Source organism: Myripristis murdjan, chromosome 20 (genome assembly GCF_902150065.1).
Source record: "Myripristis murdjan chromosome 20, fMyrMur1.1, whole genome shotgun sequence".
Lineage (NCBI taxonomy): Eukaryota > Metazoa > Chordata > Actinopteri > Holocentriformes > Holocentridae > Myripristis > Myripristis murdjan.
In genome coordinates, this window is record NC_043999.1 from 1221297 (window position 1) to 1365475 (window position 144179).

At 44.2% G+C, this 144179-nt stretch overlaps 5 protein-coding genes across 5 annotated transcripts in view; 1 reads left to right on the forward strand and 4 right to left on the reverse strand.

Moving 5' to 3' along the window:
• Positions 1-315: 315 nt before the first annotated feature.
• LOC115378725 (NACHT, LRR and PYD domains-containing protein 12-like) lies at positions 316-62305 on the reverse strand. Its single transcript, XM_030079184.1, has 10 exons — positions 62153-62305; positions 58227-60251; positions 57721-57891; positions 54850-55020; positions 51265-51435; positions 50457-50627; positions 50208-50378; positions 49517-49563; positions 18614-19109; positions 316-879 (listed from the first exon to the last, which is right to left on the reverse strand). The coding sequence occupies exons 1-10, from the start codon at positions 62281-62283 to the stop codon at positions 834-836; spliced, it is 3600 nt and encodes a 1199-aa protein (XP_029935044.1). The 5' UTR covers positions 62284-62305; the 3' UTR covers positions 316-833.
• LOC115378735 (NACHT, LRR and PYD domains-containing protein 12-like) lies at positions 2143-7200 on the reverse strand (the record flags this gene model as incomplete). Its single annotated transcript, XM_030079198.1, has 6 exons — positions 2143-2711; positions 2789-2962; positions 3521-3691; positions 4597-4767; positions 5171-5694; positions 5764-7200. Coding segments are annotated over 6 exons (2724 nt in total), but the record flags the coding sequence as incomplete, so codon positions are not given.
• Positions 62306-77559: 15254 nt separating the features above from the next.
• LOC115379175 (NACHT, LRR and PYD domains-containing protein 5-like) lies at positions 77560-89762 on the reverse strand (the record flags this gene model as incomplete). Its single annotated transcript, XM_030079896.1, is given in 7 exon segments — positions 77560-77595; positions 78136-78271; positions 81046-81216; positions 81621-82127; positions 82242-83771; positions 87794-87900; positions 89625-89762. Coding segments are annotated over 7 exon segments (2625 nt in total), but the record flags the coding sequence as incomplete, so codon positions are not given.
• Positions 89763-99052: 9290 nt separating this feature from the next.
• Positions 99053-112620, reverse strand: LOC115379176 (protein NLRC3-like). Its single transcript, XM_030079897.1, has 9 exons — positions 112591-112620; positions 111210-111359; positions 110381-110500; positions 107336-109486; positions 105482-105652; positions 104747-104917; positions 101261-101307; positions 99705-100069; positions 99053-99067 (listed from the first exon to the last, which is right to left on the reverse strand). Exons 2-9 carry the CDS (start codon positions 111338-111340, stop codon positions 99053-99055), a joined length of 3171 nt encoding a protein of 1056 aa, XP_029935757.1. The 5' UTR covers positions 111341-111359; positions 112591-112620.
• A 3102-nt stretch (positions 112621-115722) lies between these two features.
• dnah5l (dynein, axonemal, heavy chain 5 like) overlaps positions 115723-144179 on the forward strand; it is an 80860-nt gene continuing 52403 nt past the window's right edge. Inside the window, exons 1-29 of the mRNA XM_030079898.1 lie at positions 115723-116020; positions 118992-119143; positions 120100-120174; positions 120345-120422; positions 123815-123886; positions 124035-124145; positions 124903-125089; positions 125546-125711; positions 125864-125957; positions 126964-127062; positions 127167-127348; positions 127467-127586; positions 128945-129050; positions 129137-129232; positions 130051-130293; positions 132162-132251; positions 132373-132528; positions 132677-132813; positions 134128-134279; positions 135979-136077; positions 137164-137243; positions 138157-138260; positions 138956-139052; positions 139140-139220; positions 140537-140791; positions 140932-141081; positions 142482-142600; positions 142823-142959; positions 144063-144179. The exon at positions 144063-144179 is cut by the window's right edge and continues 46 nt beyond it. Of these exons, the coding sequence (XP_029935758.1) occupies positions 115723-116020; positions 118992-119143; positions 120100-120174; positions 120345-120422; positions 123815-123886; positions 124035-124145; positions 124903-125089; positions 125546-125711; positions 125864-125957; positions 126964-127062; positions 127167-127348; positions 127467-127586; positions 128945-129050; positions 129137-129232; positions 130051-130293; positions 132162-132251; positions 132373-132528; positions 132677-132813; positions 134128-134279; positions 135979-136077; positions 137164-137243; positions 138157-138260; positions 138956-139052; positions 139140-139220; positions 140537-140791; positions 140932-141081; positions 142482-142600; positions 142823-142959; positions 144063-144179 (3853 nt within the window). The remainder of the gene's footprint in view (positions 116021-118991; positions 119144-120099; positions 120175-120344; positions 120423-123814; positions 123887-124034; positions 124146-124902; positions 125090-125545; positions 125712-125863; positions 125958-126963; positions 127063-127166; positions 127349-127466; positions 127587-128944; positions 129051-129136; positions 129233-130050; positions 130294-132161; positions 132252-132372; positions 132529-132676; positions 132814-134127; positions 134280-135978; positions 136078-137163; positions 137244-138156; positions 138261-138955; positions 139053-139139; positions 139221-140536; positions 140792-140931; positions 141082-142481; positions 142601-142822; positions 142960-144062) is intronic.

Here is a 144179-nt window from a genome sequence, read left to right on the forward strand (position 1 = left end):
TTGATGTTGCATCAGTTTCCATAGAGCCAGTCTCTCCAGCCTGACCAGGCACACAGCCACCTCCCCAATCTGCCACCACAACAGGATGTCAGTGGACACCAGTGTTCCCATGAAGGGCTCACCAAGGAGTGTGTGTGTGTGTGTGTGTGTGTGTGCGTGTTACAGCGTGAGAAGGGGAGATTTGAACAAAGCAACTCGGACACGATGCTCTCTCTCTCTGTGGCTTTATTGAGGATGTATAATTTTCAGAATTATTTACAAAGGTAAAGGATTTCTTTCAATGTAACATATTACAACAACAACAACAGCATTTTGTCATTATAAACAGTTTTCTATCATAGTTGTATCTTCTTTCTTTCAGGTTTCTTTGACAGGTAAGTAAACAGGTAGATATAAGATTTTCTTTTTTTTAAGGTAAGTATTCACAAAATAAATCATTAAAGAAACATACACTGTCAAACTCCAATGTACTGCAAATAAAGTATTTCCAATCAAATATTTACAACTGCTTTTTAACCGCTTTCTTTCACAGGACATTTTTAAAGGACATTTTTAACTATAAACTATTACAAATGAATTTCCTCTTCGTCTGTGTCTGTTTTTAATCACCTTTTAAATGACTGTGTGTGTGTGTGTGTGTGTGTGTGTGTGTGTGTGTGTGTGTGTGTGTGTGTGTGTGTGTGTGTGTGTGTGTGTGTGTTTGTGTGTGTGGTCCACTGGTTTGGCCTTGCATAATATCTGTCTAGCACAATGATATTAATCCAAAGCTGCTCATATCCATCACATTATGCAACATTTTCCCAAACACTTGTTGGTGGCTTTGACAGAAGTTTTTATCTCTCAGAAACTGGCAGCAGAACGAGACGAGAACCAGGAGACCAGAACCCAAACCCAGGGTAGAGAGGCTCAGTGAAGGTGGAGCTGAAGGTGTGGAGGAGTCTCAGTCTGTCAGAAGAGACTCTGTAGAAGGACAGAGTTCCAGCAGAGCAGTCCAGATACACTGCTACTCTGTCAGATCCACGGGGGCGGACAGAGATGTCGGTGTCCTTCTTGTTGTGTTTGGCAGTGTATCTGTGATCAGAGCACCTCAGACTCCAGGTCTGATTACTGAATCCAAACGAAAAGTCAACATCACTTCTCCTGATTCCTCTGTAAGTCACTGCTATATAAACCTCTCCGCTCCACTGGACCTCCCAGTAACATCGCCCAGTCAGACCTTCTCTACACAGAACCTGAGGCTCCTGGTCAAATCTGTCTGGGTGATCGGGATACAACTGCTGCTCAGACGTCACCTCCACCTCTCTGTTGTTTTCAGACAGACAGAGTTCTCTGTCTGCTGTGTTTGGATCCAGTGTGAGATGACGGGCATCTGATGGGGAGAAGACACACAGCACACATCAGAAATCCTCATTTACTGAGACTCACTTCATCAGCTGTCAGTCAGAGCTGCAGCACATCCAGACTGCAGCTGTGTTCACAGCACAAGTACCATGTGGATTGTCTGTTTAATGTGTCTGCTTCCTGTCAGAGCCCATCAAGTCTGTTTCACACAGTGGAAATCCACGTTCACAGCTCATTTCTGCATCAGGACCACACACACACCAAAACAAAGAGGAAAAACACAGAGAGCCATGTGACTGTCAGCAGCGTCTCTACAAAGCTGACCTTCAAAAAGATGAAGGTCAGGATGCTGCTGCTCTGCTGGAGGTCCAGGTTCAACATCTGTCCTCTTCTGTGTCGTGCAATTCACTAAGAAACATACACTCTGCGTGTGTGTGTGTGTGTGTGTGTGTGTGTGTGTGTGTGTGTGTTTCCAAACTGCCTCAGTACTCACATATCCTCAGGCTGTCAGCTTTAATCCATTCTTTTTCATCCTCGAGCCTGTAGGGATTAAAACATCATCATCATCATCATCATCATCATCATCATCATCATTTAATTGCTGGGATTAATTGGACTTTGTTTCCCTCCTGAACCTGTTCAGTAACTCTCTGCTCGTCATGACATCATTTGTTCAGAGATGGGCAGGGAGCGTGGAAGTGCTGTGTGTGGATGGAAATCGGTGCTGTGCTGCAGTTTTAGGCTCAAAAATTTCCTCGTCCCTCGTCGTCTGAGAGCAGACGCAGGCGTTCTGTGCAGGTTTGTTAGTTGGTGGAGTTTCAGTCACAGAGACATCAACCCTTTTATGTGCGTCATATTTCAAGTTTCACTTTGACATGAATTCTTCATCCAGTAGACGTGTTAACGTGCACATCAGAAACCCAGTTTAAATGGGACTAAGTGAATCATGGCCGTCCATGCAGCCATCTGAAGGCAGCTGGACTGCTGTGTCATCCTGCACAACTTAGACCTTCCTACATGCACACTGGGATGTTTCCTACAGCTGGGCACATTCCAGATGCTCTGTTTAGCCTTTTAACTGGGGTCCATCTGAAACCTGGAGAAAGGTGTTATCCACTTCAAGTCACTCTACAACTGCCACTACCTGAGACCAACCAATGAAGCTCGTCCACATGGACTGACTCCACCCCTCTACTGACCTCAGAGTCTTCAGGCTGCAGTTTGGACTCTCCACCAGATCAGACAGCAGCTTCACTCCTGAATCCTGCAGGTAGTTGTAGCTCAGGTCCAGCTCTGTCAGATGGGGGTTGGACTTCAGAGCCGAGGCCAGAGAAGCACAGCCTTCATCTGTGATCCGACAGTCTGTCAGCCTGCAGAGAAAGAAGCATTTTAACAAACCACTGCTGCTGTTCAGGTAGAGCTTCACACAGGACAAGAGATTCTGTACCTCAGAGTCTTCAGTCTGCAGTTTGGACTCTCCAGTCCAGCAGACAGCAGCTTCACTCCTGAATCCTGCAGCTCGTAGTTCTCACTCAGGTCCAGCTCTGTCAGATGGGGGTTGGACTTCAGAGCCGAGGCCAGAGAAGCACAGCTGCTCTCTGACAACCTGCAGTGTCTCAGTCTGAAGAAAGAAGAAATCATGTTGCTATAAAATAATATTGGACAGAAAACAGTTTAGAAATCAAAGATGGATGAACTCATTCTGACATAAAAAAAAAAAAATAAAGCTCATAGCTCTAAAATAAATCTGAACTTGCTAGAAAACCTGCTTGAAGCTCTCATAATCTGAGAGCTGCGGAGGCTTTAAATTTAATTAGCAGACTCAACTCCAAACTCCTGAGCCCAGCACAGTGCCAGGTTCAAAGACACGATGCAACAAGGAACAAGCAGCTCTCATTAAAATACATGGCAACCTGAACGACCAAGAGGAGACTGAAGACTAAATTACTGAGCGTAGGGTTTTTCCTTTTTGAAATGTAAAATCTACATCTCAACATGTCCATGTCATCATCAATAAGCTTTTTGTTCTACTGTAAGTTATGGGCTTTACCATTAAGGTAATCACAGTGGATCAGAATAATATCAGAATTACATAGATCTCTGCAAAATTATTGCAACATTAAAATAATATTAATTTTACATTTCATGAAAACACAGAGCTAATGAAATGCAGTCTGACCTCAGAGTCTCCAGTCTGCAGTTTGGACTCTCCAGTCCAGCAGACAGCAGCTTCACTCCTAAATCCTGCAGCTGGTTCTCACTCAGGTCCAGCTCTGTCAGATGGGGGTTGGACTTCAGAGCCGAGGCCAGAGAAGCACAGTGAGTCTCTGACAACCTGCAGCCACTCAGTCTGAAGAAAGAAGAAATCATGTTGCTATAAAATAATATTGGACCCAAGGGTGTTTAGAAATCCATTTTGAAACCATGCAGGATTATATAATCTGTTGAGACCTGTTCAGGATTATTTACAGTGAACATCTACAGTATTTTTTATATAACATGACAATGGCAGCATTCACATATTCTGAACTGAAATATTCAAATGATGTGCTGAACATCATTTTCTGCACATTTCCCCATAATGCAGCGGGACATGTTTAGTATCTTTAGAAACACTGAGATCTGGACTAGAATTTCAAATAAAGTTCTGTAAGTTTGAACAAAGCTTGACTGCACAGTGTGTTTGTAATGATGAACCCAGCAGTGAGGCTGGCACAGTTCACGTCGCTGCACTGGGCAGAATCAGGCAGGAAATTTGTTCTACTGGGAAAGTGACAGTCTGGCTGGGGGTGTGGGGGTGTCTGGGTACTGGGGTGTCAGGGTGTCTGGGTGGGGTCAGAGGTCAGGTGAGTGGGCGGTCCTTCAGTCCGTCCTGGGTCACATGTCTGTTTACACCTCTAATGCGAAGTGGACCAGAGTCCCAGGCCTCCGAGCGTGGTCTGAGAGATCAGATGTCAAGACGCATTGAGGACACATTCTGTGGTGTTTACACCTGTCTCAGTCCTGTCCACCTGGGACCGGATCACGCAGAACGGATGTTGATGCCAGGAGGAAACAGGGCCTTTGACCTGGGCATAATCATGCTGATCATTCTTTTCATGTGCTGACTTTAAGAAAACCATGAGCTTTACTCTAATACCATTTCATTTCATTTCATTCATTCTATCATTCTGTCTGTCAGTGTGGAGGTTAGCTGTCACATCAAAATTCACATAATTTTCATGTCAGCACAGATCAAATAAAGTGCAGTCTGACCTCAGAGTCTTCAGTCTGCAGTTTGGACTCTCCAGTCCAGCAGACAGCAGCTTCACTCCTGAGTCCTGCAGCTTGTTCTCACTCAGGTCCAGCTCTGTCAGATGGGGGTTGGACTTCAGAGCCAAGGCCACAACTTCATAGTGAGTCTTTGAGAGTCCACAGTCAGAAAGTCTGTAATTACAGATGAAATGTGAATTGTATTGTTTTAAGTGTAAAACTTTAAAGTGCTTCATGTACAAGAAGAGCAAGTTTTAGGCTAAGTTCCTCAGTTAGGTCATTTCATATTCTAGTAAAACAAAACAAGCATCGCATGAATCTCCAGTTGTTTAAAAATCTGTCTGTTGTGATTAAAGTTTCTCCCATGAAAACAGACACTTGAAAAATTAAGTAAACTTTGTTGATATTTGACCTTAGCAGTAAAAAAAGACACTCCCCCAATGAAGAACAACCTTTATAGTACAGACAGTATGTTAATGTACAGTATGTTATCTATCTTTACTGTAACTCTGATGCTGTCAGGTGTGAATGCTGCTCATCACTGTTGTATAATGTCTGTATTCACATCAGGACTAACCGAGCCTTCCTGCAGTTCCTCACAGCTGGGATCAGTCTCTGTCGTCCCTCCAATGATGTGTTGTACGCCTTCAGGTCCAACACATCCAGAACCTCCTCTGACATCTGCAGCATGTAGGCCAGAGCTGAGCAGTAAATACCAGAGAGTTCCTTCTCTGATCTGTTCTCTGACTTCAGGAACTCTTGGATGTCCTGATGTACTGAGAGGTCGTTCATCTCCATCAAACAGTGGAAGATGTTGATGCTTCTGTCAGGAGAGACATTTAAAGTGTCCATCTTCTTCAGGTTGTTGATGACTCTCTGGATGTCTTCTGGTCTGCTCTCTGTCTGACCCAGCAGGCCTCCCAAGAGCCTCTGGTTGGACTCCAGAGAGAGGCCATGAAGGAAGCGGACAAAGAGGTCAAGGTGGCCATTTTTACTGTCCAAAGCTCTGAACATTGCTGCCTTCAGCAAGGCATCCAGGGATTGTCCACTGCATCCATATCTACCCCAGTCTTTTCCTAGGAATGTGTCCAGTATCTTAGAGTTTGCATATCTAACAGAAATACCATCATGAAAATAACTGGCATCATCATCCATCTCCAGTGTCTCCATGTCCCTGTTGGTGTAGCAGTGGAAGATGTAGACTGCAGCGAGAAACTCCTGAATGCTCAGATGAACAAAACAGTAGACTTTTCTCTGGAAGAGCACACACTCTGTTTTGAAGATCTCTGTGCACACTCCTGAGTACACCGAGGCCTCTGTGACATCAAGACCACACTTCTCCAGGTCTTCTTGGTAGAACATCAGGTTGCCTTTCTCCAGATGTTCAAACGCCAGCCTGCCCAGCTTCAGAAGAACTTCCCTGTCAGTCTCCATCAGGTCCTGCTGACTCCTGTCAAGTCTCTCATCGTACTTGTGCTTCTTGCTCTGTGTCTGAACCAGCAGGAAGTGTGAGTACATGTCAGTCAGGCTCTTGGGCAGCTCTCCTCTCTGGTCTGTAGTCAACATGTGCTCCAGAACTGTAGCAGTGATCCAGCAGAAGACTGGGATGTGGCACATGATGTGGAGGCTCCTGGACGCCTTGATGTGTGAGATGATTCTGCTGCACAGCTCCTCATCACCGGATCTCCTCCTGAAGTACTCCTCCTTCTGGAGGTCAGTGAACCCTCGCACTTCTGTTACCCTGTCCACACATGTAGGAGGGATCTGATTGGCCGCCGCAGGTCTGGAAGTTATCCAGAGGAGAGCCGAGGGAAGCAGATTCCCCTTGATGAGGTTTGTCAACAGCACGTCTACTGATGATGTCTGTGTGACATCAGACACGACCTCATTGTTCTGGAAATCCAATAAAAACCTGCTTTCATCCAGGCCGTCAAAGATGAACACGACTTTACAGACGGCGAGCTTCTCTGCTGTGACCGTCTGTAATGTTGGATGGAAAACACGGAGCAGCTGGAGAAGACTGTAGCGCTCATCTTTGATCAAGTTCAGCTCTCGGAACGAAAGCAGAACCACAAGACTGACATGTTGGTTTTCCAAGCCCTCTGCCCAGTCCAGAGTGAACTTCTGCACTGAGAAGGTTTTTCCAATGCCAGCAACGCCCTGCGTCACAACTACTCTGATGTGTGTGTCTTGGCCAGGTAAGGGTTTAAAGATGTCCTGGCACTTGATTGGAGTGTCATGGAGGGTCTCCATCTTGGATGTTGTCTCCAGCTGCCACACCTCATGTTGGGTATTAACCCCTTCCCTCCGTCCCTGTGTGATGTAGAGCTCAGTGTAGATCCTGTTGAGGGGGGTTCCACTTCCTGCTGCAGCAGTTCCTTCTGTCACAAATTCACATCTCCTCCTCAGACTGATCTTATGCTCGTCTAAAACCTCCTGCAGACCGCCGTCCACTCTGCTGGTTTGACTGGGTGTCTGCAGTCCAGGTCTTGTTCTGGATCTTTCTCCACACTGGGGACAGACAGAGTCTCCTGATGAACCAGACTGGTCCCAGTCTGAGGTGATGCACTGTCTGCAGAACCAGTGTCCACAGCTGGTGGAGACTGGATCCCTCAGGACCTCCTGACACAAAGCACAGCAGGACAGCTGCTCCTCCACAGCCTCACTGCTCCTCTTCCTCTTTCTGTGGAGGAGAAGCAAATTCTTCATGACCAATTAAAAAAAAAATCGTTGTTTTAATCAAAACAATTTTGAGACTGTAAACTAAAATTAAATCTTCTCTTGAAACTCTAAAGTACTAAAACAACATCATGATGACACAACATGTAAAATTCATTTTCTCCTCTCATGGATGAAAGTCACTGTGGCGATCATGGATGGATTCAACACTGTAGCTGTTCTGTGCTTTGTTAAATGTAGCTGTCAGTAATTAATGTTATAGTCAATGTAAACAGTATGAAGTCATATCATCATGTGTTTTACCAAAAGTTGCTAATCATTGGTTCATCAACAAGGTCCATTCTTCATTATTCCTGACTACAAACAGCAGAAATGTGTTTGTATTGTTGAGGTTGCTTTAGTGTTTTGATTGTACTGTGAGGTTTGCTTTGTTTTTCAATGTGGAGTTCATTTCATTCACTATATTTGCTTTAACTTATGAACCAGGATCGACCTCGGCGACCAAACTAAACCCATGAAACTGTCCTTTCAACAATGTTGGGATGTTGGGTGTTGTGTGTGGTGAGCAGCAACATCAGCTTCAAAGCTGAGTTATCTGGTATGGCTCCAAAAACAGATTCATAGTTCAAGTCTTTATCTTTTTTTTCTTTTTTCCACTATGAACAAGGACAACACTTATTAGAGTCTGCTCTCTGCAGTCTCTTCTGCATTAAATTATTTATTCTACGAGCTGATTTCAGGAGAAAAATACAATAAAAAAGAGTTTTTCTCTGTTGCTGCCTCAGTAGCCGAGGCACTGTTACCTCCCAGACAAACTCTGGACAGACAGCGAGCTGGAAAATAAATGAACCTTTGGATTAATATTTTTTTGTAAACAACAGTAAAACAAAAAGCAATATTTTTTTCTGTGGGCCATTAAAATGGAAAAGTAAAAATCACATTATGGTTATTGTGACGTTTTGATCACACTGGATGCAGCAGCTGTATTAGGCTACTCAGCATGAAAACTTCTCTTTCTCTTTGCAGCCTGTTGTCTTGATATCCTCACAGCTGTCTTTGCTTCATGAAAATAATCTCATGTCATCATATTCCATCAGTCTGACAGTATAACAGAGCTCTTACTTTGTGGCTGAAGGTCCAGGTTCAGCACTGAACTCTGGAGGTATTCCTATAGACCGGTCACTCTTCATAGACAGACAGCTGGAGGCTGGAGGCTCTGCTCTCTGCCTGTGCTGCTGACCTCTGCAAACACAAATGTTTTATTCATGTTATTAGTGACAGACAGACAACAACATGTGAAGCTGCACATTGTGACATTATGGCCATCTGAACTTTTGATAATGACAGCAGTTGTGTTCATTAGCAGACCTACATGTTGTGTGCATGTTATTTACAGCTGCAAAGCTCCGACTCAAAGCTTTTTTAAAATATTGGCACGAGGGAGACGAGCTACAAAAGCAACATGACAGACCAAAAACAAATGCAGGAGTTTTATTGACTTTTTCTCCCTTTTTGGTTGTACATCTTCTGCACGGAGCTACAATCTGAGACTTGAGCTCAGTGTAAACCGGTTGGTTGGCATTTCAGTCCTGCACTCTGAACCAACAGTCCTGGGTAATTATGGACTTCAGCTGTGATTGGCAGAAGTGTAAAGGGGTAACACGCTCATTTGTGACCCGTGTAGACGCCAGGATTCAGTCCATCTGTTAAACAATTAAAGGAAACGTACAGAGCCTTCAGAGAGTATTCAGACCCGCTTTTTTTTTTTTTTTAACTTTTGTTATGTTGCAGCCTGATGCTACAATCACTTAAATTAATTTTTTCTCTCATTAATCTGCACTCAGTGCCCCATAATGACAAAGTGAAAACAGAATTTTAGTAAATCACAGTAAAGTTTTTTCCTTGCTACAAGTGTAGGTTTATATGTTGTAAAGAAATAAATTTATTACTATATCTTCAGTTTTAAAACAGCTAGTCATGCACATTTCGCACTCTGCACTTTAATAATGTGTTTTGTACTTGGCTCATATTTGTGCTGATCAGCTCTGTCTTCCTGATCTAGTTGCTGTGTCTCTTATCGTAATCTCATCGTGGCCGTGTGTTATTTGGTCCGACATATCCTGGTCTGTGTCAAAGTTCACCTGGGACTCAGGCAGGAGCTTCTTCCTGGATCTGATTAGACTGAGCTGCAGATCTCAGGAGCTTTGCTTCACTTTGATCACTTCAATTCAGTCGAGGGTATAAGGGACTGTTTCATTTCAATATGAAGGCCATAGTGATGGGGGCTGTTAACAGTGCTGTGTAGGTCATCATGAAGATTTCCCCATTTAATCAAATTGCATGAGGCAGACTTAGAGTTTGACAGTGTAACAGAGCTCTTACTTTGTGTGTGAAGGTCCAGGATCAGGACTGAAGCCTGGAGGACTTTCTTTAGACCAGTCGCTCCTCATAGACAGACAGCTGGAGGCCGGAGGCTCTGCTCTCCCCTCCTCTTCCTCCACACACACACTCATCTTCTGTACTGCAGGCACACACACACACACACACACACACACACACACACACACACTCAATCAGCTGGATCTGTGAGAAACTGTTGAGCTCATTCTGACTCTTATTCCCTCGACAGGTGACTCACACTTTTACAGTTACAGAATAATAATAACAATAATAATAATAATAATAATGTTGGAAAAACACTCACCCTGTTGTCACCGTCCTCCTGCTGTGCTCTGTCGTCTCAAAATGGAGTCTGCAGCTGCATTCCCACCTGAACTTTGACCTCACCTGTGTCACACCCACAGGGAAACAGGCTTTTCAGTGTAAATGCCTGCCACTGTACATTGTATTGTCACTCATTTTCCAAACTGCTTGTCCTAATCAGAGCCCGTCCCCGCGCTCACTGGGCAGAAGGCGAGGAAACAGCCCGGACAGACAAACATCACGGATCCTCAGAGAGAGGATCGAACAGAGGCGCCCGGACGCCGTCTAAAAAAGCAAAACCCAGAATGAGCCCACTGGTCGTTTGTTCAGCAGCTTATTACAGCCTGCAGCTCCACTTCAAAGCCAGCAGAGCTCCAGTGGTCCTGTGAGGAATGACACTGAGCTGAAGTGTGAGGGCAGCAGCAAAGTCCATGTGAGACGGCTGCTGGGGGGACGCACGGCTCAGTCAGCCCGTCTGTCAGTCAGCTGACCTGGGTTCAAGTCCACGCCACAGCAGGGTTAGCTGATGGTTCACAGTCCTATTGGAAATGATTTTATCAATGGGTGTAAATGATCCTTTTCAAATATGAATGTGGCAAAAACTAAAGAAAAGTGCACTGATTTTACAAGGAAGCGCACTACCACCCCCCCTGTTGTGTTGGCCAGTGGAGCAGCTGAACTGAGTACAAAGAGCTCGGCACTGGGACTGACAGCCGTCTGTGCTTTGAGCCCCAGGCTGATGCTGTGTGCAACAAAGCTCAGCAGCACATGCTCTGTCTTCAGCAGCTTGGCTATTTGAATGTCGACACGTTTTTATGAAAATGTGTTCTTCCTGTTTTATTGAGTCTGTTCTCACCTTTTCTTTTATCTGCTGGCAGATAAACTTCCTGTTCAAGAGGAAAATCCTTTACAGGTGTTGTTAAGGTTTGCAGCAGAACTGAAGCTCCGCCCCTGTGTGACATGAATGAGCTGAACAGAGTCAGGTCTCTTAAGAAGGCCCAGTCACTTGTGGAGGAGCCGAGCCTCTTGCCTTGTGGGGAGAGTTTGTGCTGCTGCCATCAGGGCGCAGATCTCTTCTGCCACCAACACAACAAACACACTGAGAAGCTCCTTTCTTCCTGCTGCTGTCAGCACCCTGAAGGCATCCTGGAGACAGTCTGTGTTTCTGACTGTGGGATGTGTTCTGATGGGATGTTTGGATTATTTATTGTTCTTCTGTTTTGTTTTGTTTTTTCTCTCTGCTGCTGGCTGTGAAACAAATTGCCCTTTGGGGATAATAAAAGTGGCATTCTGGCATTCTCATCTATCAGCTGTGTCAATTAAATATGAAAAACTGGTTTAAATCTATATTTGTACAGTTTTAACTTGTGTACTTTTATTTTGACAGTTCCCCTCCCCACTGTGTGTGTGTGTGTGTGTGTGTGTGTGTGTGTGTGTGTGTGTGTGTGTGAGCACACAGATTCTCCAGTTTGTTGATGATGTTGTTCTGTGTCCAGTTGGTTTTGTTGGTTCTGATCATTATTTTCCTCTCTGATATTCATGTCTGGAAAACGCTTGTTGCTGCTGTTTCTGACACGACTGCGCCTGCTCTCCAGCATGAAATCCCCACTCCCACTTCATTCATGTCTTCCAGCATTTCACCACGGGGGTTACACCTGAAGTGCAGCGTGTTTTTTTTTTTTTTATTAGCCATGAGGTCAAAGTCCAGCAACACACCTTGTTTCTGCTGCAGTTGAGTTTACTGGGACAAACACAGTTCACACAGCCTGCACTTTATTAACATTTAGTACACACACAACTTTATTTTAGATTCTAGTGCAGATCCTGAACGTGAGCTGCTGAATTCCTGGGAAACGTGTCTAAAATGATGCAGGAGACATGTAGATGTGTTCTATGTGATGTGGCTCTGCAGCCATGAAGCAGCAGCATGTTGGTTGTGAATCTTTCCCTCAGTGTCAGAGTGATGGAGACACGAGCTGCCGTCAGCTCCCTGAGGAGACCCGAGGGGGAACTTCAGTGCTCAAGCTCCTCTTGGATTTGTTCTGCTCAGCCTCTCCCACTCGTTCTGGCTTTCCTCCTTTTGTGTCCGTCCTGCTGGTGAAGAGCCCAAACCCACTTTCACACTCCCACTGTTCCCACTGTTCCCACTGTTCCCACTGTTCCCACTGTTTCCACTGTTTCCACTGTTCCCACTGTCCCCACTGTTCCCACTGTCCCCACTGTTCCCACTGTCCCCACTGTTCCCACTATTCCCACTGTTCCCACTGTCCCCACTGTTCCCACTGTCCCCACTGTCCCCACTGTTCCCACTGTTCCCACTGTTCCCATTGTCCCCACTGTTCCCACTGTTCCCACTGTTCCCACTGTTCCCACTGTTCCCACTGTTCCCACAGGGTGTGAGTGCTGATCTCCAGGCTGCCCCGCCTCCACAAGGGAGCTGTCAGGTTAGAAAGCAGCTGACTCGTCATTCATGAAGCTCATGTCCCTCACAGCAACTCCTCCTACAACACACACACACACACACACACACACACAGGACAAAAAGGAGACATACTGCAGGGCAAACACAAGGATGTCCTCAGTCAGAAAAATGGAGTTTGAAAAGCCGAAGTGTGCACGAGTGAAAGTGGCGGTTTTGCAGATGAACTCCTGACGTCACCAGCATGAAGACTTCCTCACGCCTTCAGCTGTCATTTTGCAGAAGCCAGTCATCTCCACATCCACTGAAGATTTTTACCATTCACACTTTTACTTTGAAGGATCTGCAGAACAGTGGATGGTGGCTCCCGTTGTGTTATTCAAATGAGCTTCTGTCACCCCCTGCTGGTTGTTTGATGTAATTACATGTTTATACGTTGTGCAGAGATGAAGCTGCGTCATCACTGATCCTGTTCAGTTGTGTTTTACTCTCCTGCAGAGCTCTGGCTGTGTTCCCCGAGCCTCTGAACATCAATCGCACCATGAAGAAAATGATCCCACTGTGTCTTTTCCAAGCCAAACATCCCATGGCAGTGTTGTGCAAACTGCAGACAGGCCTGTTACCAGCAGAGGGACTGACAGTCTCTGTCTCGCTTTAGAGAAACTGACCTCCGCTGCCAAAGGAAGAGGACATGTCCTCAAAGAAACTGGGGCTCATTTTCTAGATTTCATGGAGAGAAATCCTTTAAAATCCAGGTCCATATCAGCACAGCTCCCGTGTGCTCATAGGACTGTTTGGTTTGGTTTGGAAATTGTTGCTTTCTGTAAGACTGTGAAGTGTGTGTGTGTGTGTGTGTGTGTGTGTGTGTGTGTGTGTGTGTGCGTGTGCGTGTGGTGATGGTGGTGGGGGGTTATTACATGCTGTACTTTTTTGTCCTGTTTTTTATTGATGGAAATGTAAATGGCAATAAATATATTGGTGATTTTTTTGTTACCATCGATGTCAGGAAATATAATAACTTATGGTTTCCTCTGACATTTTCAAAATAAAAGTTTCAGCCTTGTTCAAGCACTTTCATTACTTAACCAGCAGATGGCAGTAGTTTGTTACGCTGTGCTTTATCAGTGCACCCACCAGCTTCCATGCACATTCATGTGATGTGCTTTAATGTGCACTGAGTGACTTGAAGCCTCTCAGACAGTGTGAGTGATGAGCTGTGGTGCACAGACCCGGGCGACAGGCTGAGGGCTTCTCAGAGAGCTGCAGGTGACGACACCTCAGCAAGAAAAGGTGACACACTCCCAAGTTAATTACCACCATGAGTTTCAGTTTAGCCACATTTGTGTCATTTGTATTTGTGTTTGTATCTGAGTAAAGTCGTGTCACACAGACAGTAACTGGACTGAGAAAAATTACAAGAAAATGACCAGAAAATTAACAAGGAAAAAAAATTTAACTCTCAGTAGAAAAAAAAAAAAAAAGATTTGTAATTTTTCTAATTAATTAAAGTGACTTGTGGAGGAAATTTAAAGATTTTTATGTATTTATTTATTTTGTACTTTTGTGGAAATTTCACTGGTAGTTGTCTTGCTATTTAATTTAATTTTTTTCGTAAATTTGCGGTAATTTCATTCAATGTGGAAATTTAAAATTTCATCAAATATGATCGATTGAATTCTGGTGTTCTGCGCTGTCTCGTGGACTTCTTATTTGGACACTGTTAGGTTCAGATCATGTGATTTTGTATGAATATGAACAATAAAAGCAACACAAATTGATGTATGCCATCACTTTGGAGGAAAATATACACTCGTTGGGGGAAAAATGATTACCATAACAATTAAAATGTGAAACGTTTAATTAATTGGGTAGTTTATGACAGTTAACAATGAATCTGGTGATGATCGTGACGATGGTGGTCAAATCCCTGGACGATCTCTGTTGTCCTCAGACAGACGGAGTTCTCTGTCTGCTGTGTTTGGATCCAGTGTGAGATGACGGGCATCTGATGGGGAGAAGACACACAGCACACATCAGAAATCCTCATTTACTGAGACTCACTTCATCAGCTGTCAGTCAGAGCTGCAGCACATCCAGCATGAAGGCCGGTGGAAGATCTTCCAGCCAGACGCTGCTGACGGCCCACAGCCTCAACCTGCCACAACAAAACATTTTCAGTATTTCGCAGACCTGTCCCGTTGCATTGGTTGCTCTGCTAGCTCAATCATGTTGGAACTAGAATATCCGCTGGATTTTTTTTTTTTTCATGGACTGATAGTTGTACTTCTGCAGACTTCTCAGTCATTTTTAATCTCACAGTTGCCGTGACAACGACTCAGCAGCACAGCTGATCTTTATGTACAACCAACTTATATGAACAGTTATATTTAAATACAGGCTACTGCTTTCCAGTGTCGGACACAACAAACATCTGTCTTTTCATAAACTCACCGGCAGATGTTTTATTTCTGCTGGGGGTGTGTCACTCCAATTTAACGTCAACCCCGATTAATGTGGCTAAGCAGCAAAAGTAAGGACAGTAAGCAGTCACATTAAGGCTGAACAGAGTTATAGAATCAACTTTTCAGGCTGTTAGCAATTCACCTCTGAAATAAAGACGACAGTTTTCACAGATGTGTTGATTTATTAAATGTTCATTTCAATGTACAGATGCAAACAAACTGACAAATTAATTAAATCAATGGCCCAGGAAACTCATAAAGACTAAACAAATTAATAACGATTAATAGGCTGATTAATAACTGATAACATTAATGCATTAATAACAAGAACAAAGTTACAGCCGCACATCTCCGTGGAAAATCTTACAGGTACTGTCCGTGGTGCTGAATCTGCCTCAGCAGGTACTGTCCGTGGTGCTGAATCTGCCTCAGCGGGAACTGTCCGTGGTGCTGAATCCGCATCAGCGGGTACTGTCCGTGGTGCTGAATCAGCTGAGGCATTTCATTCTCTTTATTATAGAAATTAAAGCTCCATAAAATTCACGGAGGATCTTGTTCAGCTCTTCTTTCCTTACAGGTGAGAAATCAGCTGTTTGTCTGGTGTATGTCAGGTAGTGTGTGTGTGTGTGTGTGTGTGTGTGTGTGTGTGTGTGTGTGTGTGTGTGTGTGTGTGTGTGTGAGGTAGCGCTGCACAGGGGGAGGATATGGCTGGAGTATTATTAACATTATTATTTCAATTTATATGTGTATGTAATTTAAAAAAAAAAAGAAAAGAAAGAAATTTCACATTTTCATTGTGTAAATGATCAAACTGCTTCGACCTACACAAGCCAAATTCAGTCACTGAGTTACTATAGCAATATTACAGAGATATTACAGAGATATTAAAGAAATATTACAGAGATATAACAGAGATATTACAGAAATATTACAGGTGACAAAAACGAGCCAAGGAGCCCAGTGCTGCAGAAATTCACCAGAGATTGAAGTGTGCCTCTGCTCCACTGGTGTGGATTATTTAATCCAGATGTTTTGATGTTGCATCAGTTTACATAGAGCCAGTCTCTCCAGCCTGCCTGACCAGGCACACAGCCACCTCCCCAATCTTCCACCACAACAGGATGTCAGTGGACACCAGTGTTCCCATGAAGGGCTCACCAACAAGTGTGTGTGTGTGTGTGTGTGTGTGTGTGTGTGTGTGTGTGTGTGTATGTGTGTGTGTGTGTGTGTGTGTGTGTGTGTGTGTGTGTGTGTGTGTGTGTGTGTGTGTGTGTGTGTGTTACAGCCTGAAAAGGGAAGATTTCAACAAAGCACAATGTATAATTTTCAGAATGGCAAAGGATTTCTTTAAATGTAACATATTACAACAAAAACATGCTTTTAGTCATTATGAACAGTTTTCCATCTTAGCTGTATTTTTCTTCTGTCAGGTTTCTTTTACAGGTAAGTAAACAGGTAGATACAGCACTCATGGATGTGGCTGTGGCAGAAACAGATCCTCTTTTTGCAGAACTGAAGCACAATGATATTTCAGTCAGGACAGTTTACATATTGATATTAACAATTTCTTGACCTGTGGCTCATGAAGGGGTTCATTTCAAAATGAAACTTGAGACCAGATAGAACCAGTAAACCTAAACATGTAGTGAATATGCGGTTGTCTTGGGCGGTGGACGGTGTGTTTGTCACTGTGTTTGGTGGCGGCCCTTTAAGTGTTTAAACTTTGCTGAAACATTGACAACAGCAGACTTTTTTGAACAGAAATAGAAAGGCGATTTCTAAGTGCATGCCTCAGTATCCACAAATTTCGAAATGTGTGGCAAAAAGAAGAATTCACTTCGAGGTGCTGGAGGTAACGCGGAAATCATGATGGAGTTCAGAGCACTGAATGAAAAAATGGACCACTATCAACACTCCATGAAATGGGAACTGAATAACAAGTTGGACTGCTTTAAAACATCCGTGGAGAAGCTTATAAATAAGCAGAAAGAAGAACTGGAAGCTGAAATTGAAAGCTGAACCAAGGAGATACAAGATAACATTGACCTCAAGGTGGGGCAACTGACAGCGCGTATGGATAAACTGGAGTCTGTGATTAAAGGCTCCAAAACAACAGCTGGGACCAGATTTGACCCTGATGTGTCTATTGTTATATCAGGGCTCAGGGCCGAGGAAGATGAGGATGTGTCGGAGAAGGTTTGCGTCCTTTTGGCTGAGGGAGCCCAGTCCCAGCCGATGCCAGAGTTTGTGGCGGTTGAGAGAACAAAGGCAAGGGGAAACAGTCCCGTTTTGATAAAAGTGGAGTTACTAACAGTCCAGAAACAGAAACTAAGACGTGATGAAAGGTACAAAAATGTTTATATCTGATCTGCCAAGTCACATACGGATCGGCTAATTGAACTTAACTTCAGGACGCTCTTACGGGACCCACTGGAACGTGAATGGCTGGACTGACACAAACTGTGGCTTAAGATCTTTATTATTGCAGTCCCTTGAACCTATTGACTTTATTTGCCTAAATGAGACTCATCTGAAAAATTATGATATTATTACTTTGAAGGGCTACACTTGGTTTGGTCAAAATAGGAATATGCATATTAAAGCCCCCAAAGCCTGGGGTGGGAAAAGGGTGGGAAGCCCAAGCCCAAGCTTAGATCATATGTTCAGATGAAGGATTGTTTTGTTCCTGAACTCTGTGTCACTTGTTTTCGAACTAGAGGCCAGAGGTCACTGTGTGCCCAACTGAGAAGTGGTACCCTGCCCCTGGCCACTGAAGCAGGGCGGTTCACAGCTATTCCTGAAGAGAATAGGATTTGTAATGTCTGTGATTTAAAAGATGTTGAAAATGAATTTCATTTTATATTTTATTGCACCCTGTATGATGACTTGAAGGTCCCTTGAGGCCTTGAGGCCATGCAAAACCAAAAACCTGAGCTACTCTGGGTAGATGATGGCCAGAAACTGAAATGGCTCTTTAATGCTGAAGTATTTAAAACTGCTAACTTTATTTCTAAGGCCTGGAATAGAAGGCAGCATATTTTGTTTAATTAATGCATAACCTGAGGGGTATATTTTGGAAGTGCCTGGATTTGGATTTGACTTTGTATTCCTGATTTATTCTAATATTTTGTTGTTGCTGTTTTTGGTATTGTTGTTGTATGTATGTGTGTCTGAGCATGGTTTGTAATGTGTACAACAGTGTTTTGTAAGTCCATATGGGCTGGGCTTCTGAAATTGAAGCATCACACTTAAATAAAAGAAAATCAATCAATCAATATAACATTTTCTTCTTTTCCAGGTAAGTATTCACAAAATAATACACTAAAGAAACATACACCGTCAAACTCTAATGTACTGCAAATAAAGTATTTTCAATCAAATATTTAAAACCCCTTTTGAACCACTTTCTGTCACAGGACATTTTTTAAGGACATGTTTAACTATAAACTATTACAAATGAATTTCCTCTTCATCTGTGTCTGTTTATTATCACCTTTTCAATGACTTCTTAAATACTTATAATGAACTTCAGCATTAACAACCAGCTTCCTGATAAAAATCAATCTATCAATCAATCTATCAATCTATCTCTATCAATCTCTAAGCTTTCTACCAGCTTTCTATCACACACACACGTGTGTGTGATACAAAGCTGGTCATATCCATCACAGTATGCAGCATTTTCCCAACACTTGTTGGTGGCTTTGCCAAAAGTTTTTATCTTTCAGAAACCGGCAGCAGAACCACACGAGAACCACGAAACCCAAACCCAAACCCAGGGTAGAGAGGCTCAGTGAAGGTGGAGCTGAAGGTGTGGAGGAGTCTCAGTCTGTCAGAAGAGACTCTGTAGAAGGACAGAGTCCTAGCAGAGCAGTCCAGATACACTGCTACTCTGTTAGATCCACGGGGACGGACAGAGATGCTGGTGGACTCACTGTTGTGTCTGGCAGTGTAGCTGTTATCAGAACACCACAGACTCCACGACTGTTTGTTGGCTCCAAGTTGAGAGTCATCTCCACTTCTTGTGATTCCTCTGTAAGTCACTGCTATATAAACCACTCCGCTCCACTGGACCTCCCAGTAACATCGCCCAGTCAGACCTTCTCTACACATAACCTGAGGCCACCGGTCAAATCTGTCTGGGTGATCAGGATACGACTGCTGCTTAGACATCCTCTCCACCTCTCTGTTGTCCTCAGACAGACGGAGGAATCTGTTCACTGTGTTTGGATCCTGTGTGAGATGACGGGCATCTGATGGGGAGAAGACACACAGCACACATCAGAAATCCTCATTTACTGAGACTCACTTCATCAGCTGTCAGTCAGAGCTGCAGCACATCCAGACTGCAGCTGTGTTCACAGCACAAGTACCATGTGGATTGTCTGTTTAATGTGTCTGCTTCCTGTCAGAGCCCATCAAGTCTGTTTCACACAGTGGAAATCCACGTTCACAGCTCATTTCTGCATCAGGACCACACACACACCAAAACAAAGTGGAAAAACACAGAGAGCCATGTGACTGTCAGCAGCGTCTCTACAAAGCTGACGTTCAAAAAGATGAAGGTCAGGATGCTGCTGCTCTGCTGGAGGTCCAGGTTCAACATCTGTCCTCTTCTGTGTCGTGCATTTCACTCAGAAACATACACTCTGTGTGTGTGTGTGTGTGTGTGTGTGTGTGTGTGTGTGTGTTCATATTGCCTCAGTACTCACATTTTCTCAGGCTGTCAGCTTTAATCCAGTGTTTTTCATCCTCCAGCCTGTAGGAATTAAAACATCATCATCATCATCATCATCATCATCATCATCATCATCATCATCATCATCACCATCATCATTTAATTGCTGGGATTAATTGGACTTTGTTTCCCTCCTGAACCTGTTCAGTAATTCTCTGCTCGTCATGACATCATTTGTTCAGAGATGGGCAGGGAGCATGGAAGTGCTGTGTGTGGATGGAAATCGGTGCTGTGCTGCAGTTTTGGTGTCAAAAATTCCCTCGTCCCTCGTCGTCTGAGAGCAGACGCAGGCGTTCTGTGCAGGTTTGTTAGTTGGTGGAGTTTCAGTCACAGAGACATCAACCCTTTTATGTGCATCATATTTGAAGTTTCACTTTGACATGAATTCTTCATCCAGTAGACGTGTTAACGTGCACATCAGAAACCCAGTTTAAATGGGACTGAGTGAATCATGGTCGTCCATGCAGCCATCTGAAGGCAGCTGGACTGCTGTGTCATCCTGCACAACTTAGACCTTCCTACATGCACACTGGGATATTTCCTACAGCTGGGCACATTCCAGATGCTCTGTTTAGCCTTTTAACTGGGGTCCATCTGAAACCTGGAGAAAGGTGTTATCCACTTCAGGTCACTCTAGAACTGCCACTACCTGAGACCAACCAATGAAGCTCGTCCACATAGACTGACTCCACCCCTCTACTCACCTCAGAGTCTTCAGCCTGCAGTTTGGACTCTCCACCAGATCAGACAGCAGCTTCACTCCTGGATCCTGCAGCTTGTTCTCACTCAGGTCCAGCTCTGTCAGATGGGGGTTGGACTTCAGAGCCGAGGCCAGAGAAGCACAGCCTTCATCTGTGACCTGACATTCTGTCAGCCTGCAGAGAAAGAAGCATTTTTAACAAGCACTGCTGCTATTCAAGTAGAGCTTCACACAGGAAAAGAGATTCTCTACCTCAGAGTCTCCAGTCTGCAATTTAGACTCTCCAGTCCAGCAGAGAGCAGCTTCACTCCTGAATCCTGAAGGTTGTTGTGACTCAGGTCCAGCTCTGTCAGATGGGGGTTGGACTTCAGAGCCCAGGCCAGAGAAGCACAGCTGCTCTCTGACAACCTGCAGAACCTCAATCTGAAGAAAGAAGAAATCATGTTGCTAAAAAGCAGCACATTTTTGGTCGTGGCCATGAAGCCTCCGCCTACTTTTCCATGATCCTTACTGCTGCAGACTCTAATATCTTGTCCCTCAAATTGATATGGGAAACAGATTTATATGGATCTTTCACTGAAGCAGAATGGTGGAAAATTCTTAGAAATGGGAAAAAAATGTCAAAGGAACAACAAGGTTGATTCAATTTAAAATTATAATTCGAGTCTACTGGACACCATCGACACTCCACAAAGTAGGCTTAACCAATAGCTCAGGGTGCTGGAGGTGTTGGGATGAAGATGGTACTTCAGTACAGTTTTGGTCTGCAGTAGGGGAGCGCCGGGGTGGATGATGTGTGGGACGATTGATGTGTTCACGATCTCTCAAGAACTGTTTGACCTGCAGTCACGTGATTACACATCCCCGTGCATATGAGCGTGAACGAGCTTCATACAAAATTTGAGTGGGATTGACGTAGTTTTCGAGAAGCTAGCAAGGAAATCCTTTTTTCAGCCATGTAAGTTAATTATTTTCAATTCTCCATATTTTGAATAAGAAATTGTGTTCATCCTGCTTCACTTCAGCTGTGCACTGGGCCATGTACTGATTGATGTCAAGTGGTAACCTGGATAGGCCGTCAGCATCTGCATTCCTCTTGCCTGGTCGATATCTGATTGTGAAATTGAAGTCAGCCAGTTCACCCACCCAACGGTGGCCTGTTGCATTTAGCTTTGCTGTTGTCAGGACATATGTTAGAGGGTTACTGTCGGTGTAGACAACAAAATGTGGGGCATAATAAAGAAAGTCACGAAAGCGTTCACAGATCGACCACTTTAAGGCAGTTTTCCAGAATGCATATGATAATTTTTTTCAGGGGGTGTTAGTGTCCGAGAACCATATGCAATCACCTTCATCTTGCCCGCTTGCTTCTGGTATAGCACAGCCCCCAGGCCCTCTTGTGAGGCATCACAGTGAAGTATGAACAGCTCTGCAAAATCAGGATAGCCTAAGGCAGGTGGCTGTGTTTGACAGTTAGTCAGCTCATTTAAAACATCTTGGTGGCTCTGAGTCCAACTGATAGGTGTGTTGAGTGATGGTCGGCCCCTCTGTTTTGTACTAACCCTGTTTCCCTTTGATTTAGACATGGGGGGTGGGGTTCTGTCTGGAGACAGGGTCAGCAGCTGGTACAGTGGTTTTGCCACCTGGGAAAAGTTTGGAATGTAGGCCCTGTAGTAGGAGAGGAAACCAAGGACTCGTCTCAACTCCCCCACTGTGGATGGTGGTGGGTCTCTGAGGGCTAGGACAGGGGCTACTTCGGCAGGGTCCATGGTGTACCCTTCTGCTGATATCATCCGCCCAAGGAAACAAACCCTTCGCTTGAAGACTTCACATTTCTGTGGACTGAGTTTGACACCATGCTTTTGATTCCTTTGCAGGACAGCTCGGATGTGGTCCACGTGACTGTCAAATGAAGGAGAGTGGACTAGGTTGTCGTCTAAAGGTCGCCGTCTGACAGGCAATGTCACGAAGGCCCTTCAAACAGTCCTCCATACTCCTTTGAAACTCTGCTGGGGCTGAGCTGAGGCCAAAGGGTATGCAGTTCCACTGATACAAGAGCCAGGGTGTTATAAAGGCTGTAAGGGGGCAACTTTCAGGATCCAGGAGCCCCTGGTGATATGCCTTACCCTGATCGAGAATGGAGAACCAGCAGCTACCATGCAGAGAGTCCAGCATATCTTGGATCCTGGGAATTGGGTGCCTGTCTGGTACAGATTTTCTGTTGAGCTCTCTGTAATCGCAGCACAGCCTCAGTTCCCGATTTTTTCCAAGCGCAGACGACTGGGGAGGAATAGGGTGATCTTGACTCTGAAATCCACCCCCGGTTCAGGAGATCTTGGAGATAATCTTTCACCTCTTGGTGCAGAGGTTTTGGCACCGACATGTAGGTCTTGCGAACCGGTGTAGTGTCATTCAGTGTGATATGCATGTTTAAGGTGGGAATGCATCCAACATCCCTGTCATCATAAGCAAAAGCATGGCATTCTTCTCGTAACAGCTGTCTCACCGTCTGCTGCTGGTTTTCTCTGAGATGATCTAGTTTAACAGGCGGATCCCACTAAGGTGGTTTATGGCTGTGCTGTAGGTGGCTGGTTACCTCATTTAGGTGGATGAGAGGCTGAGAGGTGTTTTGTCCCGCTGCTCCTGGTGTCTCATCGGAGGATTCCACTGTGATGGAATACACTGCTTTTATTTCTTCCAGGTGACCCAGAATAGTGCGAGGGATTAATGTGATGTCAAGCCTGCTGTTGTTAACAATTGAGATGTACACTGATCTTCCTTCACTGACCGTGACCAGTCCCTCTTGGATGACCAGACCCTCAGGTAGCTGTGATAGCTCATTGGGAACAAACAACAGGCTTTGTCCTGCAAACTGGGCTCCCACATGTGCACGAACGTACGTGGTGGTTATCTGTTCAGCAGTCAGACGTATCCCCCTTCTGCCTGTTAGTACTGTCCCCACAGTTTGGCTTGAATCTTGTGTCTGTAGTAACTTTAACATTGATTTGGCTGTCTTCACTGACACTGAGAAAATGTTACTTATTTTCTGGATGTTTTGTGTTTTTGGCTGCCTCTTACCCCACTTACTCACTACTTCTTCAACCACATTGAATCCAATAATGGGTTGTTCTGCAACATTGAGATCACTGGATACTAACATGGGGACTCGGAGTGCCTTTTCTGGGTGGGTGTCACAGTCCAAATAAAACTCTGTTTCTATCCATCCATCGTATGGGATTTCACTCCCATTTGCAGCTAATGCTACCAGTAGCTCAGTCAACAGCTCAGTGAGTGGCGTGACAGTGCTGTGTGGGAGGTGCTGTTTCCGCCAGTCATTGTTGATGAGACTTGCCTGAGCTCCAGTGTCCCATAGAGCCTCAACTGGTACCTTGTCTAAGTGGCACTGGACTGTGCATCTTCTCCCAGTGAGACCAATGAGTTTGGTTTGATGTTGTGAGGGGACATAGCCAGTAGATAAGTCACTTTGGGGGTTGCTGCTGTCTGTTTGTGGGGTGTGAGGGAGAGTGTCTGCAGGGTTACTTGGTGGCATCTGTGCAGGTGAGGAAGTGTTTCGTGAGGACGCAGAGTTTACATGGGACCTAGGGAGTGGGTGGGCTACTGTGGGTCCCAGCCCAGCAGCCCCCTCCCGTTACCCTGAGTGAATCTGCTCTTCCTGCAGCCACGAGAAAGATGGCCATCCTGCCCACAGCGATAGCACTGTCTACATGTGTCACCAACCTGAGCCTCTCTGCATGCCTGACACCCTCTAGCCCAATGTGCAGCTGGTGACGGTCGGTTGTCTGTGCTTGGCTTGGACTTTGTTGCTTCTAATGTCTCATTGAACATTTTCTTAACTTCAAGAATATCAGCTTTGAGGGCCTCAATAAGCTTAGCAGTCTCTGAATCTGATCCCTTACTCTGTCCATGTTTCTTCTTTGCAGAGACTGTTCCACCCCCTTCTGTGTGAGTTTCATCATTTATGTTCATTCCACTGTTCAAAGGCAACTGACTGTGGTTAGGCTGCAGCTCTGTGTGTATCTCGTTTACCCTAGGTGGCTTGGCTGTGATCAGCACTTCATCAGTAACTCTGGGATTGCCAAGGTGAAGTTTTAACTGAAACTTCATGGCCTCACTATACAGTCCAGTCTCTAATGAGCGCAGGAACTTTACGCTGGATTAAGTCTTGGCTGAGCTGCTCTCCTTCGTTGTCACCCCCCGATTTCCAGAGCAGTTTCTCTCTGAGCTCTATGGCTCTGAACAAAAAGTCCTGAGCAGATTCTTTGGGGTCTTGGGATATGTTCATGAGTCTATGGAGCAGGTCAGATGAACCTGGGCCCCCAGAGCTTCAATTTTCTCCTCTAACACACAAAGGGCCTCTGCTTGAGCCCTCTGCAACTGTGTATACTCTTCTTTCAGCTTCTCTATTTCACTAGGCTCAGCTGGTTGTCTTTCTGTTTTGTCCCCTGTATGTTCTTGTAATGACTGGATAAATAACTGGAGATCATGAATGCACTGCTCAAACACCTGAGATTCCTCACTCTTCTTTATCTCATCCAAAGTGCTCTCTGCTAGCAGAATCAGGACCCAATGGGATTGCCCTTTAAATCCCTCCCCTGTCGCTTCACTGCACTTAAGATAGTGACACACCTTGATAAGTTCTGATATTTCAAGTGTCCAGAACACTGCACTGATCTCATCCCTTAGTTGTTCCATCTTTGTCATGTGTTAGTCTCAATTCGTCTTGGTTCATCTTTTTTGAAAGGGGACGTCTCTGTTGTACACAAAGTCCCTCCTGGCTGGCTCGCCAGATTATGTTACACACTGAATGAGAGATTCATGACATCCAGGTGCCAGATGATTTTATTCTTCTGCAATCAACAACATAAAACACATCACTGGGAACAGGGAGGGGAATTAATTAATGTGGTGTTTGTTGCTGACTATATGGATTGTTTGTTAGCATTAGGCTAGTCATTATGTATCATGTTAGCACTTAAGCTAAGGCTAAAGTCATTAGGGATCAATTCTGTGTCTTTGTTTTCACCCCAGCCTTAGTTTGGTTCAATTAATTTCCTGTGCATCTTATTTCATGTTGAGTTGTATTTATAAAAGCTAAGTTGTTGATTCATTTGTGGCTATATATGTTCACATGACCGTTAGTGTATTCTGTTTAGCTGCTTAATTTATTGCATTGTCAATTCAGTTCATTTATTATTTCATAGATAAAAGACTTAAAATATTTACCATTAAAAACACTTTGTAATCAACAATTCATTCTTTGTACCTGTCTTTTCTTTGCAGTTCTACAACATTAAAAGAAGGAAAGTGAAAATAATTAAGACCAAAAAAGGACTTTGCCTTCAAATTGAAATTTCATCTCCAACTGGTCTTTTTTAAAACCACACCTGCTCGTGTCATCTGTCTGCCTAGTTTTGCCAAGGGTGGCTCATGCACTGCGAGGGCAGAACATGTACTATATATATGTTTGTTTGTTTGTTCGTTTTGTATTTGTCTTTTCTGTTTCCGTGTTCAGGCTGGTGATTGTTATGTCTCAAGGTTACATGATCTTATGTGTCCTGATTTGAATGTTCTTATATTATCTTTACTAGGGATGAGCGAGTACACCACTATCTGTATCTGTATCTGTTTAACCATCTACATTATCCGTATCCATATCGGTACTCGGAGTGGGCAGGGGCTAACCCGGAAGTGGGTGGTGCTTAAACCGGAAGTTGGCTGATTTTAGCGGAAATGTGTGGGACTTAACTGGTACATTTTTTTAAGCCTGAAATTGATACAGGTTGATCAGAAGTTGCTATATTTATTGTTTATTGGAAAACTATTTACAGAACAGCCTCAGAGAAACATTGATCTGAGCTTCAAATCACTGTTTTTGATCACAATAGTAAACAAACTATTTACAGAACAAATTTTTTATAAACAGAACATGAATAGTCTTAAGTGCATCAATGAATTCAACACATGCAGAGAGAGAGAGAGAGAGAGAGAGAGAGAGAGAGAGAGAGAGAAGATTGAGGGTGGATGTTGCAATGAATCCTCGAAAGCCAACCTCCACAGGACAGACTGTTGCTCTCCAGCCTCGTTGTTCGGCCTCTGCCTTCAGGTCTGAGTAGCACAGCAACTTCCTCTCATAGGAAGCTGATTGTGCCCCCAGGTGTATCTGCCCTGAGAGAGGCTCACTTTGCAGCCAGTGAGGATGTGCCTGAGTGTTGCTGGTGTGTCGCACAAAGGGCATGCAGGATCTTCGCCTAACCACTGGTGGAGGTTGTGAGTGACGGAAGAACATCTTATGAAGCTCTAAGAAGGAAACTGACTCTACCTGCTTCCATTTGCCACAGATCCTTCCAGCTGATCTTCCTTTTTTTTGATGCTCTCCCAATTCATCCACTGGCCTCGATGAGCTTGTGAGACAGCCTTCGCATATCTCGCTGCCTCCTCCTGACGCCGGACCTCCAGGACCACCAACTTCCGCCATTCCCCTGCTGTTGCCTTGCTCAAAAGGGGTCTGTCCTCACATAGCCCAGACCTCTTCTTCCCTGCTTATTTTTTATGAACTACAGTGAGAAAATGTCAGACTCTCAGTAGTAGGCTACTCTGTGTGTTCAGCTAATGTATGTGTGTAAGTGGTGTGTGTTAAGACTCTGACTCTGCCGGTACGAACAAAGTTTTCCAACTGACTTTATATCAAAAATCAGCTAGTAAAAGCAAGCTGATGGTTAAAAAAAAAAAAAAAAAGCAATGTGTCGGCAGTGAGAGACGCGACGTGAGTTGCGAGTCGCATTGAGCCCTAACCCTAACCCTAACCCCTAACCCTAACCGTAACTCTGCTCAAAAGCACCGTGTCTGTTACCAACTAAATTTAGCAGAAACTCCACTGACTAACAGTGATTACAGACCGAGGGCTCTAGTTTCGCAGACCAGGCGAGGCGGGGGCGTAGCGCAGATGCGCTTCGCCAACTGGGTGTGGCCAGGCGGATTTTCCAAGTTTGGCACGCCGTTCTCGGTGGCGCAAGTACTCCGCCGTCCCTCCTACCGGCGGAGGGGAGGAGAGAAGGCGTGGAGTGGGTTTGACACAGCCGATTCACATTTAACCAATCAAATGAGCCCCTGTCCTTGCCTTTAAAATGCGCTGCGTGAAGGCGTAATGAAAGTTTACACAGCTGACATGGAGGTCTATTGCCGAAGGTGGAGCAGAGCTCAGGAGACAGGCGCGGAGCGGAGACCGGCGAGCAGTGCGGACACGTCACCAAAACCTCACAGGCAGGCTTCTGGAATGTCAGGCACATGAACGATGCAATAAATACCGAAAAAAACACTATTCAATGCTACGATCACAATCAGCACATACATATATCTCCATATCAACTGTCCCGTCACAGCTGATGTCAGATCAAAGGAGATTGGCACCGTTTGTGCTGATTGTGAGGTTTTGGTGATGTGCGCCAGGCAGCCAAACTTCCACTGCGCCAGCTCCGCTCCGCCTTGCGCTGAAAGTAGACGTGGTTTCAGATGGCGAGCTTTTGGCGCACCTCGGCGAAGCCTTTTGGCACGAAACTGTCACTGCGCCAAGCCGAATCTGTCGGCACCTCCCCCCGCTGCGCCGCCACTCCCATCTCGGCGAACCTCCGCCTGCGAAACGTGGACACTGTCCGCCTCTCCCGCTTCGCCGGTCGAAACTAGCTCTGCGCGGGGTTCGCCTCACTGCGCCACCCCGCGCTGCGCCGGGAAACTAGAGCCCCGAGGGTAGAGTGAGCTGAAAAAACCTGACCACGACGAAGAGAGACGTGACGTGAGCTGACACACCTGCGTGAGAGACAGTGACGTGCATGCGTGTGTGTGGGCAGGGGCACTGTGTGTGACTGGCCTATTACACAACATGGACACAGTCAGCTACCCAGTGAGGACTTTCATTCATCACAAGCACGGATATTGACTCATATTACTCGGATAATATTCGTACTCGGCAAAAGTACTCATTTCCGCCGAATATCCGGCTCAACCCCAATCATCACTGTAAAACAATAAATTGTTAATCATAAAAAATACATGGCAACCTGAACAAACGAGGAGATTGAAGACTAAATTACTGAGCGTAGGGTTGTTCCTTTCAAAATGTAAAAACTACAGCTCAACATGTCCATGTCATCATCAATAACCTTTAAATGCTACTCTAAATTATGGCCTTTACCACTGAAGTAATTATTGTGCATCAAAATAATATCAAACTTACACAGATCTCTGCAGAAATAGTACAACATTAAAATAATATTCAATTCATATTTCATATTAAAAAAAAAAAAAAAAACAGAGCTAATTAAATGCAGTCTGACCTCAGAGTCTTCAGTCTGCAGTTTGGACTCTCCAGACCAGCAGACAGCAGCTTCACTCCTGAATCCTGCAGCTTGTTCTCACTCAGGTCCAGCTCTGTCAGATGGGGGTTGGACTTAAGAGCTGAGGCCAGAGAAACACAGCTGCTCAATGAAAACCAGCAGCGACTCATTCTGGAGAAAGAATAAATCATGTTGCTATAAAATAATATTGGACACAAAGGTGTTTAGAAATCCAGTTTGAAACCATGCCATCCATCCATCCATCCATCTTCTGCCGCTTATCCAGAGCCAGGTCGCGGGGGCAGCAGTCTAAGCAGAGACACCCAGACTTCCCTCTCCCCAGACACTTCCGCCAGCTCCTCAGGAGGAACCCCAAGGCGTTCCCAGGCCAGCCGAGAAACATAGTCTCTCCAGTGTGTCCTGGGTCTTCCCCGGGGCCTCCTCCTGGTGGGGCATGCCCGGAACACCTCCCCAGGGAGGCGTCCAGGGGGCAGCCACCTCAACTGGTTTCTCTCGATACGGAGGAGCAGCGGCTCTACTCCGAGCTCCTCCCGAGTGACCGAGCTCCTCACCCTATCTCTAAGGGAGCACCCTGCCACCCTGCGAAGGAAACTCATTTTGGCCGCTTGTATCCGCGATCTTGTCCTTTTGGTCATTACCCAAAGCTCATGACCATAGGTGAGGGTAGGAACGTAGATCGACTGGTAAATTGAGAGCCTCGCCTTTCGGCTCAGCTCCTTCTTCACCACGACGGACTGGTACACCGACCGCATCACTGCGGAGGCTGCACCGATCTGCCTGTCAATCTCACGCTCCATCCTTCCCTCACTCGTGAACAAGACCCCGAGATACTTGAACTCCTCCACTTGAGGCAGGACTTCTCCACCAACCCGGAGAGGGCATGCTACCTTTTTCCGGTCGAGAACCATGGCCTCGGACTTGGAGGTGCTGATTCTCATCCCTGCCGCTTCACATTCGGCTGCAAACCGCCCCAGTGCCTGATGAAGGTACTGCATCGATGTGGCCAACAGGACAACATCATCAAAAAAGCAGCGATGAAATCCTGTGGTTCCCAAACAGGACTCCCTCCGGCCCCCAGCTGCGCCTAGAAATTCTGTCCATAAAGATTATGAACAGAACCGGTGATGAAGGGCAGCCCTGCCGGAGTCCAACATGCACTGGGAACAGGTCTGACTTATTGCCGGCAATGCGAACCAAGCTTCTGCTCTGGTCGTACAGGGACCGAACAGCCCTTAGCAAAGGGCCTCGGACCCCATACTCCCGGAGCACCCCCCACAGGGCACCATGAGGGACACGGTCGAATGCCTTCTCCAGATCCACAAAACACATGTGGACTGGTTGGACAAACTCCCATGAACCCTCGAGCACCCTCCAGAGGGTATAGAGCTGGTCCAGTGTTCCGCGGCTGGGATGAAAACTGCATTGTTCCTCCTGAATCCGAGGTTCGACTATCGGCCGAATCCTCCTCTCCAGCACCCTGGCGTATACCTTCCTGGGTAGGCTGAGAAGTGTGATCCCCCTGTAGTTGGAACTCACTCTCCGGTCCCCCTTCTTATAAAGAGGGACCACCACCCCGGTCTGCCACTCCAGAGGCACTGTCCCCAACCGCCACGCGATGTTGCAGAGGTGTGTCAGCCAAGACAGCCCCGCAACAGCATCCCTTACTTCCGGTGTCCACCACCGGGTTCTGGAATTGCCGCCACAACAAGCACCAGAGACCTTGAGGCCACAGCTCCGAACAGCTGCATCGACAATGGAGGATGAGAACATGGTCCATTCCGACTCAATGTCCCCAGCCTCCCTCGGGAGCTGGGAGAAGCTCTCCCAGAGGTGGGAGTTGAAGACCTCCCTAACAGAGGGTTCAGCCAGGCGCTCCTAACAGACCCTCACAGTACGTTTGGGCCTGCCAGGTCTGCCCAGCTTCCCCCTCCACCAGTGGATCCAACTCACAACCAGGTGGTGATCAGTTGACAGCTCAGCCCCTCTCTTCACCCGAGTGTCCAAGACATACGGCTGGAGATCAGATGAAATGACCACAAAGTCGATCATCGACCTCCGGCCTAGGGTGTCCTGGTGCCACGTGCACTTATGGACACCCCTATGCTCGAACATGGTGTTCATTATGGACAAACTGTGACTAGCACAGAAGTCCAATAACAGAACACCACTTGGGTTCAGATCGGGGAGGCCGTTCCTCCCAATCACCCCACTCCAGGTATCACTGTCATCACCCATGTGAGCGTTGAAGTCCCCCAGTAGAACAATGGAGTCCCCAGTCGGAGCACTATCCAGTACCCCTCCCAGGGACTCCAAGAAGGCCGGGTATTCTGCACTGCTATTCGGCCCGTAGGCACAAACAACAGTGAGAGCCCTCCCTCCAACCCGAAGGCGCAGAGAGGCGACCCTCTCGTTCACCGGGGTGAACCCCAACACATGGCGACTAAGCTGGGGGGCTATAAGCAAGCCCACACCTGCCCGCCGCGGAGGTGAGCCCGACTATTTCTAGCCGGTACCTCTCAACCTCCTGCACAAGCTCAGGCTCCTTCCCCCCCAAGCAAGGTGACATTCCCTGTCCCCATCACCAGCCGTTGCGTCCAGGGATCAGGTCACCGAGGCCCTCGCCTTCGACTGCCGCCCAATCCACATAGCACCGGCCCCTTACGGCTACCCTTGTGGGTGGTGAGCCCGCAGAGGGTTTGACCCACATCACCAGTTTGGGCTCGGCCCGGCCGGGCCCCGTGGGCAAAGGCCCGGCCACCAGGTGCTCGCTGACGAGCCCCAACCCCAGGCCTGGCTCCAGGGTGGGGCCAGGCCTGGGGGGTGAATGAAGAGTCTTCTCTTCATAAGGGGTTTCTGAACTGCGCTTAGTCTGGCTCATCACCTAGGACCTGTTTGCCATGGGAGACCCTAACAGGGGCAAAATGCCCCCGGCAACATAGCTCCTAGGATGTGGGCACACAAACCCCTCCACAATGGTAAGGTGGCAGTTCAAGGAGGGGTTTGAAACCATGCTGGATTATAAAATCTGATAAGACCTGTTCAGGTTTATTTACAGTGAACATCTTCAGTATTTTTTATATAACATGACAATGGCAGCATTCACATATTCTGAACTGAAATATTCAAATGATGGGCTAAACATCATTTTCTGCGACAATAAAGTTTTTATTCTGTTCTATTCATTTCATTTAATTCATTCTATCATTGTGTCTATGAGTGTGGAGGTTAGCTGTCACAACAAATTCACATAATTTTCATGTCAGTGCAGATCAAATAAAGTGCAGTCTGACCTCAGAGTCTCCAGTCTGCAGTTTGGACTCTCCAGACCAGCAGACAGCAGCTTCACTTCTGAATCCTGCAGCTTGTTCTCACTCAGGTCCAGCTCTGTCAGATGGGGGTTGGACGTCAGAGCCGAGGCTACGACTTCACAGTGAGTCTTTGAGAGTCCACAGCCAGATAGCCTGTAATTACAGGTGAAATGTGAATTGTATTGTACTGTATTAAGTGAAAAGTTTTAAATGTAAAACTGTCTGCACTGTGTTTTTTTCCACCTGAAAATACATCTGGCTGTTATGATTAAATTTTCTCTCATGAACACAGACACCTGAAAAATTAAGTAAACTTTGCCAATATTTGACTTTAGCAGTAAGTAAAGACACTCCCCCAATTAAGAACAAACTTTATAGTACAGACAGTGTGTTAATGTACAGTATGTTATCTATCTCTATTGTAACTCTGATGCTGTCAGGCGTGAATGCTTCTTTTCACTGTTGTATAATGTCTGTATTCACATCAGGACTAACCGAGCCTTCCTGCAGTTCCTCACAGCTGGGATCAGTCTCCGTCGTCCCTCCACTGATGTTCTGTGCGTCTTCAGGTCCAACACATCCAGAACCTCCTCTGACATCTGTAGCATGTAGGCCAGAGCTGAGCACTTGATAGCAGAGAGTGACTTCTCTGATCTGTTCTCTGACTTCAGGAACTCTTGGATGTCCTGATGTACTGAGAGGTCGTTCATCTCCATCAAACAGTGGAAGATGTTGATGCTTCTGTCAGGAGAGACACTGAAAGGAGAGAACTGGTCGGGGTTAATCTCCTTCAGGTTTTTGATGGCTCTCTGGATGTCTTCTGCTCTGCTCTCTGTCTGAACCAGCAGGCCTCCTAAGAGCCTCTGGTTGGACTCCAGTGAGAGGCCATGAAGGAAGCGGACAAAGAGGTCCAGGTGGCCATTGTTACTTTTCAGGGATTTAGACATGACTCTCTTCAGGAAGGCATCCAGGGATTGTCCATTGTCATCTTTTCCCAGAAAAGTCTCCAGTGTCTCCATGTCCCCATTAGTATAGCAGTGGAAGATGTAGACTGCAGCGAGAAACTCCTGAATGCTCAGATGAACAAAGCAGTAGACTTTTCTCTGGAAGAGCACACACTCGGTTTTGAAGATCTCTGTGCACACTCCTGAGTACACCGAGGCCTCTGTGACATCAAGACCACACTCCTCCAGGTCTTCTTGGTAGAACATCAGGTTGCCTTTCTCCAGATGTTCAAACGCCAGCCTGCCCAGCTTCAGAAGAACTTCCCTGTCAGTCTCCATCAGCTCCTGCTGACTCCTGTCATGTCTCTCATCGTACTTGTGCTTCTTCCTCTGTGTCTGAACCAGCAGGAAGTGTGAGTACATGTCAGTCAGGCTCTTGGGCAGCTCTCCTCTCTGGTCTGTAGCCAACATGTGCTCCAGAACTGTAGCAGTGATCCAGCAGAAGACTGGGATGTGGCACATGATGTGGAGGCTCCTGGACGCCTTGATGTGTGAGATGATTCTGCTGCACAGCTCCTCATCACTGGATCTCCTCCTGAAGTACTCCTCCTTCTGGAGGTCAGTGAACCCTCGGACTTCTGTTACCCTGTCCACACATGTAGGAGGGATCTGATTGGCTGCCGCAGGTCTGGAAGTTATCCAGAGGAGAGCCGAGGGAAGCAGATTCCCCTTGATGAGGTTTGTCAACAGCACGTCTACTGATGATGTCTGTGTGACATCAGACACAACCTCATTGTTCTGGAAATCCAATAAAAACCTGCTTTCATCCAGGCCGTCAAAGATGAACACGACTTCACAGACGGCGAGCTTCTCTGCTGTGACCGTCTGTAATGTTGGATGGAAAACACGGAGCAGCTGGAGAAGACTGTAGCGCTCATCTTTGATCAAGTTCAGCTCCCGGAACGAAAGCAGAACCACAAGACTGACATGTTGGTTTTCCAAGCCCTCTGCCCAGTCCAGAGTGAACTTCTGCACTGAGAAGGTTTTTCCAATGCCAGCAACGCCCTGCGTCACAACTACTCTGATGTGTGTGTCTTGGCCAGGTAAGGGTTTAAAGATGTCCTGGCACCTGATTGGAGTGTCATGGAGGGTCTCCATCTTGGATGTTGTCTCCAGCTGCCACACCTCATGTTGGGTATTCACCCCTTCCCTCCGTCCCTGTGTGATGTAGAGCTCAGTGTAGATCCTGTTGAGGGGGGTTCCACTTCCTGCTGCAGCAGTTCCTTCTGTCACAAATTCACATCTCCTCCTCAGACTGATTTTATGCTCGTCTAAAACCTCCTGCAGGCCGCCGTCCACTGGGCTGTTCTGACTGGGTGTCTGAATTCTGCAGGACAGCTGCTCCTCCACAGCCTCACTGCTCCTCTTCCTCTCTCTGTGGAGGTGGTGCAAATTCTTTATGATCAGTTTAAAAGAAAATCATTGTTTTCACAAAGTTTTCTGGATACTGTAATCTAAAATTAAACCTTTTCTTGAAATTCTAAAGTACTGAAACCGCATCATGATGACACAACATGCAAAATTCATTTTCTATTCTCATGGATGAAAGTCACTGTGGCGATCATGGATGGATTCAACACTGTAGCTGCTCTGTGCTTTGTTAGATGTAGCTGTCAGTAATTAATATTATTCTCAATAAAAACAGTATTTGGTCATATCATTATCTGTTTTAACAAAAGTTGCTAATCATTGGTTCATCAACAGAAGGTCCATTCTGCTCCTGTGTGGTGAGGAGCAACATCAGCTTCAAAGCTGAGTTATCTGGTGTGGCTGCAAAAACAGATTTATAGTACAAGTGCAAGGACATCACTAATCAGAGTCTGCTATCTGCAGTCTCTTCTGCATTAAATTGTTTTTTCCACCAGCTGATTTCAGGAGAAAAACACAGTAAAAAAGAACTTTTCTCTGTTGCTGCCTCAGTAGCCGAGGCACTGTTACCTCCCAGGCAAACTCTGGACAGACAGCGAGCTGGAAAATATATGAACCTTTGGATTCATCTTTTTTGTAAACAACAGTAAAATAAAAAGTAGTATTTTTTTTTTGTCTGTGGGCCATTAAAATGGAAAAGAAAAAAAAATCACATTATGGTTATTGTGATGTTTTGATCACACTGGATGCAGCAGCTGTATTACTCAGCAGGGAAAAGTTCTCTTTCTCTTTGCAGCCTGTTGTCTTGATATCCTCACAGCTGTCTTTGCTTCATGAAAATAATCTCATGTCATCATATTCCATCAGTCTGACAGTATAACAGAGCTCTTACTTTGTGGCTGAAGGTCCAGGTTCAGCACTGAACTCTGGAGGTTTGTCTTTAGACCAGTCACTCCTCATAGACAGACAGCTGGAGGCTGGAGGCTCTGCTCTCTGCCTGTGCTGCTGACCTCTGCAAACACAAATGTTTTATTCATGTTATTAGTGACTGACAGACAACAACATGTGAAGCTGCACATTGTGACATTACGGCCATCTGAACTTTTGATAATGACAGCAGTTGTGTTCATTAGCAGACCTGCATGTTGTGTGCATGTTATTTACAGCTGCAAAGCTCCGACTCAAAGCTTTTTGAAAATATGGGCACAAGGGAGACGAGCTACAAAAGCAACATGACAGACCAAAAACAAATGCAGGAGTTTTATTGACTTTTTCTCCCTTTTTGGTCGTACATCTTCTGCACAGAGCTACAATCTGAGACTTGAGCTCAGTGTAAACCGGTTGGCTGGCATTTCAGTCCTGCACTCTGAACCAACAGTCCTGGGTAATTATGGACTTCAGCTGTGATTGGCAGTGTAAAGGGGTAACACACTCATTTGTGACCCGTGTAGACGCCACGATTCAGTCCATCTGTTAAACATGTTAAACATGAAATTTGTTGAGCACATCCATGCTCCTCAGAGGAGGAACCCTGTCAACTCTGGTGACCTCATGAGCTTTCCTCTAGCACCACCCTCAGGCAAAAACATCAACACTGTACACAGGATATTACAAAATGTGTTCAGTGGATTGCCTGGACTGACAGCTGACAGCTTGGATAGGTCAGACAGCCTTTAGAGGTCCAAGCCCGGATGGGCTGGGAGCCACTATTGCAAGCATATCCACACGTCCGGTGGTTCGAGATGAATCTTGTAACATAGGCCACGCCCATTTCCATCTTTTTTTTTTTGTTTGCAAAATTGCGACGAAGAATTTCGAACTCCGCCTAGGCCATATGTCCAATTGCCACGACACTTGGCACACAGAATCTACAGACCCTAAAACCTAAAACCTATCAAAAGAATTTCAATTTGACCAAAAATGCCAAAATCACAAATTTCTTCCTCCCTGAAACATACCTAAAGAGTGAGTTGTCTTATCTCCGGAACCGTATGTCTGACCAACACCAAACTTAAGTTCCTTTGTTCTCCACCTCCCCTGAGGGACCCTGCAAAATTTCGAGCCAATTGGCCACCAGGGGGCACCAAAACAAAAATTTACATTTTTCTCAGAAACATTATATCTGATTGACACAAAACTTGGAGGGGAAACTTCCTGCGCCCTTCAGAATCTGCTCACCAAATTTGGCACAAATAGAACACTAGATGGCGCTTTTACAGAAGTTTCATTAGGCTTGCACTTTCTCTCGCACTGACTCAGGTTTTCATTTGCACAATCAGTTTTTTCTTGTCGGTTCAAACTTTCTGGCTGTTTCCACTGGCAGGAGGAAGTGATCTGTGTTCAGACAGAGAAACCATCTCTCCACAGAGGAGGACGTCTCACACACCGTCTGTCTCCACCCTACAACGCTGTCCTGTCAGCCCTTCACAGGAAGTTCAACCTTTCACTCTTGACCCCTCGTGACCCCAAAGGCCCTCCTTTCCCCCTGCGGTCAGGTGACCCTAATGACCATCGTTCACTCAAACAAAAGAAATCCTTCATATATGACAAACATAACAGGTGAAGATGTGCTTTAGCTGATCAGCTGTATGACAGAGCAGTGAGCAGCTGCTTTTCTCTTTGCCGTCTCTTTTCTTGATCTCCTCATGACGAGTTTTGCTTCATGAATGCAGCCTCATGTGATGATTTATTCCATCAGTCTGACAGTATAACAGAGCTCTTACTTTGTGGCTGAAGGTCCAGGTTCAGCACTGAAGTTTGGATTTTCGTCTCGAGACCAGTCACTCCTCATAGACAGACAGCTGGAGGCTGGAGGCTCTGCTCTCTGCCTGTGCTGCTGACCTCTGCAAACACAAATGTTTTATTCATGTTATTAGTGACAGCCAGACAACAACATGTGAAGCTGCACATTGTGACATTACGGCCATCTGAACTTTTGATAATGACAGCAGTTGTGTTCATTAGCAGACCTACATGTTGTGTGCATGTTATTTCCAGCTGCAAAGCTCCGACTCAAAGCTTTTTGAAAATATGGGCATGAGGGAGATGAGCTACAAAAGCAACATGACAGACCACAAACAAATGCAGGAGTTTTATTGACTTTTTCTCCCTTTTTGGTCGTACATCTTCTGCACGGAGCTACAATCTGAGACTTGAGCTCAGTGTAAACCAGTTGGCTGGCATTTCAGTCCTGCACTCTGAACCAACAGTCCTGGGTAATTATGGACTTCAGCTGTGATTGGCAGAAGTGTAAAGGGGTAACACGCTCATTTGTGACCCGTGTAGACGCCATGATTCAGTCCATCTGTTAAACACTTAAATTAAAGGAAACATACAGAGCATTCAGAAAGTATTCAGACCCACTTTTTTTTTTTTTTTTTTACTTTTGTTATGTTGCAGCCTGATGCTACAATCATTTAAATTCATTTTTTCTCTCATTAATCTGCACTCAGTGCCCCATAATGACAAAGCGAAAACAGAATTTTAGTAAATCACAGTAATTTTTTTCCTTGCTACAAGTGTAGGTTTATATGTTGTAAAGAAATAAATTTATTACTATATCTTCAGTTTTACAACAGCTAGTTATGCACATTTCGCACTCTGCACTTTAATAATGTGTTTTGTACTTGGCTCATATTTGTGCTGATCAGCTCTGTCTTCCTGATCTAGTTGCTGTGTCTCTTATCGTAATCTCATGGTGGCCGTGTGTTCTTTGGTCCGACATATCCTGGTCTGTGTCAAAGTTCACCTGGGACTCAGGCAGGAGCTTCTTCCTGGATCTGATTAGACTGAGCTGCAGATCTCAGGAGCTTTGCTTCACTTTGATCACTTCAATTCAGTCGAGGGTATAAGGGACTGTTTCATTTCAATATGAAGGCCATAGTGATGGGGGCTGTTAACAGTGCTGTGTAGGTCATCATGAAGATTTCCCCATTTAATCAGATTGCATGAGGCAGACTTACAGTTTGACAGTGTAACAGAGCTCTTACTTTGTGTGTGAAGGTCCAGGATCAGGACTGAAGTTTAGAGGACTTTCTTTAGACCAGTCGCTCCTCATAGACAGACAGCTGGAGGCCGGAGGCTCTGCTCTGCCCTCCTCTTCCTCCACACACACACTCATCTTCTGTACTGCAGGCACACACACACACACACACACTCAATCAGCTGGATCTGTGAGAAACTGTTGAGCTCATTCTGACTCTTATTCCCTCGACAGGTGACTCACACTTTTACAGTTACAGAATACCGCTACTACTACTACTACTAATAATAATAACAATAATGTTGGAATAACACTCACCCTGTTGTCACCGTCCTCCTGCTGTGCTCTGTCGTCTCAAAATGGAGTCTGCAGCTGCATTCACACCTGAACTTTGACCTCACCTGTGTCACACCCACAGGGAAACAGGCTTTTCAGTGTAAAGGCTTGTCATTGTACATTGTATTGTCACTCATTTTCCAAACTGCTTATCCTAATCAGAGCCCGTCCCCGCGCTCACTGGGCAGAAGGCGAGGAAAAAGCCCGGACAGACAAACATCAAGGATCCTCACAGAGAGGATGGAACAGAGGCGCCCGGACGCCGTCTAAAAAAGCAAAACCCAGAATGAGCCCACTGGTCGTTTGTTCAGCAGCTTCTTACAGCCTGCAGCTCCGCTTCAAAGCCAGCAGAGCTCCAGTGGTCCTGTGAGGAATGACACTGAGGTGAAGTGTGAAGGCAGCAGCAAAGTCCATGTGAGACGGCTGCTGGGGGGACGCACGGCTCAGTCAGCCCGTCTGTCAGTCAGCTGACCTGGGTTCAAGTCCACGCTACAGCAGGGTTAGCTGATGGTTCAAAGTCCTATTTGAAATTATTTTATCGACGGGTGTAAATCATCCTTTTCAAATATGAATGTGGCAAAAACTAAAGAAAAGTGCACTGATTTTAGAAGGAAGCGCACTGCCACCCCCCCCCTGTTGTGTTGGCCAGTGGAGCAGCTGAACTGGAGCACAAAGAGCTTGGCACTGGGACTGACAGCCTTCTGTGCTTTGAGCCCCAGGCTGATGCTGTGTGCAACAAAGCTCAGCAGCACATGCACTGTCTTCAGCAGCTTGGCTATTTCAAGAGGAAAATCCTTTACAGGTGTTGTTAAGGTTTGCAGCAGAACTGAAGCTCCACCCCTGTGCGACATGAATGAGCTGAACAGAGTCAGGTCTCTTAAGAAGGCCCAGTCACTTGTGGAGGAGCCGAGCCTCTTGCCTTGTGGGGAGAGTTTGTGCTGCTGCCATCAGGGCGCACATCTCTTCTGCCACCATGCACAACAAACACACTGAGAAGCTCCTTTCTTCCTGCTGCTGTCAGCACCCTGAAGGCATCCTGGAGACAGTCTGTGTTTGTGACTGTGGGATGTGTTCTGATGGGATGTTTGGATTATTTATTGTTCTTCTGTTTTTTTTTTTTTCTCTCTGCTGCTGGCTGTGAATCAAATTGCCCTTTGGGGATAATAAAAGTGACCTTGACCTTGATAAAGTCTGATGACAAACCTCTCCTTCACCTTAAGCAGGGCTGCCCTCCCTGAAGGCAGAACACGGGCTGTGTGCGGGGCCTCATATGAGCCGCAGTGTTGGGCCCCTAAGTCCAGCCAGCTGAGGTCTGTCCTCCACCACACACACCACTGGAATGACTGACAGGCACCATCTGACCAATCACTGCTCAGGGCCGGGCGGACATGCAGTGAAGAGACGGGGATGAAAAGACAGTTTGAATCCGGTGCAAGTGAGAGGAAAACAAACAAACAAACAAACAAACAAACAAACAAATAAACAAACCAACAAAAAGCAGAAGAAGCTGGAGCTTCACCTGAAGGTGGGGAAGCTGTCTGAGGAAAAATGTGAAGCTTTGGCCAGATTCTGACCTTGAGCTGCACTTCACCACCTGAGAGGAGTCCAGTCTCTGTGCCACCGCTGCTGGACCTTCACTTATTATTATCATTATTATTATTATTATTATTATTATTATTATCATTATTATTATTATTATTATTAGCATTATTATTATTATTCTTATTATTCTTCTTATTATTATTATTAGCATTGTTAGCATTCATCTCGTGTGCTGCTGACGCCTTCCTGTGCGCTCTGCTCTCTCCTCTGAATGCAGAGGGAATGCAGAGGTTTGGGAAAGCTTCACATTTCTCTGCTGCAGCAGCAGAGGAGGAGCTGCAGGGCTCACCTCACGCTGCGCTCTGATTGGCTGCTGCACACTGTCACCTGTGCAGCCCGGAGGCTTCAAATGACCACATGTTGGTGTGTTTCAGGATTATTCTGGCATTCTCATCTATCAGCTGTGTCAATTAACCCTCCTATTCTGTTCATTTTGGGCTAACACTCATGAGGTTCCCGGTCACATGTGACCGGTAACATTGTATTTGATTATAAATCCACTATGATACATATTATCACCTAATGTTGTGTTAGATCTTTTTATCAACTTCTGCTCTTGTGAAAATGACAAGTTTTGAACTTCTATTTGCTATGTATGTGCTGTAGGCCTAATTTACCTGAGATCATACCATTCGTTTTTTTAGGGAAAAAAACATTATATAGATATTATTTTGACTATAACAAATACTCAGATGAAACATATTGTAGTATTTATCACAGAGTACTTCATTTCAATGTTTTCCAAGGACACTGTTTTGAAAACATTTAAATTTTCTAAATAGTGGCAAAAAAATAGCATCTTTTGTGTTCCCGTCAGCATTGACCACTATGATTTAGTTAGTCATCCTCATGACATTTTCACATGGAAGCTGACCGTTCCTCTCAGGTGGGGATGAGGTCCAGGAAAAATTACCATTTTTGGACCGAAAGGTGACCACAACTTCAGCTGAGTCTTCTTCCTGACACCTGACACCTGACAGGTGTCAGGTGTCAGGTGTTGGCAGTTCCCGTGGTAGGTTCCCGTGAGGGTTGCCATGGAAGCCAAAAAGGGGCAAAGTTGTGTGTGTCTGTGTGTGTCTGTGTCCGTGTGTGTGTGTGTGTGTGTTTGTGTGTGTGTGTGTGCCTGCTCAAAGACACCTACATGTTGGGGTGTGGGAAAGAAGTCAGAGAGATACTTTCCTGTGGGGGTTGCCATGGAAGCCAGAAAGGGGTATAAGGCATGTGTGTGTGTGTGTGTGTGTGTGTGTGTGTGTGTGTGTGTGTGTGTGTGTGTGTGTGTGTGTGTGATGCTCAAAGACACCTACATGTTGGGGTGTGGGAAAGAAGTCAGAGAGATACTTTCCCGTGGGGGTTGCCATGGAAGCCAGAAAGGGGTATAAGGTGTGTGTGTGTGTGTGTGTGTGTGTGCCTGCCCAAAGACACCTACATGTTGGGGTGTGGGAAAGAAGTCTGAGAGATACTTTCCCGTGGGGGTTGCCATGGAAGCCAGAAAGGGTTATAAGGTGTGTGTGTGTGTGTGTGTGTGTGTGTGTGTGTGTGTGTGTGTGCCTGCTCAAAGACACCTACATGTTGGGGTGTTGGAAAGAAGTCAGAGAGATACTTTCCTGTGGGGGTTGCCATGGAAGCCAGAAAGGGGTATAAGGTGTGTGTGTGTATGTGTGTGTGTGTGTGTGTGTGTGTGTGTGTGTTCACACACATCTGTGTGTGCTCAAAGACACCGGCATGTTGGGGTGTGGGAAAGGAGTGTGGGAATGTGTTTAACTCTATTTTATACACTAATTGTAGTCTTACCCATTCATTTCTAATGACCGGTCATTTGTGACCGGGAACACGATGGGTGTATACAAGTTAAATAAAACATTCAAAAATTAATAAAAATTCTCCAAATTTATTTTATGTGTTCAGATGCCATGTGTGAACAAAGTCATGGAACCTCATGACAAACAGATGAAATTAACTGCATTTTTTGGAGAGAAAACTTGTACACCGGTCAGATTTGACCGCGAACACGACAGGAGGGTTAAATATGAAAAACTGGTTTAAATCTATATTTGTACAGGTTTAACTTTTGCACTTTTATTTTGACAGTTTCCCTCCCCACTGTGTGTGTGTGTGTGTGTGTGTGTGTGTGTGTGTGTGCGCACAGATTCTCCAGTTTGTTGGTGATGTTGTTCTGTGTCCAGTTGGTTTTGTTGGTTCTGATCATTATTTTCCTCTCTGATATTCATGTCTGGAAAACGCTTGTTGCTGCTGTTTCTGACACGACTGCGCCTGCTCTCCAGCATGAAATCCCCACTCCCACTTCATTCATGTCTTCCAGCATTTCACCACGGGGGTTACACCTGAAGTGCAGCATGTTTTTTTTTTTTTATTAGCCATGAGGTCAAAGTCCAGCAACACACCTTGTTTCTGCTGCAGTTGAGTTTACTGGGACAAACACAGTTCACACAGCCTGCACTTTATTAACATTTAGTACACACACAACTTTATTTTAGATTCGAGTGCAGATCCTGAACGTGAGCTGCTGAATTCCTGGGAAACGTGTCTAAAATGATGCAGGAAACATGTAGATGCGTTCTATGTGATGTGGCTCTGCAGCCATGAAGCAGCAGCATGTTGGTTGTGAATCTTTCCCTCAGTGTCAGAGTGATGGAGACACGAGCTGCCGTCAGCTCCCTGAGGAGACCCGAGGGGGAACTTCAGTGCTCAAGCTCCTCTTGGATTTGTTCTGCTCAGCCTCTCCCACTCGTTCTGGCTTTCCTCCTTTTGTGTCCGTCCTGCTGGTGAAGAGCCCAAAGCCACTTTCACACTCCCACTGTTCCCACTGTTCCCACTGTTCCCACTGTTCCCACTGTCCCCACTGTTCCCACTGTCCCCACTGTCCCCACTGTTCCCACTGTCCCCACTGTTCCCACTGTTCCCACAGGGTGTGAGTGCTGATCTCCAGGCTGCCCCGCCTCCACAAGGGAGCTGTCAGGTTAGAAAGCAGCTGACTCCTCATTCATGAAGCTCATGTCCCTCACAGCAACTCCTCATGCAGTGTCAATACAACACACACACACACACACACACACACACACACACACACACACACACACACACACAGGACAAAAAGGAGACACACTGCAGGGCAAACACAAGGATGTCCTCAGTCAGAAAAATGGAGTTTGAAAAGCCGAAGTGTGCAGGAGTGAAAGTGGCGGGAGGGCGCATGCGCGGTGTGCATGTATGTGGCGCTGGTTGCTATGCAACCGATACAGACGCTAAGAAGTAGTTTTCCGTTCTGGCGCACATTTTCTTTGGCGGACAATACAGGCTGTATTTTCTCATTTCATCTTATTTCACCTGGTACCTGTTGTGTGTGTGACTTCACATGGGATTTTATAATAAATGTATGACTATACTGTATTGTCTTTGCAAGAGTAGTGCATATCCCATAATGTCAATCATATAGATTTCTAAATACATACACCTGTCCGTTTAGAAAATGATTTGCTTCAGTTTACAACAATATTGGTCCTTAACTGCAGAAAAAAAGAAAAAAAAATCGCCCATTGTGGAAAGCAAAAACATCATGTACCTCTGCCAGTTTTTAAACAGTGGTGTTTTTAAACACACCTGGTACTCCTATTGGGCGCGCGGAGGTGACATCACAGGGAGCTGAGCCCAGGTTAAAAATTTTCAGCTTGGGCGCAGCGCCCTGTACCGCGCAGAGCCCTGTCCTGCAGCAGCGCCCTGTCCCGCAGCGGCCCCTGTACCGCACAGCGCCCTGTCCCACAGCTTCGCCCTGATGCCCAGCGATCACCTACACCGAGGTCGCGCTGAGCGCGCGCGCTATGTGAATGGCCCTATTACCGCACATCTCCGTGGAAAATCCTACAGGTACTGTCCGTGGTGCTGAATCCGGCTCAGTGGGTACTGTCCACTGTGCTGATTCCGCCTCAGCGGGTGCTGTCCGTGGTGCTGAATCCGGCTCAGTGGGTACTGTCCACTGTGCTGATTCCGCCTCAGCGGGTGCTGTCCTTGGTGCTGAATCCGGCTCAGTGGGTACTGTCCACTGTGCTGATTCCGCCTCAGCGGGTGCTGTCCGTGGTGCTGAATCCGGCTCAGTGGGTACTGTCCACTGTGCTGATTCCGCCTCAGCGGGTGCTGTCCTTGGTGCTGAATCTGCCTCAGCAGGTACTGTCCGTGGTGCTGAATCCGCTGAGGCATTTCATTCTCTTTATTATAGAAATTAAAGCTCCATAAAATTCGTGTTCAGCTCTTCTTTCCTTACAGGTGAGAAATCAGCTGTTTGCCCGGTGTTTGTCAGGTAGTCTTGTAGACATTTGACGGCCCAAGACGTTGACCGGGCCGTACCGGCTTCATTTCCTGACCTCTCCAGCTGATCCAGCTCTTCACTCGTCACTCTCGCGTATCTCTCCTTTTTCTCTTCTGTCTTGTCTTCCTCGTTCAGCCATTTATCCAAACTTAGGTCCCCAAAGAAATCAACATTCACAACAAAACGGTCCATTATGCAGGATATAAATGAATCCGGCGCTCCTGCTCCACAGCCCGTCTTCCTCCCTCAAACATCAGGCACGCAGCCATGATAGTTAATTACAGATTTTCACTTTTCACAGTGAATCCTAAAGATAAAATCAGCTTCATGAGACTGAAGACTTTCCCAGCTCAAATTAAACACACAGCTCCAGCTGTCACACACTTTCTGTTTCTGTTTCTGTGAAATGACAGAGCGCCAGGAGAGACTCAGATGTGCTTAAAAACATAGAAACAAACTCTGTAAATATACACTGTGTGTTCACAGCATGAATAAAAAACAGGATTAAAACAACACACTGTGGTGCAGTCAGGTTCAGGTCGAACATCAGGACCAGAAAGTTGTGATGTTCCACAAAACTCAGTGAAACCCAGGTGGAGAAAACACAAGCCACCTGGCGGGAAGCGCGAGACCGAGGGCCGGCTGTGACGTAGTGACGCTCCTGAGCACCAGGGGGCTCCACAAGCAGCGCGTGAACTCCAGGGGTCCGGGTCAGGAGCTCCGCCCCCTTTAATAAGACAGGAGCTCCCCTGAAAGCAGCAGCTGGCTCATCTTGGGCGGGCTCTAAAATATGAGCTGACAACACACAGGAAGGTTTTCTTCCACATCAAATGCGGAGGCGCCGCCTTTCTGCAGTTTCCTGCCGAGACTCGATTCAACACATTTTCATGCTCCTGGGAAAAAGCAGCGCTGCGTACAGACTGCAGTACCGCCACTGACCACTGTGGCGCTGCTGCTCCTCACTCACATACAGATTGTGTGTGTGTGTGTGTGTGTGTGTGTGTGTGTGTGTGTGTGTGTGTTGCAGATGAACTCCTGACGTCACCAGCATGAAGACTTCCTCACGCCTTCAGCTGTCATTTTGCAGAAGCCAGTCATCTCCACATTCACTGAAGATTTTTACCATTCACACTTTTACTTTGAAGGATCTGCACAACAGTGGATGGTGGCTCCTGTTGTGTTATTCAAATGAGCTTCTATCACCCCCTGCTGGTTGTTGGATGTAATTACATGTTTATAGGTTGTGCAGAGATGAAGCTGCATCATCACTGATCCTGTTCAGTTGTGTTTTACTCTCCTGCAGAGCTCTGGCTGTGTTCCCCGAACCTCTGAACATCAATCGCACCATGAAGAAAATGATCCCACTGTGTCTTTTCCAAGCCAAACATCCCATGGCAGTGTTCTGCAAACTGCAGACAAGCCTGTTACCAGCAGAGGGACTGACAGTCTCTGTCTCGCTTTAGAGAAACTGACCTCCGCTGCCAAAGGAAGAGGACATGTCCTCAAAGAAACTGGGGCTCATTTTCTAGATTTCATGGAGAGAAATCCTTTAAAATCCAGGTCCATATCAGCACAGCTCCCGTGTGCTCATAGGACTGTTTGGTTTGGTTTGGAAATTGTTGCTTTCTGTAAGGCTGTGTGTGTGGTGATGGTGGTGGGGGGTTATTACATGCTGTACTTTTTTGTCCTGTTTTTTGTTGATGGAAATGTAAATGGCAATAAATATATTGGTGATTTTTTTGTTACTATCGATGTCAGGAAATATAATAACTTACGGTTTCCTCTGACATTTTCAAAATAAAAGTTTAAAAGTGTCAGTCTTATTCAAGCACTTTCATTACTTAACCAGCAGATGGCAGTAGTGTGTAACGCTGTGCTTTATCAGTGCACCCAGCAGCTTCCATGCACATTCATGTGATGTGCTTTAATGTGCATTGAGTGACTTGAAGCCTCTCAGACAGTGTGAGTGATGAGCTGTGGTGCACAGACCCGGGCGACAGGCTGAGGGCTTCTCAGAGAGCTGCAGGTGACGACACTTCAGCAAGAAAAGGTGACACAATTACCACCATGAGTTTCAGTTTAGCCACATTTGTGTCATTTGTATTTGTGTTTGTATCTGAGTAAAGCCATGTCACACAGACAGTAACTGGACTGACAAAAATTACAAGAAAATGACCAGAAAATTAACAGTGGAAAAACATATAAACTCCCAGTAAAAAAAAAAAAAAAAAAAAAAAAAGATTTGTAATTTTTCTAATTAATTAAAGTGACTTGATTTAAAACTTGTGGGGGAAATTTAAAGATTTTTATGCATTTATTTATTTTGTACTTTTGATCCATGGTGCTGAATCTGCCTCAGCAGGTACTGTCTGTGGTGCTGAATCTGCCTCAGCAGGTACTGTCCGTGGTGCTGAATCTGCCTCGGCAGTTACTATCCGCGGTGCTGAATCTGCTTCTGCGGGTACTGTCCGTGGTGCTGAATCTGCCTCAGCAGGTACTGTCCGTGGTGCTGAATCTGACTCAGCAGGTACTGTCCGTGGTGCTGAATCTGCCTCAGCAGGTACTGTCCGTGGTGCTGAATCTGCCTCGGCAGTTACTGTACGCGGTGCTGAATCTGCTTCTACGGGTACTGTCCGTGGTGCTGAATCTGCTGAGGCATTTCATTCTCTTTATTATAGAAATTAAAGCACCATAAAATTCACGGAGGATCTTGTTTAACTCTTTAGCTACACATATGTTTTTCAACAACACATGCATAAACAAAGTTGTGGTCTCATGTCTGTTTATTGAAGATGTTGAAATGTACTTCTGGTGCGCCAAGGCTCACATTCACCCTATAACAACCTAACGTGAAGAAGCTGGCACAGAGCCACCAGGTGCAGGGCTTACACTGAGCCATGATGCGTCATGATGACACGTTTGTTTTTGTTTGTTTGTAATGTTTATTCCAAATATGCAAATAGTACAAATAGTACAAGGCTACTAAAAAAATTCTTTAAAAAAAATTCACAATATAATATAGAAATGAAAACTGAGGAAGCAAAATACTAATAAAAGAAAATACAGACAATACATGTCATGAAAACCCTCCATTACGGCTCACAACAATTGGCTACTTTTTCTTTTGCTTTTTCCTAAAAATCATTTCCATGAAAATTGGCCTGTTATAGGCTATCCTAGCAAATGGTGTAATGATGTTCTTCTTCTCTGTTCTAAAACAAACCATTTTTTCATCATTCTGATTGGCTGCTGTTTAATCCACAGTTTTTGATTGGCTGCGATTAGTAATTAAGCAACACCTCAATAAAGATTGTTGTCAAAATTGTCAATTTGCAAAGTGCAGGGTTTTTTTTAAATTAAAAAGAATACTAATTATACAAAACAAGATAATAATCAACATTAATATTAAGAAAAGATGACCAAACTAGGGGGCGGCACGGTGGTGCAGTGGTTAGCACTGTCGCCTCACAGTGAGAAGGTCCTGGGTTCGATTCCGACCCAAGGTCCTTTCTGTGTGGAGTTTGCATGTTCTCCCCGTGTCTGCGTGGGTTGGGTGGGAAAGACATGCAGGTCAGGTGAATTGGAGAAGCTAAATTGCCCCTAGGTATGACTGTGTGTGTGGATGTCAGTGTTGGTCTGTCTGCCCTGCGATGGACTGGCGACCTGTCCAGGGTTTAGAAGATGAATGAATGAATGAATGACCAAACTACATGATATTTAATGGGGAGTGGTAAGCAATCTGGATGATGTACAGGGGGGCGCTGGCCCAAAAAAGGAAAAAGGAAAAAAGGAAAGGAAAGGAAAAAAAAAGGAACTGGTCGAGCACAATGATATTAATCCAAAGCTGCTCATATCAATTACATTGTCCAACATTTTTCCCCAACACTTGTTGGTGGCTTGGTCGGTGGCCAGAAGTTTTTATCTCTCAGAAACTGGCAGCAGAACCACACGAGAATCAGGAAACCAGAACCCAAACCCAGCGTAGAGAGGCTCAGTGAAGGTGGAGCTGAAGGTGTGGAGGAGTCTCAGTCTGTCAGAAGAGACTCTGTAGAAGGACACAGTTCCAGTATAGCAGTCCAGATACACTGCTACTCTGTCAGATCTACAGGGATGGACAGAGATGCTGGTGGACTCTCTGTTGTGTTTGGCAGTGTAGCTGTGATCAGAGCACCTCAGACTCCACGACTGTTTATTGTTTCCAAACAGAGAGTCATCTCCACTTCTTGTGATTCCTCTGTAAGTCACTGCGATATAAACCTCTCCACTCCACTGGACCTCCCAGTAACATCGCCCAGTCAGACCTTCTCTACACAGAACCTGAAGCTTCTGAATAAATCTGTCTGGGTGATCAGGATACGACTGCTGCTCAGATGTCACCTCCACCTCTCTGTTGTCTTCAGACAGACGGAGGAATCTGTTCACTGTGTTTGGATCCAGTGTGAGATGACGGGCATCTGATGGGGAGAAGACACACAGCACACATCAGAAATCCTCATTTACTGAGACTCACTTCATCAGCTGTCAGTCAGAGCTGCAGCACATCCAGACTGCAGCTGTGTTCACAGCACAAGTACCATGTGGATTGTCTGTTTAATGTGTCTGCTTCCTGTCAGAGCCCATCAAGTCTGTTTCACACAGTGGAAATCCACGTTCACAGCTCATTTCTGCATCAGGACCACACACACACCAAAACAAAGTGGAAAAACACAGAGAGCCATGTGACTGTCAGCAGCGTCTCTACAAAGCTGACATTCAAAAAGATGAAGGTCAGGATGCTGCTGCTCTGCTGGAGGTCCAGGTTTAACATCTGTCCTCTTCTGTGCCGTGCCTTTCACTGAGAAACATACACTCTGTGTGTGTGTGTGTGTGTGTGTGTGTGTGTGTGTGTGTGTGTGTGTGTGTGTGTGTTCATACTGTCTCAGTACTGACCTCCTCTCAGGCTGTCAGCTTTCATCCAGTCTTTTCCATCCTCCAGCCTGTAGGGATTAAAACATCATCATCATCATCATCATCATTTAATTGCTGGGATTAATTGGACTTTGTTTCCCTCCTGAACCTGTTCAGTAATTCTCTGCTCGTCATGACATCATTTGTTCAGAGATGGGCAGGGAGCGTGGAAGTGCTGTGTGTGGATGGAAATTGGTGCTGTGCTGCAGTTTTGGGGTCAAAAATTCCCTCGTTCCTCGTCGTCTGAGAGCAGACGCAGGCGTTCTGTGCAGGTTTGGTAGTTGGTGGAGTTTCAGTCACAGAGACATCAACCCCTTTATGTGCGTCATATTTCAAGTTTCACTTTGACATGAATTCTTCATCCAGTAGCCGTGTTAACGTGCACATCAGAAACCCAGTTTAAATGGGACTAAGTGAATCATGGCCGTCCATGCAGCCATCTGAAGGCAGCTGGACTGCTGTGTCATCCTGCACAACTTAGACCTTCCTACATGCACACTGGGATGTTTCCTACAGCTGGGCACATTCCAGATGCTCTGTTTAGCCTTTTAACTGGGGTCCATCTGAAACCTGGAGAAAGGTGTTATCCACTTCAAATCACTCTAGAACTGCCACTGCCTGAGACCAACCAATGAAGCTCGTCCACATGGACTGACTCCACCCCTCTACTGACCTCAGAGTCTCCAGGCTGCAGTTTGGACTCTCCACCAGATCAGACAGCAGCTTCATTCCTGAATCCTGCAGGTCATTGTAGCTCAGGTCCAGCTCTGTCAGATGAGGGTTGGACTTCAGAGCCGAGGCCAGAGAAGCACAGCCTTCATCTGCGACCTGACAGTCTGTCAGCCTGCAGAGAAAGAAGCATTTTAACAAACCACTGCTGCTGTTCAAGTAGAGCTTCACACAGGGAAAAGAGATTCTCTACCTCAGAGTCTTCAGTCTGCAGTTTGGACTTTCCAGTCCAGCAGACAGCAGCTTCACTCCTGAATCCTGCAGCTTGTTCTCACTCAGGTCCAGCTCTGTCAGATGGGGGTTGGACTTCAGAGCCGAGGCCAGAGAAGCACAGCTGCTCTCTGACAACCTGCAGTGTTTCAGTCTGAAGAAATAAGAAATCATGTTGATATAAAATAATATTGGACACGATGCAACAAAGAACAAGCAGCAATAACAATTAACAAGAAAAATGTGCTTTGAAATCTGACAGAGACAGATTTTTTTTTTTATCTTATCTTGAAAAATGTTGGTAATACAGCACAATAATACCAAACAGTGGAAGAAATTCCGGAGGAGAGGGAATAATTTACGTTTTATCGGGTTTCCAGAAGACAGCGAGGAAGGCGATGCCCTGGCCTTCTTAAGCAAAAATTTCCAGGAGATACTGAACATATATTTTCGAAGCGGGCTGGAAATCGACAGAACAGGATCAGGGCTCTGCACAGAAGCCCAGATCCCAAGCAACCTGGGCCGGCAAGACCCCTTATTGCCAGATTTTTCAGATTCCAGGATCGAAACCACATTGTTGAAGCAGCAAGTAAGAAGGATCAATACATATGAACAAGCCATGTGAAGTCTCTATTTTTCTTCTCTCTCCCTATCTCTTGGCGACTCAATTATTAAAATAATAAATAAAATAATATTGAACTTACACAGATCTCTGCAACAACAGCACAACATTAACATAATATTCATTTTTTATTTCATGTAAACACAGAGCTAATGAAATGCAGTCTGACCTCAGAGTCTTCAGGCTGCAGTTTGGACTCTCCACCAGATCAGACAGCAGCTTCACTCCTGAATCCTGCAGGTCGTTGTAGCTCAGGTCCAGCTCTGTCAGATGGGGGTTGGACTTCAGAGCCGAGGCCAGAGAAGCACAGCTGCTCTCTGACAACCTGCAGCCACTCAGTCTGGAGAAAGAAGAAATCATGTTGCTATAAAATAATATTGGACACAAAGGTGTTTAGAAATCCAGTTTGAAACCATGCAGGATTATATAATCTGATGAGATCTGCTCAGGTTTATTTACAGTCAACATCTTCAGTATTTTTTATATAACATGACAATGGCAGCATTCACATATTCTGAACTGAAATATTCAAATGATGTGCATCATTTTCTGCACACTTCCCCATAACGCAGCAGGACATGTTTAGTATCTTTAGGAACACTGAGATCTTGACGAGAATTTAAAATAAAGTTCTGTAAGTTTGAACAAAGCTTGAGTTTGATGAACCCAGCAGTGAGGCTGGCAGAGTTCACATCACTGTACTGGGCAGAATCAGGCAGGAAATTTGTTTTACTGGGAAACTGACGCCTCGCTGAGGGTGATAGATCGTAACTTGTCATCAGTCCACACTACCAAGGCACATGTTATATTTAAAAAAAATGTCCAAGGCACTTGGCTTGGTGGATGCTTGGCGGCTACATAACCCCTCTTCAAGGGATTAAACCATCTTTTCATCCCCCATAACTCATTTTCTACATTTGATTTCTTTTTGGGTTTCTCAGTCTTTGCTTTCCACTGTAGTGTCAAGTGACGGAGGTAATATAATTATTTCAGACCATATCCCAATATATATGAACATACTACCATTTACCAAGCCAGAGAAATCACCCAGATGGAGACTGAATTCTAGCCTTTTACTAGAGTACACTTTTAAGGAATCACTCAGATCACAAATCAATCTCTACATAGAAACTAATTCACCAACAGCTCCTTCGGCAGAAGTAGCTTGGGAAGCTTTAAAACCCTTCCTGACAGGTCAGATAATTCAACACTTCATTTCAAAAAAAGGAAAATCAAGCAAAACTACAGGAACTTGACAAACATATTGAAATTGCAGAGTCAAACTTTAAAGGAAACATGTCTTCTGAAAATCTCATCAGATTGACTTTTGCCTGGCCCGGGAAAGGGATTAAGTATCTTGGCATAATATCCCGTCCCAGGATGAAACTGCGAAAACTTCAGGGGCCAGTAGTCAGTGGAGGTCTAGGGATGCCTAATTTATTATTCTACCACTATGCTTTTACTGTTGTGCACATGGCACAGTGGTCTTTACCCCTGAGAAACCCCCTCCCTCCCCCCAGTATGACCTTCAAAGCAGCATTTGTTCTCCTCTGACACCCCTCACGTCCTCAAATTTGATCTATATCTTCACCGGTCTGCAGGGATCTGCTTTAATCCCAAGCTTTGTATAGATAAATCGCCCTTTTTCTGGAAATCATGGTTTCAAAAAAGATATTAAAGTTCTAGATGCTCTGTACCAGGATGAAACATTCAAACCTTTTGAGGAGCTCAGAATTCAATCTGTCACACAACCAGTTCTGGAAGTATCTGCAGTTAAGACACCTGTTGGATAAAACTTTTGGCTCTCTTTCAAAAGGTCCATCCAGCGATGACACTCTAGATACGATCCTAAACATTTTTGGTCGCGGCCATGAAGCCTCCGCCTACTATTCTATGATCCTTACTGCTGCAGACTCTAATCCACTATATTGTCAAAAGTATTCACTCAGCTATCCAAATCATTGAATTCAGGTGTTCCAATCACTTCCATGGCCACAGGTGTATAAAATCAAGCACCTAGGCATGCAGACTACTTCTACAAACATTTGTGAAATAATGGGTCACTCTCAGGAGCTCAGTGAATTCCAGCGTGGTACCGTGATAGGATGCCACCTGTGCAACAAGTCCAGTCGTGAAATTTCCTCGCTACTAAATATTCCACAATCAACTGTTAGTGGTGCTATAACAAAGTGGAAGCAATTGGGAACGACAGCAACTCAGGCATGAAGTAGTAGGCCACGTAAAATCACAGAGCGGGGTCAATGGATACTGAGGTGCATAGTGCGCAGAGGTCACCAACTTTCTGCAGAGTCAATAGCTACAAACCTCCAAACTTCATGTGATCTTCAGATTAGCTCAGATTAGCGTAGAGAGCTTCATGAAATGGGTTTCCATGGCTGAGCAGCTGCGTCCCAGCCTTACATCACCAAGCGCAATGCAAAGCGTCGGATGCAGCGGTGTAAAGCACGCCGCCACTGGACTCTAGAGCAGTGGAGTAGTAGCAGTAGAGCAGTGTTCTCTGGAGTGACCAATCACGTTTGTTTGTTTGTTTTATTTTATTTGATATGGACATCACAAATGCATTGAGACTGTCCCAATGGACAGACCAGATGCTTTTGCTTGGGTGATTGTAGCACACGTGCTAATTTTCAACAACAGTCCATAGGCTGCTTTTCTAAAATCACGGAGCATATGATCAACAATATGGGATAAAACAAACAAAGTTCATGGTCGCCATCAGTGATATTAAAAAAAAAAAATCACAGAGCATATGATCAGCAATGATTAAACAAACAAAGTTCATGTTCGCAGCTGTAATATTAGCAACAATAATAAACTAAGTACATATTTATACATGTGAACATTGTTGTTTTGCTTTTAACCATGCTTTTAGTCCTCTGTTAAAAGCATTTGTATCAGTCTCCAGTCTCAGGTGAGTCGGTAGAGTGTTCCATAGGTTAATGCCTTTTACTGAGAAGGCAGACTGTCCAAATGATGTTGTACACCTGGGAACAATGCAGTCACCATTGTAGGAGGCTCGTGTGTTTATTGTGTATGAACTCTTCTCATATCTGTAACATTTAAATGTGAATACCTGTGATGCACACTGTTAGATTACCTGTCACCAAATAATGCTGCAAACTTTAAAGCACTCTGGTCACCATTGTCCTATTTATTTTAATTTATTTTATTTTAATTTTATTTTTCATTTATGCATATATGATGGTATAGATATGAATACTTGTGTCTGCATGTAAATTTGTATGTCGGTGCATATATGGATATATGGATATGTGCATGTGTACTATATATATATGTTTGTTTGTTTATGTTTGGGTTTTTTCTTTGTGTTTGTCTTTTCTGTTTGTGTTCAGGCTGGTGATTGTTATGTCTCAGAGTTGCACGATCTTATGTGTCCTGATTTAAATGTTCTTATGTTATCTTTACTGTAAAATAATAAACAATTAATCATAAAAAATGCATGGCAACCTGAACAAACAAGAGCAGCCTGAAGACTAAACTACTGAGTGTAGGGTTTTTCCTTTCAAAATGTAAAATCTATAGCTTAACATGTCCATGTCATCATCAATAACCTTTAAATGCTCCTCTAAATTATGGGCTTTACCATTAAGGTTATCGTCATGCATCAACATAATACTGAACTTACACAGATCTCTGCAACAACAGCACAACATTAAAATAATATTCATTTCATATTTCATGTAAACACAGAGCTAATGAAATGCAGTCTGACCTCAGAGTCTTCAGTCTGCAGTTTGGACTCTCCAGTCCAGCAGACAGCAGCTTCACTCCTGAATCCTTCAAATGGTTCTCACTCAGGTCCAGCTCTGTCAGATGGGGGTTGGACTTCAGAGCCGAGGCCAGAGAAGCCCAGCTGCTCACTGGCAACCTGCAGTGACTCAGTCTGAAGAAAAAAGAAATCATGTTGATATAAAATTATATTGGACACAAAGGTGTTTAGAAATCCAGTTTGAAACTATGCAGGATTATATAATCTGATGAGATCTGTTCAGGTTTATTTACAGTGAACATCTTCAGTATTTTATATATAACATTACAATGGCAGCATTCACATATTCTGAAGTGAAATATTCAAATAATGTGCTGAACATCATTTTCTATGCATTTTCCCAAAACGCAGCAGGACATGTTTAGTATCTTTAGAAACACTGAGTTCTTGACTAGAATTTAAAATAAAGTCCTGTAAGTTTGAACAAAGCTTGACTGGAGGGGGGTGTCAGGGTACTGGAATGTCAGGGGTGTCTGGGTGTCAGGGTGGGGTCAGAGGCCAGATGAGTGGGCAGTCCTTCAGTCTGTCCTGGGTAGGGTTGGGACCCGTTTGGATTTTAACGATTCCGATTCCTTAATGATTCCCTCTTAACGATTCCGGTTCCTACCGGTTCCGGTAACGGTTCCAAATATATACATTTTTGTATTTTTAGTTAGTGTTAGTGTAATGTAGTGTTAGTGTGTGTTTATGAGTTATGGAACATAATAAATTACCTTGAAGGAGTAGATGTTTACCAGTAAGCTTGACTCCAATAATTTAACAATATGTTAAATTATTAGGGGAGAGTGGGGTAAATAGTGCCAGTTTTTACTTAAAGTGCCTTTAAAGCGAGGGGATTACAGTAATGCCTCCAACTAAAATATGCACATATAGTTTAGGATGTTGTGCATCCCTGGGAACAATCACTTTGGATCTTATATAAACTGTGTGAGAAATAAAGCTTTCGAAAAAAAAGTGGTTTTGTGGCACAACTTGCCCCCGATGTGGGGTAAATTGTGCCATTAGAGAGAATACACTGGGGTAAATTGTGCCATTGATAATTGAAGTAAAACAGATCATTTTAATCTCACAAATGATAATGCTATATAAAAGCAAAACAAATTCAATACAAAATTATTTATTTAACCTTTATTTATTATTTTAACAAGATCACAGGCCACTTTTCTATAACGAGGCCGAGCACCACATGAACACATACCCAGAACAAAATAAAACTTCCAAAATGAGCACCTGCAAATCATCTTCATCTGAATCTGAATAGTTGTAGTGATCAAAGGTAAGAAGACAATATACAATAACAATAAAATACAATAAAGTAATATATAGTATATAATCACAGGTTGTGCTACTGGCACAACTTACCCCAAGGCCCTTTGGCACAGATTACCCCAAGCCCACCATTTTGAAAAAAATGCATCCCCCAGCTGTTTTGAGCTAACATCATGCTAACTGTATAGACTCATGGTGTAGCTTACTAAAGTACTAAAACCTGTGTGAACTGTTTTCAAAGTTTTCTATAACTGTTCAAACACAGCAATCAAAAAACCTTGATTATGGAAATTTTACTTTGGAGGGCAAAAAAAGGTTTTTTGAACTTAAATGTGCTTATCTCTCAAGCCATGTGTCTCCCTTCTTTGCAGGATGAGTGAAATGGATGCCTCTTCAAAAATATGTGGTCACATAACCAACTTCTTCTATAGTTTTCTAGATAACAGGGGTGGCACTACTTGCCCCTTGGCACAAATTACCCCACTCTCCCCTATTTGTTTTAAAAATGTAAATTAGAAACAGACCTAACAATTCAACTACCAATGAATGAGAAGTATTATGCCTGTGATTACATAGACTGAATATGAAAAATAAGCCGAAGTGATACCTCTTCTCTGAATAGACAAGCTAAGCTGTCAGTGTGCTGCTGTTAGCCAGTGAAAATAAAGCAGAGTGGCAACTCTTCACCCCGTTAGACAATCTATGTCAGTGCACTGCTGTAGCCTGGAAGTATTCTTTGCCTTTTGGATTCGTACGGTGCCGGTGCAGTTGTTTTTCTAATTCGGCGATTCCGTTCGCGATTCCGTATTCGCGGATATTAAAGGGCCCTAGTTAAGTAAAGTTGCGTTTTTCTGGCTTCGACATTGTTTGGTTACGCTGCAGGGCTGCACTCCTCCTCCTGCCTCGCTTGATAATGACGGTCCGACATTCTTCATAGCAGTGCAGTGGGGGCGTATCCACCCCTAGCCTGCTCAGTCTTGTAGGTGACGTGACGTCACCACAGTCGCTTCAGTGCACACAACTGAGCAAAATGAATGCAGATGAGAAATTCCAGGAATCGTTATGGGAACCGGTTTTGCGAAAATGATGGATCAGGCTCCATTTCTTCTATTTCGGAACCGGTTCTCAAAAAGAACCGGTTCCGGTTCCCAACCCTAGTCCTGGGTCACATGTCTGTTTACGCCTCTAATGCGATGTGGACAAAAGCGTCCCAGGCCTCCGAGCGTGGTCTGAGAGATCAGATGTCAAGACGCATTGAGGACACATTCTGTGGTGTTTACACCTGTCTCAGTCCTGTCCACCTGGGACCGGATCACGCAGAACGGATGTTGATGCCAGGAGGAAACAGGGCCTTTGACTTGGGCATAATCATGCTGATCATTCCTTTCATGTGCTGACTTTAAGAAAACCATGAGCTTTACTTTAATACCATTTCATTTCATTTCATTCATTCTATCATTCTGTCTGTCAGTGTGGAGGTTAGCTGTCACATCAAAATTCACATAATTTTCATGTCAGTGCAGATCAAGTAAAGTGCAGTCTGACCTCAGAGTCTTCAGTCTGCAGTTTGGACTCTCCAGTCCAGCAGACAGCAGCTTCACTTCTGAATCCCACAGCTTGTTGTAGCTCAGGTCCAGCTCTGTCAGATGGGGGTTGGACTTCAGAGCCGAGGCTAGAGAAGCACAGCCTTCATCTGTGACCTGACAGTCTGTCAGCCTGTAATTACAGATGAAATGTGAATTGCATTGTACTGTATTAAGTGAATTTTTTTAAAGGTAATACCGTCTGTACCGTGTTTTTTTCCACCTGAAAATACACTTACGATTAAATTTTCTCTCATGAACACAGACACCTGAAAAATTAAGTAAATTTTGCCCTCACATTTGACCTTAGCAGTAAAAAAAAAGACACTCCCCCAATGAAGAACAACCTTTATAGTACAGACAGTGTGTTAATGTGCAGTATGTTATCTATCTCTACTGTAACTCTGATGCTGTCAGGTGTGAATGCTGCCCTACACTGTTAATGTCTGTATTCACATCAGGACTAACCGAGCCGTCCTACAGTTCCTCACAGCTGGGATCAGTCTACGTCGTCCCTCCTCTGATGTTCTGTACGCCTTCAGGTCCAACATGTCCAGAACCTCCTCTGACATCTGCAGCATGTAGGCCAGAGCTGAGCAGTGGATCTCAGAGAGCTCCTTCTCTGATCTGTTCTCTGACTTCAGGAACTCTTGGATGTCCCGATGTACTGAGAGGTCGTTAATCTCCAACAAACAGTGGAAGATGTTGATGCTTCTGTCAGGAGAGATATCTTCAGTGTCCATCTCTTTCAGGTTTTTGATGGCTCTCTGGATGTCTTCTGGTCTGCTCTCTGTCTGACCCAGCAGGCCTCCTAAGAGCCTCTGGTTGGACTCCAGTGAGAGGCCATGAAGGAAGCGGACAAAGAGGTCCAGGTGGCCATTTTTACTTTTCAGGGCTTTCAACATTGCAATATTCAGAAGGACATCCAAGGATTTTTCAGAGTTGTCATGTCTTCCCAGGAATGTGTTCAGTGTCTCCATGTCCCTGTTGGTGTAGCAGTGGAAGATGTAGACTGCAGTGAGAAACTCCTGAATGCTCAGATGAACAAAGCAGTAGACATTTCTCTGGAAGAGCACACACTCGGTTTTGAAGATCTCTGTGCACACTCCTGAGTACACCGAGGCCTCTCTGACATCAAGACCACACTTTTCCAGGTCTTCTTTGTAGAACATCAGGTTGCCTTTCTCCAGATGTTCAAACGCCAGCCTGCCCAGCTTCAGAAGAACTTCCCTGTCAGTCTCCATCAGCTCCTGCTGACTCCTGTCATGTCTCTCATGGTACTTGTGCTTCTTCCTCTGTGTCTGAACCAGCAGGAAGTGTGAGTACATGTCAGTCAGGCTCTTGGGCAGCTCTCCTCTCTGGTCTGTAGTCAACATGTGCTCCAGGACTGTAGCAGTGATCCAGCAGAAGACTGGGATGTGGCACATGATGTGGAGGCTCCTGGAGGCCTTGATGTGTGAGATGATTCTGCTGCACAGCTCCTCATCACTGGATCTCCTCCTGAAGTACTCCTCCTTCTGGAGGTCAGTGAACCCTCGCACTTCTGTTACCCTGTCCACACATGTAGGAGGGATCTGATTGGCCACCGCAGGTCTGGAAGTTATCCAGAGGAGAGCCGAGGGAAGCAGATTCCCCTTGATGAGGTTTGTCAACAGCACGTTTACTGATGATGTCTGTGTGACATCAGACACGACCTCATTGTTCTGGAAATCCAATGAAAACCTGCTTTCATCCAGGCCATCAAAGATGAACACGACTTTACAGACGGCAAGCTTCTCTGCTGTGACCGTCTGTAATGTTGGATGGAAAACACGGAGCAGCCGGAGAAGACTGTAGCGCTCATCTTTGATCAAGTTCAGCTCCCGGAACGAAAGCAGAACCACAAGACTGACATGTTGGTTTTCCAAGCCCTCTGCCCAGTCCAGAGTGAACTTCTGCACTGAGAAGGTTTTTCCAATGCCAGCAACGCCCTGCGTCACAACTACTCTGATGTGTGTGTCTTGGCCAGGTAAGGGTTTAAAGATGTCCTGGCACTTGATTGGAGTGTCATGGAGGGTCTCCATCTTGGATGTTGTCTCCAGCTGCCACACCTCATGTTGGGTATTAATCCCTTCCCTCCGTCCCTGTGTGATGTAGAGCTCAGTGTAGATCCTGTTGAGGGGGGTTCCACTTCCTGCTGCAGCAGTTCCTTCTGTCACAAATTCACATCTCCTCCTCAGACTGATCTTATGCTCGTCTAAAACCTCCTGCAGACCGCCGTCCACTGGGCTGGTTTGACTGGGTGTCTGCAGTCCAGGTCTTGTTCTGGATCTTTCTCCACACTGGGGACAGGCAGAGTCTCCTGATGAACCAGACTGGTCCCAGTCTGAGGTGATGCACTGTCTGCAGAACCAGTGTCCACAGCTGGTGGAGACTGGATCCCTCAGGACCTCCTGACACAAAGCACAGCAGGACAGCTGCTCCTCCACAGCCTCACTGCTCCTCTTCCTCTTTCTGTGGAGGTGAAGGAAATTTTTTATGACCAATTAAAAGAAAGAAGGTTAATTTACCTAAAAACATTTTTAGACTGTAAACTAAAATAAAACATTCACTTGAAACTCTAAAGTACTGAAACAGCATCATAATGACACAACATGTAAAATTAATTTTCTCGTCTCATGGATGAAAGTCACTGTGGCGATCATGGATGGATTCCACACTGTAGCTTTTCTGTGCTTTGTTAGATGTAGCTGTCAGTAATTAATAATATCCTCAATAAAAACAGTATGAAGTCATATTATTATCTGTTTTACCAAAAGTTGCTAATCATTGGTTCATCAACAGGGTCCATTCTTCATTATTCCTGTCTACAAACAGCAGAAATGTGTTTGTATTGCTGAGGTTGCTTTAGCGTTTTGATTGTACTGTGAGGTTTGCTTCGTTTCTCAATGTGGAGCTCATTTCATTCACTATATTTGCTTTAACTTATGAACCAGGACTGACCTCGGCTACCAAACTAAAGCCATGAAACTGTCCTTTCAACAATGTTGGGACGTTGGGTGTTTGCTCCTGTGTGGTGAGGAGCAACATCAGCTTCAAAGCTTCAAAGGAAGATTCTTCTTGATTGTGGTGACCTCATGACTTTTCCTCCAGTGCCATCTTTATGCTAATGCAATTAATTAGGATCCAGTCTTTAACTGAAACTTGTGATGCTTGTGTGTTTACAGTCATAAAGGTCCACATTTCAAAAACACTTGCCATAACTGGAAAAAAAAATATTATCAAAAATTTAATCATCTAATTGATTTGTTCCACTTCTTCTTACTTGTACATGCTCTTTTGTTTTGTGAAATCAATCAAATTATCCAGCAGATCTCCTTCACATCAGTGCAATCAGAATAACCTCCAGTGTTTAGCCCAAATGTGAGAAAAAATCATGTGAGCAACTGAAGTGACGTCTTCAGCAACTGAGCCAGTCACTGTGACGTCGCGCTGACAGCAACAGACACTTGCAGGTAGAAAACTGCCGCTTCATTTGAGGTGTGGAGGCTTGTGAGATCAGCAGCTTTTATCATTTCTCTGGTCCATATTCAGCTGTAATTGTAACGCTCAAAGATAAACAGTAAAACCAGGTGGTCTGAAAAACTGGACTTTTCTGATGGGATTATTTGATGATTATTTGATGTTTTGGTACGGCTCAGCCAGCCTCTTTCATAAACCAAACTGGAACTTGTTGTTTGCAGCTGTTTGCTCTGTGCCACTGACCTCATAGGTTGGTGATGCAGAGGTTTTCTGCCCAGAAGTTATTGTAAACAAACACTGTGATTCGGTCTGAACCATCTAATAATGAACTTGTATGTCACATGAGAGCAGATAAAACGACCTGTGTGACTGGACTGCCAGAGCAAATTAGGGACACAAGCACTGAGTGGCACTGGCCTTTTTGTATTTTCAGTACAATCTATGCACAAGCCTGTTGGCTTTGCTCAGCCACTGCAGGATTCCAGCTTTTACTGTTTCATGAGTTGTGACTTAGCTGCTTCAGTGAAGTGACGAAAATGTAAATAAAAAGATTGATTTCTGGCATCTGAATCGATAATCGCTGTGAGAAAAACAATCAACTAACCAATGCAGTTTGTCTTCTGTGCTGCTCTCCTCTCTGCTCAGCCGCTCGACCACACAACCTCTTTTACTGTGAACCTTTTGGCTGTCAGGAACACCGTCCTAGTTTCTGGCAAACATAACACACATTCCAGCTGTTCTGCTTGGATGCAGCAGCTGTATTACTCAGCAGAGAAAAGTTCTCTTTCTCTTTGCAGCCTGTTGTCTTGATATCCTCACAGCTGTCTCTGCTTCATGAAAATAATCTCATGTCATCATATTCCATCAGTCTGACAGTGTAACAGAGCTCTTACTTTGTGGCTGAAGGTCCAGGTTCAGCACTGAAGTATGGAAGACTTCCTTTAGACCGCTCACTCCTCATAGACAGACAGCTGGAGGCTGGAGGCTCTGCTCTGCCGTCCTCTTCCTCACCACACACACTCATCTTCTGCACTTCAGTCCGTCTGAGAGGGGAGACACACACACACACACACACACACACACACACACACACACACACACACTCAAACGCCTGGTCAAACACTTTGCACTATCCAACACTGCCTTGGGATGGCAGCAGTGAGGCCTGTTGCGACACGACTGGCAGAAACTGAGGAATGAACATGTCGTCCGTCCGACTCTGAGGGCCGCTTCAACCCAACCAGCAGGTCATGTGCTCGGTTGAGTCTCAACAGTCCTCACCTAATTCAGTCCACGCTGGCTGTGCACAGTTCAGCTTCACAGTTGCATCTGCAGCAGAATGTGTGAGGAAGTGTTGAGTTTTGTTCCCTCTGCAGCCCACAGGCTGGCAGCTGCCTCACACACTTTTACAGCCAAATATTAAGAAGAATGTTTTTTAAATATGTTGCACACAAACTGATATTTTACCCACGGGACTGAATGTGTCAGAAAACTCAAGAATTAGATTAACAGTCACCGTGCCTCACCCTTCCTGTTTTCCTCTTCCTGTTGCTTTGTCTGCAGCAGCTGGATTCCTGCCTGTTTCCTTCCCTCAGCAACAGGAATTTTCAGAATAAAAGTCTGACAGTGTACAACTATACACTACAAAAACTTTTCCCCATGGTGTTGCTGAAAGTTCCCTCTCCAGTAGAACCCAGATGTTCCACTCTGACCTTCAGATCCGCTCCACAGATTTGCTGCTTCACAACATGAACACACATTCAGGAACAAGAGGTTTAGGAAAGCTTCACATTTCTCTGCTGCAGCAGCAGAGGAGGAGCTGCAGGGCTCACCTGCTGCGCTCTGATTGGCTGCTGCACATTGTCACCTGTGCAGCCCGGAGGCTTCAAATGACCACATTTTGTGCTGCATTTCAACATCAGCATCAGATATGAATCTGAGTTTTCATTAGCTGTGATGATTAAATTGAATATAAAAATAAATAGAAACAACTTGGTTTAAAACTTTAAGTTAAACCTGCACTTTTATTTTGAAAGCAGTTTCCCTCCCCTCCCTATTCACTGGAAATCTAAATCTAATGCAATCTGTGTGTGTGTGTGTGTGTGTGTGTGTGTGTGTGTGTGTGTGTGTGTGTCAGACCTCAAGTGGTCCAAGTCCAGCAGCACAGTTTGTTATCTCCACCTGCTGGTGGTTTGATGTAATTACAGTTTCATACATGGTGCACTGATCCTGTTTCACTGTGTTCCATAAACCCACACACTTTCATTACAAATGTTCATTCTTCTTGTTCAGAGCAACATTTTAGGAAATATAATAACTCGTGGTTCCCTCTGTCATTTTCAAAAAAAGATGTGCCTATAAACTGATGTGCCTATGAAACTTTTCTTAATGACACAACTTAGTGTTCGAACACACTGATCTCAGGTGAATATGAGGTCCTGTGCTGAGCAGGTGTCCTGTGCGCTGCCGCTGAGCAGTAACACACATCAGGTGAACATCATGAAGCCACACTGTGCTGTTATTCCCAACACCACCAGGGGGCGCTGTAAAACAACTTCCAGCTTTAATGACTTTATTGACACCCTGTGTGTAAATATGTAATATAAAAGCCTATATTATATAACACTAAAGGGAGGGTGGGGGAGGGTGGGGGGAGGCACTTTTACCCTCCTCCCACATTATTTTTAAAGCACAATCAGGACAGTCAGCCATCTGACTCTGTCCCACAGCCCCCAGCAGCAGCAGGAAGCCCTCACCCTGGCATCGGATTGTAAACAGGACTACAGTTATACAAAACTCATTTATTCAAAAAGCGAGTCAAACTGTATCTGGCTCACACTCAAACATTTCTAGCGCACAATGCAGTAAAACATGGCCTGGTGGGTTTTCTCTCTGTATGGCCCCTCTGCGGCTCCGTAGTCCACAAACATAAAACAAGAGAAGAAGAATATTTACATTTTTAATCCAATCAAAGAGGACGTCACACAATTCAAATACACACAGTGTGCTGTACATCAACCAATCAAACTGTCTCATTGCTGTGTGTTGTGCTGCCTGTTTGAACTGACTGTGCTTCTACAAACATGTCCGAACCGGAGAATAAGAAAACAAAACTTCATGAAAAATGCTGCGGCACTTTCCACAACTTTCCCGGAGCCTGGATCTCCAACCCAACCGGCACAGCCCGAAAAACCCCAAGCAGCAGCTCTGTTCCCGCTGAGACTGTCGCCGGAGTCACACTGAGACGAGCCAGGCTGGTTCCGACTGCGTGGAGGATTGTCGTCGGGACATGGAGACGGTAAAGCTGCACAGCTGATTCTAGACTAAAGGAGACGCTAGATCATTTGGCCCAAGAGAGAGGGACTTCAATGCAGAGTGCTACAAAAATAGAGAGTGGTTAATCCTTTGGAAAACCACTAAGCGAGTGTTTTGTGAAGTATGCAGATTTGCTGCTGTCAGAAACCTCGTCCCTTTCTCCAAATGTGGAGATGACAGCTTTGTAAAGTCCGCTGTCTTCAATGGGCATCATTTAGGCACAGCGCCTCTCTGCCTCTGTGGGTTGGCTTCCCAAGTCGGGAATGTCGGGAATCCCAACCGCCCCTGAACCCCCCACAAGGTCTCGCGATGCTGTTGTCACCGGTGCGCAGTGCTTTTGGTCTTTAGGCCCATGAAAAGACTTTCTATAAAATACTTGCATTGTAGGGCTGTATTGAAGGTAGGCTGATTTCCAGGACTTTAACAAACACTATGGCTGTGCAGTCAGGCACAATGAGACACTCCAAGAATCCATTCCAACTGCGCTTTATTACTTCTTTTCTTTAGTTTGGCAGATGCATCAAATGAATGGAGGCTGACAACAATCAGTGCTGTGGTTTATCTAAACAAAACAAATAACTATGTATAAGCATACATGAAACTACATTCAGCATAAATATCAATACCCATTACCTGAATTAAACAATACAATGCATACATCTAATCATTATAATGCAACATAAACATTCCAGCTCACTTTAAGCATGAATATACTAACAAAGGAACTTACAATGTCATGCAGACAAACAATTGCTGCCAGCTGAATGCAGGGATCAGCTGCAAGGAAGTGGGAAGAGGGCCCACACCTGTGTTCAGTCCAATTTATAATCTCTGATGCCTCAAACTCCTCCTACTTCCTGATCCTCCTATTCTCAGCTCCTCCTCTGTGCCTGCTCTTCACAACACTTTCTAACTTGATATCTGAGGAACAAAAATGTAATATTAACCAGGAATCCAACACGCCGCCTTTCTGCAGTTTCGTGCCGAGACTCGATTAAAAAAAAAAAAAAAAGCAGCGCTCTGTACAGACTGCAGTACTGCCGCTGACCACCAGTGTTGGGCACATTACTTTTAACAAGTAATTAGTTATAGTTACTAGTTACTTCTCCCAAAAAGTAACTGAGTTAGTAATGGAATCACTCCACTATAAAAGTAACTAGTTACCAGGGAAAGTAACCATTGCGTTACTTTTTTTAAAAAAAAGTGTAAATATGTCTAAGAATTTGGATTTTTTTCTGAGCGGATTTCACAGAGCTGCAGAGAGTAGAACAGCACAGACAGACGGACGTGGACACACACTTCGCTTCGGGACAGAATGCACACTGAACATGTACGTTCTTGCCTTTAACCTCGAGGAGATTAAAGTAGTGTCTGTAATTCCACTTTGAAAATGCCAACGTTCTCTCTGAAAGCTCCAGACTCGGCCATCGCTGTAACCCACCTCTGACAGTTTGAGTGTGTGTGTGGCTGCTGTCCACGTGTGTGGTTTGTGTGTAAACTGAACACTGCCTCTGATTGGCTTATCATGAAATCTTACTCAACTTTAGCCAATCATCACTACTTGTCTCACCCCTCAGCCTTTGAACCATCTGGAGACTTTTGGTGCTGGCCTGTGGGAGACCTGAAAACAGAACATTGCAGTAATCAAGTCTGGCTGAAACAAATGCATGAATCAAGGTCTCTGCGTCAGCCATGGACAGGGAAGACCGAATTTGTGCTATATTACGTAAATGAAAATAGGCAGTCTTGGTGATATCCTTAATGTGCCTGTCAAAGGATAAGCAGGTATCAAAAGTAACACCGAGATTTTTGGCTGCCACACTTTGTGAAATCACACAGTTGTCAAGTAGAACTGTTAACTGTTCAAAACAGTGTCTATGTCTGGAAGGGCCGACTACTAACATCTCAGTTTTATCTGAGTTTAATAGCAGGAAATTTAGTGACATCCAATTTTTTATCGCAGCCAGACAGACCTCTAATCTATTGATCTCTGTGGGATCATCAGCCTTTATGGGCAAATATAGCTGAGTATCATCAGCATAACAATGGAAATTAATACCATGGCTACGTGTAATTTGTCCAAGTGGCGAAATGTACAGGGAAAAGACAAGAGGACCCAGGACTGAGCCCTGAGGTACCCCGCATTTAACATTGGAGAATTTGGATCTAGTATTATTGTACATGACACACTGTGTTCTTTCAGATAAGTATGAGTTAAGCCATGCACGAGCCAGGGCAGTGACACCAAAATTCTCAGTTAGTCTCTCTAATAGAATGGAGTGATCAACAGTATCAAAGGCTGCACTGAGGTCCAGCAATAGAAGCACAGAGGTAGAGTCCGCATCAATAGCCAATAGGAGATCATTGGCAACTCTAGTAAGTGCTGTCTCAGTGGAGTGACAGGCCCTGAAAGCTGATTGGAAAGGCTCATACAGCTGATTCACTGCCAAATGGGTGGAGAGTTGTTGAAACACAACTCTCTCAAGCACTTTAGACATGAACGGGAGATTGGAAACTGGACAAGAGCTATTTAAGGAACTAGAATCAAGATGTGATTTCTTTAAAAGCGGTCTGACCACAGCTGTCTTAAAGCTGCTGGGCACAATGCCAGTACTAAGAGATAAATTAACAATATCTAGCATTGTAGAGCCCAGTAAAGGCCAGGATTCTTTATAAAGCTTGGCAGGTAGCGGATCAAGAAAGCAGGTTGTCGGTTTAGAGGCTATCACAAGCTTAGATAAGGTATCAAGTGAGACAGCCTCAAAAACTTGACATGATCTGACACAGCAGAGGTGGCTGATAAGACAGTCAGATCAGAAACAACAATCCCTTTAGACAAGACCAGATCAAGGATATTACCATTACAATGAGTTGCCTCTTGAACAGACTGAGTAAATTCAAATGTACCAATAAGATTTGAAAATGCTTTACTCAGTGGATCATCAGCCTTATTTATACGGATATTAAAATCTCCAACAACCAAGATCTGTTCAGAATGGGTAATTAAGCCTGACAAAAATTCACTAAACTCATCTAAAAACTGAGAATAAGGACCAGGCGGTCGATAGATCACCACCATATAAAATGGAGAAAGGCTATGCATGGCTGAGGAAGATGAACTCAAGACAAGAGCCTCAAAAGATTTAAATTTATTTTCCAGATTAGATGTAACATTAAAGATATCTTTGTAAATTAAGGCAACACCACCGCCTTGTTTATGAGCCCGGGCTACATGGGCATAGGAGTAATTAGGTGGAGTAGCCTCATTTAGGGGCAGGAAAACATTTGGTTTCAACCATGTCTCACACAGACCAATCATGTCCAATCCATGATTAAGAATTAGATCATTAATGAGTAAAGCTTTGGTAGCCAGAGATCTAATATTTATAAAACCAAATTTTAGGTTCTTGCTGCCACGACCAGTGGTAAGCAGATCTGAAGACCCACCACAGGCTGAGGTATTAATAGGGACCAAACATCTTGTGTGATTAGCTGACCGTCCCAAACCTTTACGCTTAGGACGATGAGTAAGCACAGGCTTAATAACTTTAGGAGTATGGTTTTGTAGTTTATAAGGTGCTTCGTTACAGGATTGTACCACAACAGTAGAAGGGGTAGTTTGCAGATACATATAATCCCCAGATTTGGGGACCAGGAGATTGAGAGCGGGCCAGTGGGGTAGGGAGACTGTCTCAATGTCATAAACCAAGCCAGTAGTCTGATTATCTATACTGTGAGAGATATCCTGACCAATCACATTACCTACACTAGATGACTCCACACCCACACTAATTTTATACCTAGCAGGCTCTCTAATCACCTGCCACCTGCTGAGTATTAAGTCCCTAGTGTCAAACAGAAGCTAAAGCTCTATCTATATTGCTAGACAAAAGAGCGGCGCCTTCCCCAGTAGGATGAAGGCCGTCCGCTTTCAGCAGCTGAGGGCGGCCCCAGAAGGAAGGCCAGTTATCCACAAAGCTAAAACCGTGCTCAGCACAGTGACGGGCCAGCCAGCGGTTCAACGAGGTTAGCCTACTGTACATCTCATCATTACCCGCAGTGGCAGTTCTGCCCATGTTGCCGCCCTGGGCGAAATTACTGCCTTGCGCCCATCCGTGTTACTACTTCTACCCCCCTGTTTGGCCTAAAAAAGCCACTGGCCGCGTGAGCGGTCGGAAATTAGGCGGGCCTGGCGCGGCACTAATTAAGGCAATTAGGCCGCGTGAGCGGCCTAATTGAGCGGCCTAATTGCCGACCACTCACGCGGCCGGTGGCTTTTTTAGGGCCCACCCGGTCAGGTCTGCCGGATCTGACAGGTGAGCGTGCACACATACTGCCATATATACCTTTCATTATAAATCAACTTTTGTTCATACGCGGCTGCAGCAGCATAACAGACAATGACACAGACAACATGGTTGATTATTGACTGCACGGTTGATTATTGACTTTTTTTTTTTTTTTTTCTGTGTTTTTAATTGTTGCTCTGAGTGTGATGTATTGTACTCGCAGCTGAGGTACTGGAGTCCACGACAAATTTCCCCTGGGACAATAAAGTAATTTCTGATTTCTGATTCAATGCGGCCATTCGCCGGTAATCGCGGCATCAGGCGAGCCTACCTACTGGTTTACATTTGCAAGTACAATACATGTGTATTAGACCCCCCAATATTAGACGAGGGAGTTTTTTCAGGGCATTTTCAATGGAAAAAATATCGTCTTATATTCAGATGAATACAGTAATAGAAAACCGCCACAATGCCGCCCCGGGTGGCTGCCCGCTTCGCCCGTGCCTAAAACCGCTACTGATTACCCTTCACCGGTAAGGGACCAGAGACAATTAATCGATGCCGACACATCTTTCTAGCTAGCTCAAGTGTCCTGACTAAGCTGGCTTTTGTGATCTCTGACTGCTTCATCCTAGCATTATTGGTGCCGACATGAATAACAATGTTCCTATAGGTAGTGGTGTAGTGTGCCTGGGTCCCCTGTTTCTTCCTCAATGCTGCCAGCACCCTAAGATTATCCTCTATGTCGGAGACTCTGTCCCCAGGTAAGCAATGAACCACAGCTGGCGAAGCTAGTCTAACATTGCGGGTGATGGAGTCTCCTGTCACTAGCGTGCGTTGCTCTACTCTGTCAACAGGAGCGGGAGAGACACGCTGGCCCACGGGGTTACCAACGGGGCTGGAGAGGGGCGAGAACCGGTTTGCAGTCGGGAGGGGCGACCGCAAACCGGGCCACACAGCCGGTGACTTGCTCATGCGAGCCTTCCCACGCCGGCTAACAGACACAAACTCTGCCACATCTGCCGACGAGGCTAAGCTAGTGCTAGCGCTAGCGGGCCGGCTATCAGGCCCGGGACTGAGGCTATCTGGAGTGCCCGTGATGTCTAGCGTATCCCTGGCTGAAAGTAGCTGCTCTAAATCACGGACATGTCTCTCTAGTAGAGACATCCTATCTGAGAAAGCGGAGCAGTCACTGCACACCATCGTTGTCCAAGGCTGAATTTACTGCAGCAACACAGAGCTAACTAATAGCTACGCTAACGCTAGTGCTAGTGCATAAGCCAGTAAACAGAGTGCGATTAGCTCCGCTAGTCTATCGACTCTGGAGAAGTAGTAGGGTTATCAAGTTTTAAAATCTACCAGCTACAGAAGATACGTAATTTGTATAGTTAAGGATTAATTTGAGCAAGAGAGAGAGAGAGAACAGGTAGCAGCGACCTTTTTTTTTTTTTTTTTACGGAGCAGGAAACTGTGTCACAGCGTCACGACGTCAGCGTCAGGGAGCGACGTTATCCGACATCCACACAGCAGAATGTTCCAGTGTTCAGAAGTGTTGAGTAGCTTCAGTAACGCGCGTTGGTAAAGTTCTAGTGTCATATTTTATTCTTTATTTTTTTATTTATTTAATCTTGTAATTTGTGGATACTGCTGAAAACTGTGAATTTCCTTCAGGATGAATAAAGTATCTATCTATCTATCTAAAGGGAACAGCGTTGTAATGATGGAAATAGTAATTAGTTAGATTTCCCATTACTGAAAAAAATAGCACTTTTAGTAACGCTGTTTATTTTAACGCCGTTATTCCCATCTCTGCTTTAGCACTGCTGCTTCTCACTCACATACAGAGTGTGTGTGTGTGTGTGTGTGTGTGTGTGTGTGTGTTACAGCCTGAAAAGGAGAGATTTCAACAAAGCAAAACAAGATGTATAATTTTCAGAATTATTTACAAAGGCAAAGGATTTCTTAAAATGTAACATATTACAACAACAACATGCATTTTTTCATTATAATCAGTTTTCTATCGTCGTTTTATTGTCGTTCTTTCAGGTTTCTTTAACAGGCAAGTAAACAGGTAGATATTATAACATTTCCTTTTTTCAGGTATTCACAAAATAAATCATTAAAGAAACAAGCACTGTCAAACTCCAATGTACTGCAAATGAAGTATTTCCAATCAAATATTTACAACCGCATTTTAAAGGACATTTTTAACTATAAACTATTACAAATGAATTTCCTCTTCGTCTTTGTTCTTCGTTAAATGACTTCTTAAATATTTAATGAACTTATGTTTTCAGCATTAACAATCAGCTTCCTGATAAAAATCAATCTATCACACATGTATGAGTGTGTGTGTGTGTGTGTGTGTGTGTGTGTGTGTGTGTGTGTGTGTGTGTGTGTGTGTGTGTGTGTGGTCCACTGGTTTGGCCTTGCATAATATCTGTCTAGCACAATGATATTAATCCAAAGCTGCTCATATCCATCACATTATGCAACATTTTCCCCCAACACTTGTTGGTGGCTTTGCCAGAAGTTTTTGTCTCTCAGAAACTGGCAGCAGAACGAGATGAGAGCCAGGAGACCTGAACTCAAACCCAAACGCAGGGTAGAGAGGCTCAGTGAAGGTGGAGCTGAAGGTGTGGAGGAGTCTCAGTCTGTCAGAAGAGACTCTGTAGAAGGACAGAGTCCCAGCAGAGCAGTCCAGATACACTGCTACTCTGTCAGATCCACGGGGACGGACAGAGATATCGGTGAACTTCCTGTTGTGACTGACAGAGTAGCTGTTATCAGAGCACCTCAGACTCCACGACTGATTATTGTTTCCAAGCTTAGAGTCATCTCCACTTCTTGTGATTCCTCTGTAAGTCACTGCGATATAAACCACTCCACTCCACTGGACCTCCCAGTAACATTGCCCAGTCAGACCTTCTCTACACAGAACCTGAGGCGGGCCAAATCTGTCTGGGCGATACGACGGCTGCTTAGACATCAACATCATCATCATCATCTTCACCTCCACCTCTCTTTTGTCTTTAGACAGACGGAGTCTTCTGTGCGCTGTGTTTGGATCCAGTGTGAGATGACGGGCATCTGATGGGGAGAAGACACACAGCACACATCAGAAATCCTCATTTACTGAGACTCACTTCATCAGCTGTCAGTCAGAGCTGCAGCACATCCAGACTGCAGCTGTGTTCACAGCACAAGTACCATGTGGATTGTCTGTTTAATGTGTCTGCTTCCTGTCAGAGCCCATCAAGTCTGTTTCACACAGTGGAAATCCACGTTCACAGCTCATTTCTGCATCAGGACCACACACACACCAAAACAAAGTGGAAAAACACAGAGAGCCATGTGACTGTCAGCAGCGTCTCTACAAAGCTGACCTTCAAAAAGATGAAGGTCAGGATGCTGCTGCTCTGCTGGAGGTCCAGGTTCAACATCTGTCCTCTTCTTGTGTGTGTGTGTGTGTTCAAGTTCAAGTGTTTATTTTACCATTTGTCCAAGTACAGGTGCACAGGGGCATTGGAATTCTTGTATGGTTCACTCAGGCATTGAATTTTTAAAAATAGTACATATAATTAAGCACATAATGAAGAAGTTCATAGATACCCCTTTTCCACCAAAGTGGTTCCAGGGCTGGTTCGGAGCCGGTGCCTGACTTAGCACCGGTTCTTTGTTTTTCCACCGCCCAAACACGGGCCAAACTGGTTCCAAACCGGTTCCAGGAAAACACCAACTTGGAGCAGGGGCTAAACAGGGGCCAGAGAAAGAACCAATGACGCGACCCACCACGTCATTGGTGGGCGGGGTTACAGACCCAAACGGGAACAGCAAACGCTGTAGTTGTCGTTGGTTCTGACCATGAATACAATGGTTAGCCAGCAATAATTGAGTTTTTCACCTCTGGATTGCAATGTAGGCTCTCTGGGCGGTAGTGTCTCAGCACCCGACCAGAGCTTCTCCACCTAAACAGGTGTGACTGGGGTGATGTGGGTCCTGGAGAATGGATTTTATTTTGTTCCTACAGCGATTGGTGTACAGGGTGTGTGCTTATGATTCTCTGCTGTTTTAGCAATCCTCTGAAGGGCCTTCCTCTCCTTTCCTGCTGTGTTGCCACACAGGAAGGCCCCTTGTGAGGACGCTCTCCACCAGACCTCTGTAGGCCTGGGTGAGCGGTTGACAGGTGAGGCTGGCTTTGGATGTGTGTGTGTGTGTGTGTGTGTGTGTGTGTGTGTTCATACTGCCTCAGTACTCACATTTTCTCAGGCTGTCAGCTTTAATCCAATGTTTTCCATCCTCCAGCCTGTAGGGATTAAAACATTATCATCATCATCATCATTTAATTCACGAGTCTGACCTGGAGAACTTAGCCAATAGAATTGGCCGATTTCAAAAGACCACACCCCTCATAATTCCATATGCAACTAATGTCTCACAAACAAACTTCTTTAGCGACAATGTATCACTGGGCTACTAGACTATGTAACTGAAGTCTTACTAGTGAAGCTTACTGGTTTACTGGTGATGGTAACGTTACTATTTAATAGAAATGGTCCTTATTGTGCTTGGGGGACATGCAAAGGTGATCAAAGGTACCCAGAGAAGCTAGATGGAGCTCGTTTAATTATTTCCCCAAGCCAAAAACACAATTGGAGAAATGTCTGCGGTGGATCAAAGCCTCATGAACGACTGAATGTACATGAAATCAACAAAAACAAGGCTGTATGCTTGAAGGTAAGCCCTGAATGGTACACTGTTTGTTGATAGTTGCTATTTGTTCTGATTATCCAACTGGTTACATGACATTTTGCTCCATTCGCAGCGTCGACTCATTACGTTACAACAAGCAGTGCAACAAAGTTGTCAGCTAACGTAGCTAGCTAACACAGTTCCTACTCTGATTATAGAAATGAAACGAGCCTGGTGTTACGGTTCCTTTCATCAGTTTCCTTCAGTAACGTCACCGACGTTAAACTGTAAATCCGACAGAGCCTAGGAGGGGCTATTCAGTGTGAATGAGCCTTTCCTGTAGCTATAGCGAGCATTCACTCCAGTGGGCTAACATTAGCCTTTGTAACATTACGGTAGCTTGATTTAGCATCAGTGACAGTCCCTATCTGATATAACGTGAATATTGTTATGTCATTTGTTAGATAATGTAGCCCTATATTGTCAGGGATTAAAGCTAAATCATCTGACATCTTGAAGTTGCAACTGCTGAAGTGAGACCAGGTGATTGCACTGAGGTAGGGCAATGGTTTGTGAGACACAGCAACAGTAACTATGCGTGCTGCCAGCGTCAGAATGGTGAATTGCTGGGATTATTTAGGGTCTGGGCTGCTGAGCTGCCAGGACACTATTGTATTCCCAGGAATTCTTTCTTTCTTTCTTTCTTTCTTTCTTTCTTTCTCTTTCTTTCTTTCGAGGAAATCATACATCCCATGGATGAAAACTCACCAAACTTTGCACAAAGGTACAGTCCCATGCCAGATTACCTCAGCTGCAAACTCAAGCCAATAGTCCTGATGGTGCTATCACAAGCCTCTAAAGTTCAAAACTTTCAACCAAAACAAATCAACCATATGTGCTACAGCTTTGCAACTTTCATCAAACTGTAGCCCCAATACTGAAGAAACTTTTATACACTTAAACCTATTGCAAATCATCCAACACTCTGTTTTTTTCAAAAACTGTAAACTTCTTAAACCTATCTCCTCCCACAATTTTTGCTCAATTGACACCAAACTTGCTACAGAGCATCTTCAGACTGTCCTACACAAACGATGTTCACAGATTTTTGATTTTTCAAAAATTGAGCCTAAAGTGCATCAAAATGTTTGACTGTAAACAGTACAGTAAACATACACCTGCAAATTCTTGCTAAATAAATCGTCAATGTTCATGAAAAAAATCTCAAAGCTGTCTAGATGCAATATGTGTATCTTCAGATTTTTGTCTTAATAACTGAATTTTTGACAGCTGTTTAGGTCAGTGATTGGCTCAGTCAGTTTGTGAAGCTGCATGTGAAGTTTTAGCTCAGTGAGATAGAGGCCAGGCCTCGGTGTTGAAGATTGCGGGCTCTAGTTTCAGGGCGCAGCGGAGGGTGGTGCAGTGAGGCGAACCCCATGCAGAGCTAGTTTCGACCAGCGCAACGTGAGAGGTGGACGGTTTGCAAGTTTCACAGACCCCATTCAGCTTGGCGCAGTGACAGTTTGGTGCCAAAAGGCTTCGGCGAGGTGCGCCAAAAGCTCGCCATCTGAAACCAGGTCTACTTTCCGCGCAAGACGGAGCGGGACTGCCGCAGTGGAAGTTTGGCTGACAGGCGCACGTCACCAAAACCTCACAATCAGCACAAACGGTGCCAATCTCCTTTGATCTGACTGTCTGTCTCCTGGGCTCCGCTCCGCCTGCGGCAGTAGACCTCCATGTCATTTGTGTAAACTTTCATTACGCCTTCACCCAGCGCATTTTAAAGGCGAGGACAGGGGCTCATTTGATTGGTTTAAAGTGGATCAGCTGTGTCAAACCCACTCCATGCCTTCTCTCCTCCCTTCCGCCGGTAGCAAGGATGGCGGAGTCCTTGCGCCACCGAGCACAACATGCCAAACTTGCAAAATCCACCTGGCCACACCGCATTGGCGAAGCCCAGCTGCACTACGCCCCTGTCTCACCAGGTCTGTGAAACTAGAGCCCTGCAAGTTCAAGCCTCAGCTTGTGCAACATTCCCATGTGCCAAAACTCAGCAAACCTTACACAAAGTTTTTTTTTTTTTTTTTTTTTTACAGTGGTTTGAAATCTGCCTTTCCATGCATAGGCGGCTGCTGTCATGTGACTGTCTTAGTCAATTTGTGAAGCCTCACATGAAATGACACTTGCCAATTAGCTCAGTGAGATAGAGTGTTGTCCTTTATGCCAGAAACTGTGAGTTCAAGCCTCAACTGATGCAAAATGCACATAAGAATGTCACCTCTCTCTTCATCTTCCTATTCTCTACTTGTTGCCCAGAATTGCCTAAAATTGCCTGGCCCCGACCATTGCTGTACAGCAGCTATAATGTAATGTATTTATAATGTTTATTGTATTTTTGTCCCTATTGTTGTCTTTGTTGTGTTTTGGCCAATCATCTGTCCCCTCCAGGCCTGTGTCCTGCCCCTTTCTTACCAGGTGTGTCAATCAGTTCAGTTTGTATTTAAGTTCATGTTCCTCTGCTTGTTGCTTAGAATTGGCTTTATGCACAGCTCCGCTACTTCCTGAACTTAAGCCAGTTCCTTTATTTCCTGTCTTACATTATTGGACAAACTGATTAATCGAGGTGTGTCAGACCGTACAACAATGGTCAGACACACCTGGATTAATCATTAACGGAACTGGCTTGAGTTCAGGAAGTAGCGGAGCTGTGCATAAAGCCAATTGCCTAAAAATGCCCGGACCTGACCCATCGCTGCACAGCAGCTATAACTGGACTTTGTTTCCCTCCTGAACCTGTTCAGTTACTCTCTGCTCGTCATGACATCATTTGTTCAGAGATGGGCAGGGAGCGTGGAAGTGCTGTGTGTGGATGGAAATCGGTGCTGTGCTGCAGTTTTGGGGTCAAAATTCCCTCGTCCCTCGTCGTCTGAGAGCAGACACAGGCGTTCTGTGCAGGTTGTTATGCCTGGTACACACTACAGGATAATCGGGCCAGCAAAGGAACGATTGTCTGATGTTTGCAGACGACATTGTGTCTGATGTTCCTGTGGTGTGGGGTGTTAAAAGTGATTTTGTCCAGTCCGATCCATCCGGAAGGAGAGATCATAAATAATGAACATGTTTATTATTTGCGACTAGAAATCCTGTAGTGTGTGGGGTGCTGCGAGAGGAGCCGAGCATGCACAGAGTGTAATGTCCAGTGATGGGAATAACGGCATTATAAATAAACAGCGTTACTAACGGCGTTAATTTTATCAGTAATGAGTAATCAAAAAAATTACTGTTTCCCCCGTTACAACGCCGTTACCATTACTGACAATAAATTGCGCCGTTACTAGGCTATAACTAAGCTCACTGATGTGGGCTTCAGCAGGCTCTCTGTCAGCAATCGGAGTTGCTTAAGCCCCGGATCTTTCTTCAAAAGCCCCGGATCTTTTTTTAGCTTTATTTTTTATTTTTACTATTATTTTATTATTCTATACAAAAAATGTGTGTCTTGTGGAGAAAAAGTGACTTGTCAATTTTCAAACTGATCAGACTTTGCAGTTTTTTATCAACATGAATTGACAATGAGCCCAAACTGTCTCAAGAGTACATAATTCCTGATGGTAGAGCAGTTAGTGTCTCCACCTTCCATGCAGGAGACCAGAGGTTCAGTTCCCAGGACAAGAGGGCATCACTACTTTACTACCTCATTTTGTTGTTGACCATGACAATGAAGTGATTCTTATTATTCTGCCTGTCACTGGCTAGATGACACACACAGTAGCATTTAGGGTTTTTCTAATTTTCATTTCTGTACCTTTTTTGTGAAGTTTTTACCAGAATAAAAGCCAATCAAGACGTGAGCTGAGTCAGCTGACTGACGGAAGAGGAAGTAAAAACAAACAAAAAACATGGCTCCAGTGTTTGTCCGCCATGTTTGTTTACACTGAAGTCAGGTTTGACTGCGCGAGATTTGGAATATTGAGAGTGAAGAAGCTGACACTCTGCTGAAGAATGGGTTAGCGTGTGGTGTGCTCCGTAGTGCACACCACACACTGTAAGATCAGAAGAGAGAGATCTTGTGCGATCTGTCTTTTGTTATCATCAAGTGTGTGGTCTCTAAATCTGTGAAGGTTTGAAGAATCCTGTAGTCTGTGCCAGCCTTTAGTTGGTGGAGTTTCAGTCACAGAGACATCAACCCCTTTATGTGCGTCATATTTCAAGTTTCACTTTGACATGAATTCTTCATCCAGTAGACGTGTTAACGTGCACATCAGAAACCCACTTTAAATGGGACTAAGTGAATCATGGCCGTCCATGCAGCCATCTGAAGGCAGCTGGACTGCTGTGTCATCCTGCACAACTTAGACCTTCCTACATGCACACTGGGATGTTTCCTACAGCTGGGCACATTCCAGATGCTCTGTTTAGCCTTTTAACTGGGGTCCATCTGAAACCTGGAGAAAGGTGTTATCCACTTCAAGTCACTCTAGAACTGCCACTACCTGAGACCAACCAATGAAGCTCGCCCACATGGACTGACTCCACCCCTCTACTGACCTCAGAGTCTTCAGTCTGCAGTTTGGGCTCTCCACCAGATCAGACAGCAGCTTCACTGCTGAATCCTTCAACTGGTTCTCACTCAGGTCCAGCTCTGTCAGATGGGGGTTGGACTCCAGAGCCAAGGCCAGAGAAGCCCAGCTGCTCTCTGACAACCTGCAGTGTCTTAGTCTGAAGAAAGAAGAAAGCATGTTGATATAAAATAATATTGAACACAAAGGTGTTTAGAAATCCAGTTTGAAACCATGCAGGATTATATAATCTGATGAGATCTGTTCAGGTTTATTTACAGTGAACATCTTCAGTATTTTTTATACAACATGACAATGGCAGCAATCACATATTCTGAACTGAAATATTCAAATGATGTGCTGAACATGATTTTCTGCACATTTCCCCATAACGCAGCAGGACATGTTTAGTATCTTTAGAAACACTGAGATCTTGACTAGAATTTCAAATAAAGTTCTGTAAGTCTGAACAAAGCTTGACTGCACAGTGTGTTTGTAATGATGAACCCAGCAGTGAGGCTGGCAGAGTTCACGTCACTGCACTGGGCAGAATCAAGCAGGAAATTTGTTCTACTGGGAAAGTGACGGTCTGGCTGGGGGTGTGGGGGTATCTGGGTGGGGTCAGAGGTCATGTGAGTGGGCGGTCTTTTAGTCCGTCCTGGGCAGAGGTCGCGCCAGACTTTTTTGTTGTCTGTCATTTTGACTGACAGGGTCATAAAAATCCTGTCATAATCTATTTTTGCCAGTCACTTTAATTTTTTAAATGATAAGGACATATTCAATAGCATTTCTTTTTCATTCATTTTTAATTAATATTCAGTCCAAAGTTAGCTGAACAGAAAATCCAAACCGTATCCATTCTGACACTCAACTGCCATGACATTTTGTATGCGGCAAATTTCATCATATAACATATATACATTATTTGAAATATTAACTATCTTGTAACTATCTATTGCTACATTGCCCATTCTGCTCTATCCAAGCTCATCGCCATTTATTCTTATTAAGCCTGCAATTAAACTAAAACCGCCTTGATTTATTTTGCTTTTTATGGTTGTAGAATTGTCAGTGCAATGACTGAGTGCTTTTGCACACCATCGGAAAGCTCCGGTTCTCTGCTCTCAGAAACTGTCGGATTTTTCTTTGATCGCACCATTGGTTCAGGAGTTACGGTATGAGAAGCTCTTATTACAAACAAGTGACACACCGGGGACTCTTCTGTGACTGGACGGTCAAAGTGTCAGTAGTCCTACGGAGTTACCGTAATGGTACTGTATATAGGCGCAAAGCTCCGTTTCTCCAGTTCCCGACATTTTTTTTTAAGTTTCTGTATGTCATAAACGGTCTAGGAGATAAAGATATGTAGAGTAGGCATGCTGAATCCTGTCGGCGCCGACATCATCGTGTAAGAGACGTCTTTGCTGTCTTCCCCGGGCTTCATGAACCTGCGGTCCATCCTGTGGGTTGCAGTGTGTCACATAGACATACCGGTATATGTCTATGTGCGTCACTGAAGGCTAACGAGGCTCACTTTCGACGCCACATGGAGCGCCTGATTGTCAACACCCAAGTCCCGCCCCAGCCCTACTTCTGATTGGTTAGTAGGCCTATTGTTAGTGTGGCTGAGAACGAAAGCTGTGCTTCTATTGGATCCAGATAAATGTCTGTTAGATAAAGCTGGCCGAACCCTTATTTTTTTTTCCGCACTCACACCGGTACGCCGGAGATCTGGCACGGCGCCGGACTGCTATCAGCCCTGTCATTGCCACCAAGTGGTCAGGGGTGTGAATTGCAATCTGTCAAAATGACAGATGGCCTTCAGATTTTTCCGTCACCGTTTAAAAAAACCCGTCAATGACGGAAAATATTCGGTTAACGCGACCTCTGGTCCTGGGTCACATGTCTTTTTACACCTCTAATGCGATGTGGACAAAAGCGCCCCAGGCCTCCGAGCGTGGTCTGAGAGATCAGATCTCAAGACGCATTAAGAATTGACACATTCTGTGGTGTTTACACCTGTCTCAGTCCTGTCCACCTGGGACCGGATCACACAGAACGGATGTTGATGCCAGGAGGAAACAGGGCCTTTTATTTATTTTATTTATTTAAGCTTTATTTAACCAGGAAATTCCTTGAGATTAAAATCTCTTTTTCGAGGGAGACCTGGCCAAGAAGAGCACATCATTACAGAGTTACAAAAATTGTAAAATAAAACACGTTAAGAACAGACAAAGGACAACAGACACATACAAAATCCAGCTTAGGAATAGCAGTAGCACAGTTTTTTATCAGAGCTTTGAACTCTCCCAGGGAGATCAAATCATTAAGTTGTAATGTGTTTTGAAGATTGTTCCATGACCATGGCGCTGTACAAATCCTGGGTACCTGGTAGAGCAGCCTTCTAGTGGAACGAAAGTTATAACAGCTGTTTGTGAGTGATAGTAGATTACATAAATATGAAGGGAGTTTACCCAGCATGGCTTTGTACATAAAGATATACCAAATGCTGCTTTCTCCTCAGGCTTAATGAAGGCCAGGAAACCAGATCATAAAGTACACAGTGATGGGTATGGGACAATGAGTTGGATATAAAACGTAGAGCACTGTGATACACAGAGTCTAGGCAGCGAAGTGTAGAAGAGGAAGCATGCATGTAAATAATGTCCATATAATCTAGTACACTTAAGAGCGTAGCCTGTATAAGTTTTTTCCTAGCTGCTAAATTAAGGCAGGCCCTATTTCGGGCCCTTTGACCTGGGCATAATGATGCTGATCATTCTTTCATGTGCTGACTTTAAGAAAACCATGAGCTTTACTCTTAAACCATTTCATTTCATTCTATCATTCTGTCTGTCAGTGTGAAGGTTAGCTGTCACAACAAAATTCACATTATTTTTATGTCAGCGCAGATCAAATAAAGTGCAGTCTGACCTGAGAGTCTCCAGTCTGCAGTTTGGACTCTCCAGTCCAGCAGACAGCAGCTCCACTCCTGAATCCTGCAACTGGTTCTCACTCAGGTCCAGCTCTGTCAGATGGGGGTTGGACTTCAGAGCCGAGGCTACGATTTCACAGTAAGTCTCTGAGAGTCCACAGTCAGACAGTCTGTATTTACAGATGAAATGTTAATTGTTTTGTTTTAAGTGAAAAACTTTAAAGTGCTTAATGTACAAGAAGAGCAAGTTTTAGGCTAAGTTCCTTAGTTAGGTCATTTCATATTCTAGTAAAACAAAACAAGCATCGCATGAATCTCCAGTTGTTTAAAAATCTGTCTGTTGTGATTAAATTTTCTCTCATGAACACCTGAACACCTGAAAAATTAAGTAAACTTTGCCAATATTTGATCTTAGCAGTAAAAAAGACACTCCCCCAATGAAGAACAACCTTCACAGTACAGACAGTATGTTAATGTACAGTATGTTATCTATCTCTACTGTAACTCTGATGCTGTCAGGTGTGAATGCTGCTCTACACTGTTGTGTAATGTCTGTATTCACATCAGGACTAACCGAGCCTTCCTGCAGTTCCTCACAGCTGGGATCAGTCTCTGTCGTCCCTCCTCTGATGTGTTGTACGCCTTCAGGTCCAACACATCCAGAACCTCCTCTGACATCTGCAGCATGTAGGCCAGAGCTGAGCAGTGGATCTCAGAGAGTTCCTTCCCTGATCTGTTCTCTGACTTCAGGAACTCTTGGATGTCCTGATGTACTGAGAGGTCGTTCATCTCCATCAAACAGTGGAAGATGTTGATGCTTCTGTCAGGAGAGACATTTAAAGTGTCCATCTTCTTCAGGTTGTTGATGGCTCTCTCGATGTCTTCTGGTCTGCACTCGGTCTGACCCAGCAGGCCTCCTAAGAGCCTCTGGTTGGACTCCAGTGAGAGGCCATGAAGGAAACGGACAAAGAGGTCCAGGTGGCCATTTTTACTGTCCAAGGCTCTGAACATTGTTGCCTTCAGCAAGGCATCCAGGGATTGATCACTGCATCCATATCTACCCCAGTCTTTTCCTAGGAATGTGTCCAGTACTCTGGAGTTTTCATATCTAACGGACATACCATCATGAAAATAACTAACCTCATCATCCAGGGATGATTCACTGTCTTCATATTCAAAGTCACCTCGAATGAATATCTCCAGAGTCTCCATGTCTCTGTTGGTGTAGCAGTGGAAGATGTAGACTGCAGCGAGAAACTCCTGAATGCTCAGATGAACAAAGCAGTAGACTTTTCTCTGGAAGAGCACACACTCGGTTTTGAAGATCTCTGTGCACAATCCTGAGTACACCGAGGCCTCTGTGACATCAAGACCACACTCCTCCAGGTCTTCTTGGTAGAACATCAGGTTGCCTTTCTCCAGATGTTCAAACGCCAGCCTGCCCAGCTTCAGAAGAACTTCCCTGTCAGTCTCCATCAGCTCCTGCTGACTCCTGTCATGTCTCTCATGGTACTTGTGCTTCTTCCTCTGTGTCTGAACCAGCAGGAAGTGTGAGTACATGTCAGTCAGGCTCTTGGGCAGCTCTCCTCTCTGGTCTGTAGTCAACATGTGCTCCAGAACTGTAGCAGTGATCCAGCAGAAGACTGGGATGTGGCACATGATGTGGAGGCTCCTGGACGCCTTGATGTGTGAGATGATTCTGCTGGACAGTTCCTCATCACTGGACCTCCTCCTGAAGTACTCCTCCTTCTGGAGGTCAGTGAACCCTCGGACTTCTGTTACCCTGTCCACACATGTAGGAGGGATCTGATTGGCCGCCGCAGGTCTGGAAGTTATCCAGAGGAGAGCCGAGGGAAGCAGATTCCCCTTGATGAGGTTTGTCAACAGCACGTCTACTGATGATGTCTGTGTGACATCAGACACAACCTCATTGTTCTGTAAATCCAATAAAAACCTGCTTTCATCCAGGCCGTCAAAGATGAACACGACTTTACAGATGGCGAGCTTCTCTGCTGTGACCGTCTGTAATGTTGGATGGAAAACACGGAGCAGCTGGAGAAGACTGTAGCGCTCATCTTTGATCAAGTTCAGCTCCCGGAACGAAAGCAGAACCACAAGACTGACATGTTGGTTTTCCAAGCCCTCTGCCCAGTCCAGAGTGAACTTCTGCACTGAGAAGGTTTTTCCAATGCCAGCAACGCCCTGCGTCACAACTACTCTGATGTGTGTGTGTTGGCCAGGTAAGGGTTTAAAGATGTCCTGGCACTTGATTGGAGTGTCACTGAGGGTCTCCATCTTGGATGTTGTCTCCAGCTGCCACACCTCATGTTGGGTATTAACCTCTTCCCTCCGTCCCTGTGTGATGTAGAGCTCAGTGTAGATCCTGTTGAGGGGGGTTCCAGTTCCTGCTGCAGCAGTTCCTTCTGTCACAAATTCACATCTCCTCCTCAGACTGATCTTATGCTCGTCTAAAACCTCCTGCAGACCGCCGTCCACTGGGCTGGTTTGACTGGGTGTCTGCAGTCCAGGTCTTGTTCTGGATCTTTCTCCACACTGGGGACAGGCAGAGTCTCCTGAGGAACCAGACTGGTCCCAGTCTGAGGTGATGCACTGTCTGCAGAACCAGTGTCCACAGCTGGTGGAGACTGGATCCCTCAGGACCTCCTGACACAAAGCACAGCAGGACAGCTGCTCCTTCACAGCCTCACTGCTCCTCTTCCTGTCTCTGTGGAGGTGAAGGAAATTCTTTATGACCAAAACATTTTTTAGACTGTGAACTAAAATCAAACATTCTCTTGAAAAACTAAAGTACTGAAACATCATCATGATGACACAACATGTAAAATTCATTTTCTCCTCATGGATGAAAGTCACTGTGGCGATCATGGATGGATTCAACGCTGTAGGTGTTCTGTGCTTTGTTAGATGCTGCTGTCAGCAAAGAATGTTATTCTCAATAAAAACAGTATGAAGTCATAACATTATCTGTTTTAACAAAAGTTGCTAATCATTGGTTCATCAACAGGGTCCATTCTTCATTATTCCTGACTACAAACAGCAGAAATGTGTTTGTATTGTTGAGGTTGCTTCAGTGTTTTGATTGTACTGTGAGGTTTGCTTTGTTTCTCAATGTGGAGCTCATTTCATTCACTATATTTGCTTTAACTTATGAACCAGGATCGACCTCGGCTACCAAACTAAAGCCATGAAACTGTCCTTTTAACAATGTTGGGGCATTGGGTGTTTGCTCCTGTGTGGTGAGGAGCAACATCAGCTTCAAAGCTGAGTGATCTGGTATGGCTCCAAAAACTGTTTTATAGTTCAAGTTCAAGGACATCACTATTTAGAGTCTGCTCTCTGCAGTCTCTTCTGCATTAAATTGTTTATTCTACCAGCTGATTTCTCTGTTGCTGCCTCAGTAGCCGAGGCACTGTTACCTCCCAGGCAAACTCTGGACAGACAGCGAGCTGGAAAATATACGAACCTTTGGATTCATCTTTTTTGAAAAGAACAGTAAAACAAAAAGCAGTTGTAGAAGTAATTCTGAGGCCAAAAAAAATCCACACTGTAGAGGTTAGCGAAAGTAAGAAAACTCATAATGAGCAACATATATCTACACGGACCTCGCAGTACTAATATTTAAAAGACTAGACTGTACTTTCTAAATCTGCATGGACATTGAATTGGATTCAAGAAGGAGCCGCTCTAGTGGCAGCTTGTTACAGCAGCTCCCGTTCACTTGAACGTTTTTTTCCCCCTTTTTTTTAGTTTAGTCTCCCCTTTTATTTCGATTTAATTATTTATTGGTTTCTTTAACTGATCAGTGCACTATGGAGACCAACGTCGCCATGTTTGCTCTGGTCTTTCTTTTGTTTTAATCAATGTTTACGACTGTGTCTGGGGACCGCGTATGGGGCCCCATTGTTTACAGTAGGGATCAGCTGTTGGCGCTCCGTAGCACAGCGATCCTGCCCGACAAGAGGCCCGACGTTCCCCGGGAGTTGAAGAAGAGGAGATGGGGGAGCCGTGTCGGAGCTGCTCGCCGCGCCAGGAGGAGGAGATACAGACCTGTCCTCCCGTCCATCATCATGGGGAATGTAAGATCTCTTCCCAATAAGATGGACGAGTTAGCGGCGCTGACTCGGCACCAGAGGGACTACCGGGAATGCAGCATCATGATGCTCACGGAAACATGGCTGACTGAGCTGACCCCAGACACGGCCGCGGACCTGGACGGCTTCAAGCTGGTGCGGGCGGACAGGACGAGGGAGAGCGGTAAGAGGAAAGGAGGAGGGCTGGCGGTGTTTGTGAACGATAGATGGTGTAACTCTGGGCACATCACTATTAAAGAACAGCTCTGCTGCAGGGACATTGAACTGTTAGCTGTTAGTATGAGGTCATATTACCTGCCGCGGGAATTCTCGCATGTTATCGCGTTAGCTGCGTATATCCCCCCCCTCTGCTAACGCTGATGCAGCCTGTGATGTTCTCCACTCTGTCACAAGCAGGCTGCAGACAGAGCACCCACAGGCCCTCCTTCTTCTAACCAACTCTTGATGGAAGTGCCCAGGTCAAAGTACAAACACTGGGGCGACCGAGCCTTTTCTGTTGCTGCTCCCAGGCTCTGGAATAAGCTCCCTGCTGAAATGCGTCTGGTTTCTGACCTGGGCCTCTTTAAATCAAAACTAAAAACCTATCTATTTAGGTTGGCTTTTAGAACCCAGAAGCATGATGACATTTTAAGTTTATTTTATTGTATTCTATTTATTGTATTTTATTTTTGTTTTTATTGTCTTTATTGTCTCTCATTGTTTTTATTTATTCCTTTTATTGTAACTTTGGTTCACCGAAAGGTTTGTTGTAAAGGGCTATATAAATAAAGAACATTTATACATTTACATTCTTATTTCTGGGGACTTAAATCATGCCTCTCCATCCTCCATTCTACCCACTTTCACCCAGTATGTTACATAATGCACTAGAGACAGTAAGATACTGGATTTGTGTTATGCCAACACCAAGGAGGAATACACTTCATCACCCCTCGCCCCCCAGGAAGATCTGACCACAACCTGGTTCATCTCATGCCTGTGCACAAACCTCTCGTGCACAGGCAACCAGCTGTGTCCCGCACAGAGACGTGAAGAGATGGTCCGACGAGGCTGAGGAGGCTCTGAAGGACTGTTTCGACACAACTGTGTGGGAGGAATTTTGTGATTCCCATGGAGAGGACATTGATAGTTTCACACAATGCATAACGGACTATATTAACTTTTGTGTGGAAAACATTGTACCCACCAGGACTGTATGGTGTTTTTCCAACAGTAAACCGTGGATTAACCCTGACATAAAGGCTCTCCTTAAGGAGAAAAAGAGGGCCTTTAGGTCTGGAAATAAGGACGAGCTGAAGGCTGTGCAGAGGGAGTTGAGAAGGAAGATCAGAGAGGGGAAGAACACATACAGGAGGAAGATGGAGGATCAGCTGCAGCAGAAAGATGTCTGTGGAGTCTGGAAAGGCCTGAAAACCATCTCTGGCCACAAGAAACCTGACTCCCAGGCTACGGGGGACCAAAAGTGGGCGTCCTCCATGCTGCAGCCCCCCCTCTCTGCACCCAGTGTTAACTGCCCAAATTCCTCCCCCTCTACAACACTCAGCTCACAGCCACCCCCAACTGCTCACTTCATCAACCCAACCCCCCACCCACACCCTCCAGCACACAGCCCCCCCGCTCCAACCTGTTTCTCACAACGACCCAGGTGAGAAACCAGCTCCGAAAGATCAAGGCAAGGAAGGCTGCAGGTCCAGACGGCATCAGCTCCAGTCTCCTCAAGTCCTGCGCAGATCAGCTGTGCGGGATTGTTGAGCACATGTTCAACCTGAGCCTGAAGCTGAGGAGAGTGCCACAGCTGTGGAAAACATCCTGCGTGGTACCTGTGCCCAAGACCCCGCACCCCAAGGATCTCAACAGCTACAGGCCGGTGGCCCTAACATCCCACCTGATGAAGACCCTGGAGCGGCTGGTCCTTGTTCATCTCCGCCCCCTGGTGGGACCATCACTGGATCCACTTCACTGCAGGGTCAAAAAGTTCTTTCTCCATGAATTTTAAATCTATAAACTTATGAACTTTACTATGAATTTCTCGTCGTACATTTAGCAGATGTATCGTTTGTCTTGGTAAAGTGAAGCCACGCTTTTAGGTGCCGCCGCACACTTTCCATGGCTACATACCTACACTACACACTGCTCTGCGGTTTCTCTTCCAGTGGCTTCTTCTTCGTTGGTGATTGGCAGCCTCTTGTTCCAGTCGGTGGACTGGGCTTCGAAATTAGGAATCGAAATTTTAAATTTGAGAGAATTGGAATGTTAGTCCCAGTTCCAATCGATGCTCGATGCTTGATAAACTAAGAACGGCAGTCGTCTTCCTCTGTGATCGGCTCATTATTTGTTTCCATTTGAGATCTTGAATGAAAATAAACCTGCCTGCTTAAGACTCTGCCTGGTTCCTAGTCTTGATTTTTGGGGCCTCCAAGACTTATTTTATTAGTGTTTTTGGTACCAAGTCGAAGAAGTTTTCTGCAGTCAATCTGGCCTGATTTGGGCCGAAGTTTTCCACATCATAATGAAATGTTTTTTGTCCTGTTTTCTGTTTCCTGTTTTCTTGATATCCTCACAACTGGCTTTGCTTCATGAAAATAATCTCATGTCATCATATTCCATCAATCTGACAGTGTGACAGAGCTCTCACCTTCTGGCTGAATGTCCAGGTTCAGCACTGAACTCTGGAGGTTTGTCTTTAGACCAGTCACTCCTCATAGACAGACAGCTGGAGGCTGGAGGCTCTGCTCTCTGCCTGTGCTGCTGACCTCTGCAAACACAAATGTTTTATTCATGTTATTAGTGACAGACAGACAACAACATGTGAAGCTGCACATTGTGACATTACGGCCATCTGAACTTTTGATAATGACAGCAGTTGTGTTCATTAGCAGACCTACATGTTGTATGCATGTTATTTCCAGCTGCAAAGCTCCGACTCAAAGCTTTTTGAAAATATGGGCACGAGGGAGACGAGCTACAAAAGCAACATGACAGACCAAAAACAAATGCAGGAGTTTAATTGACTTTTTCTCCCTTTTTGGTCGTACATCTTCTGCACGGAGCTACAATCTGAGACTTGAGCTCAATGTAAACCTGAGATGTTTCTACACCTTGATCAGAGTCCACCTGTGGTCAGTTAAATTGATTGGACATGATTTGGAAAGGCCCCAGCTCTCTGTAGAAGGCTTCACAGCTGACCTGCATATCAGAGCAGAAACCATGAGGTCAGAGGAGCTGCCTGCAGAGCTCAGAGACAGGACTGCTGCAAGGCACTGATCTGAGGAAGGCTGCAGAAAACCTACTGCTACACTGAAGGTTCCCAGGAGCTCAGTGGCCTCCATGATTCTCAAAGGGAAGAAGTTTGGCACAACCAGGACTCTTCCAGGAGCCGGTCGCCCAGCCAAACTGAGCCACGGTGGGAGAAGGGCCTCAGTAAGAAAGGTTACCAAGAACCCGCTGGTCACTGTGACTGAGCTCCAGAGATCCTGTGTGGAGACGGGACAAAGCTCCAGAAGGGCAACCATCACTGCAGCCTCCACTGATCTGGGCTTCATGGCAGAGCGGCTGGACGGAAGCCTCTCCTCAGAGCAAAACACATGGAAGCTGCTGAGTTTGCAGAAAAGCAGCTGAAGGACTCTCAGACTGGGAGAAACCAGATCCTCTGCTCTGATGGAACCGAGACTGAACTGTTTGGCCTCATTTCCAAACATTTTGTCTGGAGGAAACTAGGCAGTGCTCATTACCTGCCCAGTACCATCCCAGTACCATCCCAGTACCATCCCAGCACTGCAGCCTGGTGGTGGTAGTATCAGGCTGGTGTTTTCCAGCAGCGGGGACTGGGAGACTGGTCAGGGCTGAGGGGAAGCTGAATGGAGCAAAGTCCAGAGATCTCCTCAGTGAGAAGCTCTTCCACAGCTCAGGTGAGGCTTAGGGACTCTGTGAAGGTCCCAGAGCGGCCCAGAGCCCTGACCTGAACCCTGTCCAACATCTCTGCAGAGACCTGAACATGGCCGCCCACCGACGCTCCCCATCCAACCTGACCGAGCCTGAGAGGATCTGCAAAGAAGAAGCAGGTAATCCCCCAGTCCAGGTGAGCAGAGCCTGTTGCTTCATACCCAGAAAGACTGGAGGCTGGACCTGCTGCCAGAGAGGCTTCAGCTGAGTGCTGAGGAAAGGCTCTGAATACTGATGTCAGTGTGATATTTCAGATTTAACTTTTTAATAAATTAACAGAAATTTCTAAAATTCAGTTTTCTCTTTGTCATTATGGGGCACTGAGTGTAGATTAATGAGAGAAAAAAAATGAATTTAAACAGTTGTAGCATCAAGCTGCAACATAATGAAAGTGAAAAAAGTGAAGGGGGTCTGAATACTTTCTGAATTCTCTGTATGTTTTACTCAGCAGTGACATCTTCCTCTCTGCAATCTGTTGTCTTGATATCCTCACAGCTGTCTTTGCTTCATGAAAATAATCTCATGTCATCATATTCCATCAGTCTGACAGTATAACAGAGCTCTTACTTTGTGGCTGAAGGTCCAGGTTCAGCACTGAACTCTGGAGGTTTGTCTTTAGACCAGTCACTCTTCATAGACAGACAGCTGGAGGCTGGAGGCTCTGCTCTGCCCTCCTCTTCCTCCACACACACACTCATCTTCTGCACTGCAGTCTACCTGAGAGGGGACACACAAACACAAACACACACACACACACACACACACACACACACACACTTAACAGTCACAAATCCTGTTGCAGTTTTATAGCACACACACACACGCTTCAGCTGCACAAGAGGGATTCAGTGGAGCTTCACACAAGTCAGCACAGAATGTGTCAAGTTGAAAAAAAAAAAATCTATATTATCTAAAAAACGTTTATCATATAGTTTCTAGAGACGAACCAACAGAGTGTCCTCGGGGTGAAAAGGCTCCTGGGACACTGAGACGTTCCCAGGAGCTGGACTCTGCTCTTTTAACAAAATTTAAATCAGATTGCCTTTTCCCTCAAACGCATGCATGTATTAATTATACTGTATATATTTTTAAATGTTCTTTCTGGCTTTTATTTTGTATTTCCGAGTTTCGTCAACATTTGTTTCCGCCTCCTCGTGACAATCTTTATGACCATACTGGTTATTGTTGCAGTTTTATTGGTTTTACTGGTTCTTGTGGTTCAAAGTGCAGCTTGGTAACCAGGGGCGGGCTGGCGTACGGGGATATTTCCCCGGTGGACCGCTGGGCCTGTGGGCCGGGCCACGAAACGAAGAAGCTCAATTGAAAAAGAAAGAGAAAGGGAAAAAAATGCGTTGTTGTCCACTGCACTAGGAATTGGTGGCGGGGGGCTGGGTCGGGCAGCTATTGTTGTGATAGGCTATACCTGTGTTCACGCATCACTGTCTATGCTGATAGCCAATCAAATTTGGTCCACGTGGGAATGTCCCACCCATTTCCTCAGGCTGTTGCAGCTGTCACTGTGACTTGTCAGTCATCAGTGATGGGAATAACGGCGTTATAAATAAATAAACTCTCTGTCAGCCCCGCATCTTTTTTTTTATCTTTATTATTATTATTATTATTATTATTATCCTATACGAAAAATGTGTGTCTTGTAGAGAAAAAAAAAAACAGTGTGTCAATTTTCAAAACGATTGGACTTTGCAGTTTTTTGTAATTTATCAATATGAGTGGAGGATGAGCCTAATCCAGTACAATACATTTTTATATATTTAACCTTCAACTGTCTACTAACTTCCCATACCATTTAAAGTTAAAAGTTTAAAAAACATGTTCATAATATGCATTTGAATGACTCAAGTCAGATGTTGGCAACATTATCCATTAAGGTAGCAAGATATTTCACCAATATTTATCAGTTTTTGTTTCAATGAGCATACTATTCTTAAGATATGTATTATTTTACAGTAATATCAAAGCAATTTTGATTTTTTTGACGAATAACAGCTTGATGCAATTTAATCTCTTGATATTTCAATTTTGAAATGAGAAATGAGACCATTTAAAATGCAGTAAACCTTTAATTAACATGTTGTTCACAACTCTAACTGTTTTAAAAACAATATATAGGCATTTCAACTATTTCAAATTAAAAATAACAGCTTAAATGTTAGCTTTATAGACACTCCCCCCTATAAAAAATGCATATGTGGAAATGAACAATGATGAACAATGTTGAACAATGAACAATGCCTAACAACTACAGCTCGCTCTTCTTAACATTTCTGCTGGCCCTTGAAAAGCTTTGTGGGGAGTGGGGGTGTCACAAACTCAGTCGGAGTCAGATTCACAGATGTGTCTGACACCCTCTTCCTCACTCTTGGCATACTGAACACAAACATAATATAATTTAGAATGATGAATAACATGTATATACCACCTTAAAATTAGGTACACTTAAATGTACCACATAATGTTAAAATTATTGTGTGGTCTTTTTGTAGAACTGCTAAGCTTGGTGCAGTCCCCGGATTGGCAGCCATGACAGAACAGCATGTGCCAGCTACACAGACAGCCACTGAGCAATGCTAACCATATCAGCTCAAAGACAACATAAACACGTTGCAAACAAAATAAAAATTGGATTAATTCATAAACATATTGATATAGTATCACTACAAAAGTGTTTGTGATGAAAATTACTTTCATTCCTCAAAAACACATTTTTCCAAATAAATGAAGAAAACTGCCTCCTGCTTTGCCTTCGGTCTTCTTGCTGAGTTGAGGATCTTACTGAGCATGTGCAGTGTGAGTGTCATCACTCTAGCTTGTTTCTGATTGGCTGAACCAGCTCTGTTGCAACCGTCACCTTGTTGCAACTGTCCCCGGTCTCCCCTGTTGTAACCCACGTGCTAAATTATTATTATTCGATACACCGCACATGAAGTGGGCTGGTCTCTCAATGACTCCTGGGCCACTTTTTCCCCCCAGTCCGCCCCTGTTGGTAACTGGTGAGCAGCGGCGGAAATTAGTCTCATCTCTGGACCGAGGCTCTTTGTCCTCCTCGGACTTTCTCATCAAATGTAAAGACGAAGCGTCCTGACGGAGAAGAGGACACATTAAAGCTCGTCCCAGCTGCTGTCCGTCCTCAGACTGTCGCTCACATTCAGGATGTTACTGCAGCAGCTGCCCGACGCACTTTACCAAAAAAATAATTATAATAATGATGATAATGTAATGATAATATAATGTTGTAGTAGCACTCACCTGCTTCAGCCTCCCTCTTTTTCTGTTTTTCTGTCGTCTCAAAACGGAGTCAAAATGGAGTCTGAACAAACTCACTTTAAAGTTTCAGTTTCAGACTTGCGGTGTGTTTGTCCTTTCAGAATAAAAGCCTCACATGGTGTGGTGTGCGGGCTGCAGTGTGTCTCTCACACAGATGCGGGCTTGTATCCACGGAGTAAAAACACAGCTGTTCCAGTGGTGTTGCTGAAAGTTCCCTCTCCATTAGAACCCAGATGTTCCACTCGGACCTGCACACACTCACTGTCCACTTTACCTGTATAATCTAATCTAATCTAATCTAATCTAATCCCTGCTGCCTATAATGCTCATCTTGTTTTGTTGTCACGGTAACAGAGGTGTTCATTCACTTCTGTGTTTGGCATTGAGCTCATCGTTAGTGCTGCTGTTGGACTGGACTGCACTTTACTGACAGCTGTTTCCACTATTCTGTCCCCCTCACTGTATATAAATTTGGAGGACAAAAAATCAGAAACACCTGTGGAGATGCTCCACAGATTAAAAATGACTCAGGTGGTTGCTGCTTCATAAAGGATTAATGGTTAAAATGACAACATGTTACAGTGTTTTTCAGGATTAAAATAAATTTAATATTAAACTGTGCTTGTGTTCTTTACAGTTAAATACAAATAATTTGTTTTTGCCCTTGTGTAGATTTGGAAAGTTTGAGCTTTTGTTTTGAAGAGAAATAATCTGCGGGTTTTCTGTCAGTCTGAACACACTGCTGCCTTCAGCCTTTTGTTTTCCCACAACCCACCCTGCTCCGCGTCTGTGATTAGCTAGTTCTCCTTTGGCCAATCAGAGGCAGAGTAGGGGCGAGCGGGAAAAAACGTCCGCACCCATGAGCTAGAGTGCCTGGAGAGAGAGGGTGGTGACAACTCCGTGCACTGGTTGAATGGTTCAGTTTTTTCACAGCAATGGCGGCATACGGAGACCCTCGAAAGTTCCCGGAAGTTAGCATAAGCTAACCGTCGCACAATGTATTTCAACGGAGCACATTGTTGGAGCTACACTTTTTCAAGGTAAAATGTTTAAATAATCGTATTTCCATATCAGTTGTGCATCGAAATCAAATTGACACGAGTAATTAAGTATATTGACGGATTGTCACCGCCTTGATTAGTAGATTTAAAGAATATAAACCAATAAAAGTTTGGACTAGCATACTGGATAATGATAGCAACACATGCCACGGGCTTATACATGCAAATTAGATAGATAGATAGATAGGTATACTTTATTGATCCCAAACTGGGAAATTCCCACATTCCCAAAATTCTGTTCTTAAATATAACTTCATCCACGTTGTTGATAGCGAGGTTAATATGTAAGGAGAGCCATTGTACTAAACTTCTATTTAATTTTAATTTGTTATTGAGGCTGCGGAATGATGGGCAAAGCACTCGATATGAAGATATTGATTCTGGACTGTGGGTCATAATGTGTCTTATTACCACCATGTTGCACACACTTAACACTATACAGGCCAATAATAACAGTTCATTTTACATAATAACTAGAAAGTGAGCTATTTTGTGGAATAGTGCAGTTGATAGCAGTTACCTACACTAGGTATTATATTTTTGTTGCAGTGTTGTTGTTCCGTGCTCTTCCCTTGTGCAGCACTGTCCTGAAGAACCTTCAGCTGTTCCAGGGCTGGCATTAACTGGGCTACTGTTTGTCTTCACCTTCCTTGTCATTTGAAAGGTTTTTTCCTGTCTTTTTTTTTTTTTTTTTACATTCTGCAACCTCAACCTTATAAATCTCCTTTTAATACAAACAACTTCCCTTGGCTTTTGTGTTATTTTCTCTGTTCTGTGTTCTGTTTTTAATTAAAAAATATTAACCTTCCCTGTGGTGTGGTCTTTGAAAATGTGCAATGCATTGTTTGAATATGATTACCTCACATATTTTTTTGTTTTCATAATCAATGAAGGTGGTCATATTTCTCCTGCTGACTTTAGCCATCCATATTTTCCTCCTGTGCCGGTCTTTGGGGAAGCCATACATGCGCATGCCTTTCTCTGAACGACTGGAGCATCCCCATGCAGCACAGCATACCATGGAGAAGACTATTCAAGGACAGCAGAGAAAACACATGGCTAGACATGCTGATCTATTAGAGTTCTATGCTGTTGTGAAGGAACTCATTTTGTTATTAAGTGCATTTGGAAAAACAAAGAGTGTGTGTGTGATTTATTATGTATAATATGTAGAGAGTAATAGTAAAAGTAGAGAGTGATACAAATCCATATATTTGCCATGAATTGAAATCAAAATTTGATTAATTTGCCATGGATTACCTGTAAGAACTCTATATTGTGAGTCCAGACTTGTGTAGTTACTTGGAAAATCATAGTCTGCCTCAGTCAAAATAAAAATAAAAAAAAACAAAAACAACTTAAAACTGAAAATATTTATATTTTATTGCTGTCAACGACTGTACAGATTTAGTGAAGGTAAATTCAAAGTAATTCACACAAGGTGATATTGATAAGTAAGAGTAGTTAACAAAATGATAGAAGTCCATTTATTTGCTATGAATAGAAATCTAAATTTTATTTACTGGACATGGGTTTCCTGTAAGAACAGTTATCATTATGTTGTGAGTCCAGACTTACTGTGTTGTCAGTTGGCAAATCATTGTTTGTCACCTGTTAGTCTGCCTCAGGCAAATATTTGAGCTGTGTCCCAGTTCAGGGTCTGCCTCCTTGGAAGTCCTTATCTGAAGGCCAGTTACGTCCCAGCACTGAGCGAAGGCCTGTCCCAACTCATCCAGAGTCGAAGGATCCTTCAAATTTGCACTTCAAAGTCGTCCTCCTTTTCAGCTGATTCGGAGGATGCACCGTGACTATCCTTCTCGGGCTCCCATATCCCAAAATGCTTTGCGTGCTGCTGCTCAGTTGGAGAGAAGTTATCTGAAATGGCGACGGCGGCATCTAGTATATGTAAATATTCAGATTTCACTATTACAAAATATTGGGTTTTTACTCATTTGAACATCCAACGCCATATATGTTAAACCAAAACCCCTTTCTTTACTGTTCTGTCTGTCTGACGGAAAAAAAAACGTTATCTTTCTGTCTCCGGAGTTTGTTGTCATGGGAACGGCGGTTACCCAACCAGGAAATACTCTGAAGGCTAGACCGTCCCGTTTGGTTGAGGACGCGTCGTGATCATGCGATCATGATTATGATTCTGACTCTGGTTCCGGTTCTGACTCTGACTCTGCTTCTGGTTCTATGTTCTGGCTCTGGGCTCTGGTTCTGGTTATGATTCTGATTCTGAGTCTAGTTCTGAGTCTGGCTCTGATTCTGGTTCTGGTTTTGGTTCTCATCTATCATGGGAGCTGCAGAGCCCTGAAACTCGGTGAGGTTTGGACAGGTGTGTCCTCCTGGCAGAGAACCTGCTGACTCAGGCGTTGAGTCTGCAGTATGTTCACGCTGTGACAGGATCAAATTGCAGGAACTCCCGAGCGTCAGCATACACACTGATGTCCCACAATGCAGTGCGTCGAGAGGGGGAAGCAAATCAGCAGCCAGCAGCAAATGAGAAGTTCATGAAAAGCAAAAATAAACTGAAATATCAGGTGGGACCTAAGTTTTTTTATGCTTATTTGTTAGCTACTATTCTAAATTAAAGTTCATCAGAAGATCACATGACACAGGTCACATGACACAGACGCGTTGCCAACTGAGAGGGCAGCCATTTTGTTTCCCTGCTTCTCTAAATAAACTTGGACACTCGGAGAGCAGAAACTGACTCGTGTGCATTTCTTGGGTTTCTGCCACGAAACACCAGAGAATCAAGGAAACACAACAGTATGGTGCATATCTGCCCTGGTCACTGGCCTCATTCTGTTTCCTCCTCCTCCTTCTGTCCTTCACTCTCCTTGTGTCCTCCAACACGAGTCACCTCAAAGTGAGGGAGACGAGCAGATTACAGGCTGGAAAACTGTGGATCGCTGCGCTGGGCATGAATATACATTTCAACAAATAAAACCTTCACCATCATTTATTCAGCTCATATCTATCGAAGCAACTTCATGTACAGTGGTAAAACAACACACACACACACACGTCTGAATGTTCCCGCCCAACACAAATGGAACAGAAATACGACTGTGAGACGCTTCAGTCAGACAGATTGTCAAGATGCCAGCTGATCGTTCTCATGCTCCTTCAGGAATGAAGCCTGTCAAATTTGGAGTCACCATTAACTTTCCTCTAGCGCCACGCTCAGGACAAAATGTCACATTCAGTATCTCTCAGCGTACTGGGCTGATTGCTGTGACGTTTGGGGAACACATTCATGCTCAGTGAACCCTGTTGCTTTTGGTGACCTCCTGACCTTTAGCGCCAACTTCAAACCAAAAATGTCAGTCAAATTTGCTTTCTCAGATGCTATTGGGTGGATATCTGTGACATTTTATGAACACCTTAAAGCAGTCCAGAGGATGAACCCTCTCCAGTTGAGTGACCTTTCCTTCACTACCATTCTCAGACTACGTTTACACATAGTCGGGTATTTTGAGAAATGAATATTTCCCTCCCTCTGTTTTGCAAAATAACATCGTGCACACTACTACGCCAAGCCTATGGGCGGCAGTGCAGGAAGAAGGAGAAAGCCATGCAAGCCAATCAGAAGCCTCATATCGACAACAACGATTAACTACTCTGAATGCATCCATGATCATCACCATAGCCAAATGTAAACATTGCACGCACTTTTGGCACACACGAACACGAAACAGGAGTTTTCCTAAATCTCCACTCTGGCTGGACTTTTTAGAAAAAAATCGTTTTCAGAGGCGAATTCGCCGTTTGCGTGTAAAAGAAGGGCACAAACGAAGGGAAATGTCTCCGTTTTTAAAAATACCCGTGTGTGTGGAAACGGGCCATCAGGCCAAAATGTAAAAACTCCACTACTTCTGCCTTCTCCCACGACCTGCATCTCGACATGCACACAGCCGGCGAGGCGACAGTGGTCGGCCTGCACTTGTTTTTGTTTTGTTTTTTGTTTTGTTTTTTAAGTATGATGCAGAAAAACTGCAAGCAGAAACAAGGAACCACAGGTTTATTTATTTATTTTTTAAACAATGGGTTTATTAATCCAATATATAAATCATGAGTAACAAAACAAACTGAGTTAGCAGAAGTTCTGGGACCATAACAGAAGTCAACAAAACAGAACTTAACTCAGGTGACTACAAACCAACTAAAACTGAACCGAACTGAACAATAGCTTACACAAAAGTTTTTCATAGCAAATTAGCAGTCAAACAGATGAAGAGGTTGTAAATACAAGTGGAAAACCTGTAACAAAGTTCCACAATGCTCCGGTTTACTAGTTGTGATACGTCCCCGCTCTTTCTGCTGTGACACATCACATACGTGCACTGATGCCTGGGGTGTAGCCTCAGTTTTTGCCTGGACCACACCCACTGCCAACTGAAGTAGCTGACTCAAAATAAGAAGAAATTAAAACAGAATACAGTTCAACAATACTGACATGATGAAGTTGTGATTCTGATAAACACAGGTGGAGCCCTGCACATACAGGTGTACAGATAAACCTGGAGAGTGTGACATCATATCTGCTGATGTGCATTATTACATTACCTTCATATTGATAGATAAATTGTTGCAATGAAGTATTAGACTGACAAACACAGGGCCCGTGAACACTATTAATTTCCGTCCAGTCCTCTTTCTCCTTTTGCACAGCTTCCTCTGAACAACTCTCCTCTTCCAGTGTCTGTGGAGGTAAAGCCAATTCATGAAGACTTCTTAGAAACCATGTCTGACTTTTAATTAAAACCTCATCAAACCATTCACTGAGCCCTCGTGCCCTGTGGAAGGGGGCGGGGTCTCTTCCAGGATGAGACCCCGCCTCCATCAGGATACGAATGTTTCATTAGTCATTGATTAGTCTGCATTGGTTGTTTTGCCAGCTGAATGTAAATGGTCCTCACTTAAAACAGCCTGTGCTGGTTTTGCATAGTGGACCTCTGAAGGTTTGGAGCCTCTAGTTCTTGCATTCAGATTCTGCAACACCCTGCAGCAGCACAGGAGACTTGTGAATGTGGCTGTGAGTGATGAATATTTTCTGTGTCATGTAATCATATTCCATCTGGTGCATGATAGTGTAACAGAGCTCTTACTGCGTGCATGAAGGTCCAGGTTTAGTCCTGAAGTCAGTCATAAAATCTTTAGAGCGGTCACTCATCATAGACAGACAGCTGGAGGCTGGAGACTCGGCTCTGTCCTCCTCCTCTTGCTTCACACCAGAAATCATCTTCTGGACATCAGCCAGCCTGAAAGAAGTACGCGCGCACACACACACACACACACACACACACACACACACACACACGTTTTTGCACAGCTTTAACATTTGTGATGTACAACACAGCATCTGAGAGTTTGGAACAGCTGACTTGAGAGGAAGATGCACTGGAAAAATGGATTCAAGACAAAGGGTCTGGAGATAAACTAAAGGCTCACAATGAGAAACTGCTGAGGGTCGCTCAATGTGAGGGACGCTGGGACTCAGATGGCACAACATGTGACATACTGCAACACTTCAGAGTGTCCTGTACACAAGACAAAGAAAGCAAAATAGCGACCAAACAAAAATAACAGTTTGCTCACAATCCAATCAGCTACAGAACGCAAAACAAGTCATGAAAAACAAACATCTAACTTTAACAAAGTATACATCAAACCAAATCAAGTACTACAACCCCCACCTCCCCACCCCACCCCACTAAAGAAACATACACTGTTAAACTCCAGTGTACTGCAAATAAAGTATTTCCAATCAAATATTTACAACTGCTTTTTAACCGCTTTCTTTCACAGGACATTTTTAACTAGAAACTATTACAAATGAATTTCCTTTTAAATGACTTCTTAAATACTTAATGAACTGTTTGCAGCATTAACAATCAACTTCCTGATGAAAATCACACACATGTATGGGTGTGTGTGTGTGTGTGTGTGTGTGGTCCACTGGTTTGGCCTTGCATAATATCTGTCTAGCACAATGATATTAATCCAAAGCTGCTCATATCCATCACATTATGCAACATTTTCTCCAACTCTTGTCAGAAGTTTTTATCTCTCAGAAACTGGCAGCAGAACCAGACGAGAAGCAGGATCCCAGAACCCAAACCCAAACCCAAACCCAGGGAAGAGAGGCTCAGTGAAGGTGGAGCTGAAGGTGTGGAGGAGTGTCAGTCCATCAGAAGAGACTCTGTAGAAGGACAGAGTTCCAGCAGAGCAGTCCAGATACACTGCTACTCTGTCAGATCCACTGGGACGGACAGAGATGAAGGTGGACTTCCTGTTGTGTTTGGCAGAGTAGCTGTGATCAGAGCACCTCAGACTCCAAGACTGTTTATTGGCTCCAAGCCGAGAGTCATAACCACTTCTTGTGATTCCTCTGTAAGTCACTGCTATATGAACCTCTCCTCTCCACTGGACCTCCCAGTAACATCGCCCAGTCAGACCTTCTCTACACAGAACCTGAGGCTCCTGGTCAAATCTGTCTGGGTGATCAGGATACGACTGCCACTCAGACGTCACCCCCACCTCTCTGTTGTCTTCAGACAGACGGAGTCTTCTGTGCACTGTGTTTGGATCCAGTGTGAGATGACGGGCATCTGATGGGGAGAAGACACACAGCACACATCAGAAATCCTCATTTACTGAGACTCACTTCATCAGCTGTCAGTCAGAGCTGCAGCACATCCAGACTGCAGCTGTGTTCACAGCACAAGTACCATGTGGATTGTCTGTTTAATGTGTCTGCTTCCTGTCAGAGCCCATCAAGTCTGTTTCGTACATTTCACTCACAAACATACAGTGTGTGTGTGTGTGTGTGTGTGTGTGTGTGTGTGTGTGTCTGTGTCTGTGTGTCAGGGTGTCTGTGTGTGTCTGTGTCTGTGTATGTGTGTTCAAGTTCAAGTTCAAGTGTTCATTTTGCCATTTGTCCAAGTACAGGAGCCCAGGGGCATTGGAATTCCTCTACCGTTCATTCAGTCATTGAATTTTAAAAAAGTACATATAATTAAGCACATTATGAAAAAGTCCACAGAGTAAAAAAGGTCCACATTCTAATAGATATACTAATAAATATATAAGTGCAAAATGTGCAATAAGAACAAATGTGTGAGAAGAGAAGAGGAGGTAGGTGTGTGTATATGTGTGTGTGTGTGTGTGTGTGTGTGCACATATGCATGTGCACGTCTCAGTGGGTCAGAGTCTGAGATGGGATATAGTTTTTCAGTCCAGCTTGAATGTCCTGTGCCAGCAGGCTGATGGCTGCTGGGTAGAAGCTGTTATGAAGTCACTTCCTATTTGCTCTGATGCTCTCTGCCATAGACGTTGGAACTAGGGGTGCAGGGGCTGCGGCTGCACCCCTTCCCATCCGCCACTATTCCCCTCTCCCCCCACATGCCGTGCCAACAAAACCATGGCGCCCCTGTGGCAATGCGTCCCTGTGTCGTCACCTCATCATCCTCATGTGAGCAGCACATTCCCTTGCAGGACCCAAGGAGAGTAAAACGATGGAGAGGTCAGTGAATCACTGAATCTCAGCCAGTTGTATTGGAGTCAAGTCATTACAATTCAACACATCTCAGTCATTTGAGTTATAAATAACTCCAAATATGTTATGTGATATATGTTGAGTTTTAGTGATTTTTCTCCATGCGTCCTTCACCTTAACCCAGTGGTGCCCAACCCCCGGTCTGCGTAGGCCTGGGTGAGCAGTTGACAGCTGAAGCCGGCTTTGGATGTGTGTGTGTGTGTGTGTGTGTGTGTGTGTGTGTCCATACTGCCTCAGTACTCACATTTTCTCAGGCTGTCAGCTTTAATCCAGTGTTTTTCATCCTCCAGCCTGTAGGGATTAAAACATCATCATCATCATCATCATCATCATCACCATCATCACCATCATCATTTAATTGCTGGGATTAATTAGGGCCCGAGCGCTTGCCAACGTGAAGCCCTATTGTTTCCAAAGGGATTATTCTTTAATCATCATTATTATTATTATTATTATTATTATTATTATTATTATCATTATCATTATTATTATTTATTCTTACAACTCTTTGATCGTGAATATCTCGAATGCGCATGTACGAAAAATTGGCCAAAATTGGCATGCGTGTCAGTTCTGGCGAAAAATTTTAGATTTTATGTGTCTCTCGAAAAGGCGGGGCAAAATGGCTCAACAGCGCCACCTACAAAATTAGGAAAAGTGAGCCCCTCAATACAGTTTATCATAGAACAGTGAAATTTGGTACACATATGTATCATGACCAGACGCACCAAAACGTCTCTTGGAGCCACACCCTAAGTCCAACAGGAAGGTGGCCATCTTGGGTCAAAGTTGCGATTTTGACGCCATTTTTGCCATTTTTAGCCCTCGTACTTTTGCGAACTCCTCCTAGAGATTTGAAATTCGGTCAGTATCAAGTACAGGCCTTGGAGATGAAACGTTATCAAAATCGTGAGTTTTCGCCATTGCTGAGGGGGCGTGGCCGGGCAGTGAATTTCGATCCTTCGCCGTGAAAATTGAAATGGCCATAACTCCGGCCCACATGATCCTAAGAGCCCCAAACCTTTTGGTGGTCTGATCTTTTCCAAATTTCATACGCTTGTTAAGAGTCCCGCTCTGCACACTTATAGTCCGTATTTAGCGAAAGGCACAGCGCCACCTACTGGCCACAGGAAGTATCATGCGTCATACTTTGTCTAATTACTCCTAGAAAATTTGGCCAATGCACCTGAAATTGACTCAGCTAAGATATAAGACCTTTGTGATGCTGCATTCAGCATCACAAAGGTGTGTTGCCATGGCGACACATCCTTCGTCATGAAATACGACGCTGTTTTTCATGGACAAGGGATGGGTTTATGGTCACGAAACTGGACAGACATGTCTGTAGTTACACCCGTTAAAATACTGGATCGCTCATTTGCATAGGTGTGGCAATATGGCTCAACAGCGCCCCCTTGAATATTTCAAAATTGAACCCCCGCCTTCCAGATTAACATAGAAAAATTAAATTCACTGAGCATATGTATCATGTCAAGATGCACAAAAAAGCCACTTGGAGCCATGTTATAAGTTCTGCAGGAAGTTGGCCATTTAGAAAATAATGGTGAATTTTCGCGTGTTTTTGGCCATTTTCAGGCCTTTTGTTTAAACTAAGTTCTACTACAGAATTCACTGTAACGACTTCAAAATCAATGTGTGTCATCTACACTAGTGTATGATCAAAAGCTATCAAAAGATGTAATTATTGTTGAAGCATGTGGCCGTGGCGTGGCGTTGAGTTCTAATGTTTCGCCATGACAGACGAAATTGCTCTAAATGCTCCAGTCTGCACCAAACTTTACATGTTTGATAAGACTCCTGGCCTGAAGATGTCTACATAAGTATTCCTCAACGTACGCAGGGGCGCGAGGGCCCAATCATCGCTGTTTGTTCAGAGATGGGCAGGGAGCGTGGAAGTGCTGTGTGTGGATGGAAATCGGTGCTGTGCTGCAGTTTTGGGCTCAAAAATTCCCTCGTCCCTCGTCGTCTGAGAGCAGACGCAGGCGTTCTGTGCAGGTTTGTTAGTTGGTGGAGTTTCAGTCACAGAGACATCAACCCCTTTATGTGCGTCATATTTCAAGTTTCACTTTGACATGATTTCTTCATCCAGTAGACGTGTTAACGTGCACAGAAACCCACTTTAAATGGGACTAAGTGTATCATGGCCGTCCATGCAGCCATCTGAAGGCAGCTGGACTGCTGTGTCATCCTGCACAACTTAGACCTTCCTACATGCACACTGGGATGTTTCCTACAGCTGGGCACATTCCAGATGCTCTGTTTAGCCTTTTAACTGGGGTCCATCTGAAACCTGGAGAAAGGTGTTATCTAGAGCTGCAGCTATCGAATATTTTAGTAATCGAGTATTTGACCAAAAATTCTGTCAAGTAATCGAGTAATCAGATAAAATGCGTTTTTGCCAAGATAAAGAGTAATTATGAATATATATATATATATATATATATATATTTACGGTATTATAACATTGTATTACATTAAAGGACATAATACAGTAGGTTCGTGGCTGTACATTTATAAACTAATTGCAAGTGTGTCCATTGTGTGTGCGCGCGCGTGTGTGTGTGTGTGTGTGTGTGTGTGTGTGTGCGTGCGTGTGTGTCACGGAAACGTCTCAAACTTGCTCGCTATACATACAACTATAACTAAACCAATAACTTTAAAATGAAGAGCACAACATCACATTGGAAATTAATATAATAGCAGTGGCCGTAATCGGATGTCTGTGGCAATGCGACAACTCTGTCTCCACGTGTTGCATGCCACGCGGTTTTTGGAATGAAATAGTTCGTTTTAATATTCTAACACATTTGTGTTCGTGTTAATTTCGTCAGCCATTTTTCAATTTAGTTTTAGTCTTAGTCTTGTGTCAAAAGCCCTTATTAGTTTAAGTCATATTTAGTCAACTTGTATTCTTTTTTGTTTCGTCACATTTTAGTCGGCGAAAAGTCTTGGCATTTTAGTCTAGTTTTAGTCGAAGAAAATCCAAAGTATTTTAGTCTAGTTTTAGTCGACTAAATTACAAAGTATTTTAGTCTAGTTATAGTCAATAGTCTTTTTTTAGTCTTTGACCTGCATCATGTGGGCTTTTTTTTATTTATTTAACAATATGTTAAATTATTATTATTTTAAAAATGTAAATTACTTATCAAACAGACCTAACAATTCAGCTACCAATGAATGAGCAGTAGCATGTGATAACATAGATCGAAAAATAAGCCGAAGTGATACCTCTTCTCTGAATAGACAAGCTAAGCCAGTGTGCTGCTTTTAGCCAGTGAAAATAGAGCGGAGTGGCAACTCTTCACTTTGTTACGCAATCTATGTCAGTGCGCTGCTGTTTTAACTTTGTTCTCACCGCGCTACGCTTCAGACAGCGCCGGTGGGTGTGTACTCCTCAAAGTCACACACACACACACACACACACGAGCACACAGCAGCGCAGGAGGAGAAAAACTAACGCGCGGTTGTGCCACATTAAAAATAGTCCGTGCGAAACACCGTGGATTTATATTTTTATTTATTTATTTATTAAGCGATTCTTCGAGGCAGGAAAAATTACCCGAGGCAAAAAAAGAATCGAGGTACTCGATTACTTCGAGTAATCGTTTCAGCTCTAGTGTTATCCACTTCAAGTCACTCTAGAACTGCCACTACCTGAGACCAACCAATGAAGCTCGTCCACATGGACTGACTCCACCCCTCTACTGACCTCAGAGTCTTCAGGCTGCAGTTTGGACTCTCCATCAGATCAGACAGCAGCTTCACTTCTGAATCCAGCAGCTGGTTCTCCCTCAAGTCCAGCTCTGTCAGATGGGGGTTGGACTTCAGAGCCGAGGCCAGAGAAGCACAGTTGCTCTCTGACAACCTGCAGTGTCTTAGTCTGAAGAGAGAAGAAATCATGTTGCTATAAAATAATATTGGACACAAAGGTGTTTAGAAATCCAGTTTGAAACCATGCAGGATTATATAATCTGATGAGATCTGTTCAGGTTTATTTACAGTGAACATCTTCAGTATTTTTTATATAACATGACAATGGCAGCATTCACATATTCTGAACTGAAATATTCAAATGATGTGCTGAACATTATTTTCTGCTCATTTCCCCATAACACAGCAGGACATGTTTAGTAACTTGAGAAACACTGAGATCTTGATCTTAGTGTGGACACATTCTGTGGTGTTTACACCTGTCTCAGTCCTGTCCACCTGGGACCGGATCACGCAGAACGGATGTTGATGCCAGGAGGAAACAGGGCCTTTGACCTGGGCATAATCATGCTGATCATTCCTTTCATGTGCTGACTTTAAGAAAACCACGAGCTTTACTCTCAAATCATTTCATTTCATTCTATCATTCTGTCTGTCAGTGTGGAGGTTAGCTGTCACAACCAAATTCACATAATTTTCATGTCAGCACAGATCAAATAAAGTGCAGTCTGACCTGAGAGTCTTCAGTCTGCAGTTTGGACTCTCCAGTCCAGCAGACAGCAGCTCCACTCCTGAATCCACCAGGTCGTTCTCACTCAGGTCCAGCTCTGTCAGATGGGGGTTGGACTTCAGAGCCGAGGCCACAACTTCACAGTGAATCTCTGAGAGTCCACAGCCAGACAGCCTGTAATTACAGATGAAATGTGAATTGTATTGTATTGTTTTAAGTGAAGAACTTTAAAGTGCTTAATGTACAAAGAAGCGCAAGTTTTAGGCTAAGTTCCTCAGCTAGGTCATTTCATTGTTTAAAAAAAACATGCTGACAATTGTGTCATGTAACACTGTCTGTTCTGTTGTTTTATCCACCTGAAAATAAACTATATTGCCAAAAGTATTCGCTCGTCTGCCTTCACACACATATGAACGTGAGTGACATCCCATTCTTAAACCATAGAATTTAATATGATGTCGGCCCACCCTTTTGCAGCTATTACAGCTTCAACTCTTCTGGGAAGACTGTCCACAAGGTTTAGGAGTGTGTTTATGGGAATTTTGACCATTCTGCCAGAAGTGCATTGGTGAGGTCACACACTGATGTTGGACGGGAAGGCCTGGCTCGCAGTCTCCGCTCTAATTCACCCCAAAGGTGTTCTATCGGGTTCAGGTCAGGACTCTGTGCAGGCCAGTCAAGTTCTTCCACACCAAACTGGTTCATCCATGTCTTTATGGACCTTGCTTTGTGCACTGGTGTGCAGTCATGTTGGAACAGGAAGGGGCCATCTCCAAACTGGTCCCACAAAGTTGGGAGCATGAAATTGTCCAAAATGTCTTGGTATGCTGAAGCATTAAGAGTTCCTTTCACTGGAACTAAGGGGTCGAGCCCAACTCCCGAATGACAACCCCACACCATAATCCCCCCTCCACCAAACTTTACACTTGGTACAATGCAGTCAGACAAGTACCGTTCTCCTGGCAACAGCCAAACCCAAAACGTCCATCAGATTGTCAGACGGGGAAGTGTGATTGGTCACTCCAGAGAACACGTCTCCACTGCTCTAGAGTCCAGTGGGTGTGTGCTTTACACCGCTGCATCCGACACTTTGCATTGCATTGATGTAAGGCTTGGATGCAGCTGCTCGGCCATGGAAACCCATTCCATGAAGCTCTCTGCGCTTCCACTTTGTTATAGCACCACTAACAGTTGATTGTGGGATATTTAGTAGCGAGGAAATTTCATGACTGGACTTATTGCACAGGTGGCATCCTATCACGGTACCACACTGAAATTCCCTGACCTCCTGAGAGCGACCCATTCTTTCACAAATGTTTGTAGAAGTAGTCTGCATGCCTAGATGCTTGATTTTATACACCTGTGGCCATGGAAGAGATTGGAACACCTGAATTCAATGATTTGGATAGTTTACTGAATACTTTTGGCAATACAATGTACATCTGTCTGTTATCATTATATCTTCTCTCATTAATTAATTAATTTATTTTTATTTATCCTTTATTTAACCAGATAAAACTCACTGAGATAAAATGCAATCTCTTTTTCAAGAGTGACCTGGCCAAGACGGCAGCACATTAAACACATGACCAAACAAATTCCATGACATGGGAAAACAAAACAAACTAAAAACAATTACAGGGCATGAACACAGACACCTAAAAAATTAAGTAAACTTTACCGATATTTGACCTTCGCAGTAAAAAAAGACACTTCCCAATTGAATAAGAACCTTTACAGTATAGCCAGCATGTAAATGTACAGTATGTTATCTATTTCTACTGTAACTCTGATGCTGTCAGGTGTGAATGCTGCTCTACACTGTTGTGTAACATCTGTATTCACATCAGGACTAACCGAGCCTTCCTGCAGTTCCTCACAGCTGGGATCAGTCTCTGTCGTCCCTCCACTGATGTTCTGTACCCCTTCAGGTCCAACACATCCAGAACCTCCTCTGACATCTGCAGCATGTAGGCCAGAGCTGAGCAGTAAATACCAGAGAGTTCCTTCTCTGATCTGTTCTCTGACTTCAGGAACTCTTGGATGTCCTGATGTACTGAGAGGTCGTTCATCTCCATCAAACAGTGGAAGATGTTGATGCTTCTGTCAGGAGAGACATTTAAAGTGTCCATCTTCTTCAGGTTGTTGATGGCTCTCTGGATGTCTTCTGGTCTGCTCTCAGTCTGACCCAGCAGGCCTACTAAGAGCCTCTGGTTGGACTCCAGTGAGAGGCCATGAAGGAAGCGGACAAAGAGGTCCAGGTGGCCATTTTTACTGTCCAAGGCTCTGAACATTGTTGCCTTCAGCAAGGCATCCAGGGATTGTCCACTGCATCCATAACTACCCCAGTCTTTTCCTAGGAATGTGTCCAGTACTTCAGAGTATTCATATCTAACAGAAATACCATCATGAAAATAACAGACTTCATCATCCAGGGATGATTCACTGTCTTCATAGTCCAAGTCACCTTGAATGAATGTCTCCAGAGTTTTCATGTACCTGTTGATGTGGCAGTGGAAGATGTAGACTGCAGCGAGAAACTCCTGAATGCTCAGATGAACAAAGCAGTAGACTTTTCTCTGGAAGAGCACACACTCGGTTTTGAAGATCTCTGTGCACACTCCTGAGTACACTGAGGCCTCTGTAACATCAAGACCACACTCCTCCAGGTCTTCTTGGTAGAACATCAGGTTGCCTTTCTCCAGATGTTCAAACGCCAGCCTGCCCAGCTTCAGAAGAACTTCCCTGTCAGTCTCCGTCAGCTCCTGCTGACTCCTGTCATGTCTCTCATCGTACTTGTGCTTCTTCCTCTGTGTCTGAACCAGCAGGAAGTGTGAGTACATGTCAGTCAGGCTCTTGGGCAGCTCTCCTCTCTGGTCTGTAGTCAACATGTGCTCCAGAACTGTAGCAGTGATCCAGCAGAAGACTGGGATGTGGCACATGATGTGGAGGCTCCTGGACGCCTTGATGTGTGAGATGATTCTGCCGCACAGCTCCTCATCACTGGATCTCCTCCTGAAGTACTCCTCCTTCTGGAGGTCAGTGAACCCTCGCACTTCTGTTACCCTGTCCACACATGTAGGAGGGATCTGATTGGCCGCCGCAGGTCTGGAAGTTATCCAGAAGAGAGCCGAGGGAAGCAGATTCCCCTTGATGAGGTTTGTCAACAGCACATCTACTGATGATGTCTGTGTGACATCAGACACGACCTCATTGTTCTGGAAATCCAATAAAAACCTGCTTTCATCCAGGCCGTCAAAGATGAACACAACTTCACAGACGGCGAGCTTCTCTGCTGTGACCGTCTGTAATGTTGGATGGAAAACACGGAGCAGCTGGAGAAGACTGTAGCGCTCATCTTTGATCAAGTTCAGCTCCCGGAACGAAAGCAGAACCACAAGACTGACATGTTGGTTTTCCAAGCCCTCTGCCCAGTCCAGAGTGAACTTCTGCACTGAGAAGGTTTTTCCAATGCCAGCAACGCCCTGCGTCACAACTACTCTGATGTGTGTGTCTTGGCCAGGTAAGGGTTTAAAGATGTCCTGGTACCTGATTGGAGTGTCATGGAGGGTCTCCGTCTTGGATGTTGTCTCCAGCTGCCACACCTCATGTTGGGTATTAACCCCTTCCCTCCGTCCCTGTGTGATGTAGAGCTCAGTGTAGATCCTGTTGAGGGGGGTTCCACTTCCTGCTGCAGCAGTTCCTTCTGTCACAAATTCACATCTCCTCCTCAGACTGATCTTATGCTCGTCTAAAACCTCCTGCAGACCGCCGTCCACTGTGCTGGTTTGACTGGGTGTCTGCAGTCCAGGTCTTGTTCTGGATCTTTTTCCACACTGGGGACAGGCAGAGTCTCCTGATGAACCAGACTGGTCCCAGTCTGAGGTGATGCACTGTCTGCAGAACCAGTGTCCACAGCTGGTGGAGACTGGATCCCTCAGGACCTCCTGACACAAAGCACAGGAGGACAGCTGCTCCTCCACAGCCTCACTGCTCCTCTTCCTCTCTCTGTGGAGGTGAATCACAGTATTTATTACTTAGTTAAAACACTGTTTTAACTAAAAACTTTTTTCAAACAAAAACTAAACATTTTATCTGTCAATTAGATGATTTTTCCTCAAATAATCTAAATATTCAAAGAGAATCCTGATGACTTTTTTGTGGTTATTCCTGACTACAAACAGCAGAAATGTGTTTGTATTGCTGACGTTGCTTTAGTGTTTTGATTGTACTGTGAGGTTTGCTTTGTTTCTCAATGTGGAGCTCATTTCATTCACGATATTTGCTTTAACTTATGAACCAGGATCGACCTCGGCTACCAAACTAAAGCCATGAAACTGTCCTTTCAAAAATGTTGGGACGTTGGGTGTTTGCTCCTGTGTGGTGAGGAGCAACATCAGCTTCAAAGCTGAGTTACCTGGTGTGGCTCCAAAAACAGATTTATAGTTTAAGTTATTATCTTTTTTTTTCTTTTTCCCCTCTATGAACAAAGACAACACTAATTAGAGTAAACACAGAAAAACACAGTAAAAAAGAGCTTTTCTCTGTTGCTGCCTCAGTAGCCGAGGCACTGTTACCTCCCAGGCAAACTCTGGACAGACAGCGAGCTGGAAAATATATGAACCTTTGGATGAATCTTGTTTTTTTTTTTTTGTAAACAACAGTAAAATAAAAAGCAGTATTTTTTTCCTGTGGGCCATTAAAATGGAAAAGTAAAAATCACATTATGGTTATTGTGATGTTTTGATCACGCTGGATGCAGCAGCTGTATTACTCAGCAGTGAAAAGTTCTCTTTCTCTTTGCAGCCTGTTGTCTTGATATCCTCACAGCTGTCTTTGCTTCATGAAAATAATCTCATGTCATCATATTCCATCAGTCTGACAGTATAACAGAGCTCTAACTTTGTGGCTGAAGGTCCAGGTTCAGCACTGAACTCTGGACGGTTTCCTATAGACCGGTCACTCCTCATAGACAGACAGCTGGAGGCTGGAGGCTCTGCTCTCTGCCTGTGCTGCTGACCTCTGCAAACACAAATGTTTTATTCATGTTATTAGAGACAGACAGACAACAACATGTGAAGCTGCACATTGTGACATTACGGCCATCTGAACTTTTGATAATGACAGCAGTTGTGTTCATTAGCAGACCTACATGTTGTGTGCATGTTATTTACAGCTGCAAAGCTCCGACTCAAAGCTTTTTGAAAATATGGGCACGAGGGAGACGAGCTACAAAAGCAACATGACAGACCAAAAACAAATGCAGGAGTTTTATTGACTTTTTCTCCCTTTTTGGTCGTACATCTTCTGCACGGAGCTACAATCTGAGACTTGAGCTCAGTGTAAACCAGTTGGCTGGCATTTCAGTCCTGCACTCTGAACCAACAGTCCTGGGTAATTATGGACTTCAGCTGTGATTGGCAGAAGTGTAAAGGGGTAACACGCTCATTTGTGACCCGTGTAGACGCCATGATTCAGTCCATCTGTTAAACACTTAAATTAAAGGAAACATACAGAGCATTCAGAAAGTATTCAGACCCCCTTCACTTTTGTCACTTTTGTTATGTTGCAGCCTGATGCTACAATCATTTAAATTCATTTTTTCTGTCATTAATCTACACCTTCCTCTCTGCAGCCTGTTGTCTTGATATCCTCACAGCTGTCTTTGCTTCATGAACATAATCTCATGTCATCATATTCCATCAGTCTGACAGTATAACAGAGCTCTTACTTTGTGGCTGAAGGTCCAGGTTCAGCACTGAAGTCTGGAGGGTTTCCTATAGACCGGTCACTCCTCATAGACAGACAGCTGGAGGCTGGAGGCTCTGCTCTGCCCTCCTCTTCCTCCACACACACACTCATCTTCTGCACTTCAGTCTGCCTGAGAGGGGAGACATACACACACACACACACACACACACACACACACACACAACAAGGATCTGAGCTAGCATTATCCTCTGTGAGTTGTTTTCCTCAGTGAGGAGCAGCTGTGCATGTGTCCTCTGTCCTGTGTGATGTTTCTCCCTGAGCAGCGTTCTGGTGCCTCAGTGACTCTGAGGGGAAGATCTCTGCTTCCTCTGCAAACTGCCTGAGCTCTCTGGACTCACACTTTGGAACAAGTCACAAATCCTGCTGCACTTTTATAGCACACACACACTTCAGCTGCACAAGAGGGATTCAGTGGAACGTCACACAAGTCAGAATGTTAAAGTTGAAAATATCTATATTATCTAAAAAACGTATATCATATAGTTTCTAGAGACGAACCAACAGAGTGTCCTCGGGGTGAAAAGGCTCCTGGGACACTGAGACGTTCCCAGGAGCTGGACTCTGCTCTTTTAATATTTAAATCAGATTGCTTTTTCCCTCAGAAGCATGCATGTATTAATTATACTGTTTATGTTTTAAATGTTTCTGCCTCGTCTTGACAATCTTTATGACCATACTGGTTACTGTTGCAGTTTTATTGGTTTTACTGGTTCTTCTGGTTATTATTATTCTCATTGTTTATAATTATTCTCATTGTTATTGTTATTATTATTATTATTGTTGTTGTTGTTGTTATTGTTGTTATTATTATTATGGTTGTTGTTGTTTTTGTTACTGGTGATAGTAGTGATAGTAGTAGTTGCAGTATTAGTATTGTTATTATTATTATTATTAGTAGTAGTAGTAGTAGTAGTATTAGTATTATTATCATCATCATTATTATGATAATCAGATGATGGCTATTGACAGTAGTAATCCTCAAGAAGCAGGATAAGTTCATCAGTTATTTGTGCAGGGAGGAGGGGTGGGGTTACAGAAGATTCAACTTCCTCCCACTCCTTTTTGAACAAACTTTTCACTGTTTGTTGTTATTCTTGTTTTTGTTTTGTTGTTGTTCAAAAGAAACTTTTCAAATCAAATCAAAGTGCAGCTTGGTAACTGGTGAGCAGCGGCGGAAATGAGCCTCATCACCGGACCGAGGCTCTTTGTCCTCCTCGGACTTTCTCATCAAATGTTCGTCCTCAGACTGTCGCTCACATTCAGGATGTTACTGCAGCAGCTGCCCGACGCACTAAAAATAATTATAATAATTATAATAATAATGTTGTAGTGACACTCACCTGCTTGAGCCTCCCTCTTTCTCTGTTTCTCTGTCGTCTCTAAACGGAATCAAAATGGAGTCTGAACAAACTCATCTTAAAGTTTTAGTTTCACTTTGACTTGCTGTGTGTTTCTCCTTTCAGAATAAAAGCCTCACATGGTGCGGTGTGCGGGCTGCAGTGTGTCTCTCACACAGATGCGGGCTTGTATCCACGCAGTAAAACACAGCTGTTCCAGTGGTGTTGATTAGAAGCCAGATGTTCCACTCTGAGCTGCAGATCCGCTCCACAGATTTGCTGCTTCACAACATGAACACACATTCAGGAACAAGAGGTTTAGGAAAGCTTCACATTTCTCTGCTGCAGCAGCAGAGGAGGAGCTGCAGGGCTCACCTCACGCTGCGCTCTGATTGGCTGCTGCACACTGACACCTGTGCAGCCCGGAGGCTTCAAATGACCACATGTTGTGCTGCATTTCAACATCAGCATCAGATATGAATCTGAGTTTTCATTTATTAGCTGTGACGATTAAATTAAATGTGAAATAAATAGAAACAACTTGGTTTAAAGATTCAAGATGCTTTATTGTCAATTCTGCAGTTCTATGCCAGACAAACAAAAAAGCGACAAAAACAGTGCAGAAAAAGTTACGTCTAAAAACAAAATTAAATAGTGCAAAAGAAAAAAAAATGTGTTAAAAGCAATACAGCAAGCAATAGAAAAACAATATTAAACAATACAATGCAACAAAACACAAAAACAAAACAACTCTCATTCCACAGTGAATGTGTGCAAGTTTAACTTTATTTAAGTTAAACTTGCACTTTTATTTTGAAGGTTTCCCTTCCTTTCCTATTCACTGGAAATCTAAATTTAATGCAGTGTGTGTGTGTGTGTGTGTGTGTGTGTGTGTCAGACCTGAAGTGGTCCAAGTCCAGCAGCACAGCTTGTTATCTCCACCTGCTGATGGTTTGATGTAATTACAGTTTCATACATGGTGCACTGATCCTGTCTCACTGTGTTCCATAAACCCACACACTTTCATTACAAATGTGAATTCTTCTTGTTCAGAGCAACATTTTAGGAAATATAATAACTCGTGGTTTCCTCTGTCGTTTTCAAAATAAGAGTAATGTTTTAATGGAGTCATTTTCATGAGCTCCCCGGTGTTGCAGCGTGGGACAGAGGAGCCTGGAGAGGACGGGGCGGTGGCGCCCTCTGCTGGAGCCACAGCTCCATGTGCTGCACTCACAGCTGTTTTTACCAAAACTGTGCCAGCAGCAGGAAGCATGTCCGCTCTGACTCCTTTCATCATTCACCTCTATTTTACATATTTTATGTTTTGTTTACTGTTTAACTGAAAATTTGCACAAAGGTTCCAAATACAAAGAGAAAAATAACAAAGATGATTAAATACCTTTTGTTTGTCAAGTATATGATTCAAAATGTAGTAAGAAATAGGTCTTTCCATGCATGGCATTTTATATAAACTATTTATTCATGTAATTTACAGAAAATGTGCTATATCGTGATATATATGTTGTTATCAGGATATGAGATTTTGGTCATCATACAGCCTTATATTAGCTGGGTGTGGATTGAAATCGGTGGTGTGCTGCAGGTTTGATGTCAAAAATTCCCTCGTCCTCGTCATGCAGGACTCTTGTCAAGTGACACACATGAAGCCGTATGCTCTCTCTTTTATACCTCAAGCAGTTAGGCAGCACAACGAGCACTTTAAACGTACATTTGGAGAACCTTTTTAGCTATATGTTTGTATTTAATGTTAATTTATTAGCTTTGTAGCGTGAATTTGATGTTACTGTATTATCTTTGCCTGTAACTCTAGGCATGCATGTATTATTTACTGTTAACTGAGGTCTTTTGTGGGCATGATGACAGTGGGTACAAGCACTGTAATTTCCATTTTCATGGATGAAATAAACTTGACTTGACTTGACTTGCAGGCAAAATGTGAAACACAGCGACGTGACATGATATGTCTTGGTTATTGAAAGTCTGTGTCTGTAAAATCCACAGCAACATACAGCAGAACACACACACACACACACACACACACACATTTCTCTCATCACTGTTTTATACAAAGGAATTAGTTTTTGTTGTGCATTTAGTTGCTTAACTACTGACACACACACACACACACACACACACACACACACACAAACACAGCTCCCTGCAAGCCATAGTTACTATGGCAACCGTCAAACTTTGCCTTGGGAGACTGGGTGTTGATTTACTTCCTGGTTTCACCACAGCACTGGGTCACATCTCTCTCTCTCTCTCTCTCTCTCTCTCTCTCTCTCTCTCTCTCTCTCTCTCTCTCTCTCTCTCTCTCTCTCTCTCCCTTTCTCATTCACACTCTGCCTCACTCAACCACTGCCTGCTGTCCACTCATCTGGAAGACAGAGAGAGAGAGAGAGAGAGAGAGGTAGAGGCTGTGTTGGGTGGTCTGCGTCAGTTTGGGTGAGCTGTTGACCAGGAGACATTTCCACTCTCAGAACAACAGACGTGACCTGGACAGGCAGGAGACGACGCTGCTATCAGGTCAGTCACTGATTTACTCTGAAAACCTTCACTCGTCCACTTTCACATCTCATCTGGTTCAGGAGGAAACGGCAGGATGTGCAGACAGAGGCTCGTCCAGCAAGAAAAAAAAAAAGAAGAATTTCATTTCTAAAGTGAATTTAAAAAAGTTCAGTCCACAGAAAGTGAAAGACCTCACACACTGAATTAGGGCTATGACTTATGATTAAATGTATTGTTGATTATTTCTGATTAACAGTTGAATAATTTTGTGTTTAAAGACGGTAAAATAAAGCCAACGCCTGAAGGGATGTGATCAGAGTCCAATCAGAGTCTTCAAATGTCTTCCTCAGTCTGACTAGCACACAAAAAAGTATTAATTTTACAAAAATATGAACGGAGAAAAGGATGACAATCTGAGCAACAAAATGGCTTTTTTTTCTCAGATAAAAAAAAAAATTGATAATTGAAATGCTAATTATTGATGTTCTATCCATGAGCTAATCAGTAAATAAATTAATGTTTTTTTTATCAGGAAATTGATAATTGAATGAGAATGACGGTCTCCCCTTGTGTGTGTGTGTGTGTGTGTGTGTGTGTCTGCAGATGTCTGATCCAGACTCTCAGCCTCCACAGGGGGAAGAGGGGCCTGTCGCTGCCCCAGTCCACAGCTCACATCCTGGGCTGAAAGGCTCTGGTTCCTCCCCAGGCACAGAGCTCCAGGCGGGGGAGCAGGCGTCCCCTTCTGCCCCAGAACAGAGCCTCGATCTTGGGCCGGAGAGCCATGATGACCTGGGGGCGGTGGAGCAGGAGAAAGAGGAGGAGGAGGGGGGAGGAGCAGGTCGAACCTCAGGGCTGGAGAGCTCCACTAAAGCCAGACCTCCTCTACTTCACCTGCGCAGAGGTTCAGACACACTGACACTGAAACTCTTACAGTTACAGCACTTTTAAAATTAGTACTAACACTGAGACTAACTATGGCTTATATTGTTACTCAGACTGATGCCATTCATCCTGATCCTGAGGCTCAGACTCCTGTTTAAGTTCCATCCCAGTGACTCTGAATGTTTGGTCTGTTTACTACAATTTCCTCCACGTTGTCCACGTCAACAAACCATTTATCAAATCCTGCAGGGAGCTACAGATTTCACAGCACAGAGTCACAATTGCCCCTTTTCCATTAGTATCTACTCGGCTCGACTCGGCTCGACTCAGCTCGACTCTACTCGCCTCGACACGGTTTAGGTGGTTTTCCATTACAGTTGAGTAGCACCTCGCCGTGGGTGGAGTCGTTAGCAAGGCGGCGCACCGTCCAGCTCCCTCTGGATTCTTTGGGCCGCCACCAAGCTCAGAAAAGTCTCCATGTCTTTATTTGACTGCGGTAGCGGTTTGCTTGCCATTTTCCGACTTTGACAACTTCACTGACGATCAATGCGCACGGCCGCTGTTGCCGTTTTTTTTTTTTTTTTTAAATGTCGGGTTTTGTTTTCGTGCGGGAGTCGCTCTCGTCACTCCCTTGTCCAATCAGTGGCCTGCACGGCGTTAACGTCACATTTTCAGCGCGACTCAGCTCGACTCAGCTCGCTTGGAACCCCGGCTGAGTAGGTGCTAAATGGGACCTGCTAGCAGGTACTACGACCTAATGGAAAAGCTCTTAAACCGAGTAGAGTCGAGCTGAGTCGAGCTGAGTCGAGCTGAGTAGGTACTAGTGGAAAAGGGGCAAATGTGAGTTTGTGGTTCAAGCAGCCAGTCTAGACTAGTCTAGTCTAGTCCAGTACAGTCCAGTCTGGTCTAGTCCAGTCCAGTCCAGTCCAGTATAGACTAGTCTAGTCAAGTCTTGTCCAGTTCAGTCCAGTCCAGCTCAGTTCAGTCCAGTTCTTTGCAGGCCAGTCAAGTCTAGTTCTTTGCAGTCTAGACAAGGCTAGTCCAGTATAGTCTAGTGTAGTCTATTCCAGTCTAGACTAGTCTATCCCAATCCAGTCCAGCCCAGTACAGTTCAGTCTAGTCCAGTCGAATCTAGTGCAGTCCAGTCCAGTCTAGTATAGTCTAGTCCAGTCTAGACCAGTCCAGTCCAGTCAAGCCCAGTCCAGTCTTGTCCATTACAGTCCAGTCCAGTCCAGTCTAGTCTAGTTTAGTCTAGTCAAGTGTAGTTTAGTCCATTTCAGTCTAGTCCAGTTTTGTTTGATGCAGTCCAGTCCAGTCTAGTCTTGTCCTTTCCAGTCCAGTCCACTGTAGTCTAGTTCACTGCAGTCCAGTCTAGTCTAATCTAGTCTAGTCTAGTTCAGTCTAGTACAGTCCAGTGTACTCCATTCCAGTCCAGTTCAGTCCAGTCTAGTCCAGTCTAGTCTAGTCCAGTTCTTTGCAGTTCAGTCCAGTCTAGTCCAGTATTGTCTAGTGTAGTCTATTCCAGTCCAGTCAAGCCCAGTCTAATCCAGTCTACTCCAGTCCAGTCCAGTCCAGTCTAGTCCAGTCCAGTCCAGTCTAGTCTATTTTTTTCTAGTCAAGTGTAGTTTAGTCCATTTCAGTCTAGTCCAGTTTTGTTCAATGCAGTCCAGTCCAGTCTAGTCTTGTCCTTTCCATTCCATTCCAGTGTAGTCTAAATCTAGTCTAATCCAGTCTAATTCAGTCTAATCCAGTCCACTATACTCCATTCCAGTCCACTGTACTCCATTCCAGTCCAGTCTAGTCCAGTCTAGTCCAGTCTAGTAGGGACTAGTCTGGTCCACTAGTGGAATGAATGATAAAATGATGTGGCAGCTCTAAAATCCCACTGCTCGCTTTGGGAGGAGATCAGCAGGAACGTTCTGGAGAGGAAACTCTGGACATGCAGAGGAACTGGGATGGAGCTTTAATATCCTGCCACAACTTCTGCTACACACACACACACACACACACACACACACACACACACACACCACCTGTGTCTTCTCCTCCAATCAGCAGAGGCGACTGGTAGAGGACACCGGCGAATAGGAGGTCAGAACCTGAGAAGGACCAATCACATGGCTTCACCAGCAGCCGCTCCCTCCCCCACAGCCAGCACCTCTGTGAGTAGGAAGCATGAGCATCTGGCCAGCAGGGGGCGCCATGAGTTTTACCTGTGGATTAGTTTAATTTCACCTGAATTGAAAAACTTGTGAAAGCATGAAATTATGCTTTTAAACACAAAAGATCTGATGTCGATGCAGCATCACTGATCTGAGCTTTAAATGTCTAATTTTAATTATTTAAAATTAGACATTTTTAAAAAGTTCAGGTAATTTTTATATTCTGTATTTTTGTTCTTTGTTTTGTATTTGTTTGATTTTTTGTTGTTTTTACTGATGCTGATATTGTTGCAGTATTGCTAATTTGCTCATTTGCCCTCCCTGTTTTTGAAAGAAATCCAGTGACTTTGTTCAGGTGTCAAAGGGTTAATTCTCTAGACACAAATCTGGAGCAGTGATTATTTGAACATGATGATTTAATCTGAGCACTTTGAATTGATTTGGCAATTTACGACACTTCCAGTGGGGGTACAGGGCCTCATGAGGGTCACCTGGGGGTCCAGGATATGAAAAAGTTTGAAATCCACTGAGTTAGATTAATATATTGGGATAATACTGGATTTTGTTTTTAATTTTTTCAATAAAAATTGTGGACAAAAGTTAACAATATAAAATTTAGAGGGAACACTGCGGTATTATGAGCTCCTCTCTCATCGCCTTCTTCATCTCTCTCTTCGCCTCCTCGTCCCTCTATCCTCAGCTCTCGTCTCGCACCTCCTCTCTACGACATCTCTCTCTCTCTCATCTCTCTTCACTCTCCTCTCTCCTCATCTCTCTCTCGCTCCTGTCCAGTGTCCGGGAAGCGGACCGTTGGGTTTTGTCCATGAGGCGAGGCGGAGATGATGAAACAGGCCAGAGCCCTGAAGGAGGAGCGACGAGCGATGCTGGACGGACGACACAAATATCTGATCAGCAGGCTGGTGGACGCTGGGACCCTGGGGGAGCCCGAGGTGGAGGACGCCCTGCTCTCTGATGACAAGGTGGCTGGTTCAGTCCAGTCAAGTCCAGTTCAGTCCAGTCCAGTCCAGTCTAGACAACTTCACTGCAGTCCAGTCCAGTGTAGTCCAGTCTGGTGTAGGTCAGTCCAGTCTAGTCCAGTCCAGTCCAGTTCAATCCAGTTCAGCCTAATCCAGTCCAGTTTCATTCAGTCCAGGCCAGCCTAGTTAATTAAAGTTCAGTCCATTCTAGTCTAGTCCAGTTTAGTCCTGTCTAGTACAGTTCAGTGCAGTCCAGTTCAGTGCAGTCCAGTCCAGATCAGTCCAGTCCAGTCCAGTCCAGTCCAGTCCAGTCCAGTCCAGTCCAGCAAAGTTCAGTCTAGTCCAAACTAGTTCAGTTGAGCTAAATCCAGTCCAGTCCAGTCCAGTCTAGACCACTTCATTGAAGTCCAGTACAGTCTAGTACAGTCTAGTGTAATCTAGTCCAGTCCAGTCCAGTCTAGACCTCTCCAATTCAGTGCAGTCCAGTCCAGTGTAGTCCAGTCTGGTGCAGGTCAGTCTAGTCTAGTCCAGTCCAGTCCAGTTCAATCTAGTTCGGTCTAATCCAGTCCAGCTTCATTCAGTCCAGGCCAGTCTAATTAATTAAAGTTCAGTTCATTCTAATCTAGTCCACTTTAGTCCAGTCTAGTCCAGTTCATTGCAGTCCAGTCCAGTTCAGTCCAGTCTAGTCTAGTCTAGTCCAAAACAGTTCAGTCCAGTTTAGTCCAGTTTAGTCCAGTTTAGTTCAGTTTGGTCCAGTTTGGTCCAGTTCAGTTCAGCTCATTTGCTCACACAGATCGGTGTAATCAGTTCATGGTCGAGTTACTCAGTTAAAGAAAAGCTTGAGAAGTATTTAGACATCAGAGTGCCACAGATTTCACCTGAGAGTTCCTCGGAGTTGCTTTCTCTCATTTTTCCGTACGTTCATGATGTTTGGATGAGATCGTGCCTGTTTCTCCCAGTTCAGTCTGATCGAGGAGTTCTTCTCTGCCAACGGATCCAGGAGGCTGATTTTCTTCTTTCAAGACGTGAAACAGGTCAGTTTCCCCTTTTCATTCCCACGGTCATCACCTGAGGTCACATCTCAGTGGATAGACTGGATATTTATGACTCTCTCTCTCTCTCTCTCTCTCTCTCTCTCTCTCTCTCTCTCTCTCTCTCTCTCTCTGTGTGTGTGTGTGTGTGTGTGTGGGTGTATGTCGCCCAGCCTCCCTCCGTCATGGAGGCAGCGTCCTCCTCCACTCCGGCTCAGAGGAAGCTCTTCCTCACCACAGGAAGCTCAGAGGTAAAGAACAAAGAGTTAATTCCCTGTCCTCAGGTAAAATCCCAGGTGAACTCAGGTGCTGAGTGCTGCTCTGCTGGGGCTATCTTACTGTTTTACCTTGTTTCTCACTGTTTTATCTTGTTTCTTACTGTATTATGTCATTAATTAATTTATGCCATTTATTTATTTTTGTCTTCTATTGCTGTTGGTTCCAATTTTATTCCGATTACCTGAAGCATTTGGTGACTTACAGCTGCCATTCAAAGCATGGGCGCAGATGGCACTGGGGATGGGGGGGACGTGTCCCCTCCAGATTTATAGTGACCCGATCCGTCCCCCTCCCCAAATTGATCAGTATACAATACACCGATTCAAGAAGGTGGAAGGCTGGAGCCTGGAGCAGATCCTTGCCGAGTTGGCAAAGCAAGATGTTCAATTTTCCACATAATCCTCGGTTAATAACACTGCACAGCTGATCCATTAACATCCCGGTGTGTGCTGCTTTACCGTGCCTTACATGCCTACGACTCCGCTGTGCGTCGTGCCTTAGATAAGAACGCCCCTCAGCCGTTGTAAAATCACTGTAACCCACGGCTTCTCGGGGCTTATTGCTTAATTAATTTTATCAATATGAATCGGTTGTTTAAGTGTGTAGCCTACTTCTGTTATCATAGACATTGTTATCAGGCGCGGGGGTGGGGGGATCTTTCCTCAAAAGCCCCGGATCTTTTTTGATCTTTATTTTTTCTTTTTATCATTATTTTATTATGCTATACAAACAATGTGCATCTTGTGGAGAAGAAGCGGTGTGTCAATTTTCAAACCGATCGGACTTTGCGTTTTTTCGTAACTTATCAACATGAATGGACCATGAGCCCAATTTCTTATAATGTAAACAAGCCCTGATAGCTAAGTGGTTAGAGTTTCTGCCTGCCGTGCATAATACCTCGGGTTCAATCCCCGACCCGTCAAAGAGGATATCCGTACCTTATTACATAGTTTTGTTGCTGACTATGACAATAACATGATTCTTATTATTCTGCCTGTCATTGGCTAGATGAAACACACAGTAGCATTTAAGGTTTCTGTAATGTTCATTTCTTTGCTGTTTTTGTGAATTTGTATTGTAACCCAGGTGCAAACGGCAGCCTGTTGCCTGGTTTCAGGAAGTAGCTTTGCGGCTGCCGAGCTATTAAGTTATTAACAGTTTCTGTGTTAATATATCGCTTTATTCTCGTATGTATGTATGTGTGTATATATATATATATATATATATATATATATATATTAAACACACACACACCACACACACAAGTATTTACAGCTTGGTCCCCCCCAGTTCTAAAGTCCTATCTGCGCCCCTGATTCAAAGGAAGATGATCCATGCACCAGCTCAGATATTCAATTCTGTGTTTTATTCACTACTATTGTCTGACTGACTGCTGCTGTCCAGTCTGTGTTGTGTTGCTATAGGAAAGAAACCTGCCGCTGTTTCTGTGTTTGGTTAGCAAGGCAACACAAACCCAACACTCACACAGCTTCACATTGTCTGCACCGGTGGTTCTCAAGCGGGGTTATGTGTAGCCCTAGGGGTATGTTGGAGTACTGCAGGGGGTACATGAGATTTGTTTAAAAAATGTTTATTTAGAAAATATCAGTTGTGCTTAATTTCTGAAATAAGCAGCCTACGCTATAATAAGTTCAATAAAAATGTAAATATAAGTTTGATACATCACATGTTATCCTCAGTTCTCCCTCTGGGTTCCTGAAGGTGTCAGATGTGTGTGTTTGTGGTTTCAATCTGCTGCCGTGGTCGTGGAGAAAGGACGTTTGTTCGCTCTGAGCGGGAAGACGAGACCAAACAAATCCAGAAAGTTCATCAGGATCAGTGGTTGAAGCGTAGCAGCGATACCACAACGGCATGTTAGAGCCACTGTAGGGAAATGTGGGACAAATTAGGAAGCCGGAGGGGCGGGGCTGATATTATATATATTATATATGATATTATATATGAGAAAAAAACGTGGATATCTTCTGAGATTAAAGTGGTAAAAAAAAAAAAAAAGAACCACATTGCTTCACTTTGCAGAATGTAGTTCTTGGTTCCTTTAAAAAAAAAAAAAAAAAACTTTTTTTGAGAAAAAAAAAGAGAAACTTTTTTTCTCAAAAATATACAACTTTTTTTTCTTTCCCCCTTATTTTTCTACTGGCTGAGAAACTATTTCAACAATATTTCAATATTTTGTTTGAATAGTTAATTGAGAACCACTCATCTACACCGTTCCTTTTTCCTCTACACTTAGCCCCGGGCTAAGACCCCCGTTAGCTACACAAATCCTCGCACCGCCCGGGGCTAAACAGGGCTTTCCCTGACTTTTTGGGGGTTTCCCTTTAAAGTCAGGCCTGCAGTGTGACTTGAGGTTGGAACAGGAGCAGTGGGGCGTTTGCTGTCCAATCAGAACTGCAGGACAGGTGTTCTGAGGACATTAACCTTAGGCTCAGTCCAGTGACACTAAAGGAAAACAGCAAAGGTAAAACAAGGTTATCATCATTTGTGAAAAAACCCATGAAATAATGAAAACTAAGTGAGACAAAATATAATAGTGCTGTATAGCAGTACTAATGGTGATAATAGCGATAACGACAATACTAATAATCATACCAATTAATGACATCTAACAGTGGCCATTTTCCAGAGCTTCCCTGTTATTTACATCTGAGTTGGACATGTCGGAGAATTCAGAAAAAGACAGATTCCTGGTTGTAATTAGGAGCTGGATGTTTACATGAACGCTGTTTCCAAGTCGGGACCTTGCGGTGGATCCCATGTGGCGTCGTGGAAACTATTTTAATCAAAAGGCAGCAAGCAGTGACAATGTATAAGTTAAATAATCAAGACTGTTATGTGATTTGACTAAAAAATAAGGTTTGTATGCAGGACATTAATTGTTTAAGAGATAAAGTTAAGATCGGGCCTGAATATAACGGCATCAGGGCTGAATTTGTGCCGATCTTGCACAGAGCTGGTTTGAACCGGTCAGAACTGGTCTGGGAAGACATGGCGGCATCCAGAGGAAAGTCCCAGTGACGACATTATTTATTATTAGGCCCGGAAAATAGCCCAAAAAGGACAGATAGAGGGTTGCCCTTTAAACGATCTAAAAAACGTAGTGGATTGGAGTCCGTTCTCTGGAGGGACGGCTCCAGGCGGACTCCTGCTGAAGATCTTTAACAGAAAATAAATCCTGCATACTTCAAACCCTGCCTGGCTCTGGTGCATCCTTGTTGAAGACTCTGGCACTTATTCCTCTGAGGTTTTTGGTGCCTGTTGTTAGCCAGTTTTTCGAGGCCCAGTCTGACCCTGTTGTGGACACGTCTGCCACTTCAGCATCAGCTCTCTGTGTGTTTTCCAGCCTTTACTGGGGAAGTGTCTGTTCTTCCTGAGGACCACCGACAAAGCCATAACCAGCGCCACCGTGCACCAGGTCAGCACCGACACCACACACACTCCTGCTTCACTCCTGCTTCACTCTGAACCAGTCAGCCAGGCAGTCGGCCGGCCGGCTCGACCGCTCTGCCTGCTGTGTTGGCTTTCCTCTTGCTCCTGTGTTTCTGTGCTTCCTGTGTTGACAGGAAGTGAACTTCAGCGTGCTGGATGGCGGCGGCGGCGGCGGTGGCGGCGTGCTGCGCGGCCTGGAGACTCTGCTGGGTGATGTCATGTTACCTGCTCTCAGGTCGCTGCAGGTCGGTCCGGGCAACAAACACAGACAGCAGATCACTTGTGTTCAGATCTGTGTTTTCTTTTTTTCAAACTTGTGACTGTATAACCTCATAATTTTCTGTTTTTGCCCCATACATGTCTGTATTTTTTCTCATACATTTACGACTGAATTTTTTTGCTCATAAATCTGTGACTTTATAATCTCAGCAATCTCAGAATTTTTGTATACTCATAAATTTGTGAGTTTTATTTCCCTAAAATTTACTTTAATTTTAAGCTCAGAGAATGAACAAGTTTTCTTTCTTACCTTTCATCTCGGAAACTCTGAGTTTTTTCCTTGGATTATAACCCCCCCACCAATATCTGTAATTTTTTCCCAACTCAAACGCCCTCGTAAAAATGAGATAATCCCACTTGTTTCCAACTCTAATCAGCTTGTTCACAGAATTTTCTTGAATCGAGTGTCAATTTCGTGATCCTGCCTTGTTTCAACACATTTATACTCGTTCCCAGAAAAAAAAAAAAAGCTTGATACAAGTGAAACTACAGTGGAATCAGGTGGGATTATCTCACATTATCTCATCCCACTGGTGGATTTTTTTTAACCTTGTTTGAATAAAAAAAAGTTTTGCACATGGAAGAAGAGACCAAATGACTTGAGATGTTTTGCAGCGAAGGATCTGAGCGCCTTGAGAGAAGGACTGTGCGAACACGACGGCGTCCCTGACGGTTTGTACGTTGGATTACATTTTTTTTTTTTTTTTGTGATGTTTCCTGCAGACTTGGGGCGCTGTGAAGGGCGGAGCTTCCTGTCCAGACGTCCAGTCCTTCCTGTCGTCTGTGGATCAGTTCGTCAGGAACCTGAGCTCGGCCAGAGCCAACATGGAGGACAGGTTCCAGCTGCAGCAGGCGGAGCTTCCTGCCGCCGTCACACACCTGAGCAGCCCTGCAGACTTCACCTCCGCAGGTGAGCAGCACCTGAAACGCCGCCTGCTGCCCACCACAGCCCCGGTCATGCCGGGCATCGAGTCTTTCTATTCTTACATCAAAATACTGTGATGGCATATTAGGGTCACTGTAGGGAAAAATGTCATGGAGCTGGGGCGGGGAGGTAAGACTCAGAGGAAAAAACTCTGAATTTTTTAGTTTAAAGTTGTAAAATTTACAAGACAAAAAGTTACAGAAAAGGACATACTCTCTAAAGTGGTGAGTTTATGAGAACAGACTCGCAGATTTCTGAGAAAAAAGCACGTAGGAGGAAGAAGGAGAAGAAGTGGGAAGTTAGCATTAGCAGCGAAAGCCGCGAGAAAAAATACTCCAAGCCCCGCCCACACCGTTTTGATTGACAGGTGCCGAGCAACAAAGATGGAGAGAAAACAGAATATGAGTGAAGTTGACTGACGGCCTGTTTCTCTCCTCTCAGCCAATAACAGCGAGCTGGTGGAGCGTCTGGAGGGCGTGGTCTCGGCGTGGACCAATCAGATCAAACAGGCGCTGACAGAGAGCGAGCAGATGAGGAGGGAGGCCGATGACGTCGGGCCCTCGGCCGAGCTGGAGCACTGGAAGAGACGCATGGCCACCTTCAACAGGTGAGCACACACACACACACACACACACACACACACACACACACACTAATTTATTAATGTTGTACATCAGTGAATGAATGTAAACTCATTGCAATTTTCTTAAGTTTTCAAATTTGTGTGTGTTCATGTGTGTGTGTGTGTGTGTGTGTCAGTCTGATGGAGGAGCTAAAGCGCCCTCTGGTGAAAAGGACTCTGGGAGTTTTGCAGGTCGCCAAGTCCAGAATTGTTCGAACCTGGAGGGAGCTGGTCAGTGTCGCGCTAACTCACACAGCTTAGCTTAGCTTAGCTTAGCTTAGCTTAGCTTAGCTTAGCTTAGCTTACACTACGTTACGTTACATCACGTTATGTTACATTATGCTGTGTATGTTTTGTTTGTTTGTTTGTTTTTGTTTAGTTTGTCTTAATTTGTTTAGTTCCGTTTAGCTGAGTTTAACTTTAAGTTTAGTTTAATTTCTCTTAAGTTAGTTTTATTTAGTTCAGTTCAGCCAAAAGGTGCAGCTCCATTTTTAAAAACTCTTCTAGCCAAAGGGCCTCGTGTATAAAACATTTTGATTCCACACTAAAAGGTAAATTTAGCACAAAACAGGCAAGTTGTTACTATTTTACTATTTTTGTTTACGGTGGTTTAGTTTACACTTTTCTTTTTATGTTTAGCTTAATTTAATTTATTTTAACTTAGTTTAGCTTCGCTTAGCCTGCTTTACCTCAGACCTTTCTCTTTATGATTAGTTTACCTTAAATGATCCAGTTCAGTTTAGTTCAGTTTAGTTTAGTTTGGTCTGGCTCGTTTGTTTTGTTTTGTGTTCGTTGAGTTGAGTTTAGCTTAATTTGTTCTTGTCTTTGTCGTTTTAGCTTAGCTGAGGTTAGTTTAGCTCGTATCGTTTAGTTTACTGTGATAAAAGTTAGTTTAGTCCTGTCTGTTTTGCTTTATTCTACTTTAGTCTTGTCTTGATGGTTTCAGCTGGTTTAGTCAAGTCTAGCTCAGTCCAGTCTGATCCAGTCTGTAACCAGTGCCGTCCAGTTTGACCTGTTGGATCTTTGGTGGGATCCAGTCCAGGCCAGTTCCTATTTACACTGTGGCTGAAATTAGAGCAAAACATCTCAAAGCATCATGACGCATGACAGACGGACAGAGAGGCAGGTTGACTGACTGACTGACTGTCTGACTGACTGACTGACTGACTGACTGAGTTACTGACTGACTGACTGACTGACTGGCTGTTTGTTGGCCTGACTGCCTGTTGCCTGTCAGGACGGGGACATCACGGCGGTGGCCGGCGAGGCCAAAGACAACGTGCGGTTCCTCTACACGCTGGACAGGTTCTTTGGGCCGCTGGGGAGCTGCTCTCCGGTGAGGACGCCTCGCGGCTGGAAAACTCAAAATCAATCAGACAGGAGGCGCGGCGGCAGGTTTAGGTAGAAACGTCTCTCCGTCTGTCTCCGTCTGTCTTCCAGAGCGGCGTGTTGGAGCACATTCCCAGTCTGATGGCCAGTATCCAGATGATCCACACCGTCTCCCAGTACTACAACACCTCCGAGAGAATGACCTCTCTGTTCATCAAGGTCACCAACCAGATGATCAACACCTGCAGGACCCACCTGCTGGGGGGCGTGGCCAAGATCTGGGAGCACAGCAGGTCCACAGCAGATTACATTAGATTACACCTGACTAATCTGGATTTGATTATTTGTATTCAACCGTATATTAATGTGTGTGTGTGTGTGTGTGTGTGTGTGTGTGTGTGTGTGTGCCAGGCCCGTGCTGTTGCAGCGGATCTCAGAGTGCTGTAAACTGAACGTGGAGTACCAGAGAAGCTTCCAGACCATCAGAGACAAACTGAGAGAAAACCCTGAGGCCCGTCAGTTTGAGTTCAGGTAAACAGGAAGTGAGCCTCAGCTGCGCCACATTTCAACCAATAAAACCTCCTCTCTCTCATCCACCCGTCCCTTCAAAATAAAAGTGTCTGTCTCCCCCAAACTGAGATCCTGTTGGTTTGCACTGTGAATGGCCCCGCCGAAACTTCCTGTTTCGACTGGAAATACAGCAGATCAAGAAAATAAGAGTCCTTTCAATTTAATTTTAATTTACACCCATTAGTGCAGGATGATGTCACTGCTGATGCTCTGTTTTACAGGAAGCAGAGGTCATGTGAGGTCATTTCATCAGGACTTTAACCCTCTGAACCCCAGAGCAGTTTTTGGGTGTTTTCTGCTCCCCTCACATTTAAGTTCACTGTCGGCTTGTTTTTCAATGCAAGTGCTGCACCTCTATGGAAACAGCACAGCTGTGGCTATCACCTGAAGCCATTCAAAAATGTCTTTCACACAGTATGAAAGAGTTATAGTGCCATAAATAATAAAAAAAAAAATAAAAAATGCAAACTGACTTTTTTTGATAATTTATTTTACAAAAATCGAGAAACATTGGAATTTATGTACAGAACATTTTTTCAGGTGCCCACAAATGTCACTGATCCAGGAAAAAAAAAAGTAGGGCTTCACATGATTTATTTCCTGAAATATAAACATTTTTCCAACCTGTATAAACTTAGGCGTTTTTACTGCCTTGAGCCTTTCCATGTTACTACTGCTGCCTCCACACTGAAATTCAGTGAATTTTTGTCACGCGACTGTTGGGCTCACCTGAATCAATCAAGATGTCTCAGATCCGCTGAAGACCGCAGAATTTTCTGTTTTTCGAATGATCTGGATTGAGTAAAATTGTTGAGTGAAGCATGTATAATAAAATGATTTGGATGAAAAATCACTTTTTTAGGCTTAGTTTCATCCTTTTTTCTTGTCGGGACCGTCGGAAAATTCAACGAAATTCCGACGAAAAAATTGGTTTTTAAATCTTCCAGCTATGATAAACCAGTGAATTTTGGCGATTTTTTAAAAAAAAATACATGTCTTTCTATCCCGCTGGCGGGTTTGGAGTTCAGGGGGTTAACATGTACAACAGCACATCTATCTGTGCACAAAAGATAGACTTCTTATTTGCTCAGCTGATTAGAAGATTTAAAGGTGGGTCTTCAGTGCACGGGCCACTGCAAAACTGGACATTGTGTTCATGAAAAAGAGTGAAAAATGTTCCTGACGACGTCTGTCCAGAAGCTCCTGAGCTGCCTGAATCTGTCTCCGCTGGCCTGAATGTGGAACGTGAAGAGCGAAGCTACAATGGAGAGCAAGCCTTCCAGCTGAAATTTTAAAAAAGCTCTTTGGTTCTTTGGCAGTGAGAACTACATCTTTGGGAAGTTCGATGCGTTCTGCAGGCGTCTGGAGAAGATCGCCAACATGGCGTCCACGCTGGAGGAGCTGGCCGCTCTGCAGCAGATCAAGGTGGAACCAGACGTCTCTTCACTGTTCTGACTGCTGTTGCTGTTTTTGCTTTTTGCTGTGTCGAACTGAGTCGATGTGATCTCCAGGTGGAGGGCATCGAGAAGATCTACGCTCGCTACCAGACCATCGTGTCCACCACCAAGTCGAGAACGTACGACGTGCTGGACCACCGCAAGCTGGAGGTGACCGACCACCCGAGCTTCAGCCAATAAGAGTTTATTTCTATCAAGTGTGATATGATTACTCTGTGTGTGTGTGTGTGTGTGTGTGTGTGTGTGTGTGTGTCAGTTTGACCGTGACTATGCAGACTTCCAGCTGCAGATTCAGGGTTTGTTCCAGTCTCTTCAGTCGCTGCTGGACTTCTGGTTCAACCAGCCTCTGCCTGTGAGTTTCACACTGTTTAATCAATCAATCAATCTTTATTTATAGCGTCAAATCACAACAGAAGTTATCTCATGATGCTTTACAGGTAGAGCAGGTAAAGATCACGCTCTACAAATTACATTAGAAAAGAAAGAAACCCAACAGATTCCCTCCTGGGCATGCTCTTGGCGACAGTTTAACACCTACTGACCGAACACAAGATCTGCCAGGGCCTCGTGTTGGATACTCACCAGAGGTTGATCACCACCAGCACAGCCCAACTGAGCGAAATGCAAAAATATAATAAAATGTAACAAAATGTAACATTAAACGTAACAGGTTGATGGAACAAAATGTAGATAATTATGTCTCAAAAGTGTTGACGACCCTAATCCAGCAAAATGTGTCAGATTACATATAATAAAAAATATCAAATGTATCTGCATTGTAATTAGTTACTTTAGTTTTAGTTTTGCCATTGTTGTTAACCTGCTGAAACCTGGGAAAATTCAAATTTTCCCCCAAAACAGGGAAAAAACACAATTACCGCATTAGCAACAATTACAACTGAAAAACATCACAGTGTTGTGGTGTGTGTCCTGGTGTGTGTGTCCTGGTGTGTTTCCTGCAGATGCAGCGTGTGCTGGAGCTGCTGGCGGTGTGTGAGAGCGGTCTGGGCGTTGGCGGTCTGGGCGTTGGCGGTCTGGGTGTCGGCGGTCTGGGCGTCGGCGGTCTGGGCGTCGGCGGTCTGGGCGTCGGGGTGGAGCTGCGGCGTTCCTACGAGCTGCTGCTGCAGCGCTGCGGCCGCGAGCTGGAGCTCGTCAGGAGGAACTACCAGAGACACAGAGAGAACCCGCCCACCTGCAGGAACACCCCACCTGTAAGAACACCTGTCTGCCTGTCAGCCTGTCTGTCTGTCACTATATGTGTGTTTCAAACTCTCCATATCCTTTGACTTGGCTCTTTAAAATCAACAAGAATTGAATTGAATTTGAATTGAATTTTTTATTTGTCTTGAACAGTTCAACATATCAGTTCACAATTCTTCTTAAAAAAAGAAAGTCAAATGACCAGAATAGAAATGAACTGTACAGTCAGCTAATTCAAAGCACATTTATTTACAAAACACCATATTATATGTCCAAGAAGGGACAGAAAGAAAATAAAGTATACTAAGTATATACAATTCTCATTTTTCAAGCTCTCTCTTGTACATGTCTGTGACTGATTGTTTATAGATGCTTTTGAGTTTTCTTGTATGATTACTCCTTTTGGTCATTTTGTCCAAGCCATTCCAAAGCAGCAGCCCTCAAACAGAGATGCACATGCTTTTTCAAGTGGTGCGAACCTTTGGCTGTTTTAAATTAAATGATCCCCGTCTCTACCAGAGAACATGTTCAGTAGGTTTTCTGGCATCATCTTATTTATTACTTTAAACATAATTTGCCCAGTTTTATATTTGACCATATCCATGAATTTCAGAGATTAGTGAATTTATTTAGTCTTCATCTTTGTTCTGAAAAAATGGTAGTTCTCCTCCTGTGGGATCCAGTCAGAAGGAAATCCTGCTGGTCTGAGTCCAGAACCCCAACCTCCTCCTCAGCATCTGGACTCTGAAGAGACGTTGCTGTGACTTGGGCCAATTCAGAAGAAAACAATCTGCTGATTCTGGGCTCAGATCAGCAGGATCTCCTTGTTCCTGAATCCCATGTCAGAGTCGAATCTGCTGAGGGGATCAGCTGCAGGCCTGAGACACGGCCAGCAGGGGGCAGCACATGAGGTGTAACAGAGGTATAAAAACAGGTTTAGTTTAGTTTATTAGTTTATTACGTCTTGGACAATCTCAATTAATTAACTGCATCAATGACAGTAAAAAGGGCAGCTTTGGCTTATATTCTGCTGTAGTCCCCGGCCCAGATGACAATAGGCACCCTAAAAAACAACAACAACAATAAAGTATTTTTTCCAAGTTTTTTTCCCAGTAAATTTGTGACTTTATAATCACAGAATTCTGATTTTATTTTCCGGGGGTACTCGCCCTCCACTAGCTGTGTTTTTTTTTTTTTTTTTTTCTCCCAACAGTGGCCCTGATATGCTGCCATAGGACTATCTTTCACTTTCACTTTCACTTTATTGTCAGACTAGACTGAAATTTGTCCTGCACCTTGGTAGCTCTATTTACAAACATTTAACATGACATTATACATTTAACTTGACATTTTACAAACAGCATTATACAAAAAGAACATCACATAATGACCAAAGACAATAACCCTTCAACGTGCATTTGATTGGGGACTAAGCTCTGTGTTCAGTTTTAGGATTGACTGATCTGATCAGTCTAACCTTATGAAATTGTAGAACTCTGTATCTTCAGTTTGATGGTAACAATTTATATTCACTGTTCAGGACGTGGTTGGGTTTCGAAACAATGCTGTTAGCCAGCCTCAACATGTTATTATGGTAGGCTGACCCACAATCTTAGAGCAAATTTTAATTTGATGGAGCAGTTTTGATTTTAACTTAACAGACAAACACTTGTACCATGTTGTATTGCAATACTGTAAAACGCTCATAATAACAGAAGTAAAAAACAAAAGAAGAATCTGTTTACTCGCTCCAACAGACCTGAGGCGGTGGAGAAAATAGACTCACTTAAAGTAAAAGAAGCTGATTTTTTTTTAAATTTCAATCAAACTGCTACCCTGCAACACCACCCCCCCAACCCCCCCACCTCCTCCTCCCCAGGTCTCTGGCAGGATCCTGTGGTGTCGGCAGCTCTACAGGAGGATTGAAGCTCCCATGTCGGTGCTGAAGAACAAACTGGACGTCCTCAAAGTAAAACAGCCACATTTCTTTTTTGTTTTTTTGTTTGTTTCGACATATGTGTGTATTTGTGAGCGTCTCTCTCTCTCTCTCTCCCTCTCTCCCTCTCTCCCTCTCTCTCTCTCTCTCTCAGGGTCCAGAGCTGTCGAAGGTGATCAGGACTTATAACAAGATGGCGGCGGTGCTGCTGCAGTACGAGCTGCTGTACATTAGAGGCTGGAGCGAGGCAGCGGAGACGACGCCTCACCGGCTCAGCGCCGCCCTGCTGGTCAGACAGGAGAACGGCAAGGTGCGACCCCGGCTCTCTGTGCTCGTTTAAATTCTTTCAGGCGTCCAGATCTCACGGAGGGACCTTCACCTGTGTTGAGGATGTTTTTGGTTTTTGGGTCATGGAGGACTTGCGGACGCTTTGAGGAAGGCGGTGTGTGTCCCTGCAGGTGTGGGTGAACCTGGACCCCCTGGTGCTGGAGGTGCTGCAGGAAGCCCGCTGGATGAGCAAACTGGGCGTGGCCGTGCCGAAGGTGGTCGTCAAGATGGCTTCCAGAGAAACGCAGATCAAGACTCTGTACAGCCGGTAAGAAGCAGCCGGTCGACTGTGAGTCACGGGGATGAAGGAACTGAAGGAGTTGGTGAAGAAATTAGTTGTTTTGCATCCTTTGTGTGTAATATTTACTTGATTTACTTGATTTTGATTTTTTTTTTTTGCTTGGCATGATTGATTCCATGTGACTGTTTTCATTTGATTGATCCTGACGTGACTTCAGCCTGACATTTCTGGACTCATCTTACCTTGATTTCACTTATTTAACTTTTTTTTTTTTTTTTTTTTTTACTTAGTTTACTTCAGCAATTTTGATTTGTCTAGAAATTGACTGAATTTAACCGCGAAAACTTGAACAGGGTTGCAGGCTCCACGGGCTGTAACAGGCTCAGCTGTTAATGCCAGTATCAAATGAAACTAGACGACCAAAGGAATCCAACAGCACATCAAGCTCGGTTGTCGTTGTGCAAGGAGGCCAAACAGAGCCACGGACAGAAAAAAATTATAAGGAGACAAAATCCACAGACAAAAAAATAACAAAGAAAAAAAACAGTAAAATGAGTTTTGTCTTGTAAGTTTACCACTTTAATCTCGGAAATTCTGAGTTTTTCTCTCGGCAGTGGCCCTAACGCGCCGCCGTACAGCGGTGGTCAAACCTGAGCTGAGCTACGCTTGCAACACATGGTTTTAATGCACACCTGCCGGCCAATCAGAAGACAGTATTCACCCTGGCCCGATGCTATAAATGTGATTAAGTGATTTACCAAGATTTTTGGCAAATGGTAATTTTCGGCAAATAATTTGCAGCTTATGAAAATGTCTTCAGACTCACATGAAACCACATCAGCCAATAAAAACCACACAAACACAGCAGCATCCGGCTCAGAGACCCAGACTCCTCCTCTCCTCAATCAGTCAAATCAAACTTTATTTATACTTTTGTACTTTTCATACAAAAGGAGGAGCCTAAAGTGCTTGTTGACTGTACAGATTAAAATTCAGTAAATATCTAAAAAAAAAAAAAAAAAAAAAAAAAAATGAAAGTAATAAAATAAATAAAATTCAGTTAAAGACCAGACTAAAAAGGTAAAAATAATCAAATAAATAAAATTCAATTAAAAACCAGTCTACAAAGGTAAAATAAACAAACAATGAAATAAATAAAATTCAGTTAAGAAGAAGACTAAAAGGATAAAAATAATAAATAAATAAAATTTAGTTAAAAGCCAGACTAAAAAGGTAGGTTTTGAGTTTGAGTGCTTTTAAAAATGTCTTCTCCTCCTCCTCTCCTCCTCTCCTCTCCTCTCCTCTCCTCTCCTCTTCCTCCTCCTCCTCCTCCTCCTCCAGGCTGCTGGATCTCCTGCAGGACTTCAGCTCGGCGGTGGCCCGGGTCCCGCCTCTCCTCGCCCCCCTGATGCAGCCGTTCGTGGGCCGGGTGGAGGCGGCGCTCTCGCCCGGCCTCACCACGCTGTCCTGGACCGCCATCAACACTGACACATGTGAGGAGGAGGGGGAGGAGGGGGAGGGGGGACGAGGAGGAGGAGGAGTCCTTTTGTATCTTCAAGCTTTATAGCAACATGATGTCCAACCCACAGCCTGTCCACATAATAATCTCTCTCTCTGTCTCTCTCTCTCTCTCTGTCTCTGTCTCTCTCTCTCTCTCTGTCTTTCTCTCTCTCTCTCTCTCTCTCTCTCTCTCTCTCTCTCTCTCTCTCTCTCTCTCTCAGTTGTGCACAGTGTGTGTGTGTCCCTGCAGCAGCTGGATCAGGTGGTGAAGCTGGCTTCTGATTGGCTGCAGTGTCGTATTGATCGCCCGCTGCGCTCCATGTCGCTCTGCCGCCTGCTGCAGCTGCCGGAGCAGCTTCCTGTCCCGCCGCATCACTTCCTGCTGCAGGCCGACGGCTCGGTGCACGCCGCCGCCCGCACGCTCAGCTGGTAACCACGACAACGCCACCCATATAATACTGTTACAGCATAATAAACTGTGTTACTACTACTACTACTACTGTAACTAGCACCAAGACCGTTTTCAGAAAAAGAAATCTTTTTTGAAACATGACATTTTTCAAACCCTTTTTCACAATTTTTTGTCAAAAAGTTTGCAAAAATATTTGTAAATTGATTTTTCATTCGGTCTTCACATATTTATTTATTTATCTATGTATGTATGTAAAAAATCACTATGTTGTTTTCTGTTTGCTATTTTTGCCGCATTTTGTTTTGTTTTTTGTTTTTTTTCCTGTTTCTGTTGTGACTTCAGTTATATTTTGATTAAGTGTTCAGCCTTAACTACAACTAATAATAATAATCATAATGGTAACACTTTACAATAAGAGTACAACAATTAACGTTAGTTAATGCAGTAATAAACATTAAGTAACAGGTAACTAACCGTTAACTAATGCTGTTCATGCTAAGGTATTAATTTATATGTTATTTAAGGGTTATTGTAGATATCATTAACATTAGTAAATGCCATAATAATCATTAACTAACAGTTAATTAACCATTACGGCATTAACTAACGTTAAGTAACGTTAATTGTTGTACTCTTATTGTAAAGTGTTACCATCATAATGATACTGGTACTTCTGCCACTGCTATTCTTTTGCTTTTTATTGGTGTGTGTGTGTGTGTGTGTGTGTGTGTGTGTGTGTGTGTGTGTGTGTGTGCAGGCAGAGCCAGCAGGTAGAGAAGTGCATGTTTGAGCTGTTTGAGGAGCTGAAGAAGAAGATGAGACCAGCAGAGACAGTTAACCTGGAGGTACATGATCTATATATCTATATATCTATATCTGTATCTATATATCTATATCTATACCTGTATGCCTATATATCTATGTTTTTATATCTATATCAATATCTATACATAGATTTTTTTTCAAGTCAATGTTCTGGTTTTGTTTTTTGCTCATTTGCTCGTCACTTTGCTGCATGTTTTTGGAAGGAATCCAGTGGCTTTAATTCATCAGACAAAAAGATGCAGCAGTGATTATTGATTATTGATTAGTGATCATTTGAACATGAACAGGTTCTGACAGCTGGGCAATTCCAGAACACAAACACAAACCAAAATCTTTTTTCATATCAGAGTCTCTTCAGGTGGGCTAACCTGGGGGTCCAGGACACACACACACACACACACACACACACACTGACCTCCTCTGTCCTCAGGGCTCCTTCCAGTGTCTCCATCCAGACTCCAAGCTGAAGACTCGCTGTCAGTCTTGTCTTCCCTGCCGGTTCTACAATCTGATTGGTCAGCTCTGCCACCGCAACACCGAGGCGCTGGTCAAAGGTCAGCTGGCCTCCTTCCTTTGTTCCTTTCCTTGCCTCCTTCACTCCTCACTCAACCCACTGGGCTTCCTTGCATTTCTCTGGTTAAACACATACTGACCGAGATCCAAGACCGTTTTCAGAAAAAGAAATATTTTTTCAAACATGACATTTTTAATAACCCTTTCTTCACATTTTTTTTTTTGTCAGAAAGTTTGCAGAAATATTTGTAAATTGACTTTTCATTCAGTCTACACATATTTATTTATTTATCTATGTGTGTATGTAAAAAAATTTGTTGTCTGTTTGCTATTTTTGTCCCATTTTGGGGTTTTTTCCTGTTGCTGTTTTTGTGTGGCAGCAGGTTAGTGCCACTGTAGGGAGGAAAATATGACGGAGCTGTGGGCAGGAGGGTTTATATTCTGAGAAAAAAACTCATCCAAGAAAAAAATCTCCATGGTTGAAGTCATAAATTTATGAGAGAAAAACTTGGATATTCTTTGAGATTGAAGTGGTACATTTATGAGAGAAAAACTCCCAAATTTATGAGGAAAAAAAACAAGAAAATTCTGAGATTATCAAATCATAAATTTACAAGGAAATCCTGCTGGTCTGAGTCCAGAACCCCAACCTCCTCCTCAGCATCTGGACTCTGAAGAGACGTTGCTGTGACTTGGGCCGATTCAGAAGAAAACAATCTGCTGATTCTGGGCTCAGATCAGCAGGATCTCCTTGTTCCTGAATCCCATGTCAGAGTAGAATCTGCTGAGGGGATCAGCTGCAGACCTGAGACACGGCCAGCAGGGGGCAGCACAGGTGGAGCCACGGACGGAAAAACTTTTTTTCCTATTTTTCTCATAAATTTATGACTTTCTCAGAATATTCCCCTCCTCCTGTAGCTCCATATATTTTTTTTCTCCCTTCAGTTGCTCTGATACTCTGTTGTATTTTTTGTTCAAAAGTATTAAATATTTTTTCTGTCCTTTTCCTCTCCCAGCCACCAAGTCTTCCCTGGACGCCCTGAGGAAGAGGCTGCACGTCTCCACCTCCAAATACCAGCCTTCCTCCTCCTCTTCCTCCTCCTCCTCCTCCTCCTCCCCCTCTGCAGGAGCTCCTCCCCTCTTCACGGCCTCCCTGCAGCTGGCCATCCCCAGCATCGTGCTCACTCCCAGCCTGGACGACATCCAGGTTCTGTTCGCTTCCATCCTGTTCTCCTGTGTTCTGCTCTGCAGGCTGTTTTCTACTGTGGCATGTTATGGTGTCATGCTCATTTTACAGAAGTCAGTCCTCACCATTGCATTTTATTTTACTTTATCTTACTGTATTATATTTATTTTACTGCATTTTTATTTTGTGTTTGTTTTACTGCATTTTTTAAATTTAATTTTATTATATATTATATATATATTTTTTTTAAAATAGTTTTTAGTTTTATTCTATTGTCCCGTGTTTTTAATTTAGTCATTTTTATGTCTACATTTCTTTGCTCTGTCATTTTTTAAAAAAAAAATCAGTGAAATTTAATTTGACTTGATTTGATTGGTTGTTTTTGTGCCGACTGTATTTTTCTATTCAACATTTTATTTTAAAAAATCGGTTTTGACTGCATTTTGCTGCAAGCATAGTGTATCATATTGTGTGTGTGTTTCAGAGTGTATATATCGTGTTTGTGTGTGTGTGTGTGTGTGTGTGTGTGTGTGTGTGTGTGTGTTTCAGAGCACAGTCAACAGGGTGGTAAACGTGGTGTTGTCCATGGCTAAAGACATTCCCCTGTGGACGTTCTCTCACCTGCAGCACAAACAGCTTCAGGTACTGGAAGATCCCCACTGTCACCTGTAATATTCCTGTAATATCTCTGTAATATTCTTATAGTAACTCAACTGGGAAAAGGACTGGGCCCATATTTTTTTATTTAAGAGACAGTGCAGTAATATGGAGAACAGCAGTTACAGTCACCATCAAAGGAGTAACATTTTTCTAAATAAAAGTTTGAAAGCTGTCAGTTCGAAAACCTTTACTCGTCCATCCTTGTTCGTCCTGATGGCTCGTTAGCAAGCCAACCAATCACATCCCAGCCCTGCTTTCTCTCTGCGTGACCCAGGTGGAGCAGGCGGCGGCTCGGGACGCCGGAGACGACAGTCCGGTCAAGCAGCCGGTGCTGAGGCCTCTGGACAGACAGCTGGCCGAGCACAAGGACGTCTCCAAGTCAGTGCCGCGTGTCTGACAGTCAGCTGTGTTCTTGTTAATGAGCGCTGAGCAGGGACGCACCTGTAATGATACTCATACTGAAGGATTTTCTATCGGTTATTCTGTGCAGTGACCCCAAACTGATGGTCCAGGTCTAGACAGTCAAAGTAAAGAATCTGACCATTTCTGGGTATTGGTCCATATTTAAAGATGTTTACTGGTATTGAAAAGGTGCTATCTGTACAGCTGTCTATCTGTGAAACATATTCAAACACCATCCGTACCCAGTAATGTGTCAACATACCCTCTATTCATAAATGTTATTTGTAGAGGGTGCTAGCGATTCATAAAGCCCTTGTAAAAATGACCATGAACTTCCTGTTCCATAAGATCAGATTCTAACAGTTAAGAATGTTTCTATCATCTCATAGACCTGAGGGAACAAGGCAAACAGTAAGCTTGCTAACTGTTAGCATTATGTATTCTATCATCGGTGTGAACATCAACGTAAGTCAGAAAAATGCAGATTTCACTGTTTTTCCATCTTCTGAATTTTCTGCTTTGTGAGGGTGGTGTTTGTGTTTGTGTGCATGTTGGGGGGCAGATCAGTGATCAGGTTCATGAACGTCATTCTGACATATAGTGTACTGGTGTAACGGTGATAAAGCTGCTGTGTCGTGGTTCAGTTCTGTTGTTGTGTGTGTTCTGAGCAGACTGGTGAACCAGCTGGGCTCCATAGTGTCGTCCCTCAGATCCCAGGCTGCTGACACTCTGAGTGAACTCACTCACTTCTCCACACTGTGGAACCAGGTGTGTGTGTGTGTGTGTGTGTGTGTGCTGCTGTAAAGTGATTTGAAACAGTGATTGAAAGACGATGTAACAGTGCTGTGTGTGTAGGACCCAGAGGAGCAGGTGAAGGCCTTCCTGCAGTGTGATCCATCCCTGACCGAGTTCAGCTCGCAGATCTCTTCCTACTCAGTAAGAAAACGCTCATCCACCACAGTTTTCATAAACCACAGGAGGGCAGCTTGTCACTTCACCGATTTGTTCTACTGCTGTCATTTATTACATCATCATTTTATACTTCGTAACAACCTAGTTCTCCCTGTCATCACCTCAGCAACCACTACAAATAGTATAATGACATGTATTGTCTCCCCAGTAACCATTAGTAATGATCCAGCAACCACATAGAAACACCATAGCAACTTAGCAACTGCTAGTAATCACCTAGCAACCGTCTAGTTACACAATAGCAACCACCAGTAGTAACCATGTAGTGACTACTTACTAAACAACTGGTGATCATGCAGCAGCCACCTAATAGCTCCTGAATAGCTAACTGTAATCACCTCACAACCACATGGAAATATTGTTTGTGACTGAAAGTTGAAGCCAACAGTAATCACCAAGCAACCACCTAGAAATACCCAACAAACACAGGTAATCATGAATAATCATCAGCATAGTACCGCTAGTGATCATTTGGAAGCCACATAATGTCTGAGCAATCAGAAGTAATCATCTACCAACCACTAGTAATCACCCAGCAACAATGAAGTATCACCCTAGCAAACACTAGTGTTCAGCTAACAACAATGTATTTACACCCTCACAACCACATAGTAACACTCTAGCAACCATGTAGTAACACCCTAGCAACTGTGAAATAGGGATCACCTTGTGATCACATAGAAACACTCTAGCAACCACTACTAATCATCTAGCAACCACATAGTAACACCCTAACAACCAAGTAGTAACACTGTCACAACCAAAAGTGACAATTACTGTTAATCTATCAACCATCTCTTAACACCATCTCTCAACAACTATTAGTAATCACCTAGCAACCACATAGTAACACCCTGTAAACCACTTGTAACACCCTAGCAGCCACTAGTAATCACCCAGGAATCACTAGTAATCGCCTAGCAACCTCAGAATAACACCTTATCACCTACTAGTAACACTGTAGCAACCACTAACAATCACTCAGCGACCAAAAGTAATCACCTAGCAATGACAGTAACAACGTAGTAACCACTATTGACACCACAGCAAACACTAGTAATCACCTAGCAACCACATAATAACCCCCTATCAACTACTAGTAACACCATAGTAATCAGTAATAACCACCTAGTAACCACACAATAACACCATAGCAACCACTAGTCTGTTTGACATGAGAATTTTTACTAGAAAATAGATTTTGATTTGCAGTGAGTATTGGTGCATATACAAAACCTGACCCTGGCTCTTTACCCATGATGCCGTGCGGTGTGCTGCAGAGGCTGCAGGTGCAGATCGAGGAGCTTCCCGCCTCCTGTGCGGTCGGCCCCGTCCTGCTGGACATGGACCAGCTCAAGCTGTCGCTCACACAGGAGTGCCGGCTGTGGAAACGGGCGTTCGGCGCCGCGCTCCACCGCCGCGCCTCTGCCGACATGGACGAAGTCTTCTCATTCGTGGACGGGCTGACGAAGCGGCTGCAGCGTCCAATCACAGACCTGGAGGACGTGCGCGGCACCATGGCGGCGCTCAGAGAGGTCCGCCGCCGTTTGAACGCCTGTCTGTCGTCTGATTTCATAGTTTTGTTTATCAATGAGTTCTCTCCAGTTAGTTCATCACCACTTTCTCTTCATCCAGCCAATCTCAAATCTCCCTGTGCTCCTCTCTCTGGTTTGAGGTTCGGGAGGAGGAGGTTCGTATCGACACTGCCATCGGCCCGGTGGAGGAATCCTTCGCTCTGCTCAACAAACACGAGCTGCTCTTCAGCAACGGGAACGCCGAGCGGGTGGACGGCCTGACGTACGCCTGGAAAAACCTCAACGCCCTGGTGAGGGGGGAGGAGGGGGAGGAGGGGGGAGGAGGAGGAGGAGGAGGAGGAGGAGGAGGGATGGGGCGTGATTTTAGACTCCGAGTCAGATATCAAGTCTCATTTTGACGCGGTCCTTCTTTCATCTTAGGAATATCGCCAGAGTCAGACCTTTTTTTTTTTTTTTTTTTTTTTATTATTATTTTTTTTTAAGTCAGAAAGATGCTTAAATCCTCATCCAAGCATTTATTTCCAGCCTTTTAGAGTCTAAAACACCAGACTGATTCAAGATCACATCACCTCGCCGCTGAAGACCCTGTAGCTGTTGGAACTGATTTTAAACTTTTTTTTTTTTTCACTTTTACTACTCATTTACTTATAAAGCTCTAAAAGAGCTGGCTAATTTTTTTATTTTTTTCATATTTATTTTTACCCTTTTTTTTTTTTTATATTGATTTAATTTTATTTTATTGACTTCATATATTTGTTATTAATATTTTATAGTACATAATTTTATATTGTTGTAATTTTTACTCTGGCATACATTTTATTGTTTTTATTTATTTTTATTTTATTACTGTGTGATTCACTTTGAAAAGATAAAGTTGAATTCATTAGAATTTGACTTTGTAAAGTTTTAATATTTGGAGGTAAAGCAATTTATTTGGTTATGTCCTGTAGAAATAAGTAGGTGGCAGCAGTTTTATTAGTATGGCAGTAGCTGAAGTGATAGTATACTGACTGAAAATAATAATAAATAAATAATAATTCAGTCTATAAATCAATAATAATAATCATAATAATAAGTAGTTGAAGTACCAGCAGCATCAGTACTAGTAGCAGTAATAGCAGTACTGGAATCATTACTATTTGCAGTAGTTGTAGTAGTAGGAGTAGTGGTAGGTGTAATAAGTCTTGCAGTAGTAGTAATAGAAGTAGTTTAAATAGCAATAATAGTGAAAATACTTACAGGAAAAACATGGGAGGAATGGAGAGACAGTGAGGGAAGTATGGAGGAAAATGGAAAATAAAGAAATAATAATGAATGTAGTATTAATGAATAACGACTGCAGGACTTAATGCAGACTGTCACTGAATTTTTAAAATGGGTAGCATTCCCCTTTAACTCCCTAACACCTGAGGATGAAAATGTTTTATATAAACCGTGAGCAAAATTTCCTTTATTTCTTATAGAGAAATACTAACTAAAATACATTAAATAAAATAATTCTCTTCATTCTTATTGTTTGTATTTTTTAGATGACAGTCTGCAAAAAAAAAAAAAAAAAAAAAACATCTTCAATGGGCCAAAGTAGCTTTTTTTATGCATAAAGGTAACTTTGTTGGGAGGGTTAAATAAAATGTGTGTGTGTGTGTGTGTTTGTGTGTGTGTGTGTGTGTGTGTGTGTGTGTGTGTCCAGGTGCTGCAGAACCAGGACACTCTGGTGAGGCTTCAGCCCAGCATGAAGGCAGATCTGCTGTCTGGGGTGCAGAGCTTCCAGACCGCCGTGCACAGCTTCTGCACCGCCTACGACCAGAGGTACACACACACACACACACACACACACACACACACACACACACACACACACACAAAACCCTTAAAACAAAACAACACCTCCACATTCCTTGTCACAGGGTGCATAAAATTTCCCCACCGTGGGACTAATAAAGGAATATCTTATCTCTTTTATCTTATCTTATAAGCAGAGTGATGTCTCTGTGTGTGTGTGTGTGTGTGTGTGTGTGTGTGTGTGTGCAGGGGTCCAGGTGTGGAGGGCGTGGCTCCAGCTGAAGCCAGTGAGCGGCTGCAGAGTTTCCAGGCAGATTTCGATCAGCTGTGGAGGAAATACATCACATACAGCGGAGGAGAGGAGCTGTTCGGGCTGCCGGTCCACGGTGCAGAACAGGGCCTTTCAGCAGGGGGGCCGGGGTCACCCGGGGGGTGGGGGGTGCAGAGGGGGGCCTGCTGGGGGCCCTCAGCAAAATGAGGCGCAATTTAATTTCACTAGAAACTGTTACAAAGCAGAAAATGCACGAGGAGTCATGAACATTTTCTTCTTTCTGGCTTAATCTCACCAATCACAATAAAACACTTCAATTAGGAGCAGAAGTAGAAAATATCTAGATTTTGGGGTCCTTTTTGTGCAAAAGAACTTATTTATTTATTTATTTATTTATTTATTTATTTTGAACATGTTGTATAAGGACAACAGACAATGCAACAACAGGGCGACAGAAGAAAAGTACAAAATAAATAAATTCAATGCTATTTCCTAGCTGGCCAGCACATGTTCAAAAGGGAGTAGGAAGAAGTTAAAAACTTACAGGATCCTACCCCTTGAGTTCCTACATATTACATATATATTGTATTATACTTAAATAATTATCAATTATCATCAATATTATATTATTAATCTATGAAAATATAGAAAATATAGAATCGAACTTCAAATGGGAAATTAGAGTGCTTATTGAAAATCAACTTTGGGGTCTCAAACAGGAAAAAGTTTAAAAGCCCCTGAACTGCAGGGTGGTTTATAGAACTACTTCCTGTCTAATGGTGAGGTGAAGCCTGTCTGCTGGTGTCTGCAGGACCTCACAGCATTTATCTGTGTTTTACAGCAGATGAACTTTTTTTAACTTGTCCTCATTTTGGTCACTTTAAATATACAAACATTTCATCACAAAAGAACTGTGTCCTAAATACTAAATAACAGATAGATAGTTAGACAGATAGGACCTGATAAAACAAAGCGTGCAATAAATCCAGTAAAAATTAGACCGAGCTGTGCAAAAAAAATAGCAAAAAAAATCATAAAAGATGAATAAGAAACAACAAATTACTTTAAAAAGCCTTCTGAAAACATACTTTTTAAGGAGTGATCTGAAAGAGTTTGCTAACCTGTGCTCCTCAGGATGGCATTCCCCCGTGCCCTTCCTTCCTTGCCTCCTTCCCTGCCTCCTAAACGCGGCGTGTGTCTCCTGTGTCCTCGCTGCAGAGTATCCGGACCTCCAGAGGATCAGGCGGGAGCTGTCGCTGCTCTCCAAACTCTACGGCCTGTACAGCTCCGTCATCGACAGCGTGGCCGGCTACTACGACCTCCTGTGGGCCGACC

What these genes read in the sequence shown, in the direction of transcription:
- LOC115379176 (XM_030079897.1), bottom strand. Translation starts at nt 111,340, where the DNA reads ATGAGTGTGTGTGTGGAGGAAGAGGAGGGCAGAGCAGAGCCTCCAGCC. An exon ending in CCTGGACCTTCAGCCACAAA is followed by an intron (nt 109,487 to 110,380) that starts GTTAGAGCTCTG and finishes TCACCTCCACAG; the next exon opens with AGAGAGGAAGAGGAGCAGTG. An exon ending in TGCAGCCTGAAGACTCTGAG is followed by an intron (nt 101,308 to 104,746) that starts GTCAGTAGAGGG and finishes TAATCCCTACAG; the next exon opens with GCTGGAGGATGAAAAACACT.
- LOC115378725 (XM_030079184.1), bottom strand. Translation starts at nt 62,283, where the DNA reads ATGAGTGTGTGTGGTGAGGAAGAGGACGGCAGAGCAGAGCCTCCAGCC. An exon ending in AGCTGACAGCCTGAGAGGAG is followed by an intron (nt 19,110 to 49,516) that starts GTCAGTACTGAG and finishes TCTCCCCATCAG; the next exon opens with ATGCCCGTCATCTCACACAG. An exon ending in GGGTTTGGGTTTGGGTTTCG is followed by an intron (nt 880 to 18,613) that starts TGGTTCTCGTGT and finishes GTTTGGGTTCTG; the next exon opens with GTCTCCTGGTTCTCGTCTCG.